The following is a 144179-nucleotide window of genomic DNA, read 5'->3' as shown; positions in this document are numbered from 1 at the left end:
GGACTTTAGTTTAAAATTGAAAAAACTCTATTTGAGATTGTTAGCCAAACTCATTTTTCTTCCCATTTTTCAAGTATTGTTCTTTGTAATGGCAAACAACAGCAAAACACTTTCACTGTTCTTTAATGGAATGATCTGTCTTGAGAATAAATTAGATCCTCAAGGGCCTATTCAAGCCTAAGACTCAATGGCTACTTTCAAGTTTATTAAATATAAGGAAAATTCTTAAATAGAAAACAAGTGTAGACCTTGAAACCACTTAAGGTCCCATCTAACTCTTAGGATTCCAAAAACAGTATTTTTTTTTTTAATATAGCAGGAACCTTGGAGGATGTCAGTGTACAAGATTCAGGTTATAAGCCAGAACCATGATAAGTATTTCACCAGCCATTTTCCTCCCCAATATTAGCCAGAGACCTGGTCTATACCATACCCATCAATCTCCTTTCTTGTCTAAATTTTTGTGATATTTCATTACTATAAGTTTAGGAGATTTTATTGTATAGTTTAAAAGATGTGTGTGTCCACGCTGAAAAGAAACACAAAAGTACCTAAGAAACTCTTCTTTAAAACATCCAGTCTTCCTACAGTGTGATTCCTTCCTTATCCCCTAAAGACAGATCTGATCCCATCACACCAGGCCGTCAGTAACTTCAAATTGCCATCAGCAAAAAGTGGCAATTGCTTAGTATGACACACAAAATCATCTCTAGCCTGATCCCATCTATATTTATGACCTCGTTTCAAGCTAGCCTTTCTCTTGACTTTTTTTTTCTGTTACAGGGCTTTCCTAAACAAAACTCCCCCCACCTCATTTTTATGCTTCTTTGCATGTCATTCCTTTTGACTAGAAGTTACTTTCTCCTTGTAATGACCATCAACAATTAACAAGTGACACCTTCCTTAACAAGCTCTTAGATGACTAGTCATGCTTTCTTCCCTATTGCCATGACATTTTACATGTCTCTGGCACAGTTCTTCTCTGAATGAAATGCAGTTATTTGTATGCAGACGTGCTCCTGCTGATAGGCAGTCTCTTTTTTGAGGGCAAGGACAGTGTTAACTCAGAAAAATGCTGTGACATTATGCATTCATTTATTAAGCTGAACTATATAAAACTGCTGATATTTAACCATTTTTGACCTACAAAAATGACAACACTTATATTATTTATAATCTACTTAATTCTAAAACTACTTCTCAAAACCTTGTCAAAAATACACTGAGACAGAGGCAGTCTGCTCACCAAGTGTTCTAATCGAACCATTACTTTTCTGGACCCCCCTGTCACTGGGTCGGGCCTTGCAGCCAAGTATGGTCAATAAAGCAACAAAAAGATGAACAGAAGTGAGTTCTGTGAAAATAGCACATGCATCTTTCCAGACTCTTCTCTAGCTACAACAACCAGAGACTGCATATTCCAGATGGCGCAGCTACACTTGGTAAAACTTCAGCATGGGCTGCTGAGTGACATATGGAGCAGACCCCTACACCAACCTATGATGTGCATAAACAAGAAATAAGCCACTGTTGTGGTAAGCCACTGGGGTTTCAGCTTTAAATGTGGCTAATCTTATGCATAACCAAGTTAAATAAAATAGGCAGGGAAATGAGGGAAAGGGACATAGAGAAATAAGGCAGGATAAGCCTAAACCCGAATACACGCCATTAATTATGTCTTCTATGTACTAAAGGTATGATACACATTTGATTTGAGCCTCCCTGTGATCAAGAAAATAGGAGAAAAACCATCTCTTACAAAGTTCAAAGTCTCTAAAAAATGAAAACTAACTTATAACAATGCTTTAAATTCTTTACATATTTTGAAGGACTAAACATATCATTTTTATGTGTATACTATATATCAGGAAAATAGAGATAGCAACATTAGCTCTAGAAAGATTAAAGATTCTTCCTGAGAGTAGGTCAGAGAAACCTCACAACTATGTGGAATCTAGTCTAACATTAGGTCAATTATCTTTATATCTCTAGAGGTATTAACCTCAAATTTCCAGTTAGCAAATGATTCTAAACAAAATAAGGCTGTTATGGAGGTAAACCACTCAATTTGTGCCTAAATGTTTAATAAGCTCTTTTTTAAAATATTATTTTAGGTAATGCTCAAATGCATATTAACAAATTCACAACAAAAGATTTTATGTTAATAAACTCTTAGCTCAGAGGTGAGAATAACACCTCCAATAATTTTGTGAAAATCATAGGGCATAGAGACTGATAATAAGATATCAATAACTTTATCCTCTAAACTTCTGGTGAAACTAAGACAGTAATTATTTGAGTTGTTTATCTCTTCTGTACGTATTTCCAAATTAAGATATAAAGATAAACTTTTCATGCATATACAGTATATACGTATATAGCCATTTAGATCAAAAGGCTTGTGAGATTATGGGTAATCTCTATTATCTTCTTAATCCTTTCTTTTTTTTCAAAATATTTAATAACAAATTGGATTATTTTTATAATCAGAGAAATGCATTTTTCAAAATATATGAATTCAAACACTTTGGTATTTTGATCCAGCTTTTTCTCAAGACTACCCACCCACCCACACTTCCTCATTCACATCCTTCAACTGAAGTTTCTTTAAAGATGGGGGTCATATCATACTTACCATTTATTACCCTGTTACTACCTCTATCATTGAAAGCTTCTTTGAGGACAGAAATTCTTATTATAAATAAGCCTGATAGGTAGGTGTATGAACTACAAAAGCCTCTGCATTCCCGCTGGCAAAATTCATAGAGAAGCCCACTCCTAGTTTACTTTAGATACCCCTGCTTCAGCTAATGTGCACCAGGGTCTCATCCTCAATAATGCAATGTTCTTGTTTATTTAATATGATCTTGGGTTGTTATGTTGTCTCTTTTCTCAAAGCCAAAATCATTCAAACACTTTCTTTTTATGCACTTTTTATCCATTATTGTAAGCACACTACTCATTTCCAGAAATGCACATCCAGTTTTTATTATTCTATCCAAAGCAGATGTCATCTCTGCACAGCAGTTCACTTCTCATACAAAGCTTTAATAAAGTGGAAAGAAGGAAAAATAGGAGTGGGTTTTTTTTTCACATTAATCTAAAATCTGGAACACCAATCTTTTCACTTGGTGTTCAATAAACAATTATAAAATCAGTCAATAAATTATACCATATTGCAATAATATCTTGCTTTATCTAAAATTTAGTAAAGGAAGGGGCGCCTGGGTGGCTCAGTCGGTTAAGCATCCGACTTTGGCTCAGGTCATGATCTCGCGTTTCATCGTCTAGCTGGCGGCTGATGGCTGGGAGCCTGGAGCCTGCTTCAGATTCCGTGTCGCCCTCTCTCTCTGCCCCATCCCTGCTTTTGCTCTGTCTCTCTCTTTCAAAAACGAATAAACATTAAAACAAAATTTTAATTTATGAAAAGAAACTTAGGAAAATGAAAGGAATACTTCTCTGTTCAAACCATTGAACCTCCATGTTTTCAGTACGCAGCATTTTGTGCACACACACACACACACACACACAAACACATACATGTTCACACACAACTCTCCAGGTAGGGCTGAGTGGCTCACCAAAGTCCTCATTTTGTTCTCCCAAATCTTTAGATTCAGGTCCTCCTTAAGTATAGTTCTCACAAATAATCCAAAATAATGTCATTATATTCCCCAAATTCAGGTGCTTTTGTTTCTATTACTCCTGGGACCAAGTTTATCTCCACCACAAAGGAGCTACCTGGTTTTTTCCTGAAGAAATGCAAAAAAAAAAAAAAAATACATCATTAATACTTTGACAGACAGAGCTGGTAGGAATATTTAGTTCACACAGTCTTTTGGAGGGCAGTCTTGCAATATATCCAAAATGTTAAATGTCTACCTAAACTGTGACCCCAAATTTTTACTTCTAATCATTTATCCGAAGGAAATAATAATGGATGTATGCAAAGTTTAAAAGAATATTTATCATAGGGCGCCTCAGGGACTCAGTTGTTAAGCATCTGACTTCGGCTCAGGTCATGATCTCACAGTTGGTGAGTTTGAGTCCCACATTGGTGAGCAGAGCCTCGCTTTGTGTAAAAACATGAGCCCTGGGTGAGCCCTGCTTCTCTCTCTGTCTCTCTCTCTCTCTCTCTCTCTCTCTCTCTCTTTCTCCCTCCCTCCCTCCACCCCTTGCTCACTTGCATCCTCTCTCTAAAAAAAACAAAAAACAAAAACACCTTATGTTGTTCCTGGAAAAAAGATCAACAGCTTTTATTTCAAGATATTGTGACTATGTCTTTTGTTTTCTTCCGGATGATTTTTTTATGTGTTTAAATTTTCCTGAAAAAAATTAATCAGACATAAGAATTCCAGTTCCTGATCTGAGGACAGGCCTTGCCTACAGGCAATCAGCAAACTGAGATGACTGACATGAGTAATTTCACCTTTCATGGAAGACTCCTTCCTCCAGAATCAGGAGGGCCTTGTCAAAGCCAACATTCAAGAGTGTTCATCTAAAGTAAAATGAGGGCCACTTACCCACTTGCCAAACAGGTTTTCAAATTCCCATTTGAACTATCTGAAGCAATTTCTGCTAAAGTCCTTTTTTAGCTACTCAGTTTAATAATCCATATTTGCTTTCTTATACAGGTATAAGTCATCAGCCCCCTGGTTTAGTTTGAATTATTGAAAATGCCTCAGTAGCAGTGCAAATATAGAAATATTGCTTCCATGTATTAATGTTCCAGGGAATAATCCTGGCCAAAGGCTGTAGCTGACACCCAATAGCTAGTTGATGCCAGACATTTGCTGACAAATGTCTGAAACACTTGCGTCAATTTATAAAAATCTCTGAATTGCTATTTCAACCTCAGAGTTCCCTATGAAACTGACTGGGGCAGCAGTATGCTGGAGCCAGGTCATAGCTACTCAAAAACCCAATTTTTAAATATTCAGGGAAAGCACCCTGGACTTGGTGACCAAAAAACATGGGGGCTGGAACCTGGCTGGGTCATTACCTTATCCTCTTGAGTAAAGTTATTTAACCTCTTAGAGCCTTAGTGTCATTATTCAAGAATTCAATAATTCCTGCCTCATAAGAATATAGCAAGGATTAAATATAAAAATGCCTGGATCATGGTAAATATTTGCTGAAATAAGAATATGCTAGCAAATTAAACCTGACCACAGGAAAATTCTCCAGCATGTCCAGTGAGATCCTGGCCATTTTCCTTTACAGTGTCCCCCACCCCTCTTTTTTTTTTTTAATTTTCTAATTTTTTTTTAATTTTCTCTTTTTAAAATTTCTTTTTTTTAATTTTTTTTTTAAATTTTCTCTTGACTGGAAGAAAAATGTTGCAGTAGAAATTAAAAAGACTTGTGTTTCAGTCCAAGCTCTGAACCTGTGGTATGGAGTAAAACTTTCTGGGTTACAATGACTATAACTAATATGAGGCAGGATGGTTATTTAAGGTACCTTCAAGTTACAAAATTGTATGTTCTCATTTTTTCAACTTTTCCATACAAACTTTCCTTGTGACTCGAGCTCAAACCCCTCTGGTTCTCCCATTTCTCATAAAACAGCATCCTTTTCCAAGTAGCTTTAAATATTGTAGTCCCAGCTCAGCTGTGATATAGGTTCAAAGAGAGACAAAGGGGAGCCTGGCTCTAGCTCAGTTGCTAGAGCATGTGACTCTTGATCTCAGGGTTGTGAGTTCAAGCCCCACATTGGGCATGGAGCTTCCTTAAAAAAAATTTTTTTTAATTAAAAAAAAAGATAAAGAGACCAAGAACATTGTGATGCAACTTAGCTTAACTTGCTTTCAAGGAAGTTGTTGCCAAATGGAACTTGCTCTTCTTAGTATTGCAGTTATGCATTGGGACTCACTGCATGTGATTACCACAGGTCTCCACTGACCTTCTAGCCCACTGGCTAAGCTCAGGTTTGCCTTGAAATTGGTAAACCTTGGGTTCCTCTTGTTTCCAGTCTAGACCTTGGGCATCACACGAACATCTATTCACTCACCTTGATTGCCTTAGTAACCTTTCCCTTTCACTCACTGGAGCCTCCGGGATGTTTTCTTTTTATCCTTTACAGTAAAATATCTTTCACAATTGAGATCTCATGAGTCTCAGATAAGAAACCAATTAAGGTATGTTGGGTCATTTTCTCTGCACCTTGAAAAGATATTATTGCCATAATATGTTGTTTGCTAGTTTTTCAACAGACTTTCCCTTCTGAGATCCCTGAGTGTCTCTTAGTGCCTCTAATTAATTACTCCTGACTTCGAATAGCAGCATTACAGATTTAATACAAAAGATAATACTGCCAAAAGTCCAAATTGCTTTAAAGACCATGTTTATAAATGTAACTGGCACCTAAAATGTATAAAATGTTATCTTTTAATTATGAGATCAATATTTTATTTTCAATATTTATTTCACAGCAGAATTTTTACAATTCACTTAAGAAGTAACTTGGTAAGGGGGAAATAACCTATTAGGCTTTTGAACTATAGTTTAGATCGGTTCCTATAGGTGCTAGAGAGTCTCCATAAGAGAACCCCCTATGTGAACCATGTAACAGCCCAAAACTTCTCATTTTGGGGGAAGCTTGCAGGGTATGTATTTGAAGAGAAAAATCCAAGACAACTGTAGAACTTCCACCTGAGGAACAGGCACCTGAATGTATCATAAGATATAGTTTCTGCTCCATAGTATAAGCGCTCTCCAGCTATTCTTTGGGGGCAAAGCTCTTGCTAGCCAAGGAAGATTGTTACGGATACCAGAGCACTCAGTAAGCCTGGTGGCTCCCTGGAAGCAGCTGAGATTGTAGCAGTGACTGGGACAACCTTGGTGTCCTGGGCTACAGCAACAGAGGTATTAAGTGCAGGCCTAAGTGGACTACATAACTATGTGGTTGGTGAGTGATGTCCAACAGACACTGAACAAAATTGAAGAGGATTGTAAAATCATGGAGATGGTCCTGACAACTATTGGTGTTTAGCTTGGAGCTCACCGGGTCCCTCACTCTGGGCCCTGCAATGCTTATCCAAAGGTTACACCTTTAGAAGACAATACAAAGTGTATGAGAGGATATTATGTTGTGTTGATGCAGCCCAAGGAAAAGCAAACTGAAAAAGAACAGTCACTGCTTCTTTTTTGGTCCTTGTTGGGTATAAGTGGGTTCCAATTCTAATGCCAACATTCACCAGCAATATGATTTGGGACAAGTTCCTTCAACTTTCTAAGCCTTGCTTTCCTCATCAATAAATTAGATAAAATAACATATGCTTTATAAGGTCATTGTAGGAATTAAACTTAATGGCATATGTAAAGTACTTGCTATATAATAAGTCCTTAATTATAGCAGCTGTCATTACTGCCATCCCGATGATGAGATGGTGATGGTGATACTGATTTTTCAACAAATACTTATCACAGAGTTTGGCATACAGTAAAAAATCAATTACATTTTCCTTCCTTCTCATTTTGAGATTTCTTTATGTCAGATATTTAGTGTAGTCTTCCTATAGCTTTTCTCCCTGGTGCCCTAAAGAAAAAAGGACTGCATCTTTCTCTCAAAAGTTATCACTAACCTCTCCATAAGATAGTCTATTGTGGTTGGTGCTAAGATGTGGGGACAATGGCCTTTGGAGGCAGAATACTTGAATTTCTCCTCTTTATTCTCCAATTATTAATGGACATTTGTGTTAGAGTCATTTTTCTCTTATTAATATAGAACACAATTAACTGGAAAAAGAGGCAAGATGGCGGCTTAGGAGGACGCTGGGCTCACCGCACGTCCTGCTGATCACTTAGATTCCATCTACACCTGCCTAAATAACCCAGAAAACCGCCAGAGGATTAGCAGAACGGAGTCGCCAGAGCCAAACGCAGACGAGAGGCCCACGGAAGAGGGTAGGAAGGGCGGCGAGGCGGTGCGCGCTCCACGGACTGGCGGGAGGGAGCCGGGGCAGAGGGGCGGCTCGCCGGCCAAGCAGAGCCCCTGAGTCTGGCTTGCAAAGCAAAGGGGCCTGACGGACTGTGTTCCCAAAACAAGCGCGACTTAGCGCCTGGGAGGTCGTAAGTTAACAGCTCTGCTCGGAAAGCGGGAAGGCTGGAGGACAAAGGGAGGGAGAGCTGCTGAGCCCCCTGACAACAGAGCTCAGTTTGGTGGGGAACAAAGGCGCTCACCAGCGCCATCTCCCCCGCCCATCCCCCAGCCAAAATCCCAAAGGGAACCCGTTCCTGCCAGGGAACTTGCTCGCTCCGCACAAACGCCCAACTCTGCGCTTCTGCGGAGCCAAACCTCCGGCAGCGGATCTGACTCCCTCCCGCTGCCACAGGGCCCCTCCTGAAGTGGATCACCTAAGGAGAAGCGATCTAAGCCTGCCCCTCCTGCCCCCGTGCACCTTGCCTACCCACCCCAGCTAATACGCCAGATCCCCAGCATCACAAGCCTGGCAGGGTGCAAGTAGCCCAGATGAGCCACACCACCCCACAGTGAATCCCGCCCCTAGGAGAGGGGAAGAGAAGGCACACACCAGTCTGACTGTGGCCCCAGCGGTGGGCTGGGGGCAGACATCAGGTCGGACTGCGGCCCCGCCCACCACCTCCAGTTATACACCACAGCACAGGGGAAGTGCCCTGCAGGTCCTCACCACGCCAGGGACTATCCAAAATGACCAAGCGGAAGAATTCCCCTCAGAAGAATCTCCAGGAAATAACAACAGCTAATGAGCTGATCAAAAAGGATTTAAATAATATAGAGAGTGAATTCAGAATAATAGTCATAAAATTAATCACTGGGCTTGAAAACAGTATAGAGGACAGCAGAGAATCTCTTGCTACAGAGATCAAGGGACTAAGGAACAGTCACGAGGAGCTGAAAAACGCTTTAAACGAAATGCATAACAAAATGGAAACCACCACAGCTCGGCTTGAAGAGGCAGAGGAGAGAATAGGTGAACTAGAAGATAAAGTTATGGAAAAAGAGGAAGCTGAGAAAAAGAGAGATAAAAAAATCCAGGAGTATGAGGGGAAAATTAGAGAACGAAGTGATACACTAAAAAGAAATAATATACACATAATTGGTATCCCAGAGGAGGAAGAGAGAGGGAAAGGTGCTGAAGGGGTACTTGAAGAAATCATAGCTGAGAACTTCCCTGAACTGGGGAAGGAAAAAGGCATTGAAATCCAAGAGGCACAGAGAACTCCCTTCAGACGTAACTTGAATCGATCTTCTGCACGACATATCATAGTGAAACTGGCAAAATACAAGGATAAAGAGAAAATTCTGAAAGCAGCAAGGGGTAAACGTGCCCTCACATATAAAGGGAGACCTATAAGACTCGTGACTGATCTCTCTTTTGAAACTTGGCAGGCCAGAAATAATTGGCACGAGATTTTCAGGGTGCTAGACAGAAAAAATATGCAGCCAAGAATCCTTTATCCAGCAAGTCTGTCATTTAGAATAGAAGGAGAGATAAAGGTCTTCCCAAACAAACAAAAACTGAAGGAATTTGTCACCACTAAACCAGCCCTACAAGAGGTCCTAAGGGGGACCCTGTGAGACAAAGTCCCAGACACGTCACTACAAGCATAAAACATACAGACATCACAATGACTCTAAACCCGTATCTTTCTATAATAACACTGAATGTAAATGGATTAAATGCGCCAACCAAAAGACATAGGGTATCAGAATGGATAAAAAAACAAGACCCATCTATTTTCTGTCTACAAGAGACTCATTTTAGACCTGAGGACACCTTTAGATTGAGAGTGAGGGGATGGAGAACTATTTATCATGCGACTGGAAGCCAAAAGAAAGCTGGAGTAGCCATACTTATATCAGACAAACTAGACTTTAAATTAAAGGCTGTAACAAGAGATGAAGAAGGGCATTATATAATAGTTACAGGGTCTATCCATCAGGAAGAGCTAACAATTATAAATGTCTATGCTCCGAATACCGGAGCCCCCAAATATATAAAACAATTACTCATAAACATAAGCAACCTTATTGATAAGAATGTGGTAATTGCAGGGGACTTTAATACACCACTTACAGAAATGGATAGATCATCTAGACACACGGTAAACAAAGAAACAAGGGCCCTGAATGAGACATTGGATCAGATGGACTTGACAGATATATTTAGAACTTTGCATCCCAAAGCAACAGAATATACTTTCTTCTCGAGTGCACATGGAACATTCTCCAAGATAGATCATATACTGGGTCACAAAACAGCCCTTCATAAGTTTACAAGAATTGAAATTATACCATGCTTACTTTCAGACCACAATGCTATGAAGCTTGAAATCAACCACAGGAAAAAGTCTGGAAAACCTCCAAAAGCATGGAGGTTAAAGAACACCCTACTAACGAATGAGTGGGTCAACCAGGCAATTAGAGAAGAAATTAAAAAATATATGGAAACAAACGAAAATGAAAATACAACAATCCAAACGCTTTGGGACGCAGCGAAGGCAGTCCTGAGAGGAAAATACATTGCAATCCAGGCCTATCTCAAGAAAGAAGAAAAATCCCAAATACAAAATCCAACAGCACACCTAAAGGAACTAGAAGCAGAACAGCAAAGGCAGCCTAAACCCAGCAGAAGAAGAGAAATATAAAGATCAGAGCAGAAATAAACAATATAGAAACTAAAAAAATGTAGAGCAGATCAACAAAACCAAGAGTTGGTTTTTTGAAAAAATAAACAAAATTGACAAACCTCTAGCCAGGCTTCTCAAAAAGAAAAGGGAGATGACCCAAATAGATAAAATCATGAATGAAAATGGAATTATTACAACCAATCCCTCAGAGATACAAACAATTATCAGGGAATACTATGAAAAATTATATGCCAACAAATTGGACAACCTGGAAGAAATGGACAAATTCCTGAACACCCACACGCTTCCAAAACTCAATCAGGAGGAAATAGAAAGCTTGAACAGACCCATAACCAGCGAAGAAATTGAATCGGTTATCAAAAATCTCCCAACAAATAAGAGTCCAGGACCAGATGGCTTCCCAGGGGAGTTCTACCAGACGTTTAAAGCAGAGATAATACCTATCCTTCTCAAGCTATTCCAAGAAATAGAAAGGGAAGGAAAACTTCCAGACTCATTCTATGAAGCCAGTATTACTTTGATTCCTAAACCAGACAGAGACCCCGTAAAAAAAGAGAACTACAGGCCAATATCCCTGATGAATATGGATGCAAAAATTCTCAATAAGATACTAGCAAATCGAATTCAACGGCATATAAAAAGAATTATTCACCATGATCAAGTGGGATTCATTCCTGGGATGCAGGGCTGGTTCAACACTCGCAAATCAATCAACGTGATACATCACATTAACAAAAAAAAAGAGAAGAACCATATGATCCTGTCAATCGATGCAGAAAAGGCCTTTGACAAAATCCAGCACCCTTTCTTAATAAAAACCCTTGAGAAAGTCGGGATAGAAGGAACATACTTAAACATCATAAAAGCCATTTATGAAAAGCCCACAGCTAACATCATCCTCAATGGAGAAAAACTGAGAGCTTTTTCCCTGAGATCAGGAACACGACAAGGATGCCCACTCTCACCGCTGCTGTTTAACATAGTGCTGGAAGTTCTAGCATCAGCAATCAGACAACAAAAGGAAATCAAAGGCATCAAAATTGGCAAAGATGAAATCAAGCTTTCGCTTTTTGCAGATGACATGATATTATACATGGAAAATCTGATAGACTCCACCAAAAGTCTGCTAGAACTGATACAGGAATTCAGCAAAGTTGCAGGATACAAAATCAATGTACAGAAATCAGTTGCATTCTTATATACTAACAATGAAGCAACAGAAAGACAAATAAAGAAACTGATCCCATTCACAATTGCACCAAGAAGCATAAAATACCTAGGAATAAATCTAACCAAAGATGTAAAGGATCTGTATGCTGAAAACTATAGAAAGCTTATGAAGGAAATTGAAGAAGATTTAAAGAAATGGAAAGACATTCCCTGCTCATGGATTGGAAAAATAAATATTGTCAAAATGTCAATACTACCCAAAGCTATCTACACATTCAATGCAATCCCAATCAAAATTGCACCAGCATTCTTCTGGAAGCTAGAACAAGCAATCCTAAAATTTGTATGGAACCAGAAATGACCCTGAATAGCCAAGGTAATTTTGAAGAAGAAGACCAAAGCAGGAGGCATCACAATCCCAGACTTTAGCCTCTACTACAAAGCTGTCATCATCAAGACAGCATGGTATTGGCACAAAAACAGACACATAGACCAATGGAATAGAATAGAAACCCCAGAACTAGACCCACAAACGTATGGCCAACTCATCTTTGACAAAACAGGAAAGAACATCCAATGGAAAAAAGACAGCCTCTTTAACAAATGGTGCTGGGAGAACTGGACAGCAACATGCAGAAGGTTGAAACTAGACCACTTTCTCACACCATTCACAAAAATAAACTCAAAATGGATAAAGGACCTGAATGTGAGACAGGAAACCATCAAAACCTTAGAGGAGAAAGCAGGAAAAGACCTCTCTGACCTCAGCCGTAGCAATCTCTTACTCGACACATCCCCAAAGGCAAGGGAATTAAAAGCAAAAGTGAATTACTGGGACCTTATGAAGAGAAAAAGCTTCTGCACAGCAAAGGAAACAACCAACAAAACTAAAAGGCAACCAACGGAATGGGAAAAGATATTCGCAAATGACATATCGGACAAAGGGCTAGTATCCAAAATCTGTAAAGAGCTCACCAAACTCCACACCCGAAAAACAAATAACCCAGTGAAGAAATGGGCAGAAAACATGAATAGACACTTCTCTAAAGAAGACATCCGGATGGCCAACAGGCACATGAAAAGATGTTCAGCGTCGCTCCTTATCAGGGAAATACAAATCAAAACCACACTCAGGTATCACCTCACGCCAGTCAGAGTGGCCAAAATGAACAAATCAGGAGACTATAGATGCTGGCGAGGATGTGGAGAAACAGGAACCCTCTTGCACTGTTGGTGGGAATGCAAAGTGGTGCAGCCGCTCTGGAAAGCAGTGTGGAGGTTCCTCAGAAAATTAAAAATAGACCTACCCTATGACCCAGCAATAGCACTGCTAGGAATTTATCCAAGGGATACAGGAGTACTGATGCATAGGGCCACTTTTACCCCAATGTTCATAGCAGCACTCTCAACAATAGCCAAATTATGGAAAGAGCCTAAATGTCCATCAACTGATGAATGGATAAAGAAATTGTGGTTTATATACACAATGGAATATTATGTGGCAATGAGAAAAAATGAAATATGGCCTTTTGTAGCAACGTGGATAGAACTGGAGAGTGTGATGCTAAGTGAAATAAGCCATACAGAGAAAGACAGATACCATATGGTTTCACTCTTATGTGGATCCTGAGAAACTGAACAGGAACCCATGGGGGAGGGGAAGGAAAAAAAAAAAAAAGAGGTTAGAATGGGAGAGAGCCAAAGCATAAGAGACTGTTAAAAACTGAGAACAAACTGAGGGTTGATGGGGGGTGGGAGGGAGGAGAGGGTGGGTGATGGGTATTGAGGAGGGCACCTTTTGGGATGAGCACTGGGTGTTGTATGGAAACCAATTTGTCAATAAATTTCATTAAAAAAAAATAAAAATAAAAATAAAAATAAATAAATTATTAAGAATTACCTGAAAAAAAAAAGAAAACAATTAAGTTAGATCATAGAAGGCATTAATTGCACCAAAGCTCCTGAATCTTACTACATCCAAAATATAATGACCATTTGAGAGCATCTACAGTGTATAGGTATACCACCTCATTTAATGCTTATAATTCTATTAAGTGATTATTACTGCCATTCTGAAGAGAAAAAATTGACAGATAAAGGTAAAATAAAACTGGATCAAGGTCACATAACTAATAGGCAGTGAGTTGGGATTTAAAACTTCTGTCTAACTCTAAATTCCATGCTTATATCCGCTATGCCATTTATCTCCTTGTCAAAGATGAAAACTCTTAGAAAGCTTATTCTCTTAGCGAACTATGAAATAATAAAAATCGAGTGAATAAAATGTCAACTTGTTCATTAAGATAGGAAGTACACACAATATAAAAATGATAAATCAGTTGACTTTTTTTTATAACCTCAGTGTTCCGTGAAAAAACTAAACTCATCAATCTTCCTCCCAACTAATCTTTTCAACATTAATAATTTCCTAAAGTAAATTAGGAACCGGGAATTAATTTAATGAGTTTTTCTTCCTAATGACATAAGCCTCATATCATTGTAGTTTCCAAAGCAAATCACCATTTAAGTTATCAAAAGCTGTGGATTGCAGCCCTCTACGGAACTCAGAGTTAAAAACAGAATATAATAATTAGAATTTCTCATTGAAGTGGACACTTTTCATTCTCAGAAAGAAATTATGTGTGTTAACTATGACAGCAGCCTGATTTCTGTAGCAACTTAAGGATGTTTGTTTCTTTCATGTGTTACTGCTCTGCAAAACACATGCTGCTGATATAAAATACGGCTTGTATACATTTTTAAATACACAATTATAATTTTCAATGCTCCACGTACAAGAGATATATTGGTTCATGTCACTTGCATAAAATGTCAGTCAAGTTGGCAGCTAGTTCATCCTTTCACTGTCCTTGAGGCAGAGCACAGAATGCTGAATCTCACACCGTCATTAGTGATGCCAATCGTAATAAGAATCAGTCACTCACTTTTAACTAAAAGAATGAAAAACTGAATTACCTCTGATTTGTCAAATCATTTCATGGAGTAACGATACTATTAATAAATCATATTAGTCCAACAAAAGGACCAGAATTCCCACCATAACATTCATGAGCCAATCATTATATTTGTGGATTAGGAGGATTAAATTGAAAGGTTTGGACATTACTTTAAGTATATTAGTACTTGAAAAGGATTAATTAACTTGAAGTATTTATCTGTCCAGTCAATCTACATTGTTTGTTTGAATGTCCACCCTGGACAAGATGCTTTTGATAAGGGGATGACAGAACAGTACAAAAAGTTGAGTTGGGTTTATACCAAAGAATGAGAAGTTTACAAAGTTTAGAGGAGAGGTGGATCTATGATGGTAAGGAGTCTTGAAACATATTAGGAGTGGTTGATGAAATTGGATTTATTTAACCTCAAGAAGATTCAGCAGAGGACATGCGAGGTGTTTTCATTTATTTGAAACTGTCCTATGGAAGTTGATTAATAAACAAAAACAAAGGCAAATTGGTAGACACAAGAAGGCAGATTTCTACTCATCATGGCAGGAGACTTTGTAAACATCAGAGCTGTGCATTACTGTGTAATCCAGATACCGTTGAAAATATTCAAACAGGTGGAGGTTGAGAACATTATGGGGCGGGGGGGATGTACACAAGAAAACTAATGTTTTCTTTCAGTAATGTTTCCTTCAAACCTAAACTTCTCTGGTCTGGAGAATAAGACACAGACAAGAAATTACCCAATAAATTTTTTAAAAAATGTTCCTTTATTTTGAGAGAGAAAGAGAGAAAATGTGAGTAGGGGAGGGGCTCAGAGAGAGGGAGAATCTTAGGCAGGCTCCAATCTCAGCTCAGAGCCCAGTGCAGGACTCAATCCCACAACCCTGGGATCATGACCTGAGCTGAAATCAGGAATCAGATGCTTAACTGACTAAGCCACCCAGGTGCCCCTACCCAGTAATAATTTTAAGAGAAAATGACAGAAATTAACAAATACAAAACAGAAAAATTCAAATTGAGTGTGAAGTATTGTTACAGTTTGGGTTCTTCCAGAAGTTGACCCTAAGACTGGGTTTAGTTTGCTGAATGTTTATTAAGGGACTCCCTTGGAGACAATCACTGTGAAAGGGAGGAGAAGGAAGTAGGACTGAGCAGAGAGAGAGAAGTCCAGCGATGAGGCAGCCAGGGCGAATGGCATCCTCAACCTATTCCCAGAGTTGCTCTGGAGCTAGAATATCCCTTAGCAGTTGTCCTGAGTTGGGCCAAGATGGCCAGGCTTTATAGACTTATAGCAATCGTTCATTAGACTTAGACTCCCACAGCAAGGGGTTCAACCTTGGGCAAGGTGACTCACTGCAGCTGAGGTAGACCCTGAGATAGCTGGCAGGTGAAGGCTGTCAATCTGTGTCACTCCCAACAATTGGGGCAATAAGTTCTTCACCGAAGGGAGATCTGGGTGATATATCATAGTGTCTACAAATCACCCCTTGTGCAAGTTGAATCTGCTTCATATACAATTTGGGAGCAACTTCTATAGGATTCTCGTAGACCTCTCTTTTTGAATGAACTTTGCAGGAGAGGAAAGTTGTTGGGACAACTGTAGCCACTTCAGCTGGTTTCAGAGCCACAACTGATACTCATTGTCTCCCTCCACCAATAGATCAGCACTCTCCATTCTAGATACCCCTCCCTAGCAATATTAGCTCAATCAGCAATGGTAACAGAAAATTTATACTACTGGGCATAAGCATGGAGCCCTCTGTACTATGTTCTATTGTGTCAAGTGGCAGGAACGAGACTTAAAGGAGGAGTCTGGGATGAGAGACATCTGGCATCTAGAGCAACCAAGTGTTTCTCATCCCAGAACTCCCTTGCCACACTCTCCCAATTCCCTTATATTTCCCGAGATTCCACAAGAGCAGGCTTTCTCTGTGAAGAGTGGTCATGGCACTGATTCCACCATTCTCTGAGCTGACGCTCAGCACATCCCAGACCATCCTCTCCCTCTGCCTCCACTGGACCCACGCTTACTCCCCCACACACCCAATGCCACATAGTCCACCTTTTGGGCTCCTGTTTGCCTTCCTGGGAAGCTTCACATTCCCCTCCTCTCCCTGGTTCTGGCTTTCCGGTGTCACTCTTGGTGTTCAAAGGAGAACCTTTCCTGATGGAAGCACTTGGGTGGAGGGGCCAGCTCCTCCATATCAGGCTGCTGGCAATTGGGCTGGGTAGAAAGAGGACTGTGCTGAGGCTGTTCTGGGGAAGGCCAGAGATAGCAGACAGCGACGATCTCCTGTGATGAATTCAAGACAACTTGCAGCTGTTGGGAGGAAAAACTGAAGCCAAGGATAGTATAACCGAGTGATCAGGTTGAAGCAGACTTTGACTTTGCCAGAGGTAAGTCTTTCATCCCTGGAGCATGTGCTGTATCCTCAGACCTGGGCATCCTGGAAGGTAATAGACTTTAGGTATTTGCATGTGTCTCTCACTCCTTGCCAGCCGCTGGGATGAGCCACCATCACAGTGTGACTCAGACCATTGGGCCGGGGTAGGTTTGGTGTAGGGAAATCGTTTTGACATGGTCTCCTGAGATTGAACAGGTATGGATAAGATTAACCAGATGTGTAGGAGGATGGCAGTATAACTGGTGAATTACATGGAGGTTGTGTGCTAGATGATAAGGGATTTGTGATTTTTTGATGTTGCAATTTTATCTTAAGATGGATTGTTGCTGGGCCCACCTGACTTAATGACTTGTTGAGTCTGGCAGAATCTAGCTAATGATGGGTGATTAGGGCCAAATGGTCACTTGGTAACCCATGGTTTGATACTCCATTCTCTGTAAGGGGTCAGTAGCACACCAGAAGTTGTTTTTCTACAGATATTGGGGTCTCTGCTGCAGGTGACTTGGCCCTGCCCCATGGGTCTGCATCATGAATATCTCACTGGGGCTTGTGGTGGGTTCCAACATGTCATTTTTCCCCCATAGCTGGTAATACCACATGTTCCAAATGGCAAAGCTGCTTCCACCATAGCCTGGGTTTGGTAAAGAGCTTTTACTGTTTTGGGGCCCACTCAGAGCTTCTATGTCATTTGGTATCTGGGTCAATACAGTATACCCAGTTGCTGAATACATTGCCTTTAGAATCTGAAGAGGCCTATTGGTCATCATTCTTCTTGCTCTGTATTGGAAGGTGAAGATGCTTTAATTTTTCTTTTACTTTGTACAGAATGTCCTGGAATACCTGTGATCACTAAATTACTAAAATTTTCCTAATGCAGCATACCAGAGTCATCATAGGGTTTATCTTCCATCCTCTGGAGCACATGTGTCTTAGCAAGGTCCCTAAGATAATAGCCCTTCTTGCTCCTCTAGCATAATTCACATGATGTCATTGATATAGTAGATCGATGTGGTATTTTGTGAGATGTTTAGTTTGTCCAGACCTCTTCGTAATATATTATGATAGCAGAAGGAAAACTTAACATAATCCTGAGCTAAATTGTAAATATATCCTGTTGCCTGTTATGTAAATTCAAACTATTTCTGATTCTCTAATTTGATAGTGATGGAAAAGAATACATTCGATAAATCAGTAGCTACATTTTCTGTACCGGGGGCTGTTTTAATCTTCTCAAGCAAAGATCTCCCACCTGGTGTGGTGGCTGTAATTAGGACTACTCTTTGGTTGAGATTGCCATAGTCTAATGGTAGTTTCTAGAATCTATCTGGTTTTTGGCAGGAACTAGTGAAGTAATACTAGTGAAGTAAGTGGAGAAATGGCTAGACCACCAACCCTACACTCTGTAGATTACGACTGGCACTAATATCTACCAATCCCATGAGATATGGGATTTTTTATTTGCTGTATGGGAAGGGAGTTTTGTAGTGTCAGAAGCTTCCACTTAGAATTTCACATTAGAATGGTTTTTAGATGGTATGCCATTATCAAGGATGTCTATTCTGAATACATTTGGAACCAGGAAAAGGACTGCTAGGTGGGTCCATGTACCCAGTGTCCCCCTGTGAGCCAGTTTTCATTTATTATCTAGCCTCCATATGTCTCCACTCTAACAGATCATGATGATACTTGAGGCCTCTAGGTATCACTTTAACTCAGATTATTTACTCATCGTTACACAAAATGTTTGGCTATTTACTTTTCCCAAGGACACACTTATCCTAGAATATAATTAGGTCATCTTTGTTTACTTAATCTGAAAATTATGTCCTTTAATTAGTGTGTTTGCATTATTTTCATTTAATGTTATTAGTAGACTTGGATTTTGGCTTACCACATTCTTACTAGTTTTCCCTTTGTCCTTCTGTTTTTCACTTTTCTGTTTCTTCTACCAAAAATTTGAGTATGTTTTAGTATTTCACTTTAATGTGGCTGTTTGGTTTTATGTCTTAGGTTTTGTTAGTGATTGCTGTAGGGATTACTATATATATGTATATAGTAGGATGAGAGAAAGGGGGGGGGTGGGGAAGAGGGAAGAGGACATGAACCAGAAAGTAATGAACTAAAGAAAAAAGACCCTGCAAAAAGGAGCAGTGAAAAAGTACCTAGCCTCTAAATATTTGTGTCCTATTAACAAAAAAGACACCTTCAACTATTAGGTTTTTTTTTAGTAATTGAAAAGAAATTTTTATCCCAAGAAGGCTCCACACTCAGCAAGTAGGACTAGATCCCATGACCTTGGAATCATGACCTGAGCTGAGATCAAGAGTCAGACACTCAACTGACTGAACCACCAGGCTCAGTTATTTTTTTTTTTAAACACCAAGATTTTAAGTGACATTTAAAATTCTTATTTTCATCCCTCCTATCAAATGTAACAATATCCCAACTATGCATGTTCCTTATTTCACTTATCTATATGCCTCTTTTATAATTTTGGCCATGGCTAAGAAAGGCTTAAAGGCTGACAAGGTGGGGTGCAGGGGTGATGCTTTGGAGAAAATCTGTATATTTAAGATCAAGAAGACCCAATGAAAACCCCTGAAAGGAATTTATAAGCTTTCATACATATTTTAGAGAATTAAAAAGTTTATCTATTTACTATTTCTCTGTTTCTTCATTCTTAAATTCCAAGTTTCTCTCTGGTGTCATTCTTCTGTCTACACAACTTTCTTCTTTTGGAAAAGATGAGCTAAAGACAAATTCTCTTCATTTTATTTCATCTTAGAATGTCCTTATTTTTTCCTCATTTCTGAAGGCTGTTTTCTCTGGATAGAAAGTTTTCTCTCTTAGCCCTTCAAAAATACTTTTCCACTGTTTTCTGTCCCTCATGGTTTTATGATAAAAAATAAATGAGGTGATTTAAATTGGCATTTGCCTGTATGTTGTGTGTTTTACTCCTTGGGTTGATTTTCAAGATTTTTCCCCCTTCATTTTCAGGTTTTAGTAGTTTGTTACATATTGTGATGTAGTTTGTTTTTGTTTGTTTGCTATTTGTTTTTGCATTTCTCCTGGTTGTATGTCACCAAATTTCTTCTATCTGCTCAATTAAGTCTTTCACCACTTTTAGCTCATTGTTTCTTTCTCTTTTTTTTTAAGTTTATTTATTTATTTGGAGAGAGACCAAGACCGTGAGAGCAGGGGAGGGCCAGAGAGAGAGGGAGATAGAGAATCCCAAACAGGCTCTGCACTGTCAGCACAGAGCCCTACATAGGGCTCTATCCCACAAACCATGAGATCATGACCTGAGCTGAAACCAAGAGTCAGATGTTTAACCAACTGAGCCACGTAGGTGCTCCTAAATCACTGTTTCTTAAAACAAATTTTCTGCTTTGATTTTCTGCTTCTCTCTTGCTGGGACTCCAGTGACATGAATACTTACTTTTTAAATATTGTTCCACAAGATCCTTGAGGTTTTGTCCATTTTTTCCAGACTTTTTCTTTTTTCAGACTGGAAAATTTCCATTGGTCTGTCTTCAAGTTAGTTGATTCTTTCCTCTGTCATATCCAGTTTGCAAGTGAGCTATTTAAGCAATATTTTTAAATTCCATTATTGTATTTTTTAATTCTAAAATGTCCATATTTTTTTCTATAAAGCTTCTACTTCCTTATTGAGAAATTTTATCTTCTATTCATTTTAATAATATTTGTCCTTACTTCATAAAACATGGTTATTTCTCTTCTAAATTGTTTCATAACCCCAGCATGTGGGTCATTTCAGGGTTAGCATCTGTGAGTTTTATTGAGATTTTACTGGTACTTCTCATCAAGTACTTTTCAAGTGTATCCAAAATATTTTAGATGTTATGTTGTGAGCTTGTTAAATTCTTCAGAGAATGTTGATATTTTATTTTAGTAGCAACCAACCCCATTAGGTTCAGATGCATATCTTAACCTGTCTTTTGTGGGCCTTGTTTAGATGTCAATTTAGTTTTCAAAGTTTACACAGTGCTGCTTGTGCCAGTCTGGGAACTGGTCAGTTCCTGAGGTGTGACAGCACACCTCAGGTCAGATTTTTGTTTGTGCAATTCAGAGGGTGAGTGGTGGACATGATATACAGACAAATATCTTACTATAAATTGCTCCTTTATGTGATCTCCACAGCACCCAACTCAATCTTCAGGAGATCCTTTTTGCTGATTCTCTGGCCATGAAGCTAAAATATTAGTGTCCTATGATATCATATACTTCCTAGGATTGTGTCTACCTCAGCAGCAAAGTTGTGGGAGAAAAAAAAAATAACCTGAATCCCACACTCTTTGGATAATAGAGACTTCTTTTCTGGGTTCTTCTGGTCAGAAAGAAAGATTTTATCTCACAGTTTTAGGTGCCTGAGTGGTCACCACTGCTATCCTTGCTAAGCAAGGGCAACTTCATGGCTGGGGCTTGCGTAAGGCTAGTCCGGGAGATTCTTTTGTTTTTGTTTATTTGTTTTTAACTGGAATTTCCTTTACAGCTATTGTATAGGGCTCCCTTTCCTCATCCTTTGGCCAGAAAAGGGGAGAGAGTTTCTTGGTGGCTTTTCTGTCTATACCCACATATTTGGGATGCCCTAAAACGTAAGGTAGGAGTCATGGGAGGAAAAAAAAACAACAACAGGATACTCAAGGCTGTATTGGTTATTCTTTAAGTTCGTAATTCTCTCTCAACTCTGCTTGCTATTATTTACTTTTCAGACTTCTCAGTGTCTTTATGTATTTGGTGGAGAGTTCTTAGTAAGTTTTAATAAGTGGGAGCAATAAGGTAGAGTGTGTTCACTCCATCCTAGTTGGAATTTGAACCCCCAAAACTGGTTTTAAAAACTAGGAAATAAATTGTTGTGAATCTCACAAAGATTGTTAAGCATTACTAAGTCATTACTATTTTGATTAAATTAGGGTCATGCCATTTAAGAAACCTAAAAAATATCAGGAACAGTCAGGTACTCTTTTCCTATTAGACCATTTTTACTTAGTTGGTTGGGTTTTGAATTATCTTATAGCTTCAGTTCTTCTCATGCATTAAATGATTTCACCACTCCTTGACATAATACTTTAAGTGTTTTGTTTGACAAATGGCTCATTTGACCTATTTATGAATAAATGCAGCTGTTTCACATTTCTACTACAAAGAGTAAAGATTTCTTAATTTTTCTTCCTAAGCGAAATGACTCCTTAAATGTTAAGGGTTATAGTCATTTTTGAGTATAAATTGCTTTGTAGCAAAAATGATTTTAACATCTGCATCACAATAAATTATATAATAGCATCTATATGCTCTGTGTGCAGCTAAATATTTTCTAAAGGTACCATCACAAGCAAGAACATTGACAGTAATACTATGCCTTGATGATGCACTAAATTAGTTTTCATAATAAAAAGGGACAACTTTGCTTCTAATAATTGTGATGCCTTCTATAAATTCCTACCTTTTCAAATTCCCATAAATATTTTAGTCTTGATCATGACATTTAAATTAAAAAATAAAAAAATTTCTCTATTCTGTCTCTTACTAACCATTTTGAGCAAGTTGCTTCATCTGTTTATGCTGTGGCTTCTCTAAATGGTGGTGTCAGTGCAATGTATTCTTTCTTCAGCGCCTCCCATTTTCTCTTCAGTAAAAAATCTTGCCAGAACAACACACTATCATTACACTGAGCAAAAATCACAAATCCTATTCTTTGTTACATTTTCATTAAAATAGTGAGAGTCAGAGGCCTGCCTTGTAACAAGAAAAGAATTAAGGATGCTATCTGCTCTGAAAGCAGATGAGGTCCTAGCAGCTCCTATGAAGTCTCATGGACCACGGGGAAGGATATACTTCCATGGCAGATTTGTTTAAGCCTCACTGCTTGCTTATGGTTTCTCTAAGTGTGTTTCAGTGAGATACTGTAAATCCCAGTCACATCTATTCTCTCTCCAATTATTCATTTTAATCCATATAGCTAAGAATTCTCCTCTCTAAGTGCTCAATGGGAACAAATACAAATATAGAGTGAGAGCAAGTTAAGCCTGTTTTCTAAGGGGATAGTGGGAAATAATTGAGTTTGAAATAATAAGAATGTTGATGGGAATATATTAAATGCTTAAGTGGGTTACAAACTGCTGAACATAGGCTCCAGCCCTAGATGACCAGACAGCCTGGTCAGACACTCCAGGCAAAATCCATCAGTCCTACAGCCCTGCCACTGCATGAACCAGGGCAGAAGTCCTGCCCAACTGGAGTATAGACTCGAGCTCCACCTGACCACGGAGCCTGAAAAAGGACTCCAGGCAGCCAAGGGGCCGGCCCAGACTGTGGTACCAGTTCAATGTGTACTTTTTTTTCCCCACACCACTAAGAAACTCAATTCTCTATGGACACTGACCCCATGTCCCCCAAATTTAACCCATTCTGACACTGTCTACCTGGGGGTGGTGTCTGATTCCACAGGTTAAGGACTCAGTTCCACAAGACTGCCCCCATTTTGGGTATCAATTTCAGGTCCAGACTGTTACCTAGGTTTTTGACCCTGGTTATAAAGGTCCCACAACCTTCTTCGGTTTCATTAATTTGCTCGAGCGGCTCACCAGTTTACTTACTTACCAGTTTCCTTACTTATGGGTTCATTACAGAGGATTTTAAAGGGTATGAATGAACAGCCATAGGGAGACATCATAGGACAAGGTGTGGGTAAGGGGCCTGGAGCTTCCATGCCCACCCCACTGCATCACTCATTCCCCCAGCACCTCCACAATTCCTCATGCTGGAAGCCTGCCCAAGCCTAGCCTTTGGGGTTTTTCTGGAGGCTTCATGATTAATTAAATCATTGGCCACTGGCAATTGAACTCACTCTCTAGCCCCTCTCCCTTCCTCTGAGGTTGGGGAAGGAGTGGGGTTTGCAGGCTGAAAGTTCCCACCCTTCCCTGGAATGGAACAGTTGGCTCCCCAGGCAACCAGCCCCAACCCCTTAGGTTGCCAGAGGCAGTTCAAAAGGCATGTCGTTAACATAACAAAAGACACCTTTATCATTCTCAACATTGAGCAAATTTTAGAGTTTTAGGAGCTCAGTGCCAGTAATGGGGACCTGGCCAAATACAGGTGTCCTATAATCACAACATGATAAAAACCCACTCTGTAGAGAGCCCAGCCTACAGCTCCCTCAGCAGCCAGTCCAGGATAAGCCTCTACCCAAATGCTAAGCCCAGCCACTGACCCCACCCAAGAATAGCCTCCAGCCGCACTAAACTGCAGGTTGTAGCTAGAGGCCCCATCTGAATAGAGAGCCCAGGCAGAAACCTTCTCTAAATGCAGAGCATAGATAGCCAGCTGCCTGCCCCTTCAGTAAACCCAGCCTGTGGCTCTGCCCAAGTGCTACAGGCTTCCTGTGGCCCTGTCTGATCTCAGAGCACAGCATGTGTCCCTGTCCAATTGGGAAGCCCTGCTTCCTCAGTGATTGAGGAGTGCAGCGAGGGTCCCGGCTGCCTCCCCACCTCAGAGCGTGGGCAGCAGCCTCACCTGACTAGAGACCCCAACAGCAAGCCCTGCCTGTTTGTGGATGCCCCCCAGGTGACCCAGCACCCCAAGCTGAGCTGACTGGAGGTCTTTCCCTAACAAAGCAAACCTGTGAAAACTGGTAGAGCAGATCCAGTGCAACAAGATGTTGTTCAAAGGGTACAAACTTCCAGCTACAAGAGGAGTAAGTTCTGGGGATCTAATATATAGCACGGTGTACTTGATAGCTGCTAACAGAGTAGATCTTAAATGTTCTCACTACACCCACACAAAGGGTAATCACGTGGGATGATGGATGTGTTAACTAACCTTATCACGATTAATGATTTTGCAATATATATCAAATCATCACGTTGTATACTTTAAACTTCTACAATGTTGTATGCCAATTATATCTCAATAAGCCTGAAAAAATAAAGTGTTGTAATTTTTTTATTCTCTCCATACAAGATTGGCAATAAGACCGGTATAGAAATAGAGAAAACTTAGTATTTGCCTTTTGTAACTCATTTTAGCGTTTCCTTTTCTCTTTGCTCCTGTGTCTATTCAATCCCCACTTCCCAGAACTTCCTTCTCCACTATTGTTTGCCCTCTACCCCCATCCCACCTCCCAACAACTCCTAACATTAGTCTCTTAGGCTTCATTGGTAGCCAGAATACCTTAGCACATCAGTGATAAGCCCTGGGTCCCTCAGACTGAATCATAACGCTCTTTATTCACTCCCTCCTTGGCCCAGTTCTTAGGACTGAGTTTCTTTCTTATTTACTATTCATGTTCTACTTTCCTTCAAGTCATGGCCCCAGGACTACCTCCCTCTCCGATAATATTTTCAGTCCCAACTGCCCTTGTACAGGTATTCTGGAGTCAACATGTCCCCAACCACTTGGGTAAATGCATTCATTCCAATTCATCAAGCTATACCCTTATGACTTGTGTACTTTTCTTTAGCATGTTACATTTAACAAGATGTTTATTAGAGTAAAAAATAGGAGCAAATAACAAGAGGGCTGAGTACAAAACACCAAGGTTGTGGAAAAGGTGATTTTATATCTTAAAGGAAATAAGACTTGGGAAGACAAAGTCTAGATGGTTGAGGGGACTAATAAAAGCGGCTCAGAGGGGTTGGATACACTGATCTCTGTTTGGTGTAGAGAGGGGTGTGTGTGTGTGTGTGTATGTGTGTGTGTGTACAAAGGCAAACGGATAGAAAAGCCCCCAGAGATGATGAATCTTGCCTTTAGTTAACCCAGCAATGGTTTTTACAAAATGGCTACCTGATACTTTTCTAATGAGATGCTTCCATAGCCTTTTTGTGACCCCAGGTATTCCATCATGCCTAGATTTTCTTTACTATGTCCATAACTGCCTAATTGGCATCTCCAGGTGACAGAATAAGGACTCTTCAACCCTGGTGCCTTCTTAAGAATCAGCTTGCATCAGGGTCAGTTTTTGTAGGCCCTGCCCCACTTCCTGTGCCCTCTTGAACACCCAATCTTGTATTGACCCCAATATGACTAAATCAGCAGCCTTTTATAGCCATGTCAAACGTTTTCTCTCGTAATATAAATGTTTCCGTTCTCTACTGTTGAGGCAGGTCATAAAACATATTCACTACTGTTATTTAAAGTTCATCTTGACCTGACTCCCTTGTTGGCTGGGGTGAGCAAATGCTGAGTGTGAAAAGGTTACTAGTTCCCATGAATCAGGAAAGCTCATTTAAGGGATAAATCTGGAGGACAAGAGTAAAAATTGTCTATAGATAAGTTATATCATAAGAAAACTGAATAACCCTAATCTACATAAACCATGCTATCCTAGATAAAACTTTAATTCTCTTTCCTTTAGGATGCTCTGAGGTTACTATGAACCATACTTTCTAAATATTGTAGACATGTTGGTTTTTGGTTTTGGTGTGTGTGTGTGTGTGTGTGTGTGTGTGTGTGTGTGTGTGTGTATTTATCTCCTATTCACACAAAGGAATACAGAGCTCTATCAAAGAAAAAAAAAATGAAACCATATTACAGAGGCTACATTTTAAATTCATTTTGTTTGAAACTGGAGATAGGTGAACTATGGAAGTCAGTTGTAGTGTCCTATCTCTTTGCCCCAAAAATGGACTTTGTAAATCCCAAGTTCCTGAGACTACCAGTTCTGCTCTGTAAAATGTAATGGGTTTGGTCACTTCGATTACTGAAAACGGGGTACTAAAAATCATCAGAAGTGTGTGAAACATTGTAGTTACTGTTTATTCTGAATACACAGTGAAGAAAATGATTATTCACTAACTGTCATGAAGGTGCTAGGGAAGCATAGGTGAATAGACTGTTCTTGAACTCAAGCAGTTGATAGTCTAGGATATAGAAATATAAACAAATAGATACTGTTTAGAGTCATAAGGGCTATAATAGAAGAACTAGCTTCTTGGAAGCCTAGCTGTATGGAGAAATGCATGATGCAAAGAAAGGCATGCTTACATTAGGCTTTCAAGAATAAGTGATCGGCAGGAAGAAATGCTGCCTGGCGTGTGGGGCAAGAATGAGTGTGTGCATGACACTGAACCTGGAGCAAGGTTTGCAGGAGCACAGGAGCCTGTGATGGAGGCTGGCCTGGCCGTGCAGACCACAGCTTAAATATGATTGTCCTTGTATACTCAGTTTGTGGATAATAGGGAATGAATAGAGAGTTTTAAGGGAATAAGATAATCAGTTCTGCATTTTAGAAGGATACTGGAAGTAGAGTGAGCAATGGACTCACGAAGAAATCAAAGATGAGACTGTTACAAGGCCGTAGCAAAAATCTCAGAAATAGAATTACTATCATATTTAACATATTTTCAGTGTTGGAAAGATCTTATCAAAGGCTGATGTTTGAAATTACATCTATAAAGGCTTTGAAAAATAATTCATTTAATAAACACTTGTTACATATGTATCATCTACCAAGCAGTGAAAAAAAACAGATATATAGGATGTGTGAAAAGATTTAATTATAGCACTGTCATTGCAAAGTTACTTATAACTAAAAAATCTGCAAGTAATCAAAGGACCCACAATTATTAGATTGCCTAAAAGGATCTATTTTTCTATTTTATACATACACACTATACATATAGTATGTACACATAGAATTTCTTTTTTAAAAGGCATAGGACTTTTATACATTCTTTTCTTTTTTCTTTTCTTCTTTTTATTTTTTTACAAAATATGAACAATTTCTATAATGATTTGTCATTTAAATGCAAATGCATTCCATCATGTTACCAGATAGAGAACTATCTGGTTCCAAACTCAGGTTCAGCTGCTCACTGCTTAAAAGTCGATACTCAAGAGACAAGTGATAGTGGGAAAGAAAAGTTTGTTTTATTCAGGAAGTTAGCAATCTGGGAAGATGGTGGACTAATGTCTCAAAGTCCATCTTTTCCGTCCAGGCAAAGCCAGAGGGTTTTAAAGGGGAAGGCATGAGAAAAATGGAGGGGGCTGGTGCAGAAAAAGCAGGTGCACAGGTAGTGACTCATATGTGGGCATGACCCTGAACAGACTTGCTGGCATCTTCGGCAGCTGTTTGAGAATGTAGTCAGACTTTATCTCCTGGGGAAGTCTGGTCCTTCACTCTTCAGAGGCCATTTGTCTGCAGATCTCAAAGTTCTGCTACAAACCAAGAGACTTAAGTCAACAAGCAAGGAGTGCATAAACTTGAAGCAAGTTAACCCTTAAGACCAGTTGGAGTGCTGTTATAATAGTTACAGCATGTATGTATACTGAAACATATATGTGTATATTAAAATGTTGCATATAAAAATAAAGGCTATAACTGATGTATATGTATACTTATACATATAATTCTAAATTGTATAGTAAAAGAACATTGAAAGATATCAAGTTTTTATTTACGTGTTGTTAAAGGAAAAATAATGTAAAAATATGCACTAAAAAAAAGGATGTATATACCACACATAAAAGAGAAGTACGAAAACATGACCATATGGAGTGGTTATAACTGGGTAATGATATTGCAAGTGATTTTTATTGTCTTTAATATGTTTTCTATAGTGAACCACATATTTTTGTACAGAGAAAAATATTGTTGAAAAATATATAGTCAAAAGTTTTCCCTCTTTTTATGAAGTTGCAAAGGCCAATAAAAATTTGTATCATCTATTTTATGACCTATGTATGGAAGATGAAGTGTGAATGTTTGCCTGTGTTTGAATTGGTGACTATTTGTGATGGTTACTTATAAATCTTTTCAACTTTATAGTAGCAATATCTGAATCTTGGTTCCATCCATGCTTTTCCTGAATTTCTGAATGTTACTTTAGCTTTAGACCAGAGTGATTTATGCCAGACAATGACTGTCTCCAAGTTCATACCATTGAAGTATTCATTCTAAATCCAGATCCACAGGCACCAGTCTAAACCACATGCACTTAATTAATACTTAAATGCACACATGGAGTTAATTTGGCCTGCGAAGTCCACTTTTTCTTTGAACAGTATGTCAGTATATTGGGAGCTAAATTGTTTCTAATTTCCCTTTAATGCTTCTAATAAAATTTAAAGCCCCAATATATTTAAGGTAGCATAATTATGATTACGATATTAACAAATTTTTATTTTGCATGAAACAGAGATTTGTGACCACTTAATAATTAGAATGTAGACTTCTTTTTTTTTTTAATTTTTTTTTTTTCAACGTTTATTTATTTTTGGGACAGAGAGAGACAGAGCATGAACGGGGGAGGGGCAGAGAGAGAGGGAGACACAGAATTGGAAACAGGCTCCAGGCTCTGAGCCATCAGCCCAGAGCCTGACGCGGGGCTCGAACTCCCGGACTGCGAGATCGTGACCTGGCTGAAGTCGGACGCTTAACCGACTGCGCCACCCAGGCGCCCCTAGAATGTAGACTTCTAATGGAAATGTAGTAAACATTACTATGCTATATAGGTTCTCTGTTTTATGAAACTCAGTTGCGCATTGTAAATCTAGCCTGTTTGAATTCTTTTCAGGTAGTATGTCAAATTTAAAAATCAGAAGGAAAAGCATTTAAATTGGGCACCACTTGCATATAATAAGGACTATATACAATTAAAATTTTTTTTTAATTCCAATATAGTTGACATACTGTGCTATATTGGTTTCAGGTGTACAATACAGTGATTCAACAACTCTATACATTACTCCATACTCATCATGTTAAGTGTACTCTTAATCCCTTTTACCTATTTCACCCATCCCCCCACCTACCTCCCCTCTGGTAACCATCACTTTGTTTCCTAAAGTTGAAAATCTGTTTTTTAGTTTGTCCTTTTTCCTTTCTTCATCTGTTTCTAAAATTCCATATATGAGTGAAACCATGTGTTACTTGTCTTTCTCTAATTTCACTTAGCATTATACTCTCTAGATCCATCCATGTTGTTGCAAATAGCAAGATCTCATTTTTTTTTTATGGCTGAGTAATATTCTGTTGTGTATCTATACAACATCTTTATCCATTCATCTATTGATGGACACTTGGGTTGCTTCCATAATTTGATTACTGTAAATAATGCTGCAATAAAGACAAGAGTGCATGTCTTTCCAAATTAGTGCTTTCATATTCTTTGGGTAAATACCCAGTAATGGAATTACTGGATCATGTGATAGTTGTATTTTTAGATTTTTTGAGGAATCTCCATACTGTTTTTCCATAGTGGCTACACCAGCTTGCATTCCTACCAACAGTGTACAAAGTTCATTTTCCACCCTCGCCAATACTTGTTGTCTCTTGTGTTTTGATTTTAGCTATTCTGACTGCTGTGAGGTGACCTCTCATTGTGGCTTTGATTTGCATTTCAAATGCAATGATGAGTGATGTTGAGCATCTCTTCATGTGTCTGTTGGCCATCTGGATGTCTTCTTTGGAGAAATGTCTGTTCATTTCTTCCCATTTTTTTCAAGTTTATTTTGGAGAGAGAGCACATACAAGTGGGTGAGGGGCAGGGGGGTGGAGAGAATCCCAAGCAGGCTCTGTACTCACAGTGCAGAGCCCAGTGTGGGGCTCGAACTCATGAACCATGAGATAATGACCTGAGCTGAAGTTGGACGTTTAACCAACTGAGCCCCATTTTTAATTGGATTATTTGTGGGGTTTTTTTTTCTTGGTGTTGACTTGTATAAATTCTTTATATTTTGGACACTTTATCAAATATGGTGTTTGCAAATATCTTCTCTCATTCCATAGGTTAGCTTTTAGTTTTGTTGATTGTTTCCTTCACTCTGCACAAGCTTTTTATTTTGATGTAGTCCCAGTAGTTTATTTTTGCTTTTGTTTAATTTGCCTTGGGAGACATGTCTAGAAAATGTTGCTACGACCAATGTCAGAGAAATTACTGCCTGTGCTCTTTTTTTTAATTTTTAATTTTAATTTTTATTATTATTTTTGTGTGTGTCAGATCTCACATCTAGGTCCTTAATCTCTTTTGAATTTATTTTTGTGTATGATGTAAGAAAGTGTGCCAGTTTCATTCTTTTGCATGTAACTAGCTGTCCAGTCTTCCCAACAGTGTTGAACAGACTATCTTTTTCCCATTGTATGTTCTTACCTCCTTAACTGAAGATGAATTTGCGACATAATCTATCTCTTGGCTCTCCATTTTGTTCTATTGATCTATTTTTGTGCCAGTACCATACTGTTTTGATTACTACAGCTTTATAGTATATGTTGAATCTGGCATTGTGATGCTTTCAGTTTTGTTCTTCTTTTTCAAGTTTGCTTTATTTGGGATCTTTTGTGGTTCCCTACAAATTTTAGGATTCTTTGTTCTAGTTCTGTGAAAAATGCAATTTTGATAGGGATTGCATTAAGTCCATAGATTGCAGACTATATGCAATTTTAAATGGCAACTTTGCTTTGGAATTATTTTGCCGTGTGAAATCACAAATAGGACTGTCTGTTTTATTTTTATTTTTATTTTTTTTTTCAACATTTATTTATTTTTGGGACAGAGAGAGACAGAGCATGAATGGGGGAGGGGCAGAGAGAGAGGGAGACACAGAATCGGAAACAGGCTCCAGGCTCTGAGCCATCAGCCCAGAGCCTGACGCGGGGCTCGAACTCACGGGCTGCGAGATCGTGACCTGGCTGAAGTCGGACGCTTAACCGACTGCACCACCCAGGTGCCCCATGGACTGTCTGTTTTAAAGGTGATATATATAGTGTATGGATCTCTGTGATGATTTTTGGTAACAATCATGGATTTTAAAACTGGTCAAACAGGTATAACCTTGCAATGACTTATAAATTACACACTGTATATGGGGAAAAACTGAGTCCTCTCAATGTTAAACTGCTAAGATTAGCCTAGGATGAGCTGAAGATAAAAAGTTTCCATCTTGAGTGATGGGTGAAATTATTTACTTGGACTTTGATGGGAATGGTATAATGTGGACAGGGAGTACCCAGGTTTTGGAATGACATGAACTGTATTCAAATCTCAGTTCTATCATTTATTATCCATACAACCTTGGGTACATTATTTAACCAACCTGATTCTTTAAAAAAAAAAAAAAAAAAAGGTTTTTTTTAATGTTTATTTATTTTTCAGAGAGAGACAGAGTGTGAGTGGGGGGTGGGGGCATAGAGAGAAACAGAGACACAGAATCCAAAGTAGGCTCCAGACTCTGAGCTGGTGTCTACTTCTGTATAACAGACCTGATGATGCTAACTTTCAAGGATGTTGTCAGACTTAAGCACGCAAAAATAGCACCCAGTAGAGAGTAAAGTGCCTAGTAGAGATATTACACAAATATGAACTAAAAATTTTTTCTATCCACTTTATCCCATTTCCTGTGGACAAATAGGACATCAGTACTTGTTAGCATACATATATGGAAGCAGAATTAAAGCCCTTCCCTGCAACATCCAATTAACATTCCTGATAAATAATTCTTTAATAAAATTATGTGATATTTTGGCACACATCAAAGATTGATTCTGCCTACAGTGCTCCCTTTGTTGGCCAGGTACATCTCATGGTCAATTGATTGCCTTCTTTCAGTAATTATTTTTACATTTGTATTGTAATTTTATTTTAGAATAATTTCAATGATGATTTCAGTGGTCACCATTAAAATCTTAAACTGCATCATTCCTATTTGATACTGTATTTTGGCTTCTGTTTTTAATTTTTTTAATGTTTATTTACTTTGGAGAAAGACAGAGAGAGACAGAGTGTGAGTGGGAGAGGGGCAGAGGGGGACACAGAATCCAAAGCAGGCTCCAGCTTCTGACAGTATAGAGCCGATATAGGGCTCAAACTCAGGAACCGTGAGATCATGACCTGAGATGAAGTCTGACACTTAACCTACTGAGCCACTCAGGTACCCCTGATTCTGTATTGTAGCTAGACTATTTATTGGAGGCGTTTCATTGTTGGTTTGTTTTACTTTCCCAGGAAGACTAAGTAGGTGCTGTGTGTGTGTGTGTGTATACACACATGTATGTATGTATGCATGTATATATATATACATAAATATATAATTTTATAGGTGCCATATAATAATTTGTGCCATATGTGTGTATATATGTATATATATACATATATGTACATGTGTGTATATATGTGTGTGTGTATATATATATATATATATATATATATATATAAAATTTTTAACTTTGCACACCTCAGGTACTATTCTATTGCTTTCTCAACTGATTAACAAATTGGCTGAATATACAATTCATCTGTTACAACTTTGTCCCATGTAGATTCTAAATATCTTCTGATATATACTATTGTGAAGGGGATATCAAGGCCAGTCAAGAGTTTTCCCCTTTGTACAACATCTCTGCCAAAATGCATATAAATTATTTATATTTTATTTATATTTTAAATATATTTAAATATTTAATTTAATATAGAAATATTTAAATATTTCTATATTATCTATTTACATTTAAATTTTACATATTATTTATATATTTAAAGGATTTATCCATGTGTTTTTATTAAGCATTAAACATTCAGTTAGACCTTTTCAGCTCAAATCTTTCTTCACCTCAGGAAAATATTCTTTTATATCTTTATTCTTTTGGTCCATGTGTTCTGGACTCTTCTTCAGGAACTAATTATTTTGTACTAAGTCTCTTTTGGCTAAACTCTACGTTATTATTTTAATTTTCTTTTTCTCTGTTCTTTTTCTGTGAGTAAAAGAGTACCTTACATTTTCTTTTTGTCATATTGATTTGATTTTTCAGACTGACCTTAACTGCTTGTAATGGAAATTTTAATTCTATTTGCTTTTTAGTGTCACTATAACTTTTCTCATCTTATGCAGTTTCTTTTAATTTGTCTGCCTCTCAGCACTATTTTATTTCAGTTTCTTGTTTCATTTAATCAAATTTTGTTTTATAATTTTTTTTTCTTGTTTCATATATATTGGGAAAAGGAATTACCTAATTCCTCAATTTAGTACTGTTTTAAAATTTTTGAAGCATTTTTCTCTGTATTATAATACTTTACTATTTTTATATTACATATTATGTTTATATTGTATATCATGTCATATACAATATTCTAAGTGATTTTTTGTTAATTTTTTTACTAGAAGCTTCTGACAGCCTAGTGCTACTCGTATGTAGGTGATTATTTCTTAGACATTCTATCCACTTTCATTGCTGTTAGAATCTTCCTTCAGATGATTGCTAATAAATTGCTAAAACTATGTATGATCAGCTCAGACTAGGCTGATTTGGAAAAAGAGTTAAGGATAGTTCAAGCAGAGAAATTTCATATTAGTCACTAGGCAGCTTCTATATTTAAATCAGTTTTCTTTAACTTGTTTTGTGTCCCAGCATCCAATTCAGATATAAACTATCATTGTTCCTAGACTTCTTAACAATGTTATCCTCAGTACCATAATTTTTGGGGCATCTGGGTGGCTCAGTTGGTTAAGTGTATGACTTTGGCTCAGGTCATGATCTCCCCGTTTGTGATTTTGAGCCCTGTGTCAGGCTCTGTGGTGAGAGCCTGCTTCAGATTCTGTGTCTCCCTCTCTCTCAAAAATAAACAAACATTAAAAAAACATTATTTTGGGGGGTTCCTGGGTGGTTAGGTTAGTTAAGTGTCCAACTTCAGCTCAGGTCATGATCTCACAGTTCGTGAGTTGGAGCCCCGTCTGTGCTGATAGCTCAGAGCCTGGAGCCTGCTTTGGATTCTGTCTTCCTCTCTCTCTAACCCTCCCCTGCTCACACTCTGTCTCTCTCAAAAATAAATACACATTAAAAAAATGGTTTTAAACCAAAAAAATTAATAAAAAAGAGAAACTTACTCAAATAAAACCTTGGAACGTTGTGATACTGACACATAATACTAACACAGTAAGGGAATATTAATTAGGAAAGAAAGACTAAAACAGAAATGATCTCAAGTGGTTAGTATGGAAATAGGAATGTGGGTGGAGAGGGGGAGAAAGAATTTTCTTTTCAATTTATAGATATAAATTTTACATTTCTTTTGCTATGCACATACATTTTTCTTATAACTTAGAATAAATTTTTAAAATTGTAATGATTTTAATGATGCAATTTAAAATTAAAAAAAAAAAAGGAATACTCCAGAATAATTCTAAAATCCTAGCACTACTATTAGTACTTTTTTCATTTCATATATAAATGGAATGGAAAAACTATGTTTGGGGCTATTTTGCCTTTTTATGACATGGCAGATAGCATAAGTATTCAGCATATAGCTTGCCTCCATATTTCTAACAGAATCGATCCACAAAGTGATGCCACTCCCTCTCAAAATAATTGCTGCCTACTTATTTTGTATCTTTTATCATGACGATCAAAATGAAGGTGTAGGTTTTAATAAAAATTCATTTTGAAACCTTTTAACATTGAGTAATATATACATGCTATGAGAAAATACAAATTGAAATGGGGTGTTTTCTGCAAATAGGAATTTGGATTAAGAATGGTAATTTGGGGGGACCTGGGTGGCTCAGCCCGTTGAGCAAGTGACTCTTGATTTTGGCTCTGGTCATGATCATGGGGTTCATGAGACTGAGCCCTGCATTGGGTTCCATGTTGTCAGTGCTTGGGATTCTCTCCTTCTCTCTCTTTATCTCTCACCCCTCTCACACCCCCTCCCACACCTCCTCCCTGCCCTCTCCATGCACACACACATGTGGTCTCTCTCTCAAAATAAACATAAAAAAAGAGAAAGAAATGGCAATTTGGGTGAGAAGTCAAAAATTAGGACTGCAAAGCTATGATGAGCATGTGTTCTCAGGAAAGATGTACATGAAGACTGCTAATTGCGTTTCAGTGGAATATGTAAAAACTGCACATGAATAAACAGGCTTTTGTACCAACACATTAATCTGATATTTTTCACCCTGAATGATTCTGTGCTAAGAAATTGCTCCATTTGTGGCAGTTACTAAAGAATATAAACGTAATGTGCAACAAGCCTTTATATCTGGATTATTTGCTAATGTTCCCAGTGATAGTTAGAGGGCATGATTTATTTAAGGGACTCTGTAATAACTATGTTTGCTTAGATTAGTTGGCACTACTCTTTCAAACTTTGGATGTTCTTTCAGAGAAAGAAAAAACTTTATGACTCAAATTGCTCTTTAGATAACTGTTGCTAAAAATATTTACAAGGGTCCAAATTTCTTTCCCAGACAAGCAGGGGATCCAAGGCTTAGCCTAGCCGGTATTTTTGTTCTAGAGGCTAAGGTTGGACCTGGGAGTCGGGTAGCAGAGCTTTGGGGAAAAAACTCGTTGTGGAAAAAAAAAAATAACCTGCAGAAATAGTGGCATGGGACCTACAAGAGCTTGGCAGTGTTGAAAGACCAAAAGGAGGCCCGGTGAAAATGTGAGATCAGGTTTGTCAGCAAGACTTGCCTGGACAGGCTCAGGAGGAAGGAAAAGAGGAGGGTACCTGAACCGGATGAAACAGAGAGGCAACTTAAAGCCACTTGTTGACTCTGATAGTGTGTCACCGTCTCCAGGGGTTAAGCACCTAATTTCGGCCAAACTTTATTCCCATCGTGGGTAACTGAGATGGTCTGTTGTCATGTCTGTAGTTTAGACAAAGCAGGAGGCATCCAAAAAAGTGTAGTAGATTTTCAGTGTGTTTGGAGTTGAAGAGTTAGTGAGTTGACAGTTGACATACATGAATTCGAGTTTGAATATATCAAACTTCAATTTAGTTGTGGATGATGCCTTTATGACAAAAAGAAAATTGGAAGTAGAAAAAGTGTTTTCTTTTCCACCAATTTTGCCCAAAATCCATGAATTATCTTTTACCTGCCTTTGCAGTATTTTTCTCCCCACTCAGGAAGATTTTAACAATGTCCCTAGTTACTATTTTTGTTAGAATTGTGTAAATTTTCAAGGTTGGATCTTGGGTCCATATCCACATATTGATGATTTTTTTTCACATTGTTTTTCTCCTGTTTGACTATTTTCCTTTTATATTTTAGGAGGGCGTTTCAATTTTATTTTCCTGATTTCTGATGAGGTTTTCTAGCATCAATTTTCCATTCAAACCAGAATTTGGTTAAGAGGACAGTTTAAAGTCAGATAGACTTCTGAGTCCAGTCCTTGACTGCTCTTCCAGCTTCATTTTCTCTTACTGACATTTAACATTGCATTAGCTTCTGGTATACAACATAATGGTTCAATATTTGTATATATTGCACAGTGATCACCACAATAAGCCTAGTTAGTGATTCAATATTTTTATATAATGCAAAATGATCACCACAATAAGTCTTGTTAACATTGTCACTATACGTAATTACAAATTGTGATGGGAACTTTTAAGATACCTCATAAGAACTTTCAAATATAGAATACAGTATTATTAACTATAGTCACCATGCTATACAACCCCATGACTAGATGTTTGTACCTTTTGACTCATTTCACATGCACACGCACACCCTGACAACCACCAATCTCACCCCCCGCCCCCCCCCCCCCCCCGCCGCGCCGCCAACCACCAATCTGCTCTATCTATGAGCTCGGGATTTTGTGTTGGTTTATTTTACATTCTACATATGAGATCAAACAGTATTTCTCTTTCCCTGACTTATTTCTCTTTGCAAAATGCAAAGTCTATCCATATTGTCATAAATAGCAAGATTTCCTTTTTTATTGGCTGGGTAATACTCCACTGTATATACGCACACCACATTTTCTCTATCCATTCATCCATCGATGGACACATAGGTTGTTTTATTTTGGATATTGTAAATAACGCTGCAATGAACATGGGGATGCATGTATCTTTTTAAGTTGGTGTTTTTGTTTTCTTGGGCTAAAAACCCAGAAGTAGAATTGCTGGGTCATATGGCAGTTTTAATTTTTTAGAGACCTCCAAACTATGTTTTCCTTAGTTCCTGCACCAATTTATATTTCCACTAACAGAGCCCAAGGTTCATTTTTCCTCCTTACTCTTCAGCTTCATTTCTTGATTCTATTTATACAATCTAAATATAACCCAGGCATATAGAAACATTTTCATTTCTCCAACATTCAGTGTCCTGTTTTCATGCCTTATGCATGCTCTTCCCTTTTGCCTGGAATGGCATTGCCTTGTGATTGCAGTCTGGTTTTGCTCATGCTCTTCTCAATGTGAAGAAATCACCCTGGGTATGCTGTTGGAAAGAATGGTATATTCAAGGTTCTATTCAACAGACACCTCTGATTCCTCTCTATTCCCATCCCCCCCCCTTTTTTTTAAAAAATTTTTAAATGTTTATTTCTGAGACAGAAACAGAGCATGAGTGGGGGAGGGGCAGAGAGAGAGGGGGACACAGAATCCGAAGCAGGCTCCAGGCTCTGAGCTGTCAGCACAGAGCCCGATGCGGGGCTCGAACTCACAGACTGCGAGATCATGACCTGAGCCGAAGCCGGACGCTCAACTGACTGAGCCACCCAGGCGCCCCTCTCATCCCCCTTTTGTAAGGCATCAAAAAAATTCCATAATAGTAACTGAATACATCTATCTTCTTGCATTAGTGGTTTTGTTTTCTTTGGGTAAATACCTAGCAGTGGGATGTTGGATCATATAGTTCTATTTTTAATTCTGTGAGGAACCTCTGTGATATTTTCCACAGTGGCTGCACCAATCTACATTCCCACCAGAGTGCATGAGGGTTCCCTTTTCTCCACATCCTCACCAACACTGTCTTTTTGACTTTAGCCATTCTGACAGGAGTAAGGTGAACTCATTGTTTTGATTTGCATTTCCTTGATGATTAGTGATGTTGAACATCTTTTCATTGTCTGTTTGCCATCTATATTGCCTTCTTGGAAAAAAATATTCAGGTCTTCTGCCCATTTTTAATAGGATTATTTGTTATTTTTTGTTTTTGGTGTTGAGTCGCCTAGGTTCTTTACATATTTTGGATATTAACCCCTTACTGAATATGTCATTTGCAAACATCTCTTCCCATTCAGGAGGTTGCCTTTTTGTTTCACTGATGGTTTCATTCACTGTGCCAAAGCTTATTTTGGTGTTGTCTCAATAGTTTATTTTTGCTTTTGTTTCCCTTGCTCAAGAGAACAGAGTTGTTAATATATACGTGAGTAGGTGATGACTAAATGCCTTTATGATAGACTATACAAGGTTCTATTGTGGTGCATAGTGAGGGAAGTGTTGGGGAAAATTAGTTGTGGTTCACATTAATGTGCTAAAATTAAAAGAATTTGCTCTTTAGAAGGTAGCATCACAGTCTCATGCAAAGCAACACCTTTATTTCACCCTTCATCTGCATAAGTAGATAAATGTTGAGCTAAATTTTGGTTTTGTGGTTTCTTATATTTTGTATTTTCCATTTATTTTGGTTTTATAAGAATACAAGCGAAAGGAATTCATTGTAAAGTTTATGCTCACACATGTCTAAATCTTGTATAAAAAGTTTCTCCCTTTAAATGGTTTTTACATTATTGAATAATGTATTGGAAACAACTGTGTAGTTGAAAGACCAGGATGCTTGGAATTAGATACATAATCAAATTATGACCAGCTGCACCTTAACTGAGCAAGTAACTTCTCTGAGCCAGTGTTTTCTCATTCTGTGAAAATAACAGCAACTTCGTTGAGCTGTTAAAATCAGGTCATAGATGAAACTAGGTGCAGTAACTGTAGGCTTGTTTTCTTTTCTCCTTATCCTGAATCTAAAATTTTCAGCAGCAACCAGGGAATAACACAGGCTATGGATTAGCATCACAGTGCATTTTTGGTTCATTTAGCCCTGATAAAAATGATGGGAGAGGGAGTGGAAAGTAAAGCTTAAAGTATTGGAATTAATAAATTACTCATGTTTTTCCTGGTCCCCAAAAGCCGTGGTACTCAGGATGTTTAATACCTGCTTCCTTTACCCCCGAAACCAAGAACACCCTGTATACACTGTATGTTAGCTAACTGGAAAATAAATTATATTAAAAAAATAATACCTTATTCCTTTTACTGAGCTGGAAGCAATCTCAGGTAATAATTTTCAGATTTTTTTTCTCTCTTCTTCAAACATGCCTTGAAATTGTGATCCCAAGTAATTAGCACAAAAGCAAACTTCTATACCTAAATTACAAAGGGATTTAAAGTTCTGTATATTCGTGCCTCCCTTGTGTCAGATGAATTAACCAGATAAGTATGAGTTTTATTTCTAGGCGCTCTTTATCGTTGCATTGATCTATGGGTCTACTTTTGTGCCAATAACACACTGTTTTGATTACTACAGCTTTGTAATGTATCTTGACGCTGGGGATTGTGATACTCCCAGCTTTGTAAAGATTGCTCTGGCTATTTTGTAGTGTCATACAAGTTTCAGTATCATTTGTTCTAGTTCTGTGAAAAATGCTGTATTGGTAATTTGATAGAAATTGCATTCAATCTGTAGATTGTTTTGTGTAGTATGGACATTTTAACAACATGCATTCTTCTGATCCAGGGGCATGAAACATATTTCTATTTGTGTCATACTCAATTTTTATTAAAGTTGACAAATGTGAAATAAAAACCTTTCAACTTTAGGACACAATAGTTTAGACTTTCCACACCTACAAAAATAGAGTAGGACACAACATATAAAAGGGCTGTTATAGATTCTAATAATTCTTTGGAGGAAAAGTCTCTGTTGCTTATAAAATTTTACTGGGAGACTTCCTTACAAGTATGATAGTATGACAAAACCCTAATAGGAACTTCTCAGAGTGAATATGGGTCTGATGATCTCATTCTAGTTAGTTTGCTAATCCATAGTGTGGTACATGAGCTAAATACCATGGTCTATTTCATCTTGAACTTTTATCAGTTCTTACACTCTCATTAAGAAAATCATCTTTGGGGCACCTGGGTGGCTCAGTCGGTTAAGTGTCCGACTTCAGCTCAGGTCATGATCTCACGATTTGTGAGTTTGAGCCCCGTGTGGGGTTCTGTGCTGACAGCTCAGAGCCTGGAGCCTGCTTCAGATTCTGTCTCTCTCTCTCTGACCCTCCCCCATTCATACTCTGTCTCTGTCTCAAAAATAAATAAACGTTAAAAAAAAATTAAAATCATCTTTGAGCTCAAGCCATTAATAGGTTACGGGCTCTAAAGAGTTGCACTCAGGTGTTCACAATCTATTAGAACTAAGATGTGTTCATTTACTACTATTATCCAATACTCTTCGATGCCTTATGAAAGGGGGATGGGAATAGAGAATGATCTGTAGAGACGGTGGTTTCTTTTTTTTTTTTTTTTTTTTTTAAATTTTTTTTCAACGTTTATTTATTTTTGGGACAGAGAGAGACAGAGCATGAACGGGGGAGGGGCAGAGAGAGAGGGAGACACAGAATCAGAAACAGGCTCCAGGCTCTGAGCCGTCAGCCCAGAGCCCGACGCGGGGCTCGAACTCACGGACCGCGAGATCGTGACCTGGCTGAAGTCGGACGCTTAACCGACTGCGCCACCCAGGCGCCCCAGAGACGGTGGTTTCTAAGTACAACTTGGGAGGATGGGTATGCTGTTGACACAGCATTAAGAACATGAGCAAACACAAGAAGAAAGCTGTATTCAGGAGTGGCAACTGTTGCAGATTGGGTGGCATGTAGGGTTCATAGAGGCAGTTAGTTTAGGATAAGCTGAAACTCCATAAAGTGGGCTGTTAGAGGCTTAGAATGCCAAACTGTTAAATGTGTAGTAATGTACGTGAGAAGCAAGATGCAGAAAGGAGTAACGAGCCTGACCCTAAACTCGAGAAGATGCTTATGACCATCAATAAGAGCCCATCCTACAAACTACATCAGAAAAGTTGTGTAAAGGATAATATGTAAAGCTTCAACCTATCAAAGAAAACTCTGGCCCTTAACTGATGGCAAGAAAAGGGGCAGCTTATGCCTACTGTTCTGTCATACAATTAAGGGATTATTAGCCACATTTCACTAGATTGGTATAAAATGACCAGCGGCATGAGCTTTAGGATTAAATCACAATCTTTGTTCTCTATGATGGATGTGAGTGTATCTCTCCTTGCTCCCACCCATGCATGACAAGTATCTTGTCTACTAAAGGCAGAATGTGTGTATACCTAACACAGTTTGTTATAAGGACTGAGTATGGGATTTTTATCTGGACAGTCTTGAGCTTAAATCCTGGCTCCCCTCTCCCACCCCTTATTTTCTAGCTGTGGAAGTTTAGACAAGTTATTCAAGTTTCATACCTAGAGTTATATATACTAGGAAACCCCCCAAAATTTTTTTTGCTTTGTTTTACTTGCTTTATTGTGGTAGTATCAGACTGAACCCAAAATGTCCCCAGGGTATGCCTGGTTTATAGGATTCTGTTTGCTACAGTTGAGAATAAATATGTAGTTGGAGTATTACATAATGTAGATAATCCTTTCTTGATACAAATAACACAATGCAACAAGGGATCGCTTCTTAGTTGCCATGTGGAATCTGAAACTCAATTAATAAAAATATTGCCCCTTATAACATTAAAATTAACTGGTGATTCCTGTACTTAGAAAGGCTATTTTACTTACCCATGGAGGATTTTGTAGCATCACACATTAGTCAAGGGAAACCACCATTGATTGCGTTATGCAGATCTTCAAAATGTTAACACATTCCACAATATAAAAAAAAATCCTGTTAATATGACCACCAGTATTATCAGAACAGTCTTTATTGAGATGTCCAGCTCACAATGACAAATACAAGTTTGCCAGAATTCTAATTTTCATTTGAAAGCTACAATTTTAGTATTTGCAACAAATGTCAGGTTAATATGACAGGTTCATACTGTTCATTTTTAAGAAATGTCTAACCAAATGCCATAGACTTAATAACCATAGTTTGTCTTAGTCACCTGCCCAAGTAAAAATGCTTTTCCATGAAAAGTTATTTCAGACTACAACAGAAATAAGAGCATTTCTGCAAAAGAACCATGTTTTGGTATGCAGAAATGCTTTATAATATAACTCCCATTTTATCAGATTATTAAAGACGTACTCAGGAGGGGGGGATAAAAAAATTTTTATAGCTTCATTAAAGATACTTTTAAGTGAGACCACCATTAAAAAACAAAACAAAACAAAAACATTCAAATGCATGGAGGTGAAAATGCTATCAGTATTGCTAGCACAGAGTGCTGCCCCACCCTGGTTTATGCCTAGGTGACAGTTCTGCCCACCATTCATGCCAATGTCAACATGTGAGTTGACACATTCTGCACCCAACTCAGTCAGCTCCGAACATTCCAAATTTCTCCTATTCTGTGCTTTGACTTTTCATGTTCTTAAGACTGTCTTTTGAAAATATTCTTAAAATTTTAATGTTCCTTGATACTTTTTTTCTTCTTCTTTTGAGGTTTGTGTTTTTTTGGTGTGTCCTAGGAAATCTTTGCCTAATCTAAGGTCACAAAAATTGTTTTCTTCTAGAAGTGTTATAACTACTACTTTTAGGCCTATGTCTCATCTTTAGTTATTTTTTTGTCTATGTTGTGAAGGGCAATGTTTTTTGTTTTTGTTTTTTTGTGTAAATACCTAGCTGTTGGTACCATTTATTGAAAAAAACTGAAAATGGCTTATTATCGCCTGTAAATGTTATCAGATTCAGTTTGCTAATATTTTCAGGGTTTTTGCTCTTCAGACCATGAGGGCTACCAGGCTGTAATTTTCTTGTTTTATAATGTCTTTGTCAAGTTTTAGTATTAGAACCCTGGACTTATAACAGGTTGGAAGTGTTCCCCTGCCCCCTCCCCACCCCCCACTTGTCTTTGAATAGTAATATTTACAAATAAAACCACATGGAACTAAAGTTTTCCTTGTGAGAGGATATTTAATCATTTCAATTGCATGAACAGATGTGAAGCTATTCAAGTTCTGTCTACTCTTGTCAATTTTAGTGAGTTTTATTTTTCCAATTTTCCATTTTGTCTAAGTTATTGAATTTACTGGCATGAAAAGCATCATAATTTTGCATCCTTTTAATTTAGGTAAAAGCCACAGTGGCAACTCTTCTTTCATTCCTGATATTAGTGACTTGTAATTTCTCTGGTTTGCCTGAATGGTCTAATTACAGATACCTGGTTCTCAAAACAAAATCAATATGTCAGCTTAATTTTCTCCCAACTATCTGGAAACTTAAGAAATAGATTCCAAAAGAATTCAATAGTCAGAAGAAATGTCAAAGCAAATTAGAATATATTTTGAAGTTAAAGTTGAAAATGCAGCATATCAAAATCTGTGAGGTGAAGCTAAAAGATTACTACCTAAGAGGGCCAATGACAGCATTAATTGCTTGCTACAAAAAGAGATCTCAAATCAACAATCTAAACCTCTACCATAAAACTAGAAAAGAGCAAAATAAGCCCAAAGCAGAAAAAAGGAAATGAGACAAAATCAGTAAATGAAAACAGAAAGACAATAAAGTAAATGAAATAAAAAACTGGTTCTTCGAAAGACAATAAAATTGACAAACTTCCATCATGACTGACAGAGGAAAAAACAAAAATTACCAATATCTGGAATGAAACAAGTGATAACTTCAGAGCTTGAAGACATCAAAAGGATAATGAGGAAATACCATGACTGCTGCACACAAATTTGACAGTTTAGATGAAATGGAACAATTCAGCAAAAAACACAAACTATCACAAATCACTTGTTGTAAAACAGATAATTTAAACATCCCCATAACTATTAAAGAAATTGTATTTCTATTCCCCCCATCCTGCCCCCTAATCTCCAGGCCTAGAGAGTTTCATAGGAGGATTCTAATATTTGAAGAATTATTAACACAAATTGTATATAATTATACAGAAAATAGAAGAGGGAACATTTCCCAATTAATTTTGTGAAGTTAGTATTACCCTAAAACCAAACAAAGCCAGAAAAACAAAACAAAACAAAACAACCTATACAGACCAAAGCCCTTAATGAACACACAAAAAAATCACAACCAAGCTATTAGCAAACAGAATCCTATAAAACAGGCATAACCTGGAAACATTTTGGGTTCAGTTTGATACTACAATACAGCAAGCAAAACAAGGCAAAAAAAATTTTTTGGCTTTCCCAGTGCATATAAAATTTCTATTTATACCCCCCTTTACCATATATTCATCTGTTTTGATTTCTTAAAATCAGATGGTATTTGTCTTTCTCTGATGGACTTATTTCACTTAGCATAATACATTCTAGCTCCATCCACATTGTTGCAAGTGGCAACATTTAATTTTTGATGGCTGAGTAATATTCAAAAAGAGATCAAACCACAAGAGACTTACCGATAGAGAACAAACTGAGGGTTGATGGAGGGCCATGGGTTGGGGGATGGGTTATGGGTACTAAGGCAGACACCTGTGATGAGAACTGGATGTTGTATGTAAATGATGAATCACTGAGTTCTACTCCTGAAACCAATATTTAAATTTAAAAGTTACATTTACACTGTAATCCATTAAGTGGGCAACAGCATTAGGTCTAAAAAAAGTATGTATCTTAAAAATAGCTTATTGCTAAAAAATGCTAACCATCATCAGACTTCAGTGAGTCATAATCACTGATCACCATAACAAATATAACAAGGAGAAAGTGTGAAAGTATGTGAGAATTATCAAACTGTGACAGACTCAAAGTGAACCAATGCTGTGGGGAAAAAGGGTGCTGGCAGACTTGCTGGGTGCAGGGTGGCCCCAAACCTTCAATCTGTAAAAAAAAAAACGCAGTTACCCGTGAAGCATAATAAAACAAGGTATGCCTCTACATAAAGAGAATTATAGACCATGACCAAGCAGGGTTTAATTCAGGAATACCAGGCTGGTTTAATATTCACAAATTAAGCAATGTAATTCATTCTTAACAGGCTAAAGCACTTACATGATCATATCAATCAATGCAGAAAAAGCAATGAACAGAATTCAATAACCCATCCATGATAAAAGTGACCAAACTAGGAACAGAAGGAAACTTCTTTAACTTGATAAAGAATATAAACCAAAAAAGCCTATGGCTAACATTATACTTAGGTGGTGAGAGACTGAATGCTTTCCTCAGAATTTTGGGGAAAAGGAAGATATGCCAACTCTCATTATTTATACCACACAGTGCTGGAACTTCAAGCCAGTACAGCAAGAAAGGGGAATAAAGGCCCACAGATCAAAAAGGAAGAAAACCTGTCCTGGTGCAGACAACATGATGGCGGGAGTGGCTGGCCTATTTGATTACCTCACTGTATCAGAAGAGAATGGATTCTCAAGTTTTTGCTTTTGCATTTGTTAGGGTACATGAAATGCCCCCCCCCCCCCAAAAACCCAGAAGGAATCCTTTTCAAATGTTTCACATTCTTCCTAGAAATAATTTTCTCATGTTGTGCATACTGCTCACCCAGGTGTGTCTTAAATTTATTATGTACAATGAACACAAATGTTCAAACTGTCAGAAAGGTAATACTCTGGAGCCCAACTGCCAAGACTGGTATCTTGGCTCTGCCCCTAACTACTATCACCAAAGACAAGTCTGGTAACTTTTGTGCTCAATTCAATTTCCTCAATTATGTAATGCTGATCAACAGTACTTACTCAAACGTGAAAACAGATGCAAATACGAATAGCCTCTGATGTCTAGAAAGAGCTCAGTAAAGGTTACTTATGTTATTGCAGAACTTTAAAGGTCCCTGACTCTCCCCTTCATGTCGTCTTCTAATCACAATATACTGACATTACTCATAAAAATTTAATATGTTTGAGGATTATCATCAAAAAGCATGATATATATGAGACAAAAATTAAGGAAGCAAATAGAAAATCTGAGGTAAAGAAAATTAGTTCAGATGTCAAAATATAACCTCACAAGTTATTTATCAAATGTTAGTTAAAACAGCAATGAACTACCATTTTATAACTAGTAAATCAGAAATAATAAAACTAACAGCCAGTGCTGACTGGGTTGTGGTCAACAGATATGCGATCTTACTGCAAGTGTGAACCGACAGAACTGTTTTGGCAAATAATCTTCAATACATTTGAAAGGAAATAAAAAACTCCTGTCTGTTACAGGTGAAATTAGACTTCCTGTAACTCGGCATTTATAACTTTGTCTCCCTCTCCTCCCATAGTGGACAGAATGAATTCCAGATTCAGTCCTTTCCAGTGTGTCCCATTGTATCAGTTACCTGGATGTTATCTGACATCCTCAGTTGTGTATGAGAAGGATGAGGAATGTTAAAGCCAAAGCCAAGAACCATAAGCATATATTAGGGAAAGGGTCACATAAAGGAACTGAGTATCAAGAAGGGATACAGGGCCAAAATAATATACTCAAGATCAGATTAGATCATGTGAGCGCTTTCAAAATTCAGAGTTTGGAGACACTCTGGTGATGCAGAACTACACATAGTAACCAAATGGGTGTTTGTTAGCGCTTCTTTTGAGTTCTTAAAGGAAATTCAACCTTTTGACCTGGAAAGCAGAAGACACTAAGATATATAATAATCATCAAATTTTGAGTTCTTTCGGTAGAATGGATGGATCTATTTATATATTCATCAGACTCAAGGAAAAAGATAAATTTGGTTTAGTCTGCTGGCTCCTACATTCTCATTCACCAACAGACTGTTATTAATTGGATTATGAAAAGGCTAATAACAAAAATCTTTGAAAACATGAGGAGACTTAATGCAACATACTTTCTCCCAGGCTTCTATTAAAATACTAGTGAAGATTTTTTAAAAACTTAAGATTGCACAGACCAATTACTAAGCATATAGAAACATGATCTCCAAACATCATTAAAGTGAGAGAATCTTTCCAAAGGTTTCCCATCTGGGTCTCAATCAGGGCTCTGCCATTGTATCTTCACAGAACTAACAACAAATAGCTTGGTGCATGCCTAACAGCTTCCTGTGTGTTCCCTTTGTTGGTCCAGACACTTGCTTTATAATTCTTACCTAAATGACTTTCTTAACAACAGAAAACACATTAATATTACCTTAGGAATTAAACTAATTAAAAGCTGACTATCAGCTATATTTATCTTATAACTTAATTCCATCTGTTTCTTTTTATTTTTACCTTTTACAAACAATGCACCACCAACCAGGTATCTCAGGCTCCCTAGTATAAAGAATTGTGTAAGAAAAAACATTTGAGGACATGCATAAAATCACAATCACAGTAATTGGACCATAGTTACACTGATTAAGAAAAGAGGCATCTATGTTCATTTATAAGTGATTACATAAAGGAAGAGAAAATACAGGTTAAGTAACAAAACAACATTGCATTTTACATAAATAAGTAAATCCCAAGGTCTTTATGTTTAAAAAACAGGTCAAGGTAAAGGAGTAAATCTGTACTTTTAGCTTCAAAGGTGGTCATTTGGGTCCTTTTGCCTTGGATGTAGTTTCCTTAGGAATCTTTCCATTTTGACACTGAGTAAATCTGGCTACTGTAGACACACCATCCACAAACTTGGTTTTGAATAGGACATTTGCATTGTTGAACATACCCTCCTTTAGGGACACCACAATGAACTTGAGGGAAAAAGAAAAAAAGCATAAAAGGTATTTTGTAATTTGAAGAAAAGCACTCCTGTTTTTATTCTGGGACTAAGAATTGTCTAGAGATATTTTGATTTTATTTCTTTCAATGCGTGGCTCAAAGCAAATGCAAGTAACAAATAGTTATAATATTAGGCACCTAAATGAATTCTAGCTTTCTATATTTGGGTTTTAGGAGTCTTAATTTTACCTCGAGTGCTTCATTACCCAAGTTTACTATTTCCTGCTGGTTGACTGCTTGTTGCTATCCTCTGCAGCTGGCATCACTGTTTTGTTGCTAGCTCTAAATGCTCTGGTGAAATATTTTTCTTTGTGATATTGCAAAAATATCAAAGGCTACAAGTTCCCACAGCACTACCACTAGTCAAATGGAACACTTACAGAATTCAAAATAGGCACCACTTCACTGTTAACCTGGTAAAAATGGACCATAATAAATAAGTCTACGCTAACTACGATTAAGTGAAACCCCCGAGTTGTACACTGCATTATCTATATAACCATACTTGGCAGCCCCAGCTCCTGCAGCAACAGTTCAATAAAAACTAACTGTTCTTAAAGGGGCTTTTCTCTACTTCCCACCCAGGAAAAATGACGAGTACCCCATCAAGTACCACATGATTTTCTGATGCCTAGGTATGTTCCTAAGCCAGTCTTCCTTTGACTGTGTATCCTTTGGCAGCAAGCTAGAGAAAATAATGACGTTAACCATATTTAATTTCTAATTATGAAAAACTTAGACTCTCCCTCATGATACAACCAACAATTGTCATGCCTGGCTCTTTCTGTAACAGTAAACCAAAACTTCTTTCCTTATTCGAATGTGCATATATGTAAATAATCACTGTATATTTAAAGAGATACAATGCTTTCATGTTCTTCAATCCTAAATATCTTCGTATTGGCCATTACTAAAGAATAGTTTTTGCATAAACACATACTATACGAAAACTATCACGGAGACATTGTCTTCCTGGTTCTCACCTGAGAATGCGTGAAATGAGTCCGCAGCATTTGTCCGATGTTTTGGGTGTGAGAAAGGTCCAAGGCTGCATCTACCTCATCCAGGATATAGATTGGAGCAGGTTTGAAGAGAAGCATGGACAATATTAATGACAAAGCCACTAAAGACCTAAGAAAAGACCAGAAGAAAAGTTATCAAAATTTGATTTTATCATTTTTTACCAAAATACTGAAGCAAATCTGCTGTCCTTTTATGGATAGTGCAGATTTAGCTGAAAGACTGCCATGGAAATAATTTAAAGTTTCAAAGTTCAACACTTCTGTTGGTATTAAAATGTTTATTTCAGCTTTTCAGTTTTTCTCTTCAAGTTTTATTTTGAAACTTATTTATCTTGAAACAGGTTTACATTCTTTCCCGTCAAATAATCAGGATTTTATAATTGGCACTTATCCTTAAGGAAAGAGCATGTTAATTTTTTTCTTTCCTTCCCCAGTTGCTATTAGATGCCTTGGTAGCAGGTGAGTGAAGTCTTAACAAGTAAGTATATAGTCAACAGCTACTATCTTTGTAATACTAGAACTGGTTTAGGTACCCTCTTTCAAACTTTTACTATGTCTGCATATGTGTGCACGTGTGTGTGTGCGCGCACACACACACTCTTTATTGGCACCATTTAAGAGTAAATTGTATAGATTATGACCCAGTAATCCCATAATACTGGGATTACTGGGAAGTAATTCCCAGTGTCAGAAATTCAAACAAACAATTGTATGATGGTTAATCTTGTGTGTCAACTTAACTGGATCACAGAGCACTCAGATATTAGGCTAAACTTTATTTCTGGGTCTGAGAATGTTTCTGGGTGAAATTAGCATTTGAATTGGAAGACTCTGTATAGCAGTTTGCGCTCTCCAATGTGATTGGACATCACATAATCTGCTGAAGTCCTGAATCATAAGAAAGGTAGAGAAAGAATTTGTTCTTTCCTGCCTCATTTACTCGAGTTGGGACATGGATATTCAGACTCAGTGTTCCTGGTTCTTAGGACTTCAGACTCAGACTGAATTATACCACGGGCCTGCCTAGGTTTCCAGCTTGCAGACAACAAACTGTGGGCCTTCTCAGACTCCACGTTAAGATGAAAATTCCTTTTATACACACAAACATACCCTACTAGTTCTGTTTCTCTGGAGAATCCCAATATACCTTATTTAAAATTTGCAGTTACACATCTGAGTTTCTATAGCTCTTTTTCAGTTCTCTTCTAGCTAGTCATCCCCATTACTGTAGCTGTTTTTTTTCTAATCAGGTATCATGATAATTCTTAGATTTTTTTTCTTTACCATAAAAAACAACAGTGAGATTGACATCTATCTCTATAAAGGGCAGCTGACGTCTCTCAAGCAACCTAAAGTTATTTTTTATTGGCTTTCTCTGTACCAAATGTTTAAGGCATTGAGCTTTCTTTCAACTTAATTTTGCAGGGGGGAAAAAAACCTCACCAAGAAAAAAAAAAATTCTCATCAAGAGTTAAACTAGTATGCTGGGTATGTATCTAAAATAATGGTATTTATGTGAAAATTGTATCATCTTAATTATAGAAATAATTTTCAGGTCTCAAAAAGAAAGTAAGCGTATATTTTCTGTTCTCCTCAAAACATTATCTAGGACTTTGGCAAAAAAGTCAGATGTTGGGATTTGAACTGTAGAATTCAACTTTGGTTAACAGGCACCAGAAGGTGTCTTAGACTGTTAAAATATTTAGGAATTTTATCATAATGAAATATAATCAGGGGAGTACTATTCTCATAAAAATGGCAAAGGCCTTCATTAGGGAAATTAGCAGGTCTTAGTATTTTCTACATACATAAAAGTTACATGATGGCATCATAGGGCACATGAGAACAATTTAAGAACTACAGATTGCACATCCTACAGGGGACAAAATATAAAATTAACAACTGTCTTTAATTATGTGAATATTCACAATTTTCTCTCAGTAGGCTTTAATTATTTGGTTCTCTGCAGGTAAGGAGTTAGTCCACATGACCTCTTAAGTTTTTCCTTAGTATGCCGATTGTCTGAATCACCATGTAAGGCTGGGGAAAAACTTCCCTGAAGTCTACAGCATGCTATTTCCAACATTATTCATTCCTTTATGCAGATCTGAGTTTTTTCATCTGGTATCATTTGCCCTTTATCCAAAAACTTCCTTTAACTTGTACGGTTCTGCTAAGAGCAAATTCCTCCAGCTGTTGTTTTTCTGAAAAAATATTTACGTTGACTTCCATTTGAAGAATATTTTGATTAGACATAGAATTCTAGGTTGCCATGTTTTTCTTTTAGCACTTTCTAGATGTTGTTCCAGATACCTGGCTTGCATAGTTTTTGACAATAATCCTAAAGTCATTTTTATATTTGTTCCTTGGTATGTAATACTATGCCTCTGGCTGCCTGAAGACAAATCACAATTTCATATAACATGGCTTGCTGTGTTACTGTATGTATGTCACGGGAGAGGTTGTGTGGTGTTTATCCTACCTACTAAGTCTGTGGGTTTATAGAACTCATCAAAATGGGAAAATTTGGGGACATTATTTCAAATATTTTTCTTTACCTCTTCCTCTCTTTTTGGAACTCCAATCACATATATGTTAGATGGCTTAATATTGCCCCACAGGTCACTGTTTACAGTTCTGTACTTCTCACTTTAGCTTTAACTTTCTATTGCTGTGTCTTCAAATTCACTCATGTTTCTACACTGTTTAATCTGCTAATGTCATGTGAGCTTTTCCTTTTGGGCATATTTTTTATCTCTAGCAATTCTACTAGATTCTTTAAAAAATTTTTTTTTAAATATTTATTTTGGGAGAGAGAGTACATGTGAGCAGGGGCGCAGGGGAGGCAGAGAGGATAGAGAATTCCAAGCAGGCTCTGTGCTGTCAGTGCAGAATCCAACACTGGGCTCAAACCTGCAACCCATGAGATCATGACCTAAGACGAAATCAAGAGTTGGACACTTAACTGACCAAGCCACCCAGGTGCCCCCTAAATTCTTTTTTTTTTTTTTTTTTATAGCTTACATTTCTCATCACATTCTTTTCTCCTTGTAATTCTTAGAACTAATTAATGTAATACTATAACTTCCTTGTCTGCTATTTTCATCACCTGTCATTTCTGGGTCTGTTTCCATTGAATAATTTTTCTCTAAGTTACACGTCATTTTCTTGATTTCTGTCCAGTACTTTTTATCAGATACCAGACACTGTGTTCCATTACAGTCTCAAATTTTGTTGTCTTTCTTTAAAAGCATTAGGCTTTGTTCTGAGAAACACTTTAGCTACATGAGGATCAGCTTGATTTCTTCAAGGCTTACAATGAACTTTGCTGTGTGTAAAGACTAGCCTTCACTTCAGGGACATTACAGACTGAATGCTAGGGTGCAGCTTACTGGGGCCTCCCAAAATTCTGTTTCTTTAATTCAGTGAAACTACTATGATTTGTGTTGATTTCCCCCTCCCTGCATCTGCAATCCAGAAATTCTATGGAGAAAGCAGACATGAACCCTGAGCTTAGCACTTTTGTTTTATTGCTCACAGGATTCAGACTCTTGGGCTACTAATTTCCCAATGTCTGAAATCAATTGTTTTTCATAATTTCATCTCATTTTCCAGCTGCTTACCCTTATTTCCTTTGTTGCCTACTATTTTTTTTTTTTTTAATTTTTTTTCCCAACGTTTATTTATTTTTGGGACAGAGAGAGACAAAGCATGAATGGGGGAGGGGCAGAGAGAGAGGGAGACACAGAATCGGAAGCAGGCTCCAGGCTCTGAGCCGTCAGCCCAGAGCCCGACGCGGGGCTCGAACTTACGGACCGCGAGATGGTGACCTGGCTGAAGTCGGACGCTTAACCAACTGCGCCACCCAGGCGCCCCTGTTGCCTACTATTTTAATCACAAGTTCTAACCACAATCTGCAGTCTTACATATTAACTTCCTTAAATTGTACATTTAAGATAGCTAAGCAAAACAAAACAGCAAATAGGTCGGCAATGAGATGATGGATTGTAATAAGAGGATTGAGGAATTCTAAATCTGTAAAGGGATTACTCACCTCTGACCACCACTAAGTTCAGTTAGGTTTTCTTTCCAAGTATTTCCTAAAGCAACCTTGAACTCCAGACCATCCAATACAGTTTGCCCCTCTGGTGGTGCAAGCATAGCATTAGCACCAGGCAAAAGAGTAGAAAAAATAGACCCAAAGTCCTTGTTAACCTGGATTAAATAAATAAATAAAATATTATAGAAGGCTTTCAAAGAATCAAATTTTGATATGTGTATATTCAATCCAGCAGATACATTTTGTTGTCTGTTACTAACTCAGGTGTTGGCAAATTATCGCCTATGTGACAAATCTGGCCATGCCCATTCTTTTATGTTTTGTCTATGGCTGCTAGCACTAAAACAACAATCTAGTAATTGCAGCAGAGACTATATGGCTCACAAAGCCAGAAATGTTTATTACCTGTTCCTTTGCGGAAATAATTTACTGAGCTCTGCTCTAACTTTTGATACCTTTGTAAGCCATACTGTAGGAATCTTGAGAGACCTACAACTGTATAAGACACTGAGCTTGGAGTTGGAGAAGCAGAAACAAACTTTTTGGCATAACATATTCTCTTCTAAATCTTGTTCTCGTTTGACTGCTTTGATAGGCCAGTGGTTATCAGCTAACCTTAAAAAGCCTAAGATGAGGGTAAAGTCTAGGAAAAAAAGAGTCATGAAATCAAACAACCAGATCTGTTCAAGGTGTTGACTGGTACTTTTCTATAGGCTTTGTCTCAGCCAAAGAAGTTGTCAAAATACAGGAAAAGGATTGGACCCCAACAGAAAAAGACTAAAGAAGCTGTTTGGCTTATCCCATCAAGCCCCAGTAGATTACTGAGAGACTTAGGGTCAATATTTTAGTTTGAAACTGGGTAATTTTTGTGCATACACACTTGATTTGAGAATTTGGCCACCTGTCTTCAAATACGTGACTAATAACCTTAGTTCAGGAAATCTGAGAGTGTATACATACACATGCACAACCATGAGGATCTGACAGTCATGTTCTCTAGAGAAATCTCTAAATTCAGCTGCAAATAAACAGTTCATGAATATTTGTAGTAATAAGGATCTCTACATACCAAAAATCAGTGCTACTGAATACAGATTTATCAAGGAATACAGTTTTAAGAGCAACTGAATACATGCTGGACAGTACCCTACACAGAGGAAACAGGTTTTAGTTTTATCTGGGATACATTTCTACAGCTAAGTGAGGTTCACCACAATGGGAGAGGACCGCTATCTTTTTTTGAGAATGATGAAGATAGCAGAGTATTCATAAACAGTTTTGGTTCTTTTGCTTTTAATTTTTTGGGCAGGCAGGAGAAAGACACTAAAGAGAGGATTAAAATAATGGAATGCTACTGAACCCTGAACCCAAGTGAAAACTCCTCCAAAGAAGAAAAGAGAAACTTATTTATAGGCAAAATATAGCCCTATTCAAGATAGAAAATGCATTATATTCACGGATAGATAAAAGATGAAATGCAATCAAATTCTGGAAATCTAATATGGTTAAGAAGGAAATAGAAAAATAAGACACAGCCAGTGCTGAAAATACTCTGGCTTTGTGAATTGAGTATGCTAGAAGCCAGAAGGAAGTATATAATACTGATAACACTATTACCTCAATAGGTTATTATGAGGATTAAGTGAGAAAATTACTATGAGAATAGTCCCTGACATATAATAAGTACTCAATAAATTTACCTGCTTTGAGACAACTCTGGAAATTGGGGGAACATCAATTTAAAGGATAAATTTGTACTTGCATTAATCCAGTAATCACGTGGAAAACAAGAGACAAAACCTCTCAGACCTAGTGTTATATCCACACTTATACAAGAGTAATGGGGCCAACTTTATGCATCCATTTAAAAAGACACAAACACCACAGGGAGATGGAACACTGAAAATAAGTCCTAGGGTACTAAAAACCAGGTGACTGAAAGGGATAATTGTACTACCATTACTAAAAATGAAGTTTTCAGAATTCAGAAATAATTACAGAATTAAAAAGCAAAAAAGAGGCAAGGTGCCCAATTAAATCCCAGAGGCATGGGACTGTTAAAGTACCAAACAGCATAGTAACTATGTTTGGAATCTTCTGAATGAGAGTCTTTTGCTAGGATGGATACAGGAAAACTTCCACATAAGTGGATAGGGAATTATCCTAAAGGAGACAAACATATGCAACTAGGGAAGCAGAAATAAAAGTAAAGAACTGTGAAATCTGCCAAAGTTGTCCTAAAACAAAACAAACGTACTTGGGATTTTGTTGAATGAGAATCCAGTGAAAAACAATTCTAAACCTCTTTGCTTACTGCCCCAAATTTAGAGCAACAAGGGTGACAGGAGTTAGCAACTAAAGGCATTTTTAACTGGTCTTAATTTAGGAAAAGAGAATCCCAGTTTTTCCACCTCTGGCTATCTGATCTTAGGCTAGATCATCTATGTATGTATGCATTTATCCATTCATCCATCTGCCTTCCTACCTACCTACCTATTCATTTTTAAATTTACATCCAAATTAGCATATAGTACAATGATATCAGGAGTAGATTCCAGTGATTCACCCCCTATGTATAACACCCAGTGCTCATCCCAACAAGTGTCTTCCTTAATGCCCCTTACCCATTTAGCCCATTCCCCCACCCCCAACTCCTCCAGCAACCCTGTTTGTTCTCTATATTTCAGAGTTTCTTATGGCTTGTCTCCCTCTCTGTTTTTATATCATTTTTGCTTCCCTTATGTTAATCTGTTTTGTATCTTAAATTCCTCACAAGTCATATATTTGTCTTTCTCTAATTTCACTTAGCATAATACCCTCCAGTTCTATCCATGTAGTCGCAAATGGCAAGACTTCATTCTCTTTGATTGTCAAGTAATACTCCAGTGTGTGTGTGTGTGTGTGTATACCAAATCTTCTTTATCCATTCATAGACACTGGGACTCTTTCCATACTTGGGCTATTGTTGATAGTGCTGCTATAAACATGGGGTGCAGGTGTCCCTTTGAAACAGCACACCTGTATCCCCTGGATAAATGCCTAGTAGTGCAATTGCTGGGTTGTAGGGTAGTTCTATTTTTAATTTTCTGAGGAAACTCCATACTGTTTTCCGGAGTGGCTGTACCAGTTTGCATTCCCACCAGCAGTGCAAGAGATCCTCTTTCTCTGCATCTTCTCCAACATCTGTTGTTGTGTGAGTTGCTAATTTTAGCCATTCTGACAGGTGTGAGGTGGTATCTCATTGTGGTTTTAATTTGTATTTCCCTGATGATGAGTGATATTAAGCATTTTTTCATGTGTCAGTTGGCCATCTGGATGTCTTGTGTGGAGAAGTGTCTATTCATGCGTTTTGCCCATTTCTTCACTGGATTATTTTTCAGGTGTGGAGTTTGATAAATTCCTTGTAGATTTTGGATACTAACCCTTTATCTGATATGTCATTTGCAAGTATCTTCTCCCATTCTGCTGGTGCTTTTGGAAAAAAAAATTTTTTTTTTTTACATTTATTTATTTTTGAGAGACAGAGCACAAGTGGGGGAGAGGCAGAGAAAGAAGGAGACACAGAATCCGAAGCAGCCTCCAGGCTCTGAGCGGTCAGCACAGAGCCCAATGCGGGGCTCGAACTCACAAACTGTGAAATCATGACCTGAGCTGAAGTTGGACGCTTGACCGACTGAGCCCCCCAGGCACCCCAGTGTTGGTTGTCTTTTATCTTATTTTTTACTGTTTACTCACCTTACAGAAAGAGAGAGAGAGAGAGAGAGAGAGGGCAAGCTGGGGAGGGGCAGAGAGAGAGAGAGAGGGAGACACAGAATCCAAAGCAGGCTCCAGGCTCTGAGCTGTTAGCACAGAGCCCGACACAGAGTTGGAACTCACAAACTGTGAGATCATGACTTGAGTCAAAGTCTGAAGCTTAACTGACTGAGCTGCCCAGGAGCACCCCCACTGTTGGCTGCCCTTTAGTTTTACTGACTGTTTCCTTTGCTGTGCAGAAGCTTTTAATTTTGATGAGGTCTCAGTTTTCTTTTTGTTTTCCTTATCTCCGGAGATGTGTTGACTAAGCAGTTGCTGCGGCTGAGGTCAAATAGGTTTTTGCCTGCTTTCTCCCCTAGGGCTTTGATGGTTTACTGTTTTACATTTAGGTCTTTCATCCATTTTGAGTTTAGTTGTGTGTATGCTGTAATAAAGTGGTCCAGGTTCATTCTTCTGCATGTCGCTGTCCAATTTTCCCACCACCACTTGCTGAAGAGACTGTCTTTATTCCATTGGACATTCTCTCCTGCTTTGTCAAAGATTAGTTGGCCATACATTTGAGGGTCCATTTCTGGATTGTCTATTATGTTCTATTAATCTGAGTGTCTGTTTTTGTGCCAGCACTATACCATCTTGATGATTACAGCTTTGTAATACAGCTTGAAGTCCGGGATTGTGATGCCTCCTGCTTTGGTTTTCTTTTTCAAGATTGCTTTGGCTATTCAGGCTCTTTTCTGGTTCCATACAAATTTAGGATTGTTTGTTCTAGCTCTGTGAAGAATGTTGGTGCTGTTTTGATAGGGATTGTATTGAATATGTACTGATTTGGGTAATACCAACATTTTAACAGTATTTGTTCTTCCAATCCATGGGCATGGAATCATTTTCCATTTTTTTGTATCTTCTTCAATTTCTTTCATAGGCTTTCTATAGTTTCCAGTGCACAGATTTTTCACCTCTTTGGTTCCGTTTTTTTCCTCAGTAGTTTATGGTTTTTTGTGCAACTGTAAATGAGATCGATTCCTTGACTTCTCTTTCTGTTGCTTCATTACTGGTGTACAGGAATGCAACCTATACTGATTTCTTTGCACTGACTTTATATCGTGTGACTTTGCTGAACTCATGGATAAGTTATAGCAGTTTTTTGTGGGATCTTTTGGGTTTTCCATATAGAGTATCAAAGAGTGAAAGCTAGACTTCCTCCTTACCGATATGGATGCCTTTTATTTGTTATCTGATTGTTGAGTCAAGGACTTCCAATACTAGGTTGGATAACAGTGGCGAGAGTGGACAGTCCTGTCATGTGCCTGACCTTAGGGGTAAAGCTCTCAGTTTTTCCCCATTGAGGATGGGGTGGGGTGGGTCTTTCATATATGACTTTCATGATCTTGAGATATGATCCTTCTATCCCTACTTTCTTGAGGGTTTTTATCAAGAAAGGATGCTGTGTTTTGACAAATGTTTTTTCTGCATCTATTGAGAGGATCATGTGGTTCTTGTCCTTTCTTTAATTGATGTGATGTATCATTCTGATTGTTTTGTGGATATTGAACCAGTCCTGTATCCCAGGTATAAATCCCACTTGGTCGTGGTGGATAATTCTTTTAATGTATTGTTGTATCTGGTTGGCTAGTATCTTGTTAAGGATCGATTTAACCTTTCTAAGCTTTGATTTCTTCATCTATAAAATATGGATGGTTAACTATCAGTTATGGAATTGTTTTAAGAGAAAACAGAGTATCTGCTTCATATGTGTTAACTAATAACATGTACAAAATGGTCTGCCAGAAATCTACACAATTCTTAATGATGAATTCTGAAATACCATGAATAACTTGTAAGTGGTAAGGAATATGCCAATCTTGTTAGAAAAATATCCTGATAACAAATATTTGAACTCTGTTGAGTCTGGGTAAGAAAAATCAAGGAAGTTAGAACAAAACGGATCATTGGGAAGTTTCCAACAATCAGAGCTTTCCCAGTGCAAAACCGAGCTTGCTTCCAGCTTCAAGCAGAGGGAGTGGGGTATGGCACATATTGGACAGACTCCAAGGTTTCAGACAAATAGCATCTCCCTTAAAGGTAACACAGACCTGGAAACAAGGTAAGAATGAAAAATAAAGAAATCTAGAAAGTCAGAAATTTAATATAACTTAAGGACCAGAGAGGTAGACTGTGAGACTATGATGTAGGGACACAAACTTAGCTTTGCATTATCAGTAGTACTCAAGTCCAAAAGTACAAAATGCATTTAAAAGTCAGGAGGTTTTAATTAAGGCGTGTGCCTCATTCAAACACAAATCAGCCATTTCAAATTCATCTTAGAGTATAAATCTATTGACAGTATTCTTCATCTTTGCCTCACAAAGAATAATATTTTGGGTTCAAATACCTTTTGCCACGCAATATTTAGGGCTTGGTTTTTCTTCTGGTCAAGGTCTTCTATAGTTGCAAGGATTTTTGATTTATCATTTTCTACAATTCTCTTCTTCTTCATCAAGTCATTATACTGGTAAGATAAAAAGCATGCTTAATTGAAAAAATGTAAAATTTTCTATTCTAGAATTCAGTCAGGAATAGAGGTTTAGTTTGTATGTAGAATATATACACTTCTGTTTACCAGAAAGATACACTGCATTAAGAGTCATAACGTGAACCAAATTATGAGAAAGGTAAATATATCGCCTATATGTAAAATTTAGCTGCCATAATTAAGAATTTATAGGACAAGCTCCTGGGGTACTTTGATACTGATATTCTCATATCCTTCCAGTAGTCAAGGCAAAAAGGAAAATGTATGTAAACTCAAAAGTAGCCCTGCATGCTTTCTTCTTGAGGTCAGTCTTAGTAGTAACACAAAGTTTCAGTTCTTCACCATGATGTCCAAGTCCTACATAATTGGGCCCTTATTTATCTCTGACTTTTTGACATCCCAATCCTCCCCAGGGGCCAGCCATGTGGTCTTTTTTCAGTTCCTTGAACATAAGAAGCTTATTATATAGCCTTATAGCCCTTGCATTGTTCTCTCTTCCCTGAATGCTCTTTTTCTGTATACGACATAATCAGTGCTTCAAGTTTCAGCTCAAACATCACATCTTCAGAATGGGCTTTTCCTGGTTAATGTAGAAACTCACTGAAAAAAATTTAAAGGAGGCTGCAAAGGGAGAATTACACCATAAGTAGCAACAGAACTTTATGAAAATCTTAACTCATTTCTCCTCAAAGCCTCACACTTCAAGGAGTCTTCAAATTCTCCCTTAAATTGTAACCAGTCCTGTTAGCTTTCTTGCTGTCTCTCTCCTTTATAGCAAAGCTCCTAAAACCTCCTCTAAATTTTTCTCTTATTCCTTTCATAATTCAATTTCTTATGTATACAGACACAAAATACAACAAAATAAAACAAGGGTCACCTGGGTGGCTCAGACGATTAAGCGTCGAACTCTTGATTTCAGCTCAGGTCATGATCTCACAGTTTTTGAGTTCGAGCCCCGTATCAGGCTCTGCGCTGACAGTGAGGAGCCTGCTTACAATTCTGTCTCCTGCACTCTGCCCCTTCCCCATGCTCTCTCACTCTCTCAAATAAATAAACATTAAAAAAAAAAAAAAAGGCCATCTTGCTTATCAACAATAGACCCTTCCCTTTGGGTAAGAAAGCGAGTTGGTGATTTTTTTAAAAAAAAAGACCCAATTATTATTATCTAATAAAAGCAAACAAGTGAACAAGTTTCACGATACACAGTTCAAATTCAGACCAAAGATTTTCTTCCACAAAACATATATTGCAAAGCTTTAATGGAGAAATAAAAACCAGCGGGAACATTTATAGAGAGATCACAACACGGGCATTATTAGCCTGTTTGGTATCTAACATAATACAGGTTCTTTGTAGATAGTAATGTCAATAACAATTTAAAAAAACCCAGTACAGCAAAACTTTTTAGAAGTAATGGAGCTCATAAGTATTGCCACTTTTAGAGAGTTCTCATAACTCTGATACAAATTCAAACAGAATCTTAGAAAAAATAAAGTATAGGGCATTATATAAAATTAGACTGCTATCTCCTACGGAGCTGTTGAGAATATGAATTGCTTTTCCCTGTGGATTTTTCTAGTGACACAGCGGATTCAAAGTTCTGTCAGGGTTGGGGAGATAACATTATTGGGTAAGTGAACATTAAAACAGAAGATGATGCTGGATTTACAGATTAGGAAAGGAGTAGTTATGCATATAACAATTTTAGTCATTACTTATGTAATGGTTCTAGTATACCCTAGAGTCAAAAGGAACACCGTATTTATGGAATGACTGGTAAGGAGGCAGACAGCAGAGTAGCCTTATTTTTCAAGGCCTTTTCAAGGCAACTGAAAGAAATTATAGAAATGGGAGGAGTAATCATGAAAAAATGTTCTTATTTATACCAAGAATAAGAAAAGGATAGATGGTATTCTGGGCAAAGCCAGTAAAAAGCTTTTCAAGGGACAATAGACTATATAAATAATTGATGCAAAAACAAGTAAGAGAGAACTGAAAAGGGAGAACAAGAAAACAAATCCGGTATCAAGAGTATCAAGCCAAAGATTGACTCTAGTAATTGCCACAGGGGTCACAGAGAGCTATTAGTGCTACTCATTCCCTAAGGAGGCCAGAGAGTCCAAGGAAAAGGACTTACCCGCTCTTCAGCTTCTGTCAGTACATTCATAGCTCTCATGTTGACATTTCTTCCTAGTTTCTCCTTCATTTCTTGCAACTTCTGAAGTCTCTGACCAGCTTCTTTTGGGTTGTTGGTTTTGAAATCATAGGCACTGTTAGGTTGCCCAAAGAGGTGTTTCTCTGCATTAATCCAGTCATAGTCCTTCAACATTTTGGAGACCTAGCCACGGAGGATAATGGAGGAATCTATCATTGTTTACAAACCGACATTTAAAAACTAGTTTCTGGGGCACCTGGGTGGCTCGGTCAGTTAAGCGTCCGACTTCGGCTCAGGTCATGATCTCACGGTCCGTGAGTTCGAGCCCCACGTCGGGCTCTGTGCTGACCGCTCGGAGCCTGGAGCCTGTTTCAGATTCTGTGTCTCCCTCTCTCTCTGCCCCTCCCCTGTTCATGCTCTGTCTCAAAAATAAATAAACATTAAAAAAAAAATTAAAAAACAAAAACTAGTTTCTTAAATGTTTACTAATTTTAAGTATTTAGGAGAAAACCCCACAATGACTCATCTGCAAAAATGAGGTTCACTGTTAGTATAGGTTTACTATTAAGTATGAATATTTTTACCTAGAGAATAGGTTAAAAAAAAATTGTATAGGAAAAAGATTACTTAAGCATTACAAGAAAAGCTAGCTCAGAGAAATTTATACATGTAAATCATTTCCATTAGAATGAATATAAGATAAGCCTCCTTCAGATTTTACCAAACTCAATCTATTGCTTCAAAAATAATTTGTGAAAATTAAAATTCTCATAAGAATACTTAAGTCATAGATTTGGTAAATTTGTGGAAGCCTAATTCCGACTGATTATAATTCTCTCTTTTTTTAAATTTTTAATGTTTTATTTTATTTTTGAGACAGAGACAGAGCATGAACAGGGGAGGGTCAGAGAGAGAGGGAGACACAGAATCTGAAGCAGGCTCCAGGCTCTGAGCTGTCAGCACAGAGCCTGACGCGGGGCTCGAACTCACAGACTGTGAGATCGTGACCTGAGCCGAAGTCGGAAGCTCAACCGACTGAGCCACCCAGGCGCCCCGGACTGATTATAATTCTAAAATATACTAGGTAAATAAAAAGCCGCTCTAAACTTTGACTCCATTGCCTAGTCACCCTCTTTTGACAAGGCACAGTAATGTATTTCTTTATATGGTAAAAAGAGTTAAAAATTTTAGATTATAGTGCTTAAAGAAGACTTTCTTCTACTAAAATTGTTCAAGGTTGGTTCTGACTGATAGAGTCTAATCCTTGTCAGTCTGTTTATCCTCATTAATTCCAGGGGAACGGTCTCACCTCCAGGCTCCAAAGATGATCATTTCCAATCTACCTTCCCTGCTGATACATAGGGTCAATGAAAGCATTCTGGGTACATGTTGCTAAACCTTATCATTAGTGCCTGGCCTACTACTATCTGATACTAGTTGGTATGTAATTAATATTTGACAAACTATAGACTTCAAAGAATCCTGGACTTTTTAGCAGTTCCACTTTTAACTCTCCTTTTCACCTTAACCATAAATAAAATCCCCTAGCAATCACCACTACTAGCACTTTCAATTACCAAAAACCTATTAACAGTAATATTAACATTGGTAACATTTCAGTGAATCCACTAATACTAGGCTACCAGGCTAATGGAAAATCAATACAAAAAAATATTAGGAAATTAGTGATGTGGCTATGAAAAAATATTTTCTTTAAGTGTGAGCCTGAACAGTCACACAGGGTTCTTTCAGAGGGTGGGGTGACTATTTTGTATGTTCTGACTTTTTTGAAGTTAAATCTCTTATACTTTTAAGATGCTAAACAAGATTTAAAAGGCATCAAACGGTTACACACTCGTAAGAAAACATGATGGGCAAATTACTAAGATTTCATGAGTGCAGCCTCTTAACCAAGCAGCGAATTTCTGCAAAAGCATGTATTCTCTTTAATGTTTACTTATTTTTGAGGGGGATGGGAGGGATAGAGAGAGGTGGTGAAAGAGAATCCTAAGCAGACTCCCCATTGTCAGCAGAGAGCCCGATGTGGGGCTCGAACTCATGAACTGTGAGATCCTGACCTGAGAGGAAACCAAGAGTCAGACGCTTAACCGACTGAGTCACCCAGGTGCCCCAGAAAGAAACTTTCAGGAGTGAAAAACTGAGATAACTTCAAAAAAAGACAGCTGCTAGCAAAACATCAGATTTCAGATGAGGCTGCAAAATTGACTATACTGATCCTCTTAAGGACATCTGGAAGCCAATTAAGTCCTGGTTTTGGAAGTTGCCTGTAAATATATATCGTTTACCTTATTTCAAAATAAATTGAAAACTCACAGGCAACAAAATATATAATCACAACTAATATATTAATCTGAATATCTGGGGATTAAAAAATGGTTAGTTCTATGGGAGACCACTGAAACATCTTATACATAGGAATAAATACCTGAAATTTAGAAAGATTTATGCCAGGTGGTAAAAATAAGCATTGCTGAGAAGCCATTAAAATAGCAGTAAGCCTCAAAATTCTGTTATACCGCATTTCTGCCATTTATACTGAATTCTCCATTGAGCAGTTTACCAGAATATCTCAACAACTCAGAAGCAAAAATCTGATTACGGGTAGAAATAAACAACACAAACGTGCCTTTGCAGCAGCATCTTCAGCTTCCCGTTTATGTTTGCTGATGTTGTGGTCCAGTTCCTTAATTTTAAGCTGAGAATCATTGTTTTGTTCCTTGTGTGTTGCAACTTCAGCATATTTAGCTTTAATTACATTGTCTTGGGCTGTTATCACTTCTTTTTGCTTGGTCACCTCTTCTTGAGCTTTATTTACGGACTCCTGGAACAAATAGAAGATGATATATAGCAAAGTAATGTAGGCATATTTTTAGTTTATTAAAAGATCATCTAAAAAGCGTCTGGGCAAGATGGCAATGTGATTACAGGCAGATGGTCACCTAACCCTCTACATTGTATATCCCCATTAAAATGACTAATTAATTTGCATACAGGAGAAAACTTGTTCTATCACTAGAAAAAAGATGGGATACTTTTCTAGTGTACTACTACTAGTACACTAGTAGTAGTTGGTGCTGGAAGCAACAAAGTTTCTGGGGATACAGTGAACTACAGGAAACTGACTTGTGAGGTCTCAGTAAAGTGGCATTTCTGGGTAGTTAACAAGAAGATACTATGCCAGATCCCCACATGTCATTTATCAGGAAGGGAAGGATGTAGGCCGGGTTTTCTGCTCTTCCCTTTGTAGATATAAGCCATATTTATCGGTGCAACAGAAAAGGTCATAATGTTTGGTTCTAGCACAAGGGTCAAAACAGAAAAATACAAGAAACTTTTTTCAATAAATAGATTTGTGGCACAAAGAAAAACTTTCTTGCTTTGACTTTGAATATCCCCCTACCTCCCAAGGTTGGAGCTACTCAATGTCAGAAGTGGTCATTGTAACTGCAATTCAGTCTATCACCAACCTGCCCTGCAAATCCTACTGCTTCACCCAAATCTTGAAAGAACTCACACAAATATCTAAACCAAAAAAACCTAGTTCAACCCATATTTAGGTAGGGGGAAAACCAAAGTAGGACAACCTGCTTTAAGTTTCTGAGGAAGAATGGATCTTCATGATGCAAACCACAAGGAAAAATTTAGGAATGTTTTTAGCATGCTCATTAGGAAACAAGATGAGCAACAAAGAATACCTGATGTTATGGTTACGGTACTCAAAGTGCCTTAATTTCCCTATAATGTTTAATCTGTGTCATCAGAGGTCTTTTGAGGAAAGAAAATAAAACATGACATTCATATAAAAACCTGAAGATATTTTAGCTTTTTGAAACCTGTGAAGAGAAACTGAAAAATACTCTGCTTAAGATATTAACCAAAGGGAAATATAAGTTTATTAACTAACACTGTATCTTTAAAAAAAAAAAAAGTGTTTATGAAGAAGACTGTCTCATGCCTATAGGTTAAAAACTGCAATGCAATTTTCACTGTTTTAACCTTTTTTTACAATGATAGGAAATCTGTTACCTAAGATTGAACAGAAATGAAATTTTAGTTTTGTTTGTCTAATTAGTAGGTAGTTTCTTTTCTTAGTTCCCTGGGAGTTTCCTTTGATATTCTTATCTGCAAAGGAAACAATTTAGAATGCAGAGCCCAAAAAAACAACCTTTAACAACCAAGTGATCTATTTTATACTTCTCCATAAAGAGAAATGGAAGTATGTACATGTTTGGACTTTATTTAGATCAGGAAAGGAGTAGCTTATTTATTTTCACAATTATCTTTAAAAACATATCTAACTTTTAAAATTCTACAACATGATGTCCATGAAAGACAGCAAAAATATGCACGGGAAAAATGAGATTAAGACAACAAATTAGAAGGGAACTAAAAATATTTTTAAAAACTAAAATTTACTTTGGAGGCAAAATAAAAACTGAACAGAAACTAAAAAATTTAATCAGTAACACAGAACACAAAGCTGAAAAGCATTTTGATCTTAACTTCAAAAAAAGTAGTTAAAAACTGTTCTATTGATTTGATAAATAATGGGTTAAAAACAAAAAACTTTAATTTATCCATGAAGAGAATCAAGAGGAAAGACCTACTTTCCAAAAACACCATAGGCTACAACAATTACAACAATCATATTAAAGGAAAACATAAAAGCATGTAGAGGACACAAAGAAGACAAAAATACCACACTGAAAACTGAATGGAACTACCCTGTTGAAAGCTATTACATTCAGTTAACATAAAAATCAATGTTAGTTACAAACGGTATCAATTAGCAACATGAAACAAAACTTAAAAAACATGATGAGTATAGTCAGTGGTACTGTATATTTAAAAGTTGCTGAGACAGTAGATCTTAAAAGTTCACATCACAAAAAATATTTGTAAATGTGTGGTGAGGGATTAACTAGATTTATGGGTTGGTCTTTTTGCAACATATACAAATAACAAATCATTATGTTGTATACTTGAAATTAATATAGATCAAGTATACCTCAATATGAAACAAAGCAATTCAAAGACAAAATCAAAGAAAGGGGCAAGAGAATTTCCAATATTCATTAGGGACAATCTCTAAGAAAGATATACCACAGTATGAATTTGCAGGTGACAGAATGTCTTCATAACATTTGAAATACCCTCAGTCCTAAATCCATCCTTCACTTCCCTGCTTCTGATAGAACATTTCTCCCCAACCAGCTGCAACTATAGTCAGCCTCAACAGTAAAGGATGCTGTAAGGAAACTGTAGAAAGAAGAGGCTTTACTTCCCAGTTCTGGTGTGCTTTTCTCAAAGGCAAGTTTGTCATGTGCAAGGGCCAGCAACCTACATGGCTTCCCTGGCATCCAACAGATGGGGAGAAGGGAACAGGGCTTTGCAACATGTTCACATGGGCTAATTTCCCCTACATCCCACGTGGCACTTCCCTATGGATGACTACCCATGGCACTCCAGCAAACTTCACAACCAGGGGGCCACAGTTACATCTTCAACTAGATCTGGTTTTCAGCCTATAGTTGCTATGGCTCTTTTCCAATTTGTTCCTTCCATGGGTGCACTCCCTCAGCCCTAAGGGTGGTAGTGGCTATTCCCTGTAAGGGCTGTTCCTATATAATTTAGAATTCTCTTTATTCTTTAGTGATCATCCCTTATCATTCCAAACTCCTACTGTAGTTAAATTTTTTATTTAAACTCTGCCTGTTCAAATTACTGTGTAGTTTTCGTCTTCTGAGTAGACCCAGATTAAAACAATTAGTAATATTATTTCAGGACTCTTTCTGGATCAGGAATCATCTTTGCCTCTCATCAAGACAAGAATGAAGAGGGGCACCTGGGTGGTTCAGTCGGTTAAGCGTCCGACTCTTCATTTCGGCTCAGGTCATGATCTCAGGGTTTGTGAATTTGAGCCCCACATCGGACTCTGCTTGAGATTCTCACTCTCTGCCCCTCCCCCACTCATGCTCCTTCTCTCTCTCAATAAGTAAAGAATGAAGAGATCAAGACTTCTAAAGTCAAACATCTTCAAGGCAACATTTCATAAGTGGATTAACATTTGTAATTTCTCCAGCACGGTAAGTACCTTATTTTTAGCCACCTCAGCTGCCATTACTTCAATCTGACCTTCATAGGATTTGATAGCTTCATTTACAGCTTCAAGCTGTTGTTTATAGGATGCATGCTCTCTCTTGAGCTCTTCCAGCTCCAGAGTGATAGCTTCAACTTCCTAAAAGAATGTTATTCAGACATTCAACAGACTATTAACTACTGAAAAATAGATACATGTCAACAAAATTATTAAGATTCCCATGCAAGTAACACCCACAGCTTATTCAACTACCAAAACACATGTAAGCTGCTTCTCCAGAAGAAGGGAGGAGAAAGGAAATTTATTTTCCTTTAGTTAAACATTACAAAATGTATGTACAGTTTTTACAGGTTCAAAGAACTGGGCATAAACTGTTTATTTTGTTATTCCTACAGGGAAAAACAATCTAGAATTCTACGTAACAGATAAATTAGCAAAGGAAAAGCCTTTTTTAAATGTCAAAAAAACCCAGCTGCTCAATTTTCTTCTTTCCCTCTATAGCCTTTAGTTTGTTAGAAAATACTTTGTGCAGCTATTTAGTGACAGAATATGAAGAAAAGCAGATTTAAATAGAATCATATAGAAAAGTGATGTAGAACAAAGCCTTTGGAGGCAGAAAAGGCTAGGTTCAAATTCCATCTGTGGCACTATCAAAAGATAAAATCAGGTATCACCAGTCTACAACTGAATGGTACTTTGTAACTATAACATGCTTTGTCATATATCAATCTTTCACAGGATCCATTCATAGATGATCACCAAATGGAAATGTCAACACTTGGAGCTGATAGGACATACCTCCACCGCATGACATAAGCTTTGGTCTACTCTTAAGTGCAGCATTTACCAAAAGGCAATTTTGCTCTTTCTCTAAAATTAGAAAGACAATGCAACCTATCCTTACCATTATGACACTCCATTACAGGGTTTTCAGGGAGGAATGTTTTAATTTGACTCATACGACGCATAATTATTTCCTAAAGAAGCATACTGTGCTTTTAGATTTTGTGATGAACACTGATGAGTGAGGCTAACCCAAGATGCTCTACCACCTTCAGCTCTATACTGATGTTAAAGATTGGTTCCATTTCAAGAAAGGTATTACCTGTTGTTTTTCTTTCATTTTCTTGCTAGAAGCATCTGCTTTTGTTTTGGCAAAATCCAGTTTTTTCTGAGCATCCTTCAGTTCTCTCTCTCTTTCAGCTTCTGCATTTTTCATTTTATTCTCCAATACTTCATATTTTTCTTCTGCTTTTTTCTGAATTTCTTTGGTGTTTTTTAAAGTCTCCTCACTTTCCTCTGCATCATAAAGCAGGCAAATGTAGCTAAATGAGGTCCTTGAACTATTAGCAGTTATAGGCAATGGTTTATGAGTGCCTTATGAATTCACCTTTTAATAGAAGACATGATCTAAAGAATTTAGGCTAAAATTTAAAAAAACTGTTCCAACCTTATTCCAGAAATGCTACGTTGAAACATAAACCCTGCCTAAGAACCACACTTGAATTATCTAAAGACTATGAGGAAATTATTTCCCAGCCTATGAAACTGAGTAACAAATTTTGTCTTTAACTTACTAAAAAGATCACAGACCACCTTTTAATATACTTGTAATATGCTTCCTAAGCCAGAACAAGAGTATAACTATGGTATTTCTCCTTTACTTTAGTGCACAAAAAGCTTAATTTCATAAACAAACTTGCATTGTATTCTTTGCCTATTTAGCTCTAATTTGTACAGGAAAAAAAAAGCAAGATAAAATGAGTAGATTAGTGTCACAATTGCCATACACTGTGTTAGAATGCAGATACAAATACAACCCTGGAGACCATTAACTACATAATATCCTATGCTACTTCTCAGTGCACAATATCACTGCAAATAAAAATCAAAGAAAAAATTTAAAAAGTACCTTAAAACAAATTAACATGGAAATACACCATACCAAAACTTAATGGGATGCAGCAAATGCAGTTCTAAGAGTGAAGTTTATAGTGCTGCCTCCATCAAGGAAGGAGAAAAATCTCAAAAAACCTGACACATAAAGGAACTAAAAAGCAAAAAACAAAGCTCAAGGTTAGTAGAAGGAAGGAAATAAAGATCAGAGCAAAAGTAAAATGAAAGAGACTAAAAGATAATAGAAAAGATTAATGAAAGTGAAAGCTACCTCTCAGAAAGAATTGATACACCTCATGCCAGCCTAAGAACAAGAGAGGAATCAAGTAAAATCAGAAAAATGAGGGAGACACGACAACTGCTACCACAGAAACAGAGGATCCCAAGAGAGTATTATAAACAATTATATGCCAACAAATTGGACAACCTAGAAGAAACAATAATTCCCAGAAATATACAACCTACGAAGACAATCATGAGAAACAGAAAATCTGAACAGACCAATTATTAACAAGGAGATGGAATCAGTAATCAAAAATCTCTGTTTAACAAACAAAAGTCCAGGACCAGATGGCTTCACTGGTGAATTCACAGTCTCTCAAAGCACAGAAGAGGGCACACTTCTAAACTCATTCTATTAAGGCCAGCATTACCCTGATACCAAAACCAGAGGACACCAGAGGAAATAAGTTACTGCCTAATATCCCTGATGAACACAAACACAAAAATCTTCAACAGATATCAGCAAGCTGAATTAAAGAATACATTAAAAGGATGACACACCATGATCAAATGGGATTTATTTCAAAGATGCAAGGCTGGTTTAACATCTGCAACCAATGGGCTACACCACATTAACCAAATGAAGGATAAAAAGCATGTTCTCAATAGGTGCAGAAAAAGCTTAGACCAATTTCAACATCCATTTATGATAAAACTGAAGCCCACAGCTAACATCATACCCTATCTACAGTGAGAAGCTGAAAATTTTTCCTCTAAGATCAGAAACAAGTCAAGACTGACTCCATTTTTATTCAACATAGTCCTTAAGTCCTACTTAGAGCAATGTGGCAAAAAGAGAAAAAAAAAAAAAAAAGAGAGAAAGGCAGCCAAGTTTGAAAGGAGTAAAACTTTCTCTAGATGATCTATTATATATAGAAAACCCTAAAGATTCCACTAAAAAACTGTTAGAATAGACAAATTCTGTAAATTCATATCAAATTGCAGGATATGAAATCAATGTAAAAAAATCTGTTGCATTTCTATACAATAATAACTATCAGAGAAAGTAAGAAAATAATCCTACTTATAATTACATCAAAAAGAATAAAATACCTAGGAATAAATTTAACCAAGAAGGTAGAAAGAACTGTACACATAAAGCTATAATGCACTTATTGATAAAACAAACTGAAAAAGACACAAATAAATGGAAAGATATTCAGTGCTCATGGACTGGAAGAATACTGTTAACATGTCCATACTATCCAAAGCAATCTACAGATCTGTTAAAAATCCGTATCAAAATTCTAATGGCATTTTTTCAGAAACAAACGAATCCTAAAATCTGTATGGAATAGCCAAAGCCATCTTAAGAATAACAAAGGCAGAGGCATCATACTCCTTATTTTAAATTATATTACAAAGCTATAGTAATCAAAACAGTATGGAATTGGCATTAAAAATAGACACACCAGGAGGGGTTGTGGGAGGGGGGATGGGCTAGATGGGTAGGGGCATTAAGGAATCTACTCCTGAAATCATTGTTGCACTATATGCTAACTAATTTGGATGTAAATTAAAAAAAAATAAAATTATAAAAAAAAAAGACACACCAATCAATGGAACAAAACAGAGCCCAGAAATAAATTGTCATAAACCCATGCATGAATGGTCAAAGGAGCCAAGAACATACAATGAAGAAGGAACAGTTTCTTCAATTAATGGTGCTTAGAAAACTGGACAGCCACATGCCAAAGAATGCAACTGCACCATTATCTTATACTACATATCAAAATTAACTCAATAGGTTAAAGACCTGAATGTAAGTCCTGAAACCATAAAACTCCTAGAAGAAAACATAAGTGATAAACTCCTTGACACTGGTCTTAACAGTGATTTTTTTTGGACTTCACACCAAAAGCAAACACAACAAAAGCAAAAATAACTGGGACAATTATCAAACTAAAAAGTTTCTGTAGAGCAACAAATTGAAAAGACAACATAATTAATGGGAGAAAATATTTGCAAATCATATCGATGAGAGGTTAACACCCAAAATATGTAAGAAACTCCTACAACTCAAAAGAAAAAGCCAAACAGTCTGATTAAAAAACGGGTAGAGTATCTGAATAGACCCTTTTCTACAGCAGATACATAGTCACCTGGTACATGGAAAGATGCTCAACATCACTAAGCATCAGGGAAATGCAAATCAAAATTACAATAAGATAGATACACGTTAGAAGGGCTATTATCAAAAAAAACAAGAAATAACAAGTGTCAGAGATGATGTGGAGAAAAGGGAATCCCTCATGCACTGTTGGGAGGAATGCAAATTACTGCAGCAACTATGTTAAACAGTATGGAGGTTCCACAAAAAAATAAAAATAGATATGATGTAAAAGTTCTACTCCTGGGTATTTGAAGAAAACAAAAACAGTAACTCAAAAATATATACACACCACAATGTTCACTGCAGCATTATTTACAATAGCCAAGATATGGAAACAACTTAGGTAAGCATCTACTCATGGATAATGGGTAAAGAAAATGTGTGTGTATATATAATGGAATATTACTCAGCTATAAAAAAAGAATGAGATCTTGCCATTTGCAAAAACATGGATGGAACTCAAAGCCATTATACTAAATGAAAAAAAGAGAAAGATAAATACCATATAATATCACTTACATGTGGAATCTTAACCAATTAAAAAAATCTTAGTACAGAGAACAGATTGGTGGTTGCCAGAGATAGGGGGTAAACAAAATGGGTAAATTTTTTAAATTTTATAAAAAGGAAAGAAAATATTAGTGGGTAATAGGTAGGTGGATATTGTCCTATGGAATGAGAAAAACTAAAACTACCATATACAATTAAATTCTAATTAAAAGTGTAAGACAAGTTCTTAAAATGAAGGTTCTGTAGAAGCAGCTATAAATTGAATTAAACATTAAAAGTTTCTGTTTAACAAAAATACTATGAACAAAATTAAAAGACAAGCACATAAACCCAAAGATATTCATAATGCAGATAATCTATAAGAAATCGTAACTCTTAAGTATGAGAACAATAGAAACAAACCATAAGCAAGTCAATAGGAAAAATGGTTGAAAGAAGTAGAATATTCACAGAAGTAGAAATCAAAAGGTCTGAGGAACAGATCAAATAGATTCTAGGCTTCCCCTGCAATATCTGCAGGTGAAAACAGTAATGTGCTACCTCTTTCTAACAATCACATTGGAGATATTTTAAAGACTTTCTAGAAAAGAAAGGATTTAGAGAACTGACAACTTTCATATGCCACTGGTGGAAATGTATACTGCTCCAAATGGGCAGAACTTGGCAATATAATAATAGTATCTAATAATTAAAATATTTAAGGTAACTAATTCAAATAAATATATAATAAAGATGAGATCTAAATATCTAAAGTAAGGTTATCAGTATAAACAGAGGAAGCACAGAATGTTTTTATCTTACCAATGGTTTTTTTAAGGGCATCTAATTCTTCTTGTTGCTTGTGATAGGAGCTTTGCTGGAGCTTGGTTTGTAATAAATCTGCCTCCTCAGTTTTCATCTCCCACTGCTGTTTTAGTTGGCGATACCTTAGAAAAAGAGAAGTTTACAATAAATGACCACAACTTTTCTGATATTTGAGACATGCATTTAAACAATAGGCTCTTACCTAAAATAAACTCACATACAATATAAACAATTTTTTTTATGTGTATTTATTTCTGAGACAGAGAAAGACAGAGCATGAGTGGGGAGGGGCAGAGAGAGAGGGAGACACTGAATCCGAAGCAGGCTCCAGACTCTGAGCTGTCAGCAGAGCCTGACGTGGGGCTCGAACTCACAAACCATGCGATCATGACCTGAGCTGAAGTCGGTTGCTCAACCTACTGAGCCACCCAGGTGCCCCTCAATATAAACAATGTTAAGATGCCACTGATTACAAGAATAGTTTTGAAGACTCAGTTTTTGAGGAATCAAATTCAAGTCTGATTTGATCACCGAAGGTAAACGACTCTAAACGGCCAAGGCTGACAACTATTTACAGAAATATGAATTTTAGAAAGCACTAAATATAACCTTTAAATAAATAGGTTTCCTTAAAAATGGTCTCTTCTACTGAGCCTTACCAAGAAGAAAAACTCCAAACTCCACAACAGCTTCCCACAAGAATACATTAATATGCAACAATCACACAAAATTTCAAAAATCTGGTTATCAATTCCCATTTTCAAATACTAATAAAAAGTTCCCCCCAACATTCTGTAATGAGACTGATAGTTTAAAAAGACCTAGTACTGAACTAAACATTACATTGTGCTCTTCTTGCAAACCCTGTAATCTAGCCCTTTTCTAGCTGCTTAATATTTTCTTTGGAAGGTATTTAGCTAATTCAGCCGCAGTGAAATATCAAGTTGTAATAAATTCACAAGGCAGCTTGACACTAGAAATTCATGAGGTCTGAGGAAAAAGGAAGCAACTTATAAAACATAAATACTCCCTTGAGTATTCTTGGCTGAGAATGCTTGACAGCAATTAAAACTGTAATTTTAAAGCCATTTTTCAATTCATTTAAAAATGGGGAGTATAGAAACTTGAAAAAAAAAAAAGATAAAAGCTATTTTCCTGATATGGTCTGTGAAAGAATGGCTTTAGTTGATACTTCCACTCTCATAGTTTTAAAAATCTATTTCCTTTCCTTGACCTCAATGCCACTATCAGTCCACAAGACAACTCTGCAAAATAAATGATCCAATACTACTGAATAAAGGTAACAGCACCAAGCCAAATGCCAGCTGCAAACTCACTGCCTTGCCAAAGTTTCCACAGATATTCACTTTTTGGTAATTTATGTTAAAGAAGGTAAAAGCAGGCTTTGTATGTATATGTTTGAGAGTGGACATTTTGATATAATATCTATGTTGGAATGACCACTTTGACTAATTATGAGCATCTCTTCTATACATATAATATTCCAAAAAAGTCTTGGCAACATTCTAAGTTTTGATAATTTCAGAAGATGAATGTTTAAAATTTACAAAACCATATATATTTTGAAGTTTATTTATATATGATTTTTAACCTTTGTTCAGTATTGTGAATTCTGAATAAAATGTCTGATTTTAATTTTAACTCAGTTCCCATTTGTCATCTTTGGAGACTGTAGGTTTGTGGCATTTTTCCTCTTAGAACTCAGTGTTACCTAACATGCTTTACCAATTTAACTTTGAAAGCAAGAAGAAGGAAGAGATTTATGTTTGGTTTGCTGCTGTATTCCCAGCTCCTACAAGAGTACTTGGCACTAACGTTAAGTGATGAAAAGATACATGAGGTAGCATGACGCCAATTAAAAAAAAAAAAATGTACCTGTATCATACACAAACAGAAGTAATATTGAAAAGTACACATACATATGCATACCCATACCCCTACAAAAGAAACACAGCAAGGAAACACTTTAACAGTGACTTTCTTACATGCCTCAGTAGGCAGCTCGGTGATCTTTAATAATCTATAGGATAGCCACGATGCTACTAAACTTACTGTTGGTATCTGATCAATGCTACATTGTGTATCATTTCAAATCAAAGACTCCAGTACCCTCTGGTATCAACATCCAGAGTATGGATTTCCCCACCAATCCCAGTAGAATGTTAACAGTGTATCTCAACAGGGAAAGAAAAATATTTGGCTGATGTTTTTTCTTCCTTTTAATTAGCTTTCCCTAATTTCTTATAACAATGACATTCTTATCAGAAAAAGCTAACTGATAAAAGTCAGAAGTTGTATTTCTTTAGCTAAAATTCTTTCATCTTCTACCATGCAAATCTTTGACCAAAAAGAAACTTAAAAATACAACTTAATTCAACAAAGTCTTACTTTTCAGCTGTGTTTTTAAGACCTGCTAATTCCTCATCTAGAGCCTGTAGCTCATTCTCCTTAATTCTCAGCTCATCTTGAACACCTTTGAGTTCTTGAAACTTGGTTAAAATAGAAGCTGCCTGGGATCGAGCACCTGATTGAAGCAAATTGAAACAGACCTTAGTCATTAAGTTACCACATATTTAGTAAACAATAAAAAAATTTCTGAGAATTATACTTGAAAAGATTCAACAGCAAATCTTTTATAGTGAGCTTATGAAGATACCGATTTCAATGCATCATTGGAATCTCAGGACATACATACTTGATAAGAAATACTTCTAAGAAGATGTGATGGATTATTCATTCAAATAATCACTGCCCCTGCCTTCTAGGCCCACCCCTCCCAGGGCCACTAATCTCTCCAATAGTATCAGCTTAGCCACGTGATTGGCTCTGGCCAATGAAATGAAAAATGTGCCTTTTTTGAAAGTAAGCTTAAAAGGCAGCACCTAATTCATCATTTGTGTCCTCTCTCCCATGAGAAAAGCATGTTCACAGTAAGGGCTATTTTTCCTTCAGTCTGGGTCCCACAATAAGAATAACACTGAACAGAAATAACTGATCTACAGGTAAAGAAGCATAATTATTGAATGAACTTGTAAACCATTGGGATTTGGGGGCTATTTACCACCACATCATAACCTGGCCTGAACTTTGATATAGCAGAGGAAGCAGCTAAATTGGTTTCACTTTACAAACAACTGTGAATGTCTGACAATACTAGGTTACATTGGCAAGAATACTCTAGGTTTGATGGGAGAATACAAAAGTCAATTAGCAATGCTATTATGAGCACTTTGTTATTTGTTAATATGATAAAGAGTTGCATATTTGCCATTCCTAAGTAGGAACTTCAAGAACATCCAAATCAATGAAATCTAAAGTTTCTCCTATTTTAGATACTTAATATTTGATCTCTCTTTATCCTCCAATTGCAGATACTAATCCTCTTATTGTATTCTTTGTTGGCTATTGTTTTCTTGGCCTAGAAAGAAATTATGTCACTTAGTATCTTAACAGGCATTATTCAGTCTCTTGGTTTGGTTAAAGGCACAAACTGTAAAAACAGACTACTTGAATTCAAATCCTGGGCTTTGCCACTTACCAGCAAGTTATTTCACTGCATACTGGAGATGACAGTAATATACTCCCCATATAGTTGCTATAAGGATGAAAAAGCACTGAGAATAGATCTTCATTAAAGGATAAAAATGTCCTCTATCTGCACTGCCCAGTTACCCATTAACTATTAATGGTCACTGAGTCCTTGAAATGTGACTAGTACAATCGAGGTTATTATTTTTATTTATCTTATTTAAATGTAAACAGCCATGTATGGCTACTGTACTGGACAGCACAGTCTTACAGTGTTGCTTGGTACTAAGTACTATTCAGTCTGTTATTACTCGACCACTCAACATAGATCTGCAAATTCCATGTGACAAACATAAGAAGAATATGATCATTATCTTATTCTCAAGGGTAGATTTAGTTTTTTCTTTTACTTTTGAAAGGAGAAGTGACATACAAAAATTAGAAGTTAGTGTTTCCTGATGAAGTGGGCAAAGTAAAAATGTACTGAATAAAAAAATTTCCCAGTGGCTAGAATATCCTAATAGGGCAAAATGCAAGAAAAACAAAATAAAAACAAAACAGGAACAGACTACATGAGAAGAACAGAAGAAAGCAATACTATTGATTACTAAGCTGTGAGCTCCTTGAGGGCTATGACACTTTATAATTTCTCAGTATTATTAAGTAGCTGTGACACAGTAGGTATTCAAAAGAAAACCCAATCCTTAAATTAGGAATAGAACTCTGGATTAAGTCATCCCAAACCCACACTTTCCTATTTTAAAAACAAAACAACAAAAACCCCCATCCTATTTACCACACAGAATTTTGAGGACAAAATGATATAAAACCTACCTTTAAGATTTGTAGGGAAGATGGAAGCAGAGTAGGAAGACCCTAGGCTCACCTCGGCCCCTGAATCAAATCAAATCACCTGAAATACCCCAGAAATTGACCTGAACTGCAGAAGAAACTCCACAAGGAAAGGCAGAGAAGAGACCACATCAAAGAAGGCAGGAAGTGTAGAGACACAGTTTGGGAGAGAAACAGATTGTGGCCACTGTGGTGGGGTGGGAGCTGCAGTCAGAGACGCACGAGCACATAGGGGAGGCCATGCAGAGAATACAAATCCCTGTAGCAATTGGCTTCAAAAGAAAGAGGGCAACCAGTGGGGATTAAAACCTGGAGTTCTAAAGGTCAGCATGCTTGGCTATGGGAAAGCCCCAAGGGTACTGGAGCCCCTCTTTGGAGACACAGTGGGGCAAACAGCCTGCTACAAACAGTATGGTAACTGCTTTCTGAAGAGCATCTGGGGCACATGGTGGGGAAGCTGTGAGCTCATCTGGAAGCTTGTCCCAGAGAGGCAGCATTCACAGAGATCCCTTTAGGACAAAGAACTAGCAGGCGCCATTTCCCTCCCTGCTCCTCAGCATAAACACAGGGCCATCTGTGGAAACCAATACAGCACAGACACTTGCTACCTAACATGCTTATACCAAGTTCCATCTCCCATGCTCAGGTAGATGCACGCTTCCCAGTCATGCTTGCCTCAAGTCCCATCACTGTAGGCTCCTACCCCCAAAAGACCAGTCCAACCCTTGCCAACACATATCTCCAGACATAGGAGTTTAAAATTTTTTTTTAATGTTTATTTATTATTGAGAGACAGACACAGAGCTTCAGCAGGGGAGGGGTAGAGAGAGGGAAGACACAATCTGAAGTAGGCTCCAAGTTCTGAGCTGTCAGCACAGAGCCCGACACGGGGCTCGAACTCAAGAACTGAGATCATGACCTGAGCCAAAGTCGGTCGCCCAACCAACTGAGCCACCCAGGTGCCCCTCCAAACCTATGATTTTATGCAGCGTCGACTCCACTGGCAATAGGTCTCATTTCACAAGGAGACTAGAGCATACCTAGTTAATAAAATGCTTCACATTCAGGCCAGAGACCAAACACTGCCCATGACAGGCAAAAAGAGCTGCTGTAGACCACTGGCCTGAAGGATAAAGAGGCCAGTACACAACAGCAGAACGTACACAGGACACACTGTAGATACTCCCAGAAACTCCAAACCTGGAGAACAGGGGATGCTATACTCCAGGGAACTCTTCTCCATCAGGCCATTACCATTAAGAACAGAAGATGTAACTGACTTTCCTAACACATGGAAACAGATAGAGACTTAGACAAAATGAGAAGACATAGGAATTTATCCTAAATGAAAGAACATGACAATGCCACAGCCAGAGATCCAAACAAAACACATACAAGTAACATGACTGATAGAAAACTTAAAGTAATAATCATAAAGATATTGCACTTGAGAAAAAAGTGGAAGACATCAGTGAGACCCTTAATACAGAGATAAAAAAGAACCAATCAGTGATGAAGAGTGCAATAGATGAGATTACAAACACCCATGATGCAATGGAAGAGAAACTAATTAATTACCTAGAAGACAGAGGGGTGGAAAATAATCAAACTGAACAGAAGTGAGATAAAAGAATTATTCAAAAAGTGAGTATACTAAGGGAACTCAGTGACCCCATCAAATGTAATATTATTTGAATGGTAGGGATCCCAAAAGAATAAGACAGAGAAAAGGGGGCAGAAGACTTCACTAATCTGGGGAAGGAAACATGTCTACTTCCAAGAGACACAGAGAACCCCCAACAGAATCCACAAAAGCAGATTCACACAAAGATATATTGTAATTAAAATGTCAACATGTAGTGATAAACAATTTTAAAAAGGAGCAAGACAAAAAATGACAGTAACATACAAGGGAAACCCCATAAGGCTATCAGCAGCTTTCTTAGCAGAAACTTTGCAGGCCAGAAGGGAGTGGCCTAACACACTAAAAGTGCTGAATGGGAAAAATAGGCAGCCAAGATTACTTTATGAAGCAAGGCTATCATTCAGAATAGAAGGAAAAATAGTTTCCCAGAGAAACAAAAATGAAAGGAGTTCATGACCACTAAACCAGACCTGCAGGAAACTGACTGGAAAGGAAAGACCAAAAGTGACCATATGTAAGCGGGAGACACAGAAGTTACAAAAATAAGTATTTCTGTAGAAAATCAGTCAAAGAATTCACAAAATACAAAGATGTAAAATGTGACACTAAATACCTAAAAGGTGGGGAGGAGAGCAGTAAAGAATGGGTTCAAACTTAAGCAAATCACATAACATAGACTGCTATATGCAAAAGACATTATATACAAATCTAATGGTATCCAAATAGAAAAGTAGAAATACACATGCAAAGGATAAAGAACAAGGAATGCAAATATAGCACTAAAGAAAACCAGCACACCATGAAAGAGGAGAAAGCATGAGGGAAAAACTTCAGAAACAAAACGACAATAAGTACCTACGTGTCAATATTTACTTTGAATGTAAATGGACTAAACGCTCCAATCAAAAGACATAGGGGGACAGAATGCAAAAAAGACCCAACTATATGCTGCCTACAAGAGACACATTTCAGGGGCACCTGGGTGGCTCAGTCAGTTAAGCATCTGACTTGGGCTCAGGTCATGATCTCACGGTTCTTGAGTTCAAGACCCATGTTGGACTCTGTGCTGACAGCATGGGGCCTGGAGCCTGCTTCAGATTCTTGTCTCCCTCTCTCTCTCTCTCTCTGCCCCTCCCCCACTCAGCCTCTGTCTCTCTCTCTCTCTCAAAAATAAACATTAAAAAAAAAAAAAAAGAGAGACCCATTTCAGACCTAAAGACACCTGAAGGTTGAAAATGAGAGAACGGAGAGACATTTATCATGTAAATGGAGGTCAAAAGAAAGCCTAAGTAGACATATTTATATCAGACAAAATAGATTTTAAAACAAAGACTGTAACGAGAGACAAAGAGGGACACTATATAATAAGAAAAGCAACTATCCAACAAGGAGACATAACAATTTTAAATATTTATGCACCCAACATGAGAATACACAAATATAAAAAATAGTTAATAACAACATAAAGGAATTAATCAATAGTCATACGATAATAGTAGGGGATTTTAACACCCCACTAATGTCAATGTAAAGATAAAAAAATCCACAAGGAAACAGTGGCTTTGAATGACACACTGGATCAGATGGATTTAACAAATATATTTAGAACATTCCATCCTAAATAGCAGAATACACATTCATTTCAGGTACAAATGGAAAATTCTCCAGAACAGATCACATATTAGGCCACAAAAGAAGTCTCAACAAATTCAAAAAGACTTAAGTCATATCATGCATCTTTTCTGACCACAATGCTATGAAACTAGAAATCAACCACAAGAAAAAGTCTAGAAAGAACAATAAATACATGGAAGATTAAAACATGCTACTAAATTATGAATGGGTCAGCCGAGAAATCAAGGAAGAAATCCTAAAATACATGGAAACAAATGAAAATGAAAACAGTCCAAAACCTTTGGGATGCAGCAAAAGCAGCTCTAAGAGGAAGTTTAGGGCAATACAGGCCAACTTCAAGAAGCAAAAAAAAAAAAAAAAAAAAAAAAAAAAAAAAAAAAAAAATCTCAAACAACTATATCCAAAGGAGCTAAAGAAAGAAAAAACAAAACCCCAAAACAGCAGAAGGGAGAAAATAAATATTAGAGCAAAAATAAATGATATAGAAATTAAAAGAACAAAACAGATAAATGGTTCCTTAAAAAGATGAACAAAATTGATAAATCTTCAGTCAGAACCATGAAATAACAGAGAAAAAGGACTCAAATAAAACTACAAATGAAAGATGAGAAATAATAACCAACCTCACAGCAACACAAACAACTGTAAGAGAATATTATGACTATATGCCAACAAATTGGACAATGCAGAAGAAACAGATAAATTCCTAGGAACATATAACTTATCAAAACTGAAACTGGAAGAAATAAAAAATTTGAACAGACTGATTACAAGCAAGAAGACTGAATCAGTAATATAAAAATTCCCAAAGAGCAAAGGTCTAGGACAAAGTGGCTTATTCTACCAAACATTTAAAGACGAGTTAATACCTACATTTCTCAAGCTATTCTGAAAGTAGAAAAGGAAGGAAAACTTCCAAATTCATTTTACAAGGCCAGCATTAACCTGATACAAAAACCAGATAAAGGTACTAGAAAAAAGAAAAAAAAAGACATCTACAGGCCACCATCTCTGATGAACATATATATAAAAATCCCCAACAAAATACTAGCAAATCGAATCCAACAATACATGAAAAAAGTCATTGACCATAATCAAATTAATCAATGTGATCCATCAAGAGAAAGGATAAAAATCATATGATCACTTCAACAGATGCAGAAAAAGCATTTGACAAAGTACAACATCCATTCATGATAAAGCCCTCAACAAAGTAGGTTTAGAGGGAACATACTTCAACATAATAAAGGCCGTATATGAAATACCCACAGCTGATAAAATCTCCAATGGGAAAACAGATTTTACTCTAAGATCTAGAACAAGATAAGAATGCCTACTCTCACTACTTTATTCAACATAGCACTGGCAGTCCTAGCTCAGGCAATTAGGCAACAAAAAGAAATAAAAGGTATCCAAATTGGTAAGGAGGTGGTAAAACATTCACTATTTACAGATAACATGATACTATATATAGAAAACCCTAAAACTCCACCAAAAAACTATTAGAACCGATCAGGGAATTGAGTAAAGACGCAGGATACAAAATCAATGTGCAGAAATATGCTGCACTTTCTATATACAAATAATGAAGCAGCAGAAAGAGAAATGAACAATCCTACCAAAAACAGAAAATACCTAGAAATAAACTTAGTCAAGGGGGTGAAACATCTGTACTCTGAACACTATAACACTGATGAAAGAAACTGAAGATGATACAAACGAAGATATTCCATGCTCATGGACTGGAAAAAATATTATTAAAATGTCTATACTACCCAAAGTAATCTACACTTTTAATGCAATCCATTTTCCACAGTACTAAAACAAACAATCCTAAAATTTATATGGAACCACAAAAGACCCCAAATAACCAAAGCAATCTTGAAAAAGAAAAGCAAAGCTGGAGGTATCAGCTTCAAGTTAGATTACAAAGCTGTAGGAATGGAAATAGTATGGTACCAGCACAAAAACAGATACCTAGATCAATGGAAAAGAACAGAAAGCCCAGAAATAAACCCACAACTATATGGTCAATTAATCTTTGACAAAGAAGGTAAGAATATCTAATGGGAAAAAGACAGTCTCTTCAGCAAATGGCACTGGGCAAACTGGTCAGCTACATGCAAAAAACAACAACAACAAAAACAACAAAAAAAACTAGACCACTTTCTTATATCATGCACAAAAATAAACTCAAAATGAACTAAAGACAGAGCTGAGACCTGAAACCATAAAAACCCAGGAAGAGAGGCCAGGCAGTGATGTCAATGACATAGGTCATAGCAACATTTTTCTACATACGTCTCCTGAGGCAAAGGAAAGGACTACATGAAAATAAAAAGCTTCTGCACAGTGAACAAAACAATCAGCAAAACTGAAAGAGAATCTACAGAATAGAAGATATTTGTACCTGACATACCTGATGAAGGACTAGTATCCAAAATATAAAGAACCGACAAAACTTGACTCAAAAAACAAAAAAAATCCAACTAAAAAGTGGGCAGAAGACATGAAGAGACATTTCTCCAAAGAAATACAAATGGCCAAAAGACACATGAAAAGAGGCTCATCAAAATCACTCATCATCAGGGAAATGCAAATCAAAACTACAATGAGGTATCACCTCACATCTGTCAAAATGGCTAAAATGAAAACACAGGAGACAAGTGTGGTAGAGGATGTGGAGAAATAGGAACTCTCTTGCACTGTTGGTGGGAATGTACACTGGTGCAGTCACTGTGGAAAACAGTACAGAGGTTCCTCAGAAGGTTAAAAATGGAACCACCCTATCATCCATCCATTGCACTACTGGTGCGATTTTGGTGTTTACCAAAAATACACAAAAACACTAACACAAAGGGATACATGCACCCATACGTTTATTGCAGCTTTATTTACAATATCCAAATTATGTAACCAGCCCTACGTGTCTGTCAAGTGATGAATGGATAAAGAAGAGGTGGTGTGTGTGTACATGTACATATGTATATATATACATATATATATAGACATAATATTCAATCATAAAATAGGAAATCTTGCCATTTTCAAGGACATGGATGGACTGAGAAAGTATAATGCTAAGTGAAATAAGTCAGTCAGAGAAAGAAATATACCATACAATTTCACTCATATATGCAATTTAAGGAACAAAGGAAAAAAGAGAGAGAAGCCAAGAAACAGACTTGTAACTATAGAGAACTGATGGCTACCAGATGGAAGGTTGGTAGGGTGATAGGTGAAATAGGTGACAGGGATTATTAAGGAGTGTACTTGTTGGGATGAGCACTGGGTGATGTATGAAATTGTTGGATCACTAAATTGTACACCTGAAATTAATATAACACACTATGTTAACTATGCTAAAATTAAATTTAATTAAAAAAACTTATGTAATCAATAGAGCATGATCATTTTTCTTTTAATACATTTAGTACTGAGTATTTTTTTGGTATTACTCTTGTCTTCTAGGCTTTCTTTTTGTTGCTGTTTATCTCATACCTTGTGTATCTTGTTAATATTTTACTTTTACCTTTTTGTTCATCATTTAGTTTTAAGCCCAAAAGTAAATAAAGCCAAAAAAACCACAATCAACCTTAAAAGTAAATAAACAGAAAGTCAAATCCATAGATCTTTGCACTTCAATAAAAGATTTTCAAGTCACTAGAAAACGAGTATGCTTAATAACTGTTTTCTACTTCTACTTTTTATAATCATACCTATCTCATAGATAAGCTATTGAAACATTAAATAAATTAATGGCATGGTTCCTGGAGTATCATAAGTTATCAATAAACATACAGAGGAAACCATAGTAGTGGTTCAACATTAGCTCTGTAATCCAACTGAGTTAAAATACTAGCTCTAACACTATTTGCCACTGAGTGAATCACTAAACTTTTCTCATTTAATTCCCTAAAAAAAATGGGGAAAAAAACTACTTTATAAAATAGTTGTAAGGAATGAGAAAAAAGAGCAAATATGTATATCAGGGTGCCTGGGTGGCTCAGTCAGTTGAGTGTCTGACTTTGGCTCAAGTCATCATACTGTGGTTTGTGAGTTCGAACCCCACATTGGGCTCTGTGTAGACAGCTCAGAGCCTGGAGCCTGCTTTAGATTCTGTGTCTCCCTCTCTGTTGCTCACCAACTCATGCCCTGTCTCAATCTCTCTTTCTCTCTCTCAAAAATGAATAAACGTTAAAAAAAATTTTTTTAGAAAAAAAAAGCAAATTGTAAAGCACCTGGCATAATATGAATTAAATAAATGTTAACTATTTTTATTTTTTGCAAAAAAACAAACACATAACGTACCTCCACTCAATGTTCCATGAGGATCAAATACATCACCTCCTAGAGTAACAGTTCTGGTCATTATCCTTTTATCAAAGGCCACTTTTTTTGCATTATCCATATTATTACAAACAAATGTTGTTCCAAAGACAAATTCCATTGCTTTCTGAAGTTCTGGTTTGTATTCAACAAGGGAAAGAGCTACATGAACATTGTTAGGGCCAACCTATGGAAAAACAACAGATCTATCACAGTAAATACTACTCCTTTCTTTTCAAATATTATTTTATAAAACAGAAGTGCTATACTAGAAATTTAAGTAATACTTAACTGAACACTATAATTCCTTTTGAACTTTCTAAAATGCTATGGAAAACTCAAGAGTTTTAGAACAAATTTCAAGTTTAAACACTAAAAGTTCTACAGCTACATAAAATATTTAGCTAAGGCACCAGGCATTATGAGAGTGTCTATTAAGCAAGAGCCAGTACCAAGTTTCTAAATTCAAAATGGACTATGGACACATTCTCTTAATTAAAATACAACAGTTGCTTGGGGCGTCTTGGGTGGCTCAGTCAGTTAAGCGTCCGATTTTGGCTCAGGTCATGATCTCGTGGCTTGTGAGCTTGAGCCCTGCATCAGGCTCTGTGCTGACAGCTCAGAGCCTGAAGCCTGCTTCCGATTCTGTCTCCCTCTCTCTGCTCCTCCCCTGTTCATGCTGTCTCTCTCTCTCTCAATAAATAAATACATAAATAAATAAATATTAAAAAAAATTTAAATACAGCTGTTGCTTGATCAACCCAATTTTATAAAATGTTTTATTTCAACTATTAGTAATTTGGTTGTTCCACAGTGAATACTTTTTCATTCAAATTAAACATGCTAGGGCAAACAAACAGACCAACAAAAATACATGCTAGGGCAGCCACCTACCAACTACCAAAGTAAAAACACAACTAACAGTTGCAAGAGTCAAAAAAAATTTTTTTTAATTCTTCTTTTTTTTTTTAATCCAACTGCCTCTTCTCAACCTTTGTTTATAATATTTTCTTCTGCTCATCTTTTTAAAATAACTAAGCATTCTTTAAGGAGTTTAGTAGTAGCAAGAGAAATCAAAATGAAGGCAGCTGTTTAACAAATGTTCAGCATTGTTCTCTGACACAGCAGCTACGGTTAAAAAGGTCTAAGAGATCTGAATATAAGTATTTTTGCCGTTACCTGAGATCCCAATTTACTACTTACACTCGGACTTGTCCGAAAGCTGAAATAACTTCCAAAACCTTCCAGACCCATTGGTAATTTTTTAAAGTAAATGAAGTACTAACTGGAACACCACCTTTTAATTAGTCTGCACTCATTTTCCTTCTCCTAATAGTATACGTATCAATACAACTGTATTTTGAAATAATTTTCATTGAAGGCTTCTCAACATCAGCAAGAACACTGAGTATACATTTAGTATCTTAAATACAAATGCATTTCTAGGTTTCCTAACTGCCATTTCAACTGATGCTCAATAAAAAAATGGTATCACTGCTGAACATTAGGATTTGCTTCATGTTATTACCTACAGTCACACAACCATAACCAGATGTATGGTCTTGTACTCCTTTGGGGGGAGGGGGGGGTTGTGTGTGTTTTTGTTTTTGTTTTTTAACTAATAGCAATACCACTTTAGGTCCACCTTAGCACCTGACTGGGTATCCCAGTTCCTGCCTTTGTATGCCCAGAGGTTGGAAGGCAATGTAGAGATACTTTAATAGAGAAGTATCTCTGCAAGACTGATGGACACCTTCCAAAACCATTGTCACTGTGGGCACTTTGTGCCTGACAGGAAAAAAAAAAAAAAAATTGAAGAATTCTGGTATTTGTAAGCTTTGTATATCTAACAACTCAGAGATCAGAAATTTAATGTTATCATGTGATAGTCATGTGACCTCACTTAAGGTTTAAAGACATTTTAACATTACAACTCTGAAATATCAAAGGGAGTTTGTCTTCCCCCATTTCTATTCTCTATCTAATTTCACATAAGCCAACTCTTACTTTTTTTTGTAGCTTAACTATTTGAAGTATGGTAACAATACAACTTTATGGTTCCATATATGATTATGTCCCCCAAATTAATGTCCCCTAACTAAATAAACCAAGTAAGATGTACATAAAACATATAAATAAGACTTACAAGATTCTGTGCGACCCTCAGAGTTTCTGGAGCAATACATCTGGCTGAAATCTTATTCAGTGGAATTATAGTGTATCGACGCTTCAATTCCCCCTTTTCTAGTAGCTTTTTTCCAGTCACCTAAAACATTGTGCATTTGAAATAAAGAAAATATTAATGACAGAAAATATTCAGATGGAAAGAGTACAGGTTTAGGAATCCACAATTAAATATTTAGTGCCTACCATCCTAAACAATCAAAAGTCTAAGACTGATAATAAGCATTCTGGGCTCCTGAATAAGCATGTGACTTCTTTGGGAATACAGTTAATCAAATACGATATAATCAGTAATAAAATAAAAGTCATTAACTGAATTACTGTACTTATAAACCTTAGGAACAGCTTAAAACATAAAGAAAGTACTCCATTGTAGAAACTCATGATTTTTCCAGCTAAAGAGCAATTGTAAATTTTCTTTCATTATAATTAATTTACCTCTGTGTCTACTACAACATTGTAGAGCCTTTCCCCAGCCACCAATTCTAAAGCTGTCGTTGCAGAAGTATCTTTCACACTAATCAGAGAAGCTACAAGTCCTTTCACACAATTTCTATTCCAGTTCTTCTCTGGATCCCTAAAATACAACAGATGACAAAAAATTAATGTGAAACAATAAAACAGATTAAGTTATATTTTACTAGTCAAGAGCTCTTTCTGACAACACATTCAATCGAAAGAGAAGCATATACAGTTTTAAGAAAAACAAAAATTTTTAAATGTTCCGGATGACTAGTCAGCTATTGCTTTAAGTCAATCAAAAACTCTTTCAGTATATATTGTTTTCAACGTAGCAAAAATAATGTTGATGTTCTTTTTAACACATTACTTTGAGTATTCCATAAAAAAAAAAACCCATGTAGCAAAACAAATTGTAAAATACTAATGTTGATATTTACAGAAACCGTGGACTAAATTTCCCTCATTTTGATCTTAAGAATTCCCCTGCCAACATCTGAAACGTTTCAATAAACATCTAAGAAAAAAATACCAATTAAGGAAAAGCAACTTATAATATTTTTCATACAAAAATCGTAATGTTAACAAAATTTTCGGACTGCCTTCCAGCTTAAATGAAAATATATCTTGGTTAACATTTCAATAAATGTTTAGGGAAAAAAATCCCAATTAAGGAAAAGCAGCTTACAATACTTTCATACAAAAAACTTGATGTAAATGAAATTTTCACTGTCTTCCAAGCTTAAATAAAAATATATCTTGGCTATTGCTACATTAAAATTTTAGGTTTAAATCTCTTACCTGTAGGCAAATTGAATATTGGGAAATCTGGCTAAAAGAGCTTCATATGTTTCTTTCAATCTACTGATATCACGAGATAACTGCCTGCGCTTTTCCAGAAGTCCTTCCTCTTTGTTTTCTGAATAGTAAATTACAAGTAAATTGAAACAAAATTTTAAAAATACAAATATTGTTTTAAAGAAACTATCAGTTTTGGAAACCTCTGTTTCCAAAGCATTCCTAGAAGCAAAATACAAATTTCTGGCATCAAATAAAAAGCATGCTTAACATGAAGAGTCAAGTAGACAATACTACCAACAAATAACAGTAATTTTCACTCTAAGAAACAATATATGAATTGAATAACCACTAATGTGGAAATAAATAACATTTTGGGAATTCTCTAGTGGCACTTCAGTAACTGAAGCAGGAAACTGTCAGTAGTAAGTTTTCACAACTTCAAAGAGCTAGAAAGATGATGGAATAGGAGAATCTCAACTTCACCAAGTCCCACAGATGCTACCAGATAACACCTACATAAGTGTAAACAACCCAAAATGGCCAAAACACTGGCAGAACAGACTCTCCACAGCTAAATGTAGAGAAGAGGCCACAAGGAAGAGGGTAGGAAGGACAGAGATAGAGTCAGGAGACAAACAGAACTGCAGAAATGCCAATGGGAGGAAAGGACACCAAGGGCACAAACAGAAGAAATGGACCTTCAGTCACACCAGGCACCCCAAGCACAAGGAACCCATAAGGGGAAGACAAATCCCCATAACATTTGCCTCTGAAAACCAGAGGGGCATAACTTCACAAGTTCTTATTAGCAGGGCTTAACTCCTGGCACTTTAAAAATCAGTAGGGTCAGCTCTAAGAGAGCCAAGAAATTGAGAGGAAACTAACTCCTCACCCTTTAAAAGACAGCACAACAAACAGCCCCGCAGATGTATAGCATTTAATAGTAGCAGTTCGAAAAAACGCCTGGAATATACTGGTGGGAGATTTGTTTATTAATCTCAAAGAATGTGCTGGAGGGGCAGGAATCCTTGAGAGACTTCTCCAGGAACAAAAGAACTGGCAGGCACCATTTCCTTCTTTAGTCCCTCGGCCTAGACACACAGACACTTGCAGGAAACAGCACAGCTCTCTATCTAGCTTTGCTAACAGTGTGCCTCAACCCCATGTTATAAAACTGTCCCCTCTAGTCAGACCTCTGTTCCAGGTCCCCTCCCACAACAGACCTGTGCAAACCTTGATAATTCTGCTGCCCCACCACACTTTCGGCTGTGGACCTACCGCTTCCAATATGCCCTGGGTTGGAATTTATCCAAACCAGTGCTATAAGCCAGGCAGGGTACAAGTAGCCCTGACAGGGGACCTGTACCACTCCAAAATAACAGCTACACTGTGGAGAAGAGAGGATAATTACACATATCAGTCCTACTGCAGCCCTAGCAGTGGGCTACAATCAGATATCTAGTTTGACTGTAGGCCTCACCCACCAAAGAAAGTTTCTCAGGGTACAACATAGGGAAAGCAAGAAACACTTCCGTGCTACCGCATCTCTGGCAAACACTTGATCTGACTCAACTCAAGCCCACAATGGCTCCAGACTGGCCCTCTTAACAACACAGGGACCAAATCCTGTCCAAGACAGGCAAACAGAAACATTCCAGATGACTGGACTGAAAGCAAAAACAGCTTAGTCACAATACTAAGGTACATGCATTACACATAGGAGATACAGCTAAAGCATCAGGTTCTAGTGCACAACAGACATTGCACTGCAGGGCACTACAGGAACTCTTCTTCATAAGGTCATTACTTTCAAGAGCAGGAGACATAACTAGTATTCCTAACATGTAGAAATAGACACACAGAGTTAGACAAAATGGACAAGAGAATATATCCCAAAGGAAAGAGAAGGTAAAACCACAGCAAAAGAGCTGAATGAAATGGAGATGAGTAATATGTCTGATAGAGAATTTAAAGAAATGGTCATAAAGATACTCACTGGACTTAAGAGTGAACAAAGAGAGAAAACATAGAAAAGAACCAATCAGAGATGAAGACCTCAATAAGTGAAATTAAAAATACACTAGATAGCACAAATAGCACACAAGAGGAATCTGACAAATAAATGAATCAGCAACCTAGAGGACAGGGTAACAGAAAACAATCAGGCTGAACAGGTGGTAGAAAAACATAATAAAAAATGAAAACAGATTTGGGGAGCTCTGCAATACCAACAAGTGTAATAACTTTCCCTTTATAAAGATCCTGGAAGAAAAAGAGGGGCTGAAAATTTGCAGAAATAATAGCTGAAAACTTCCCAAATCTAGGTAAGAAGAAAGAAATCCAGATCCAACAGGCACAGAGACCCTCAAACAAAATCAACCCAAGGAAGCCCATAGTGAGACACATGGTAATTAAAATGGCAAAAACAGTGATATATGGAACATTTTAAAAGAAATTAAGAGAAGATAGTTACAAACAAAGAAAACCTCATAAGGCTATCAGCTGATTTTTCAGTGGAAACTTTGCAAGCCAGAAGGGAGTAGCAGGATACATTCAAATGCTGAAAGAAAAAAAAAACCTGTAGCCAAGATTACTCTAGGCTATCATTCAGAAGAAAGAGACAAAGAGTTTTCTAGATGAACAACAGTTTAAAGAATTCATGACCACTAAACCAGTCCTACGAGAAATGTTAAAGGAGACTCTGAGTGGAAAAGACCATAAGAAGAAATAAGAAAAATAAGAAGTACAGAAGCAGTAAAATGAAGTATACCTATAATGTGGGGGTTGGGGTAAGAGGAGTAAACAACAGGTTCAAACTAAGCGACTATCAACTTAACATAGACTGCTATGTGACTAAGATGTTATATACAAACCCAATGGTAACCACGAATCAAAAGCCAGTAATAGATATGCAAAGAATAAAGACATGGAATCCAAGTATATTCCAAAAAAAAAAAAAAAAAGCCAGCAAGCCATGAGAGAAGAGCAAGAGAAGAAAGGAACAGAGAACTATAAAAACAAGTAACAAATTGGCAATAAGTATAGACCTATCAATAATTACTTTGAAAGTAAATGGACTGAATTCTCTAGTCAAAATATACAGGGTAATAAAATGGATAAAAAAACAAGAGTGCTGCCTACAGAGACTAATTTCAGACCTAAAGACACATGCAGATTGAGAGTGAAGGGATAGAAAAGCATTTATCATCCAAAAAGTGAACAGAAACAAAGAAGGGTGCTATATAAGCGATCAAACAAGAAGATATATCAGTTATAAATATTTACGCATCCAACATGGAAGCATCCAAATACATAAAGCAGCTAATAGCAAACATAAAGGAAACTAACTGATTGTAATACAGTAATGGTAGGGGATGTCAACACCCCACTTACATCAATGGATAGATAATCCAAACAAAAAGTCAACAAGGAAACAGTGGCTCTGAATGACACACTGGAGTAGATAGATCCAATAGATATTATTCAGAACATTCTATCCTAAAATAGCAGTTTATACATTCTTTTCAAATGAGTGCACATGGAATATATTCAGAAGAGATCACAAATTAGGCCACAAAAGAAGTCTCAATTCAAACAGATGAAAGTCCTACCATGCAACTTTTCCAACCACAGCACTTAAGAAACTAGAAATCAACCACAAGAATAAGTCTGAAAAAAAAAAAAAAAAGAATAAGTCTGGACAAATATATGAAGGATAAAAACATGCCACTAAATAATGAATGGGTCAACCAAGAAAATGCATAAATGGAAACATAATGGTCCAAAATCTTTGGAATGCAGCAAAAGCATTTCTAAGAGGGAAGTTTACAGCAATACAGGCCTACCTCAAGAAGCAAAAAACATTTCAAAGGATCTAACCTTATACCTAAAGGAGCTTTGAACAACAAAACCCAATACCAGCAGAAGAAAGGAAATAATAAAGATTACAGCAGAAACAAATGAAATAGAAACTAAAAGAACAGTAGAACAGACAAAAGGAACCAGGAATTAGTTTTCTGAAAAGATCAACAAAATTGACAAACCTTTAGAAAGATTCAGCAAGAAAAACGATTCATGAGTTTGAGCCTGTATCGGGCTCTGTGCTGATAGCTCAGTGCCTGGAGCCTGCTTTGGATTCTGTGTCTGCCTCTCTCTGCCCCTCCCCCACTCATGCTCGCTCGCTCTCTCTCTCTCTCTCTCTCTCAAAAATTTTAAAAAATTAAAAAAAAAAAAAGATGGGGCACCTGGGTGGCTCAGTCAGTTAAGCGTCCGACTTCAGCTCAGGTCATGATCTCACAGCCTGTGAGCCCCACGTCAGGGTCTATGCTGACAGCTCAGAGCCTGGAGCCTGCTTCAGATTCTGTGTCTCTCTCTCTCTCTCTGCCCCTCCCCTGCTCATGCTCTGTCTCTGCCTCAAAAATAAATAAAAACATTAAAAAAAAATTTTTTTTTTTTTAAAGAAAATTTGAACAGGCTGACTACCATCAATGAAATTGAATCAGTAATCAAAAAAACTCCCAACAAACAAAAGTCCAGGACCAGATGGCTTCACAGGCAAATTCTACCTTCTCTTAAAGAAAAGTTAATACCTATTCTTCTCAAACTATTCCAAAAATAGAAAAGAAAAACTTGCAAATCTCCTCCTAAGAGGCTGGCATTGCTTTGTTACAAAACGAGATAAAGACACTAATAAAAAACAAAACCAAAACAAAAACACTACAGGCCAGTATCTCTAATGAATACAGATGCAAATATTCTCAACAAAATTTTAGCAAACTGAACCCAACAGTATGTTAAAAAAAATCACTCACATCAAGTGGGATTTATTCCTGAGTTGCAAAGAACATTAAATATTCACAAATCAGTGAACTTAGCACATTACATCAACACGATAAAGGATAAAAACCATATAATCATTTCAGTAGATGCAGAAAAAGCATTTCACAAAGTACAACATCCATTCATGATAAAAGCCGTCATCAAAGTAGGTTTATAGGGTATATACCTCAACATAAAAAGACCTTATATGAACAACCCATAGCTATCATATTAAATGGGGAAAAACAGCTTCTCCTCTAAGATCAGGAACTAGACAAGGATGCCCACTCTCATCACTTTTATGCAACATAGTACTGGAAGTCCTAGTCACAGCAATCAGGCAACAAAAGAAACAAAGGCATCCAAATTGGTAAGAAAGAAGTAAAAGTTTCACTATTTGCAGATGACATGATACCATATATAGAAAACATTAAACACTCCCTCAAAAATCTTCTAGAACTGATCAAAGAATTCACTAAGGTTGCAGAATACAAAAATCAATACGCAGAAATCCGTTGCATTTCCATATACTAGTAACAAAGTAACAGAGAAATTAAGAAAACAATCCCATTTACAGGTGCACCGAAAGTAATAAAATACCTAGGCATAAATTTAACCAAGGTGGTGAAACACGTGTACTCTTAAAACTATAAAACACTGATTAAAGAAAACTGAAGATGAATGGAAAGATATTCCATGCTCATAGACAAGAATAAAAATAACATTAAAATCTCCATACTACCCAAAACCAATCTACAGTTTTAATGCAATATCTATTAGAATACCAACAGAACTACAACAAACAATCCTAAAATTTGCATGGAACCACAAAAGACCCTGAATAGTGAAAGCAATCTTGAAAAAGAACAAAACAGGGCATATCATAATCCCAAATTTCAAGACACACTTCAAAGGCACAGTAATCCAAACAGTATGTACAGGCACAAAAATAGACACACAGACAGAAGACAGAGCCCAGAGACCCATGGTTATATGGTCAACTAATCTTCAACAAAGGAGGAAAGCATATGCAATATAAAAGACAGTCTCTTCAAAAAATGGTGTAGGGAAAACCGGACAGCTATATGAAAAGAACGAAACTGGACACTTTCTTAGACCCTATACAAAAATAAACTCAAAATAGATTAAGGACCTAAATGTGAGACCTGAAACCATAGAAGTTCTGGAAGAGAGCACAGGCAGTAATTTCTCCAACACAGGCAATGGCAACATTTTTCTAGTCTCCCGAGGCATGGGAAACAAGTAAAAATAAACTTGGGAGTACATCAAAATAAAAAGCTTCTGCACAGCACAGGAAACAAATAAAACTGAAAGACAACCTATGGAATGGGAGAAGATATCTGCAAATGACATATCCAGTACAGGGTTAGTATCCAAAATATACAAAGAACTTATACAACTCAACACCAAAAAAACAAATAATCCAATTAAAAATGGGCAGAAGACATGAAAAGAGATATCTCTAATGAGGACATACAGATGTTCAATAAACACATGAAAAGATGCTCAACATCACTAATCACCAGGGAAATGCAAATCAAAACCACAATGAGTTATCACCTCATACCTGTGAAAATAGCTAAAATCAAAACCAGAAGAAACAAGTGCTGACAAGGATATGTAGAAAGAGGAACCTTCATGCACTGTTTATGGGCATACAGAGTGGTGCTGTCACTGTGGAAAGGAGTATGGAGGTTCCTCAAAAAATTACAAATAGAATTACCATATAATCCAGTAATTCCACTACTGGGTTTTTACCCAAAGAAAACTAAAACATCAATTTGAAAAAATATAAACATCCTGTGTTTATTGCAGCATTATTTGCAATAGCCAAATTATGGAAGCAGCCCACATGTCTATCAATAGATGAATGGATAAAGATGTGCTATACATATACAATGGAATATTACTCAGCCACAAAGAATGAAATCGTATCGTTTGCAATGTGGATGGATCTAGAGACTACAATCCTAAGTTAAATAAATCAGTCAGAAAAAGACAATTACGATATGATTTTACTCACATGTAGAATTCAAGAAACAATAAAAAAAGAGACAAACCAAAAAACAGACTCTTAACTATAGTTAACAAACTGATGAGGAGGTGGGTGGGAGGATGGGTGAAATGAAATAAGTGATAGGGATTAAGAGTACACTTATGATGAGCACTGAGTAATGAACAGAACTGTTGAATCACTAGGTTTTATACCTGACATTAATATAGCACTGCAAAAAAAAAAAAAAAAAAAAAAAATCAAAGACCTGTTTTATACTTAGTTGACCCTTGAACAACCGGGTTATTCTGCAGGAGATCAGGGGCACTGACAGACACCTCCTCCCTACACAGTTCCAAATTCATGTTTCACTTTTTTTTTTAAGTAGGCTCTACACTCACTGTGGAGCTTGTACTCACAACTCTGAAACCAAGAGTTGCATGCTCTACCAGTTGAGTCAACCAGATGCCCCTAAATCTGTGTTTAACTTCTGATCCCCCAACTTAACTACTAATAGCCAAATGCTGACAAGAAGCCTTACTGGTAGCATAAACATTACACACACATCGTATATGTATTGTATATTGTATTCTTACAATTAAGTAAGCTAGAGAAAGAAAAGGTTAAGAAAATCATAAGGAAAATACACTTACAGTACTCAACTGTATTTATCAAAAAAAAAAAAAAGCCTCAAGTAAGTGGGCTCATGCAAGTTCAAACGTGTTGTTCAGGGATCAGTTGTATTTACGAGTATGTCTTATACTAACACCCATTAATACCGTAAAAAAAACAAACTCCTACTTGCTATTTCCTTTATTTAGTTTTTATCAACAATCACTACCTCCTAATGATTTAGTATCATGTGTTTCAATGCAAACCTTCATAATTTAGCTTTTTCATTTCAGCTTCAAGTTTTTCTTTAAGTTTCTTCACAGCTTCTAAAGCTTCTTGATCCTTCCTATAGCCACTATCCATCTTCTTAACTTCAGCTTGTTTAGTCTTTAATTCTTGTTGGGCATGTTTCAACTTCATCTGAGCCTGTTATTGAAAATTTAATAGACTATGTGAGGCAGATAGTGCTAGTGATTAAATGGTCACAGAGGCAGATTAGTTTAAGAAACGTCAGCTTGGAAAATGTAACTGTTTGGCCACTTGCATTAATATCTTAAAGAAATCAATCATTTCCCAATACTTTCTGCTCATAAAACTACTCAGAGTATAAAACATATGCTTAACATAAATCATTAAGTTATTTACTCCATATTTTTAACACTTACAAAGGATGACATTAATGAGTCCAAAAATTATATGAAAGAGTAATTGTCATTAGCTGATTAAATTAAAAACACATCAGAAAGCTACTGATCAGAACACTAACTAGTTCCCTTCCTTTCCACTTAGATATGCATATTTGTACTTGTATACTATTTGTGAGTGTTGTTCAATTAACAGTGGAGAGACTGTATTGAGCAGTAAGAAAATTATACAGGAAAGTGAACTTAAGCTGACAAGAGAAATTTCAATGCTTGGAGTCTGATATGCGAATGCTAGTTTATATAAATGAGTACCGTTCCTTAAAAGCATGAACTAGTACTTTGAGATCTGGCTGGTTATCTCCTCCTCCTAAAACTGAGTAATGGTGGCTTTTTCCCAACATATAATAAGTTAACAGAAAAACTGAGAGGATTTAAAAGTTTTTCTGTTATTGATTTCTTACAATTTTTTGTGACCTTCAGCGTTGAGTGGAAAAGTTGCAAACATTTAACAGAAAATGCTGAATATGATTAATACAAACACACACAGGAACATGTATATTTGTAAAGATGAGCCCTCTGTTAAAAAAATAAAGACTGTGTATATATATATTTTTCTGCAATCAAAACTGTTGCATTCATAGGACTTTAAAAGATGCACAACTATCTAAACAAATTTGAAAGTCTTTACTGACAAGCTTCAAAGGTTATGAAATCCGTATAGGGAAACCAAAGACGAGAAGGGGGTAAGTGGGAGGGAGAGATAGTTCCAAGGATGAAAGGTAAGAACTAAGTGTGGTGACCACAGAAATGGAAAGGATGTTTGTTTTCCTGTTAAAGCTTAAGACTTTGACTTTATGTTGTCAATAAAAAAGTAAAAAGAGCACACAAAAAAAAAATTAACCTCAAATATTCCATACAATACTACAGAATAGAATAAAGCATTTATTGCATTTATAATTTCAACTAACCTATAAGGGTATTTAATATTTTATAGCATCTTAAACTATCATCAATATTTAGCAGTTAGCATATTTGAATTTCACTGTATTGAGCGCTGAGTAGCAGAGTAACAAATTCCTTGACATTGGCAGCGGTTATAAAACGTTGAAAATAATCAGATCACCATAATGTGGAGCTTCTAAAAAAATGCAATCACACAGCGCTGAATGTCTGTATTTACCTGTTTGGCTTCTGTCTGAGCTTTACTTATGTCGTTTTTACAGGCCATCATTTGACCAGCAAGAGTTGCTTCTGCTCCATCTTCATTACTAGACAGTCCAGCGGAAACAGCGTTGAAGTGCTGCTGTGCCACAGCCAAAGCTTCAGCATCTTTATTACTTGCTTCCTGAAGGGCATTCAGCCCATCTGTTATCTTCTTAACCTCTTTTTCCTTTGCTGCTAAAGTTTTAGAATCCTTCAGGAAGATTTTAATATTGAAGAGTATTATATTTTAGGAAATACATCCATTTTTTCTTATCTACCCATACCCTTATGCCATCAAATTTCATAGCAATTTGAAGTGGGCATGGTTAAAAGGAAAATAATTTAACCATCCCAACATTAAATACTTAATCCTCATTTTAAAATTCACCCTGTTTTTAGGATAAATGTGTCCTTAGTATTCCAAATACTACTGGAAATACTTTCATTCTGTGTGTTACGGTCTAATCTAGAAATTAGCTAAAACAGCATAAACAAACGATTTGAAGCAACTAAAAATCACTTTCTAAAGCTCTAAAATTGAACTAATAACTATCCTACTCCAAGCTTCAAAACAGAGATTGTAGGATGAAGAGCATGTACATGAAAACATATTTATAAACTATTAAAGACCATAAAATTTAAATATTAAATACTAGTGGAAACAGCATTATTAATAATTAGCCCCTCTTAAGTTATATACACGAACACCATGAACACTAAGATAACAACACTGGAAAAAAAAATCCAGCTATATTATTTACATGAGAGTGACCAGAAATTTTGGCTCACAAGTTTTAATTCATGATTCATTAAATATTTATTAGAGGTTTACCATGTATCAGTCATTGTTCTAGACATTAAAGACACAGATTCCTCAGGGACCCTATATTCTAGAGTAGCATAGTAAAAAAATAAAGCAATGTAAAGGGATAGAAACTGATGAGAACTATTTTAAGAACAATGAAGGAAGGCCTTTTTGTGATGACATTTTGAGCAGAAACCTAAATGAAATAAAAGGAGTGATCGATCACGCTAATACTACGGGGACCCACACTAGGCAAGCTCTGCGAAATATGCTTGGGTGTTTGAGGAACTATTTGGTGTTGGACCACCGTGAGCAAGTGGAAAGGAGCTAGGGTCTCATAGGCCATGGTGAAGACTAAATTTAATTATACATGTGACTTTGAAACCATTAGTGAATTTTAAGAACAAGAGTGATGTGATCCAGTTTATATTTTAGCTTTTGTAAAGAACAGATTGTAGAATGGCAAGAGTAAAAAGCAAGGCAACTAACAGGGACATCATTACAGCATCCCTCCTAAGACATGATGGCCTGCAGTAAAGCAGCAATAGACATGAAAAGTGGCTATATTCAGGAAGTACTTTTAAAGTCAAGAGAATTTGCTGATGGATTAGATACAGAGTTTGAGAAAAAGGGGGGAATGCAAGAAGACTCTATGATTTCTGGACTGAACAATTAAGTTAATAGTGGCGCCATTTTCTGACATAGGGAAAAATTCAATAACTCAAGGAGGTTTGGGTAGGTAGAGTTTTATTTTGGATATGTAAAGTTTTAGACTTTTTGTTAGTCATCTGTGTAAAAATATCAATTAAATAACTGGACAAATAAGTTTTAGACATTTTGTTAGTCATCTATGTAACAATGTCAATTAAATAGCTGGACAAAAAAATCTAGAATTCAGGGAAGGAGTCAAGGCTAATTATAGATCTGAAAGTATCAACATATAAATATTATAGGGCTACAGGCCTGGATGGGATTAGCTAAGAAAGGAGTGTATATAAAAGAAGTCTGCACTAGCCCAGGGGCATGCCAACATCTGTTATTCTGATTTCTATTTCTAGACTGGCTTCAATATTCCTATATTCAACTACCTAATCAACAGATCTACTTAGACGTCTAACAGGCACCTCAAGCCTATTATGTTCACACTGTACTTCCTCCTATTCTCTACTAAGCTAACGATATTTCCAATTGTCAAGGACAGAAATCTGTAGTATCCTTCAGTCCTTTTAACAACCAACTCAACAACCAATCTGCCAGGTCTAACTCGTTGGACCTACCTTTACAATACTCATAAAATCCCAAAACTTCTCTCAATACACCCACTTATACTGCATTTATCCAAGGACTATCCTCTAGACTGGTACCTACTACCTGGATTTCCTCCCTGCTTCTTCCCTTTAGGTTATTCTCTAAACATCAAGAAAAGTACTATTAAAATATAAAAAATGTTGTTCCTCTGCTCAGCCAACTCCAGTGGCTTCCCATGTCACTCAGAATAAAGGTCAAAGTCCTTCACGTGTCTTATAAAATCACATGTGATCCTACACCTTTTACCTTTCTGCATTCCTACTACTTAGTGCTGAAGAGCCACACTGATCAATCTCCTTATATTTCCAATATCTTTGGCACCTGGGGCAATTGCTCTTCTGCCTCGTACATCTTCTCCCACAACCAATTTATGTACATGGTTCTCTGACTTCCTTCAGGTCTTATTAATGAAATAGCACCTTCTCAATGAGACCGTCAGTGGTTACCCAATTAAAAAACCCACACCTTACCCACCTCCCTTATATTCCTAAAACTCTACCCTGCTTTTTCTCCAAATCTGTTATCACTATATAACACACTGTAGATTTCATTTATTTTATCATCATTCTCCTCATTGGAATGAATACCCAAAAGGCATTTTGTCCATATTTGTCATTTTGTCCACTGCTATATCCTCAGCCCAAACAACTATACTGTCCGTAGCATACACTCAATAAATATTAATAAAATGGATAAGTGTAACCGAGAGAAATTAAATCAAGCTTATTTACTTACCTCAACCATATTTTTTTCCAGCTCTTTGCGTTTGTTCTCTTCACTTGCCAGATTTTTCTTCTTGAGATCAAAGGCACTTTGAGATTTAGTATTAACTCGCTGAGCTTCTGCAAGAGCATCTTCTAAAGATCGGAGTATACCTCCAATTTCCTATAATCAAATGCAGCCAATCCAATCAGCATACTTGTAATTTGTTCATGTCATCATGTTCTTGTATAACTTCTGTAAGATTTACTTTTTATAAGCTATGTTATTATCACATGTTAAGATGATCAATACAGAAGACAATGCCAGTGGACCTCACTTATTACAATTTTTTTTTCCACAGTATATTATCTGTTCTTACATATTATGTCTGACCTTATCTTTTCTTCTTTCCAACTCTTCTATTTCATGGCTAAGTGCTTTTATTTTTTTATCATTCTCAGACAATTTTTCTTGAAGCTTTACAACTTTATCTTGCATTTCTTTTAACTCCTCAGCTGAGCGTTCTTTTGTATCTTCAGCCAGCAAAAACTGATAAGCAATATATAAACGACTCAAATGTTCTATTTCCCTCATTACTTTTTGGTACTCCAAGTAGGAAGATCTTTCCTGGAAGAGAAATCACCAATAAAGTATAACTCAAACTTCAAAATTTTCAACAAACTTAGAAAGACTCAAACTACAGCAACATGTATAAAATTTCCCATCACATAATAGACTTTGTCTTAGATTAGTGATCACGGATTATAGAAATTTTAACATTAGATCTCTAGCTTTTCAGATACCATTATACCATCTCCAGTGAATCCTGTGTGGTTGTTTCTTTTAATATATAATCAGGCAGTTGGGATTAACAAAGAAATGTGGACACAAGGTTCACAGACCGGGGCGGGGGGGGGGGGGGGGGGGGGGGGGGGGGGGGGGGGGGGGTAGTAAGTAGTCTACAAACTGCACAACCACCAATGATACATTATTACATGTATTTTGAAATAGTATTTACCAAGATGCCTACCCAACATTCAATCATGTAACTATTTACAAACATTTGCTCACACATTATTAAACTTGTTTCTGATAAGGACCCCCTAGGGTGGACAGAGTAATTAAAATCCCTAACCACACCTGTTCAGATTTGCCAATAACATCCACATTACTTTATGGATTCAGAATACAACTCTGAGAAGTATCAAATTTTAATGAGCATTTAATGAAATCCTAAATGTGAAAGTTTAAAACCAATGTGCTATAAATGCATTTTTTCACTGAAATATTATGTCACAAGCTACAAAGATGATAGAAAAGACCTGGACATTTGTTTTAGTACCTTTCACTTATCAATGGTCTTGACAGCAATAATTGCAGTGGTAGCCCCTATTATCCTAGAAATTATTCACTCTACCAACAGGATTACTAGGAGTGTAATGTCCTCAAGAAATGTTGTTCTGCTCAATTCTACCTCTCCATCTGGGAGATCATTTTCTGAGATTATGAAGAGCAATCTCCAAAATCACTATGATTAATAAGTATGAATGAAGTACATGTCCTCTATAAGCAGAAGTCTGATTAACAAGTACCAACTCTAACTCCTTATCTTATCCCATAGAAAAATTCCTGAGAAGTGGTGTACATTTCATCTCTATGTGTATGATCCCGAATACAATGAAAAATTGTCACCAATTTTGAGAGACATTCTAGATGGCTGTCCTCACATACACAGTGTATACCTCTTTTAATTTTTGAATGGTTGGAGTAATCTCTTCTTCAAGTATCTGGAAAATAAAGGAAAATCAAAATTTTCAGTATGTAAAGTACCATTAAAAAATCTGAAAGGAAAAGTAGCATGGAAGTTTAAGGAAAACTGGGGGAGGGGAAATTTCCTCTTTATAGCAGGGAAACTCTAAATGCAAAATTACTCTCTTTACAAACATTTTATATAAATTTAATTACCGTCTTAATTTCTTTCAGCTTAGCCTCTTTTTTTTCTATAGTTTTCTGGGCAGCTATTTTTTTGTATTCATACATCCTGGTTCCAGCTGCTTCTTCTATCATGGATAAAATCTGGAAAGACAATTATATTAATGTTTCAAGAATACAAGATAAATCTCATTGGAGTTTACATTAAGTATATCATTTAAGGTCTTAACCTCACTAAGCATGCCTACCAAAATAAAGGCCCAAATGGACCAGAGACATTAAGTACATAAAAATGCACGTATTGCCCACAGCCCTAACATTCAAGAAACATTTCTGGCCTTTACTCCAATTCTAAAATTGAACTTCATGCAACACTGAGGAAGAGTAAATCTCTTTTAAAATTGAAGCCAGGGGCATCCGGCTGGTTCAGCAAGTAGAGCGTGCAACTCTTGATTTTGGGGTTGTTGAGTTTGAGCTCCATGTTGGGTATTTAGATTACTTAAAAATAAAAATTTTTAAATAAAAAAATAAAATTGAAGCCAATAATTCCTCCTCTTTTCCTTCAAACATAAGTTTAAAAAAAATAAAGGCTACCAACATTGAGTTTTCATTTTAGAAGCTTCTACTTAAAATTGTTCCAAGAGACTTCAGCCATTTTGTGCCAACAGGATGAAGCATGACATAACATGTGCATCCCAACTGTGGCATGTGCTTTAAGAACTTGGGCAAATAACTTAATCTTCTCTGTGCTGTGGTTTCTTCATCCATAGCGTATGGATAATATCTCACAACACTGTTGAGAATTACACAAAATAATTCATGTAAAAAGCACTCTAAAAAAGGCAAGTACTTATCAATTATAATTTCCTAAGTAAAACAATTTTACCAGCACTCCTTTTTCAGAAGCTTCTACACACCATCAATCCTTATCTCAAAAGGATTTCTCTCAAAACTATTCTCATTTCTATGTATTTGGCAGGTTTCAAATTAGAAGTTTCCCTTAAGACGTTATCTAAAGAAAATATGCATGACCTACGTTCAAATCAGACTGCTATTACCAATTATCAGTTTTCCCCTTAGTTCTCAATAAAAAATAGTAACTAAAGAGCCTTTGTTCTTGTTGAAAACATTCATTCCTTTACACCAACTCTTTTCAAGGGGGCTCCAAGAAAAAAAACTTTAAGTCTTAATACCCTAAGCAATCCACTGAATGCAATGAATTAATTTCACTCAAATCTTTTTCTGTAGGGTTTAAGTCTGATATGGAACACTGGTTGAGAAAGGCTGCTTGATACAGTCAAAATTTCTTTTAATACTGGGCAATACAACTCTTAGAAGAAAACACAGAAGTTAAGCTCCTTGACACTGGTCATAGTGAAAAATTTTTTGGATTTGACACCAAAAGCAAAGGCAATGAAAGCAAAAATTAACAAGTGGGACTCTATCTGACTGAACTACCTTCTGACTGAAAACCTGCATAGCAAAGGAAACCATAAACAAATGAAAAGGCAACCTAGGGAAGAGGAAAAAGTAGTTGTAAATCATGAATCTGCTAAGGGGTTAATATCAAAATACATAAAGAACTTGCATATACAACACAATAGGAAAAAAACAATCTAATTAAAACCTGGGCAGAGGATGTGAACATTTTTTTCACAAAAGATAGAGAGATGAAAGGTATATGAAAGGTATTCAACATCATTACATCAGGGAAATGCAAATTAAAACCATGAGATAACTACCTCTGTTAGAATAGCTATTATCACAAAGACAAGAAATAACAAGTGCAGGTGATAATGTGGAGAAAAGGGAAACCTTTTCTATACTGTTGGTAAGAATGTAAATTGGTGCAGCCATTATGGAAAACTATGAAGATTCCTTAAAAGATTAAAAATAGAACTACCATATGATATAGCAATTATATTTCTGGGTATTTAGCCAAAGAAAACAAAGACACTAACTTGAAAAGATACCTGCATCCCCATGTTCACTGCAGCATTATAATACCAAGACACGGAAACAACCTAAGTGTTGGTGATGAACAGATAAAGAAAATGTGGTATATATACACAATGGACTATTATTCAGCTATTTAAAACAAATGCAATCTTAAATTTTTTAATGTTTATTTATTTTTGAGACAGAGAGAGACAGAGCGCAAGTGGGGGAGGGGCAGAGAGAGAGGGAGACACAGAATCCGAAGCAGGCTCCAGGCTCTAAGCTGTCAGCACAGAGCCCGACGTGGGGCTCGAACTCACAGACCGTGAGATCATGACCTGAGCCGAAGTCGGACGCTTAACCAACTGAGCCACCCAGGCGCCCCTAAAACAAATGCAATCTTGCCATTTGTGACAACGTGGATGGAACTGGAGGGTTTTATGCTAAGTGAAATAAGTCAGGCAGAGATAGAGAAATACTGTATAATCTTATTTGTATGTAGAATCTAAAAAGAAAAAAAATGAGATCCTGGAGAACATATTAGGGGTTGCCAGAAATAAGGGTTAAAGGGTGGACAAAATGGGTACAGGTGATCAAAGGTACAACCTTCCAGTTACAAACATTCTGGGGATATAATGTATAGGATGGTGACTACAGTTAATAAAACTGTAAAAATACAGTTAATAATACTATATTTGAAAGTTGCTAAGAGCTAAGAAGGTAAACCTTAAAAGTTATAAGAAAAAGAAAATTGAAACTATGTGGTAATGGATGTTAACTAGACTTATAAGGATCATTTTGCAATGTCTACATATATTAATCACTATATTGCACACCTGAAACTAATAGGTCACTTAAACCTTCATTAAAAAAAAAAATGTTAAAAAAAATCTGCTCGACAATGTTCTGCCCATGCCTTTTCTTATACATTCTCATTTAATCCTCAGAAAATACCTGAGGTAAGGACTCTTGACTCTAATTTACGGATGAGGAAACTAAAGCTCAGAAAGGTAATGTCATACAGCTTTAAAAAGGTAGGGGGCCAGAGTGCCAAATAATAAAAAAAAAACAAAAAACTTTCTTTACTAATTATTCTTAATAATGTTCCTAAGAATTTTAAGAATGGAAGAAATTATGTTTAAAAATTGACTTAGAAGATTAAAACAGTATCTACAATTATTACTTTTATTGTCTACAAATAATATCTTTACCTCTGGAGGTTTCATGTTCAATACTTTTGTAATTCGGCCCTGAAAAATAAAATGGCAGTTACTGTAATGATAACAAATTAGAGTCAACTAAAGGCATACACATTTACCTGCACTGAAGTTGTTATATCCTAATATACCAACCTTTTGGGAATTCTTTCTCTTACCTACATGAAAAGATGTTTCTTCTAGAATTCTGCTATTCACACTTTCACTTACCAGTAATACAGTTTTTAAATAACACAAAGTCAACTCAGATCATATTTCTGAAACAATATTAATGATACAGAAGTCTCCAATAAGTATATAAATACATAAGTATATACAATTTAGCATAATTGTTGGACATCTTTTGATTTTTTTCTTTACTTGCTGCACTCCAAGATAATTTCAGAAACAGAAATTCTGGGCCTCAAATAGAATAGTTACATGTTTTATTTCAATGCCAGATTATCAGTACCAAAAAAAACCAAAACAAAATTCCACTACCCAATTCTCAGACCATCATATTACTTATGATTTCGATTCATTTAAAGTAAATTTTCAGACTTGAGGCTGTGATATACTGAAAATAACGTTATTTTGGTCCCATCAGGATCCTGCCATTGACCTTGCTATAACTTTCTAAGAAGACAGCTGGATGAGGCAAGTAAGGACAAGATAATATTAGCACTTAATTTTCACTTGAATAAGTCTCCATGTAAGAAAATTTTTTTTTAATTTTTTTTTTTTTTTCAGTGTTTAATTTTGAGACAGAGACAGAGACAGAGCACGAGCAGGGGAGGGGCAAAAAGAGAAGGAGACACAGAATCTGAAGCAGGCTCCAGGCTCTAGCTGTCAGCACAGAGCCCGATGTGGGGCATGAACTCATGAACCCGTGAGATCAGGACTTGAGCGAAGTCCAACACTTAACCGACTGAGCCACCCAGGTGCCCCTAAGTAAAAACATTTCTTAAAATTTAATATATATTTGAAATAACAAAATGCTTGAGTCCAACACTCAAAGGAATTCCTTTAAAAGGAATATATTATGACAATATCTTTTTAAAAAATTTTATAGTGTATTCTTGTAAGTCAAGGAAAATTATTTCTAGACATTCTTCAAACTTCAAATGTGTATGTTAGAACACATCCGTACATATTAACTAAATCAACCTCTTAACAGGTGCCCAAACACCAGTGTAATGGTATATAAAAAACGAAAAACCCAAAAAGAATCAATTCCCGTATTATAGTATCATAAAAAATAAACAATGTCAAAGCATATATAAAGGCCACAAACAAAATACCTGCATGATGAGAAAGTGAGGGTTGTTAACATTAAGGCCAACAGAACAGAAGAGATCTTGTACTCTGGTATTGTTTGCATTTACTCCATTGATTAAATATTTATTTCTACCACCAATAACCACCTAAAAGGGAAATATTTTAAAAGATATATATAAATATATAAAACTTGAAGATGATACATTTCCAAATATATTTCACTTGTTTGTTCTGTCCTACTAATGATAAATAAAACCAATCCTGAATAAATAATGGAGGAAGTGTGACATGGTCAAAAAGAATACAGAGTCAGGTCAATTGGTTTCTAATCCAAGGACATTCCACACACAAGCCTCCTAATCTCTCATGCGTTGGACTAAATCTCTAAGGTCACTTTTGACTTTATGTTTCCTAGTATGTATAAAACATATTCTATACCTAATCATTCTTTAGAATTTTCCCACCCTCAGAGGTTAACCCCTCCTTCCTCCACTTTTTAATTTCCAAAAAACAGAAGTCAGATACTAAAAACTAAAGACAAGGAGTTTGATAGCAGTGTGATAGTTTGATCCTTGACAAGATTCTAAAATGGGTCAATAAAGACATGACTTGTGAATACTTGAAAGAAAAAGAGTAATTATGGAGCTTCAAAGAACAACTTATACCAGACATCAGCGTGTTCACACTCTGCTATAGCACTTACATTGTCACTTATTGGGTATAATCATCTCACCCATCCTATTTTGAGGTCCTTCTTCTATCTGTATTTCCCAGGGCCTTCAAGATTGCCCAGCACATGCCTAACACTTAATAAAATACTGAATGAGTGTTAATTCAGTTCTTTTCTTGACAGAAGCATTAAGCTGATAGATCACATACTACTATATTTGGAACAATAAACCTAGTATACACATAAGTATTTTAACAAAGTCTTTCTAACAAAAATTTGGTGAAAATATAGGCATATGGATTATATGAGGACAGGAATTTTAGGTAGATTAGTAGGAGACTTACTAAAAATTCCTAAAAGGTGAGTATTTGATGGATGCTTAATGACAAAGAACAGGATTTTGTCTCAAACTAGTCAATGTCTTACTTTTTTTTTAACTAGAGGTTTTTATTAAAATAGAAAAGGGAATCGATAAATTACATAATGCTAAGATACAGAGTCAAAAGGACTTAACAGAATTTTTAAACATAAAACTGAAAAAGTAAAAACACTGTAGGACTATAGTAAGAAAAAAGGACAATGTATGGTCCCTGCTTTGGTTTCAAAAACCTGCTTACATACAGAAATGGCAGTAACACAGCTAATAACACACATTTAAAAAATCCAGAGTTTAAGTGAAGTGGATATGAACTCATATTATGAACTCTCCAAAGACATACTGGGGAAAATAGAAGAGTATGTAAAATGAAAGAAGTGACAATTCTGCTTAATCCTGTCCTAAGGAGACCAATTCTGGGACATGCAATTTGATGGACCATGCATTAAAAATAATTTAAAAAAGGCATAAAGAACCTAGAGCAAATTTGTATTCAGTGTGATCAGACAAGTTAAGGAAATAGAAACAATTATCAATTGAAATACCTAGAGAGATTTAGCTTAAATATTAAATATTTAGACACCTAAATATTAAAACATGGAATACATTAGATTTGCTTTTTGATGCTCTCAAAGAATCGGATTTAATGTGTAAAATTTGATGACAGTACTTCAGCTCATTTTATAGGAATAACTTTCTAATTAGACTCATCCAGTAACAATAGGTTACCTCAGAAGATGGCAAGATCCCAACTATTAGAGGTACTCCAGTACAGAGAAAATTCAAGTATAGTTCAAGATTTAAAGCATAGTTATTAGTGCTTATCCTGATTGATGGCTTTTTAGATCCCTTTCAATCCTCCTGGTAAATGGTGTAATTTGCACGATCAAATTTTTAACATAAGGAAGATATTCTTAAGAAACCTAGTCAGTTTTTGATCAATTTTGCTCATAAACTTTCTCTCTCCAGCAGTCTCATTGCCAAAAAACGTGTCAGACAAAAGTTCTTAGATATCCAAATATTTAGTAGTCACTCACCTGCCTCGTTACTGTAATTTCATCATGAACCTCAAATCCTAAAGGACTTTGCTTTTTGTCAGAATTATCAAATGTGATTGACACGGAGGCTTTGGTAATACCAGCCTGCCCATTTTTGTAAACTAAATCTTGTAAATTAGAAGCCCGAACCTAAAACAAAAGAAAAGTTTGTCAATTACAAAACCCCCATATTGCATAAAATGGCACTAAAAATGGGTTTCTTACTGTTGGAAAACCACCCATGCAGTATCCACTAAGTAGCCAGCCAGGCAAGGAAAGCAAGGAAAATGGGAAACCACATAAAATGAGTGCCTTTCCCCACAAAACTGTTCCAACCCTGCACTGGATTGTTTTCTATTCGTTTCGTAGCTGAAGTTCATTTGAAAGATTTAGGAAGACAGCATCTAAGAATTTCACTATTCATCCAATCCCATTAGATCCTGAAAAGGCATTAGAACGCAGAGTGAGCGGGTAGGAATACGGCTTCTGGAATAAGACTCCCAAATGCCTGAGTTTGAGGGCTGCTCCAAACATCTTAAGGGGATGAACCTTAGGCAACACTAAATTTCTATTTTCTCATCTATAAATAGAGTAGAAAAAAAAGTAGAGTAATAACATCTACCTCTAAAGGACTGCAGTGAAGTATATGCACTGTATTTAAACTCCATATAAAAACATATTGAATAATTCTGTATGGTTATTTCAGAATTTGGTAAAGTACTAAAGTACTCGTAAGTTGTTTGACATTATAAGACAAGTTATTTGATTCTTACAAAAAACTTTACTGACCCCCCTCCTATAGTGAATGCAGTCAAGGCTTTTAAAAGTGCCCTAGATTATGACAACTATACTTCATTCAAAAAACAAACAAACAAAAAGTGTCCTGGATTATAGAAAACTCAAGCTTTATTCTAATTTTAAACAAAGAATGGTCGGTTAAGTTCAGTAAAAACACAATAGAAATGAAAAAAAAAAAGATAATTCACATAAACTTAAAAATGCAAATGAAGAGAAAACTGGCAATAGTGTCCAAGTTCAATGAGGATTCTCTTGAGGTTCCCCAAACTTATAATTCACATATATCATAAAGTTTACCTGAGACAGGTTGGAGATGCCCAGCAAAAAGCAGATGGAGTCCAATATGTTGGATTTCCCACTACCATTTAAACCGGTGATAGCATTGAAGAGGGGGTCAAAACCATTGACTTCAGTCCTCTGAGCATAGGACTTAAATCCCTCAAGAATGATGGACTTAACATGCATCTTCACTACTGACTTGGACAGGTAAACTGCTAGGAATCAAACAGGCCACAAAGCAGTTCTGTACAAAACAGAAATACAATAAGTGGAACAGAAATCTGGAATCATGACGTATGTAGAAAGAATAAAACATAATAACGACTTAATGGCTTAATAGAAATAAAAGAGCCACTTGCTAAGCTACTTCCTCTGAAGTAAGGACACTCTTTCCAACTTAGTTAGAAGTTAATTAAACCATTAATTCAACCTGGAAGTCAACGACTTAATTTTCCAGCCTTCCCTTCCATCTTTATCATACTCTTAACAGAAACTACCGATTATTTCATATCCCACTCCCTCTGCCCCCAATGTCCTTCTCCCTGATACAGACATGACTCACTCTCCTCTACTACACTCACGACTTTGCTTAAATGTCACCATACTGAGGTCCTGACTTCTCTATATAAAAACGCACCTGTCCCCATCCCCTCTTTTTTTTCCTTCACTGTACTTAAAGATGACGCTAAACTGGGGTGCCTGGGTAGCTCAGTCGGTGAAGCCTCTTGATCTCAGGTTCGTGGGCTCCAGCCCCCCATGGGGCTCTGTGCTGACAGCTCAGAGCCTGGAGCCTGCTTGGATTCTGTCTCCCTCTCGCTCTGCCCCTCCCCAACTCGCACTCTGTTTCTCTCAAAAATAAACATTTAAGAAATTAAAAAGATGACGCTAAACAGTATTTTTGTATTTGTCTACCCAAACTCTCATAATGAAAGTTTCTGTAAAATCTTCGCCTGTTCCACCGCTGTATGCCCTAATAGTGCCTGACTCGAGGGCGCGGGGAGTCCGTCAACATTTACTTAAATAGATGAATCCCATATATTCTCAAGATTCTGTTTTCACTCAGCCTGTTCCCTCGCCCCACCAGGCCTTTCTATCAACAATTGTTTGCACCACTCCAAGGCTGGAGAGAAAGTAGACATTCTTCCAGGAACCCTTTAGGACTAATTTTAGTTTAAGGTCCAGTCTTGCTAATCCCTCCTTCCACGCACACACACACAAAAAACCCTATCTTCCTCTCCAGCCAGGAATGCCTGACTAGGCCCAACCGGCCCCGCTCACCCACCTGCCTCACCACTGCGCCAGGCCCTCCGGGCTTGAGGCTCCTCAGAAGCTACTCCTGGTCACAAGAACAGAGACTGGGTTCACCCTTGCCTGGCCTTGGGCGCTACTAAGCGAATTGCAACATAGTGGCTAAGACACTCGCTCCTCGATCTACACCCAGGCCGGAAATATTTATGCCTTTGAATTTCGGCGCGAGCAAAGGACCCCACCTCCACTGCCGATTTCATTGCCAGGTGCCTACGAGATGCCTAACTTAGAGGTTCTAATTTTCCCTCCCATCGAACAATCAAAGTGACAGAGGGCTAGGAAAGAGCGTCACGACAATGGTAACTCCAGGGATGCAAGAGCTGGGACCTGAAGACTAAAGGAGAAAGCGGCATTTGCTGAGTTCGGCGTCCGGCACCCCACGGGCAGCCCCATACTGCAGCCAAGGGCCTCGCGTTTCGCCAACCCCACCCCACTTCAGGTCCCATCTGGCCTCGGGCTGTCCCGGTAGCCCCGCCCCGTCCAGAGTCTCGCGGGTATTGCGGGGGGCGGAGGGGGGGAGAAACTAGCTGGTGCGGACGGCAGCTTTCTCAGAGTCCTGAAGGCAGGGAGGCGGGAAGGCTTCTAAGTAGTGTTACCAGTGTATTTCAGAAGACTCAGAATTTATCCGATTTGGCTCAGATTTGTCAAAAATAGAAGCTGTGCTTTGTCGGTGCTGGAAGGCGCGGAACTTCGGGGCACTGTTGGCGGGGGGGGGGGGGGTGACGTTCTGGCTCCGCCCCTCGCGGCTCCAGTCTCTGGCGGGCTTTTTCATCTCAAATTTCGCGTTGGGGCGGGACGTTAGTACTCGCTGTCGAGAGCTGTGCTGATCCCAAAGGAAATTGTGTGGGGCTGGCAGGTGGTGGGCAAATAGGTGTTTCCTTCCCTGCGCTTCCGTTAAAGCAGTGGCAGAACTAACATTTCACAGAATTTCTTTGGAAACCGGATTGTTAATATTTATGCCAGGCTGGGTTCCAAGGGCTTTCAAATCCTGTCGCAACTCTGTGAAACCCGTGACACTGTTTTCATTTCACAGGTGAGCGAACACAGGTCAAGCAACTTACTCCAAGTAATAAGTGGAGAACCTGGGATTTGCTCCCAAGCAGTGTAGCTTCATATCGCGTATTGTTAAATGGTTATATACTATTCCTCTTCGTGTTCAGAATCCAGTACCATTAATAGGATTCTGTATTTATCAGTGTGTGCTGTTATCAACAAACAAAACTGACCAGTTTACTCACAGTTGAGCATTCTGATACTACTAAGGAGGGACAGCGGCAGATTGCACTGTCGTGCTGTCCCTATGTGAGGTATAAAAAGATGGTGTAGCTGGTATGCTATTTTAAGCCATATGTTTAAAATTTCTTCACGCAGGAATGGCTTTGCAGCATTGGACACCAGTAGAACTATCAAGAACCGCCAATAATGGGCCTATGTTTTGAAATTCATTCTCTTCCTAAGAGGATAAAATAAGTGGTTTTTTTTGGGGGGGGGGGTTAGTTTTGTTTACTTAAGAACTATGTATTGTCATATCCCACCCCCTTCTGTAATGTCAGTGGTTACTGGCCTAACATCTTTTTAGTTAAGCATTTATCTCTCTGCCTTGGTTTCTGCATTCCCTACATTCTACAGCTCACATATGTTGGTTCTATTCAATTTTTTTTAAGTTTTTAATTCCAGTATAGTTAACATATAGAGTGTTATATTAGTTTCAGGTATTCAATATAGTGATTCACCACATCTATACATCATTCGGTGCTCATTAGAAGTGCAATCCTTAATCCTGATCACCTATCTCACCCATTCCCCCCACCCACTTCCCTTCTGGTAACCATCAGTTTGTTCTCTAGTTGAGAGTCTGTTTCTTGGTTTGTCTCTTTCTCTCTCTTTGCTCGTTTGTTTCTTAAATTCCACGTGAGTGTAATCATATGGTATGTCTCTCTCTGACTTACTTCGCTTAGCATTCTACTGTCTGGCTCCATCCTGGTTACAAATGGTGTATTCAATTTTCATATACATTTATTTTCAACTATGTCTCCATCACTTTGTGAGTAAAGAATTTTAATTTGCCAACAAACCCTAAAATGGGTTTTACCAAGTTGTGAAATAAACATTTCTTTGGGGTGAAAATGGACACAATTAGCCTTTGCACTTATTTAATAGATTAATAATTCACATATATTTAAGTCAAATGGATGAAAACATATGCAAATGCACTTCTGGATGAGCACTTATGAGTACTTATAAGACTATACATACCTACTCCCACTGAAAGTATTTACTTAAATGAAAATTGCTTATAAAAGGAGAGATATGTATCTGTTTTAGTTTTCCAGCAGGCCAGGAACAGTAAGGAATTTCTGTTCGTATGGAATGATGACGAAATAACTAATGGCTTACTTACAACTGCCTCCTAAGATCACAGGGAAGTGAAAAAGACCAAGGCACAAAGCCACTAACACTCCCCTAATTTGGAAAGGGAAAGTCTGGAAGTAAAGATAGGCTGTAGAGTAAATGTAGTAAAAATAGAGCACTGTTGTTGTTTCATTATCGTGGATCAAAATCTTTTGAAAGCTTCAAGATGGGCAGGCTGGTAGAGTTTTAGTCCTTATGTACAAGGCAGCAGTACCAACAGGGGCACTGATCAAGCCATAAGAGGGATCTAGGAAAAAGATTTGGTCTTTTCTTCCAGAGCACTGGGAAGGACCCTCTTTCCCTGGATGCACATTTCTAATTTTAGAGTCCTAAAGTAGCTCTTCTTGGGACGTTGATGAATCCTCTCTCCCTGCAATTTAGGACAGAAGAAAAAAATAAAAGGACTTTACCTTGACTGCAGATGTAAGGAAAGGTTGATTCATTTTGTTGAGAGATAAACTGGGGTTCAAGGGCATGAACTGATAACGATGGGAAGTTCATATTGTAAAATTGTACTGCATAGCAGCACATTTTGAATACACCACATATAGCCTATATGACAAGAAATATAGCTGAGCATAATTTAAAATAAGGAACAGAAAAAGAGGTGACCATATTGATTCATCTATGGGATCTGGTTAGACCCATTCATTTTCATTTCAGTGACAATATTGTTTTTAGTACTACATGTTCTGTTTGGTTCTTTGTGAAATCTGCCTATATTCTTTCATCATGATTTCCATTAGTTGGCCTCTTTAATCAAGTGTCTTTATCTTCTCTTTCAGGTACTTCTATTATTTCCAGCTTTTGAGTTCCTAACTCTACTGTTTACAACATTTGCTGAGTTTTACTCATAGTGATTTATATCCTCCCGTGGTGCTGTTCTGGGATGGGGTTGTTTTGTTTTATGGAAGTCTCTTATGCCCTGAGTTGTGAAAGAGTCCCTTCAGAACAGTTATGTATTTGTTTCTGCCAGGGTTCTTTGGCTCTTAAATATCCTGGGGCATTTGTAAATGATTATTTCTCAGTTTGTAGTTCCTGAATTATGCAGATACTGTAAATTTATATCTTGCAGGCCGAGGTGTTTTATTTCTCACAGGTACCTTTTGTTTTTAGCCCCTAATCAAAGCCCCAAGCAAAGAACAAACTTCTTGGCTTCTTCCAGACTAGGAGGTGGAATTTTTCCAGTCCCAGTGACTGGCAGTTGTTTAAGCCTCCAGGATTTTCCTGCTTCTCTGCCTCACTGAGGCTCAAGGCCTTGTGCTTGTGCACTGGAACCCGGAAGCTGGCTCCTGGGCCATATAACTAAGGATAAAATGTTGGGAGGGCTGCCATGGCATCAGTTTCTGCTCTTCTGTTTTTCAGTTTATTTCTGGCACTGTGAGTTTCCTATATTTTTTTGTTTTTTTGCTATTGAGTTTGGCATATGGCTTATATAACAATAATTACATTTTATCCAGTATTAGTTTATAAAGGGAAGTTCAACCATATTAGAGGAGGTCTCATTTTTGAAAACGTAAGTCAGATCTTTGTTTTCTCCTTCAAGCCTTGCTTTCACATTCTTACATTCCATATAGAAAGTAGCTTTTCCTAAGAAAACAGAGAAGTCTCGTGCCAACCAGCTCTTTAAGAAAATATTTTCACACAATATTCATAAAATGCAATATCTTCTTATTTCATATATGTATATTTTTAAGTTTGTTTATTTTAAGACAGAGAGAGAGAGGAGAGAGAGAGAATCCCAAGCAGGCTCCTTACTGACAGCACGGGGCTCAATCTCACAAATCTTGAGATCATGACCTGAGCTGAAATCAAGAGTTGGATATGATACTGGAGCCTGGATGGCTCAGTTGGTTAAGCACCTGACTTCAGCTCAGGTCATGATGAGTCTCGCATCAGGTGAGCTCACCCACTTCGGGTGACCCCTGCTTCTCTCTCTCAGCCTCTCCCTCTCTCTGTCCCTGGCTCACTTGCGCCCTCTCTCTCTCAAAAAATAAAAATAAAAAAAAAAAAGAGAGAGAGAGAGAAAGAGATGGATGCTTAACTGACTGAGTCACCTTGGCACCCCTTCTTATTTCATATTTGTAATTTTAGTTTTTCAGCTCTCCAGGCTTTTATCACTTCCATGGTTTATGGCCAAAGCTACTCAGCTTACCTCTTCTGTTCTGCCACACCCCTTCCTTTATAGAGATAATTACTGGCTCCTTTGTCTCAAATACAATTCTCATTTTATTCATTGTTCTCTATGTCATGATGGTATCTTACTTTTTATTTCAAATCCATACACATCTGCTTTATCTTCTTCCAATTGGTTCCCTTTTATTACTGTTATTTCTTATGAGATCCAAACACATCTTCACCCTTAGATTTTTATTTCACAAATTCTGCCTCTTCTGTAATTAACATTTTCTCTGTAGTCATCTACATCGTTTTTCAATTCTCTAGAGTCACAAGTATTTCTTATTCTTTGAATTCTGACTTAAATTCCTACTTCGGTAGTACTTATTAGTGCCAGTCTCTGCCCTCTCTAAAGTTCTACAAAATACTTATGTTGCTCTATCAGAAATATGATATCTCTTCATTCTGTGTAAACCCTTGGTGAAAATTGCCTACAGAATTAATTCTAATCTCTTTAAGGTGGCATGCCAGGCTTTCCATAATTTATTCTCAACCTACTTTCCCAGTCTCCTGTTTCTTCCTTAGACCACCTTCTCTTTTTTTGTGTATTCCTTACTGTAAACCAAGCACCAACCAATGACAAAAGATAATGTGATAACTTTGTTAATGGATGGATGAATGAATGAATTCAAAAGGCATTTATAGAATGCCTACCTTATGCCAAGAAGTATGTTAAGTGTTGGGATACAAAGATGAATAAGATGTGAGTCTGTCCCTAGGGAGTCCATAGTTGAGTAGAGATGACCTGTATAAAGACATAACCAGAGAAAAAGAGTAGAATGCATTATAAATAAAGTAGACTGCACAGTCAAGGGCATAGAAGAGACATAATGTTTGATGCAAGAAGTATCAAGATTTAGTGTAGGAGATCACAGAAGCCTCAGATAATGGAGCATTGTATGTGCCATTTTATTTTTTAAGTTTCTTTACTTCTTTTGAGAGACAGCACGAATGGGAGAGGGACAGAGAGACAGGAAGAGAGACTCCCAAACAGGCTCTTCGCTGTCAGCGCAGAGCCCACTGTGAGGCTTGATTTCACCAACCAGGAGACACCTCACCTGAGTCAACATCAAGAGTCAGAAGCTTAACCGACTGAGCTACCCAGGTGTCCCTGTACATGCCATTTTAAAAAACTTTGTGTCATTTCTGAAATGTTGATGTTCTCCATCTTTGTGTCTTTGCACATGCTGAACTTGAAATACCCATCCTCTCTACATCTCACCCCATGTGCATTTCTATTTCTATTTCAGTCCCCAGATCTGATCCATTTCTGGAGGAATTACTTGCACCCTATTTAATCTCTTAATCCTTCATTCAGATTTTTCTTCTGACCTTTATTCCTATTGTGACATATCTTTGTGACATACCTCAATGCTTAGCACATGGTAGACAATAAATATTGGTTGTATATGAATAAGTTTAGAGGGTTCATTTGCCGCTTTCTGATTAAGGTAAAGGGAAAGAACAGTTTTCAAAAAAGACTTGAAAATGCAGAATATTGCAATATTTAATATATTCCACAAATTATTCAATATTTTAAAGTTAAGCAAATTAATGGTAGTGATTATTTCTCACTGATGTAACACTGAAGCAATTTTTTTTATGCCAGCTAGCAGTGTTCTATTTGTGTAATACCATCAGTGACCACTGTGATAATCACAAAACTGAGTAATCTGCCATGGAATACACATTCCAGTGTTTCGCCTCAGAGGGCTGTCAGTACCATATAGTTTCCCCATCCTACTTTTTTGACCTGTAAAGTAAAAACAGGCATCTATTATGCAGAGGAACAGCTGCAGTTTCAGACTGAAAGAATATGATTCAAATATCACCACCTCCTGGTTGTTGCCCAGTATAATTACTCCTCCTCCTTTGTGCTCCTTTATTACACACACAGACTCCTGTTAACATGTTATTGTATTTAATCATTTATATGCTGTTTCTCCCCACTGTGAGCACCTTGATATCAGTGGTCTTGCCTTATTAGTCTGTAAACTTAGCATCCAGCCCAGTTGTTGACACAGTTGTGCTCCATAAATATTTACTGAACTGTTGAACAGCTACAAGGACATATAAAGATTATAAAGGTGGTCATTGTTTCTAAACCAGAGAATACTCATTCTGTTTTCTAGATTTTTCAAATGAACATTGGTTGTTGTTTTGTTGTACTTTTGCCCTTTTAAAAATTCCTAGAGTTACCTGTATATTCCATCAAACATTAACATGCACAGAACCTCAGGAATTACCTTGATCGCTCTCCTCCCTTTCCCATTCTGACCCTATCTCTAAACATTGACTTCCATTCTACCTCCTCCCCACTCTGGGTGGGTGGCAGATAGAGAATCCACAGCCCTCTGGCTTTTCCCTTTCAGTCTCCATTCTCTGAATTGAATACTCCATTCTCCCCAAATCCCACTCCCATCCCTAAGGGTAGGGTCTTGCCCTTTGCTTCCCAAGGGACTTCAGGCCAGGATAATGTAACATTAATACATTTCTAAGAGTTTGAGGTTGTTGTTGTTGTTTTACTTCAAAATACAGCATTTGTGGGATATTCATGTGGGGCTTCAGCAATCCAAATTCTTTTTATGTCCTTTGTGACAATGTGTTCCTATGGCAATGAAAATCATGTCTTCCACTCTTTTCTGCCATTTCTAGGTCTCCTCTCCCAATCTCTATGGGTCACTGCTTGGAAAAACAAAATGCTTATCGACTTCTATAAGGACAAGCAATAATGTACAGACATAGAATAATTGAGATCGATACATAGTAGGGAAACATGTTTTTAAGACAGATTCTGCCTAAATTAATAAAAATGTTACAATATTAAGCATGCTGTTTATTTTCTTTATGCTGTGTATCTAAAATCTTTCTATTTCAGCAGAGAGTCATTGTTCTACATTTGTATAAACTTGAATATCCATTCAGAGGATTCTCCAAAAACAGAGGCTTTTCAGGCCTAAAAGTTTAACTAATCCTTCACATTTTAGGGGAAAAAACAGTGCTTGCAAGTTTCAAACAACAGTTTTGCCCATCATTGTCCTTCAAGGGATTTAAAATAATCTTATTTCAGACTTAGCTTGAGTCATCTTATTAAGTTATTAAAAAAAATTTTATTGTTTAAAATATTGATGTATTTATACTTGTGCTGCACAAGTTTCCAACACTTCTCCAAAGTTACTTTATGTAACTCAACAATTCTTTTATTTTTATCTCCATTTTATAGATGAAGAAGCAGGATCACAGAACTAGACTTTGATCATAGAAAAAAGCCAGGACTAAAGTCCATCCATTTATTCAACAAATGCTTGAGTGCTTACAATGTCAGTGAACAGTACAACAAAAAATTTCTGCCTTATGGAGCTTATACTGTAGTGGCTATCAGTTGTTATTTTATTGATTACAAAGCATGGCTTTTTGCAATAATCTTATACTGCCCTAGAAGTAGCTAGCAGTCTTAATGCCTCCGGTCATTTTCCTTTCTCTGTGATTACTGAAGCCCTCAAGTCATTGAAACCTCAGCTGACCTATTTTACCAGATGCTGGACATTCTCAAGTCAAGTCTGGATTTATAGTGGGTACCCAGGTTTAGGTCAAAACATAAAATCTGAACAACTTTAACCACTGTTCACAGGGAGTAGATTCTCAGTAAAGGAGCAATATCCCACCAAGAATAAATGACAGGCTAAAAGGCAGATTTGTAAATGTATATAAAAAGTAGGTTGTATTTAACATAGGTCAAAGTGCTGAGCAGGGGCAACAGGAGGAAATATTCTTCACAGTGATGGTCAGTGGCATCTTCTTTTTATATAAAGAAATGTTGCCAGCAATCTTGCTTGAGCTAATTTGAAGTCATTTTTATTTTGCATAGTTTTTATTAGTTAATGGGATCTAGGAGTGTAATAACCTGGTGAGAATTTCTCTACAAATGGCAATCAAATTAGTCTTATTCATGAAACTCATAAATAAGCTATAATTCAACTTTTTATGTCTAGGGAAAATAAACCTGGGGTCATGCTGTTTAAGGGTAAGGGAATTTAAGGGAACACTGGGGGATTTATAGCAGATTTATGATGATACATTCTAACTGGAAGCTTAATTGTGATTTAAATTATAGGACAATCTGTGCAATGTGTTTTCTTTTTAGGGGGAAATCTTTGGGGAGATAGACTGTGCTTATTTAAAGAAGAAACAGGAAGCAAAAGAGAAAACAGATTGCATTTTCTGTTTTTCCTTTAAAATTTCAAGCTGCTTTAAGTCAAATTGCCCCTGAGTTCCTGATGATGGCTGTTGTGCAATTTCTTTGTTTTACTTTCTTTGTGTTATTCTCGCCCTCTGTTCCAGAGCAGTTATTTCGCTTGACAGTAACAAAAAAATGTAGGCAGCATATCTGCCAGCAAACTAATATGGAAACCAGAGATAAGGTATTCTCAACCTTTCTAGAATTGTGACATCCTATCATTTTAGGCTGACTCACATAAAATTAGTAACTTCTGCAGATAGAAGAGCCCTTGAAGAATTATAGCCACTCATATTGCCAATGGGAAAATTCAGTCTTCTAGTGATTTCCCCAAATTTACTGTTTATCTCAAGTAAATTAGGTCTAATGAAGAAATAAAACATGCATATGAATAATGTTAATTTAAAGTATAAAGAAATCACTTCCCTGCAAAATAAAAATTAAAACAGATAAGCAGAGGTTGACTCTCTAGGGAGGAGTTCTACTTAGAAAAGAACAGTTAGACCTGACAGCTCAGATTCTTATTCTCTGACATTTCCCTCACCCTAAGCAAAATTTTCAATATTTAACACCACAACCATCATGGGATGGAGTCAGGGGTGGGAATGGGGGCAGAAGGCCTGGAAACTACGTGTTCTCCCTCTAAGTCTCTGAAACAAGGCCAAGCTCTCCCTCTAAGTCTCTGAAACAAGGACAAGTCAAGAATGGGACATGTAAACAATCTTCTACTGAAGCTTTAGGATAATAATAAGGAAAGTCCACAGAATATGGAGAAAGAGAGAAGAACCTAGCTTACAGGACATAACATGGAACAGCAGATACTCTGGGTCTCCCAGGCTGAGTGTCATCTGTGTGGGACCCCAGAGAAACAAATGGCACTAGAATGTCCTATCTGAATTTCTCATGTTATCCCCCCCAACCCTACCATCTTCCATCTTCAATTCTCTACGCCTCAGATTTGATGAGCAGCTTCATAGTCATTCACTTAGAGGACCTTTTCCCCATTCAAAGCAAACTGATAACACAGGACTGGCGTAGAGTGTCAAGAGAGTCCAAAAGAGGACAATCATAGCTGAAAACAACATCAAGAGGTATTTCCTGGTAGGGTTTTCCTAGATGGTGTCTGAGCTGAATCCTTAAGGGTAAATATGCTTCTGACAGTTGGAGTTGGGAAACAACAGTTTAAGTGCACAGATCATTGTGGACAATAACTAAGAGGTAGCAGTTTCCATAGGAGATAACCTAGTACAGGCTCCAGTGATCTTATTAGGAATTTCTATTACTCTTGTACTAGATGCTGGGTCGCACCACAGACTCCCCTTCAGGACAGAGGCAGAAGTTCTTTCGGCTGCCAGGAGTGGTGGCCGCTGATAGCTCACAACTGAGCCCCTTCCCAGTTTGCTCTCCTCTGAAGCCAGCTGCCCAGCTGAAATGACACCTCTCTGTGATCAGTTACCGCCAGTGAATGGTTGGTGCATGGACACAAAAGCTTCTTTGCTTCAACTAGGGCAAATAGAAAGGGCCATCTAAATAGCTGTCCATACAGTCAGCTGAGGCCTCGTGATTGCATCGTAGTTCGGCATCTCCCTGGGGCCACTTCTGTTTTCTGCACTTGGTCACAGGTGTTGTTCTGGACAGCACTCTCGCATTAACTTTCTGCATACCAATCTCTAGTCTCACTGTATTCTCTGTGGAACCCACCTCAGGAAACTCCAGATATAATTTGAGACACTATAGCTAGCCTATTTTAGCAACATTTAACATAGAATTTGGAAAGCCTAAAGAGTACATATGATTAGAAGTGCTGGCTTGTGCTCGCTGTGGTAACAAGTTGGCATCTCAAATTAAGTGCTGAATTACTAAACCGATTTATATTCCACTGACAAAGAACTGGAAAGGAGAGAAATTGTACTTGAGCTGTGATTCAGCTGTCCTCAAGCTTTGCCAAGCCCATCAATCAGTTCTGGTCACTAAGTATTAGGGGCTCTATCAGTAAGATTGTATCTTATGTTATGGGAAAAGAAAACAGAACAAAAACAAAAAAAAATCAAAGGTTTAAAAAGCAATGACTGTTTATTTCTTGCTCATGTTATAGATCCACTGTAGGTCAGCAGGGGGAAGAGGGATCTCTTCCAGAGGGAACATGAGCTCTGGGATGGTCTAGAACCAGAATTAAATTGCCCCACCCAACTTGGGCACCTGGGTGGCTCAGTCAGTTGGGTGTCTGACTCTTGATTCTGGCTCAGGTCATGGTCTCATGGTTTGTGGGATTGAGCCCCGCATCGGACTCTGAGCTGACAGCACGAATCCTGCTTGGGATTGGGGTTCTCTCTCTCTCTCTGCCCCTCCCCAACTCGTGTGTGTGTGTGTGTGTGTGTGTGTGTCTCAAAATAAACAAAATTTAAAAATAAAAAATAAAATGTTCCACCCAAAGTAAAATAATTTACACTCACAATTTAACACAACTGTTACCATAAGGGGCTCAGGAAGTGCAATCCCAGAGGCGCCCAGAAAGCCAAGGAAGGAGCAGGAACTGGAATAATTGGCAGGCTGCATTAATGAAGATTTGGGGAAAATCTTGGAATCTAGAAAATCAATAAAATTTTTAAAAAATCTGGTCACATTGGTAGTTGAATTCCCAATTTTCAACGAAATTTTTAAAAAGCTTGGTAGTAAGTAATCATCGATCCTTTATTATCTTTCAAATCACATTTGCACTGTTTAGATTTTATATTTATTTTATAAGCATGTGTTATGTAACTCCTATGATTGTTACTCTATGAAAAATCTCTGGAATGTTTCTTTACATACATTTATATCAAGTTGGAGATATAGGCATTTGAAGTATATAGGGGAAGAGAACAAAGACAGGATAGGGGCAATGTTAAGTGAGTGCAAAAGAGCAAATTGTTAAGTGCCAAGTTTCTATGTTTGAAGCTGGACAGGACAAAATTGTACCCTCTATAAGTATACTTGAAAATACTGTTCTGATCTGAGATATATGGAAGAGCTAGATAAAGAAAAGTGAATGTTACATTACTGTTTTTAAACCTACTTCTTGACTTCCATTCGCCTTCCCATTTAAGACCCTTCTATTTACATTTAATTTTTCCCAATATGTAGACCACGAATCTTTATGTGCTTAGGATAAATTATAATTAACTGAAAGCTGATATCATTGCCCCTTGAAATCAGAAGCCATGCTCTTCTGGTATTCTGTACACTCTCTTCCCAGTTAATGATGATTTATGGTGATAATTATAATAAATTGTACCTCTAATGCATCTTACAGCTTATAAAGCAAGTTTACATACACTATTAAGGTTATTTCCACAACATTCTCATGAGATAGGTGCAGAAGTTTTAATAAAAAGATTCCCATATCATAGATAGAGAGATTGAGGCAGAAAGAAGTAAAATAATTCAATTATACTTGCAGTTATTCATAGCTGTGAACAAACCACCTTGAAATGGTGGCTTAAAATAATGACACTCATTTAGTTTGCTCATCTGAGGGTTGACTAGGCTTAGCTAGTCAATCCTCACTTGGGGTCATGCAGTGGTAGTTAGGTGATCACTGGGGCTGAGGTCACCTTAAAACTTTTACTCACATATTTGATGCCTGGGCTGGGAAGACTCAAACATCCAGCATGAGAAGTGTTGGGGCTGCTGAGGCCTAGCTCTCTCTGTGGTCTGTAAACAGTCTCTCCACTTTGGATGTGGGCCACCCCAGGAACGGTTGTGAGCTTAGCAAACATGCTTGTCTGCAGTGGTGGAAGCAATCCCTGAAGGTGGTGACAGCTGAAGACTGTCTGCCAATAGGACATCCAGCAGCTGGGGCAACATGTTCTTTATTCAAGGAGAATTACCTCACTTTGGCTCCAAATCCAGTACTCTCCTATTATACCACACTGTCTCCACTAATATAACATCACTAACCTGGAGACAGTAATAAATGTTGTGAATTACTCATACAGTGAAAACACACAATCGCACTGGGACACTTCGTTACATAATTACACGCAACACTTTGCATGTGCATCTATTACCAGAACACACCATACCTTACTAATTTGTAGGTATCAATGAGATCACATGAGAGTTAGCACTCAAATCTTGCTCCCTTCGAGTTCCCACGTGCTCCTGAAACAATTCCAGCTCCTTTCCTTTCAGAGCAAACATCCTTGAACGTATGTGGGAATACCCCTAGACGGGCTATAAGGACTACAAGTCAGTCCAGGGAGCCGCTGGCTGTCAGCCTTTACTTACTGCTCCAGGCTGCACTACCAATGTTCTTAGCCCTAATTTCAGGCTTTCTGCAGTGGAGATTCATTGCTGTGATCCAACTGGTTAATCCTTTATCCAACTGGTTAATCAATGTTTCCATGCAAGTCAACGTCTCAAAATTTACTTACCCAAAATCAAACATTGATTTTGCCCACTGAAACCCCAGCACTCTGTGTTTCAGTAAACAGCATAATCGTTCTCCAAAACCTAGAAGTCATCCTGGATTCCGTTCTTTTGCATCCTGGGTGTAAACACCTGAAATTACATTATTTATTTACTCATCTATTTATTTTCTGTTTCTTCCTCCTAAAATTATAGCTCCATAAGAAAAGAAAATTCATTTCATTCCTATGTGTCCAGCACCTGCAAAAACTTAGGACTATGATAAATAAATTGGTAAAGAAGTTAACTTCTAATTAAATTCTTTTAACTAATTCAGGATTCCACAGCCACCACCAGCCTTAACAATTCTATGGAGATGCTGCCCCAAGAAGATAGATCTGCCCTAAGAAGAGATAGCTCTTGGTGGCCTTAGAATCAGGTCATCTCTATCACCACTATTTATTGAATAACAGCTACTCTTAAGATTTGCTGATGTCACAGCCAGGATCACCAACATGATGGAGATTTCCCAGCTTCTGGCCTCCAAAACTGTTTTGTCTTTATTTTAATGGCACCATGCCCAGTGGCCTATGGTGGCAAAAGCCAGCATTACTACCGCCACTACGCTAATGCCTCTGCACTGGTGAAGTATGTTATGTTCAGTTGTAAAATGAAGCATTCCACAGCAGAGATGTTGGAGTCCCAAATCATTACTGAGTCTAGTGAAACAGACCTTTCAACTGACACACAGCCCCTTTTATTCTCCCTGGACCTATACACAATCATAGCTGGGTTAGGATGGATACAGATAAAAACTTAACACTGAAAGCAGCCAGATTCCTTTCAGACCAATTCCTGCCATTCTTAAAAAGAATTCTCTTGACTGAAGCCCTATTGTCCATTACAATAGCCTATTTCCAATTTAACACAATCCATCCTTCATTCCCTCTCCCTCTTTCTCCTTTCTACTTTAACAAATATTCACAGAGCACCTATTCTGTTAAATACTGGGGAAACAAAGATGAATTACAGTCTGTAATCCCAAGGTACAGGTATCTCCTTGGAAAAGTGCAAAAAGAATGGTTTCAGCTTCATGATAAATATATTTATGTTCAAGCCACAGTGGGTCACAAAGATAGGAGAGGTCAATTCTTGGTAATTAATAAGATCTCAAATCAGGAGGAGAAACAAGTTGTACCTGGAGATACGGTTAAATTTTCTTCTTTAAGGTGATACTGGAATGTTGGAGGCAAAAGGAGAAAAGGGGATACAGGCAGTTGCAGCAGCACAGTCAAAGCCATGGAGAGGCAGCCTAACTCATGACATAAAGTATTCCGTCAGTCATGTATTGAAGTATTATATCAATTTGGACACCTGCAGACTTGTCTTTATCTTCCATTAAAAAATGTATTGGGGTGCCTGGGTTGACGCAGTTAAGTGTCCGACTCTTGATTTCAGCGCAGGTCATGATCTCAAGGTTCGTGGGATTGAGCCCCACATGGGGATCTGTGCTGACAGCACTGAGCCTGCTTGGGATTCTCTTTCTCCCTCTCTTTTTCCCCCTCCCCCACTTGCACTTGTGCTCTCTTGCTCAAAATAAATAAACTTTAAGAAAATAAAGGGAGAAACACACAGCACATTGAAAAATATAGAGTACTCTATGTAAAACTATGTGTATACAGTCAAATAAAATACACATGAAATATAAAAATATCTTTCCTATTGTAATGAAGCACAATCTACGTTTTCACTTAGAATAAGAGTTAGGCTTTATCTAGCACTGATAATTGGCAGATACTGTTCTCAGTTTCTAATGTATTACATCTAATCCTCAAAACTATTTCCCTGTATTTACATATGGGGAAACTGAGGCTCAGGGAGATTAAATAATTTGCTCAAGACATTTTAATAAATGCCTAGACTGAAATCAAACCCAAGAGGATTATGATAATTATTATGGTGTTAAGTAAATACCCAATTTAGTTATCTATTCTCCTGTTAATGCTTCCTTCAGTTGGAGAGACAGACAATGATATTTTAATAGTTATCTCTGTTTGGTAGGATTTTGTGGTTTAGTTTTATTCTTTCTTTACTGTTACAATAAGGAAAAAATTAATATGACTATGGCTCTGCATGTTTCTAGCAGACACCCTCTTCCCATATTTAATTTTACCAGATGTCTGGGTGGCTCAGTCAGTTAAGAATCTGACTCTTGGTCTCAGCTCAAGTCTTGATCTCAGGCCTGTGAGCTCAAGCCCTGTGTTGGGCTCTGTGCTCAGTGTGAAGCCTACTAAAAAAAAAAAAAAATATATATATATATATATATATATATATATATATATATATGTATATATATACGTGTGTGTGTGCGTGCACGTGTGTATACATATATATGCATATATATATATATAGGGTTTTTTGAGGATCTTTTTGAGGATCCCTTCTTGCTCTGAAATTCTGTGTCTTGTATGACTTGACAGGATACAGAATACTGTATGCAGAGGGTCTATATAATATTGAGTCTAAAGTTCATGCTTATATATCATTTCTAGAAATATATCATAAAACCCAATTTTCTCTAGAAAATACAAAAAAAAAAGACACAAAAAACACCCACCTCAGAGGACAAACTAGAGAAACTGAAGGGAATCATTTTGGAAAAATGGTATAGTAGAAAAAACATTTCTTCTAAGAAGCAGGACTGAGTTACATTTCAGGATTTGCTACATTCCGGCTGTGTTGAGAAAATGCTTTCCCTCTGATCACCCAACTCTCCCTCTGATTCTCCTATCATCAATGAGGCAGTTAGGAAGTGAAGAGGTTAATGTCTTGCTGTAATATCAGGCAAACTCGATGCTACCTGGAACATCAGAATGAGAGCACTAGGCAAAAGAGGTTTATCACTTTCTGGGGGATGGAGGGAGGATGGGGAAATTTGCTGACTCCTGGATGGTCACACAACGCATACCAAAGGTGCCTCATTCCAAAGACAAAATGAGCCTTTTAATATAAATCTTTCTAGGAGAATCTGGGGGTGAAGGAGTAAGGATGTTTAGTGATTCCCAGGCTACAAAATTCCATGAGTTTTGTCCATGTTTATTTGCAGAGGACTCACTTGGAGATAGTCAATCTTTAATCACACATTCCCTCCATATGGAAGCAGGGAGAGGTGCCCCTTTTCAATATTCCTGATATCTTCCTCCCACAGAATGAAACAAACCTCTCTTGCTGCAAACCATGGTGGAGGAACTGATATAGTTCTTCCCTACTGTGTAATGATGATCCATGATCTTGATGAAGAAAGTGTCTGGCAGCTACGTAGCCGAGTATACCCTGAGGTCAAAGAGGAGAAAGGGATCACAGTATGTTACTTTATAACAAGAAAGCATGTAACTTAAAGGAAAAAAATGTGGATAAAGGGAACTCTCATATGCAGTGAATGAGCTGTAAATTGGTAATGTCTAGTGAAGTTGAAGGTGTATATTCCCTACAACTCAGCATCTTCTTTTCTAGCAGAGAATTTCTTCCATGTGTATACAAAGAGAAATGTTCAAGATTTCACAGCAGCACAGCACTGGTTGAAAATGTAAAGAATTAGAAATAATTGAAATGTCCATCAATAAGAGAAACAATACATTGTGGGATACAGTCACAAAATAGAATGCTATAAATATATAACAGTCAAAATAAACAAACCAGAGCAACACATACGTTAATACAGGTGATGCTCACAAACATAATGTTAAGCAAAACAAAGCAATTTGCAAAATAATACCTGTAATAGGATATCATTTATATCAAGCTTAAAATTCTGCAAAATTAAATTATATGTTATTAGAGATAAATGCAAGTATGGAAATATTAGAAAACCTAACTATAAATGATAAACATTGAATTAATGAGACCAGATTACCTCTGAGAAGGAGCAAAGGTAATAGAAATACCAAGGATTTTAAAGAGAACCCCAACTACAACAAAAGCAAATATGGAATAATGTGAAAGTATGAAAAAACCAGGTCCTGAGCATATGATTTTTATGTTATTCAGTATTGTTGTCTGAGTTTTTGAACTACTTAATCTTGAAACATTAACTTAAAAATCTTAAACATTATATGTAGCACATTCAAGCTTGTGTATTTTTTAATGGGTATAAAAACTTGCCTTTGACATGTATAAAAGATGAGATGCCAATCAAATGTTAGAAACAATGAATTACCACCTCAGGATTCTGTAGAAACATATGAACCTATAAAAGGAGATAAATTAGGGAAATTATGGGTTTCATTATGATAGAAGATTTTATTCTCTTATTGAATGAGAGAAATTTTATCCATTTGTAGGACTCATATTCCAGCTCTGAGTTTTACTACATATATAAACACAGGTATTTCAATTTTCTCTAATTTACCCATTTCTAAAATTGACATATTGGTTTGGTTTTTTTTTTCAGATTATTGTTGCAAAGCTCTTTGACAAGAAAAGATAGCTTCTAAAATTGTAAGTAAAGTCAGCATATTTGTTTGGCTACTAAACTCTATGTGTGCTTTATTTCAGCAAGTAAAACTCACAGGAATGCATTCTCACCATGTCTGTCTAAGACACATTGAGGCAGTGAAGTTCGAAGGTGTTATGTTCCTGTAGATTTCTATTATAGTAAAAATCCTTGAAGCATGAGAAGTGTGTAGCCATACTGATTTTCTCCCAGCGTGCGATGCAGAATTTATATACTCTATTTCACTCCCATAAAAGAAAATCTATTGCCAAAAATAATGGTCCTGCACAAATTATATATTGAAAATGATCAAATACCTCCTTTTAAAATTCCCACTTTTTATATGACATAAAAATATGAATTAGGAAACAAGAGTTTAAAGAAAAATGGTTAAAATTGTCATGCTTTTAGGATCAGTTTTTATTTTGCTAGGTATTTTACATAACTTGAATTAAATATAATTTTGAGACAATAATGTGTCTATTTAATTGTGTATTTTTATTAAAATATTTTTTTAACTTTTGAACTTTTATTAAAATTTTTTTCAAGTCTTCTAAATTATAGATTTCTATAATCCATTCATTTGGTACTTCTTGTAGACTTACCATGTGCAGGATGTGGAGACCAAGATGTATAAGGAACACATAATTTAGCATGTGTTGAATTTATATATTCAAAGGATTTGCCAAGTACTTTTTACTCATATACCTTATTTTATAGTAGCTCTGAAATGTAGATATTCCCATTACACTGATTTTGGCAGCTCCTCCCATCAAGTAGAGTTTATTTCCCATGACTTGAATGTGAACTTTCCTTTGGATTAGTTTTGGTCAACAGAATGCAGTACAATCGACTGTCATTTCTGAGCTCTGGTTCTAAGAAATCTTCCACTTACTTTCTCTTGGCATTCTCACCTCCATGTGGGAAAAGCTGAAGCTAGCTTACTGGAGGATGAGAAATTGTGTGGAAAGAGCCAGTTGTCCTGAGAGGTTATCCTAGATCATCTTATTGCCAGCCAACCACCAAACATGGAAAGGAACCCAGCCAAGATCAGTAAAGTTGCACCCTTGATATAAGTCTCATTGCAGATGTAGAAATAAGCCCAGCTAGCCCATAAGCCACCTAGCTTACTCATAGATTTAAGAGAACTAGGACTATCAGTTAATTATAAGACTATAATTAATAATACTGGGGGTAGCTGGGTGGCTCAGTGGGTTAAGCGTCTGACTTCGGCTCAGGTCACGACCTCAAGGTTCATGATTTCAAGCGGGATCACTGCTGTCAGTGCAGATCTGCTTTGGATCTTCTGCCCCCGCCCCCTCTGCCCCTCTCCCACTTGCACTCTCTCAAAAATAAACAAACATTTAAAAACTGCAATTAAAAATAAAAATACTGACTATATATTTGACAGTTGCTAAGAGTAAATCTTAAAAGTTCTCATTTTCTAAAAAAAAAAAAGCATTCAGAAATGCTTATTGTCTTAAGCCACTGGATTTTGGAGTGATTTGTTACACAGCAATAGTTAATTGACACACTGATCTTTAAAAAGTGATATAATTTAGATTAGAGGTGAATATTTAATCACACCTGTAAAAGTTCAAAGCTCACGTTCTTTCCATACACTGCATGGGATATAAATAATGGAGAAGTGTTATCGGCTAAAGTAGCATGGCTATTCCAAAGAGGGAAGACTAACTTTGATTGACATGATTTAAAAACCTATTACAAGGAAGATATTCTTTGGATTGTGCCCTTAATAGTGGGAGAAGGAGGCTTGCAGTTGAAAATGAACTAAGATACAAAAGCAGGAAGGTGAAAATCATGTTCAAAGACTAGCCAATGAGGCTGTTACCCACAAAGCACAGTTGTCAGAAAAGAGCACTGGGAGATAAGGCTCCCAAAGTGGTTTTTATTCATACTAGTTCTTTTTTTCATTCATATGGAAAGAAATTTTTATTAGTTTATAAGCAGAAATAATAACTGGTTGAGTGTTTTGATTACTTTGGTTATAATTTCCTCATGTTTTGAATTAAAATATACAAATGTCAAAGTGTTATTTATAATAAAAAATAGGTGTTTAGAGAAGAAAATATACTTATACTTTTAAATGACTTCAATATAAATGAAAGGTTATAGATGTTAGAGAGACAACATTGGATGTGAAATTCAGCTTAGCCATTTCCTGCTTGCACTTGGACAACACCCTTAACATCCCTGAGTCCTTTTTTCCTACCCTGCACAGTGGGGACATGAATGTGTATTTCATAGGATTGTTGGGAAAATTAGATATAAGGTATATAGAAATATCTAGCATGTAGTCAGCACGTGGTACATAGCAGTTATTTTGACAAAATTTCATAATTTAAAAACATTTCAACATTTCATGTGTTAAAAAAAAATCCCTGGGGTGCCTGGGTGGCTCAGTGGGTTAAGCATCCCACTCTTGATTTCAGCTCAGGTCGAGGTCTCATAGTCCGTGAGTTCAAGTCCCACATGGAGCTCTGTGCTGCCAGTGCAGAGTCTGCTTGGGATTCTCTCTCTCTGCCTCTCTCTCGGCTCCTCCCCACCCCCACCCCCCCGCTTGTGCATACATGTGCATGCTCTCTTTCTCTGCCAAAAATAAATAAAACTAAAAAAATTAAATCTTAAAAAAAATAAATCCCCTTAGAATCAAAGTGTCAATAGTGATCATGAATAATTTCGGTGGCGCTCATAAGTGCAGGGATTCTTCTATTTTACTTCTGTAATTTTAGATTATATGTCAAACAGAAATACGTACACTATTATGCAATTATGGAGCCTGCAGAAACTCATCTTAATCCCTACTTCCTCTACAAGATCAAGTGCAAAATGATATATATCATGTTCCAACATCAGAAAATATTGAATTGGTGATTTTGTGGTAAGAATAAAGTGTAATATGAGTCCCTATCACACACACTTAAAGAATGAACCAGCAAATTGGAAAGGGGTAAATTAGGGGTGGGATCGCTTTCCCTTCAGAGAATTATCAGCTGCCCTTGTAAACTTGTCATTGTCTTAAGAGTTCTTATATCAGGGGGTTACAATCTACAAAGGGATAATGAGTCCACACACCAACAATCGCATACAGAACAAAACTAATGTGACTATTTATTAAAGGAGTAAAATCCAGTGCTGTATCTTTTCACAACTATTAGCAAATATATGCGAGTTAATGTTGAAACCAGTGCGCTAATGCACACCACTGAGAGTATAAATTGTAGTCATTTTTTGAACACGAAGTAGCAAAAACCTTGAAAATTTTCATGTTTTTTGACCTGCTGTTGCTATTGTTGACACTCGGTTTATTTTAAGGAAAAAGTAAAAATCACATGCAAAAGTACTCATTGCTAACTTATTTATAACAGTGACAATCTGAAAGCAGTTTAATGTCTGAAAACTAAGAACTGGTTCAGTAAATACTAGGGTATCAATTTGTAGACTAGAAACCATGCAGTAAAAAGTATTATTGTGGGGGTGCCTGGGTGGCTCAGTAGGTTAGGCATCCGACTTCTGCTCAGGTCATGATCTCATGGCTTGTGAGTTCGAGCCCTGCGTTGGGCTCTGTGTTGACAACTCAGAGCCGGGAGCCTGCTTTGGATTCTGTGTCTCCCTTTCTCTCTGCCCCTCCTCTGCTTGTGCTCTCTCTCTCTCTTTCTCTCTCTCTCTCTCTCAAAAATAAATAAACATTTAAAAAAGTGTTATTGTGAAGAAGAGCAACGTATAAAAATGTTTATAACATAATGTCAAGTGAAAAAAAATTAAAAAAAATTAAAATGTACACTATCCTTCCAAACACACAAAATTGTTTTCCTTTGATCAAGAGAACACAAAATGTGAAAACACAGGATTTGTTAGTGAGGTGGGATTGTAAGAGATTTTCCTTTTTATTTATTTCTTCCATTATTAGTATAATGCCTTTAGTGCTACAAATAGAAGACAGAATTAGAAATTAATAAAATGGAATTAATTACTCCTATGTCAGATCTTAGAGGCACCTGTAAGTTGATTCTTTACAGTTTACCAATATCAGTGTAATTTCCTATTTCCAGAAATGCTTCATCTCCTTTCTTCAACAGTTCAATTAAATGTTCTTGTAGCTGTAAATTGACATCAACCTGAAATAAATACCATAGGAATAATAGGCTTGAATTTATGTAGTCTGCACTGTGTAGAGTTTAGAATGAATGATGAAACAATTACTCACCTCAACACTTCACTACATCTTGGATTGGGAAAAAGGAAAAAAAAAAGAATTCTTAAAAATGGTATTTTCAATATCTTCTGGGCCATGTTTTGAAAAAATGAGAACACCCTTTTTTAGCTGTGTGAATTTTAGCTGATTACATCATTCACATTCCACATTAAGATATATAATTCTTTTCTTCTAAGCTTTTTAAAAGATTTATTTATTTTGAGAAAGAGAGAGAGCAGGGGAGGGGCAGAAAGAAAGGGACAGAGAGAATCCCAAGCAGGCTTCATGCTCTGCGCTGAGCCTCACAAATGTGAGATCATGACCCGAACCAAAATCGAGAGTCAGATGCTTAACTGACTGAGCCACAGAGGCACCCTATAATTCTTTATATGAAATACAGAGCTCTTTCTTTTTCTATTCACATCACAGAAGGAACCATCAAAATATTGAACATTTGAAAGAATCATTTTTGTGTGTTGAATGCTGACTTTTAGGAGATTTCTATCCGAAAGCTAGCACTAACTTCTAAAAGAGATATTACTTGCTTTGAGCTTCAATGATCTTATTTGTAAGCTGAGAGCAATTTCTCTTTTTCTTCTGCTTCTCAGGAAAAGTTATAACAAACGAAAAATTAATGAAAAGAAGTGTAAATTCACTGGAAAACATAAAATAAAATTGTATTTGCTACCCCTTAGAGAGGTATTAATAAATATTGAAAACATTCTATTATAAAAAGAAAAAAAATTATATTACTCTATTCTACATATCAATTCCTTGGTCATGCAATAAATATTAATTTGGGGCCTACAGTCCCTGTGCTAGATACATGCAATACAACCATAAAAATGGCAAAGATCTTGTTCTGCAGTCCATCAGGAAGGTAGAAAAGTGAATAGGTAGTAACAGTAGAATTTGACAAACTTTATGGTAGGGTAGTATGGTAGTGCTATGGATTGAATGTTTCTATGCTCTCAAAATTCCTATGTTGACTTCCTAATCACCAATGTGATGGTATTGACAGGTAGGTCCTTTAGGAAGTAATTAGGTTTACATGAGGTCATAGGAGCGGAAACCCCACGATGGGAGATAGAACTAAGATGGAAATAGGTACCAAGAACTGGGGATCCACTGGAATGAATACCTAGAAATGTAGATAGAAGTGTCTTTGGAAGTAGATAGTGGGCAGAGGCTAGCAGAGTTTTGAGGTAAATGCTAGCAAAATCCAATATTGCTGTAAAAGGATTTTTAAAGGCAATTAAAATTGCCCTGGTGAGTGCTCACAATGGAAAGAGGAAAGCTATAGAGGAAGCTTCTATCTTCTTAAAAATACATTAATAATCATGTACAGAATATTGGTACAAATACAGATGGTAAAGGCCATTCTGATGAGGTCCCAGATGGAGATGAGGAACATGTTACTGGACAATAGAGAAAAGGTAATCCCTGTTATAAAGTAGCAAAGAACTCCACCGAATTATGTTTGTGTCCTAGTGTTTTCTGGAAGATAGAGCTTACAAACAATAAGATTGTATTTTTAGCTGAGATTTCTAAGCAAAGTATTGAAGGAGTGTCTTGGGTCCTCCTGACTACTTATATTAAAATATTACAGGCGAGAGATAAATTGAAGATGGAACTGGTTAGCAAAAAGAAATCAGAACATGGAGCTTTGTAAAATTCTCAGCCTGTTAATATTACAAAAAAAAAAAAAAAAGAGAGAGAAAACCAAGGGTTTGTCATTTTTTTTAAGGAGATTAAATATGGGCATGAGCCACAGATATTATTAGTCATCTTAAGAAAAGAGTAGAAATAGAACAGGGATGACATGGGGCGCCTGGGTGACTCAGTCGGTTAAGCGTCCAACTTCAGCTCAAGTCATGATCTCGCGGTTTGATTTCGAGCCCCACGTCAGGTTCTGTGCTGACAGCTCAGAGCCCAGAGCCTGCTTTGGATTCCGTGTCTCCCTCTTTCTCTCTGCCCCTCCTGCACTCATGCTCTGTCTTTCCCTCTCTCTCAAAGATAAATAAACATTAAAAAAAAATTTTTTTAAAAAGAACAGGGATGACATTATACCAGAGAAGACCCTGCCAGTTTGAACTTAAGAGGACAGAGAAAGTGGGATGAAATGAAGGAAAGTTGCTGGACTTTTTAATCCCACAGAACTGGACCATAGAGCTATTTAGCTGTGAACTTGTGCTGTCCTTCAAAACAAACAAACAAACAAACAGAGAGAGAGAGAGAAAGAGAGAGAGAGAGAGGACTCCAAGAGTGATCCAGAGATCATTAGGATGACCACCTCAACAGGCCAGATGGCCTCCAACCAAATTCTTGTTGCCATCCCAGTGGGTCTGGAGGTAAGAGCTTCAAACCAAAGAGGATTATTTTTGAGCCTTAAGGTTTAATGGAGTTTGCCTTACTGGGTTTTGGACTTAACTTGAAATCTGTCACTCCTTTATTCTTTCCCCTTTCTCCCTTTTGGAATGGGAACGTCTGGCCTATGTGTGTCCCATCATTGCTGGCATTTTGAAATGATTGCTTTCTATATATAGACCTTGTATCCTATGACCTTGTTAAACTCACTCAATTATTTGAGCTACTTTTGTGGATTCTTTGGAATTTTCTAAATAAACCAACATGTCTTCTGTGCATACATTTTTTCTATCCAGGCTACCAGTCTTTTCTATTTCTTGCTTTATTGCACTAGTCAGAACTTATAGTTTTGTGTTGATTAGGGGTAGTAAGAGTACATCCTTGTCTTCTCAATCTTAGAGGAAAAGCACTCAGTCTCTCACCATTAAGTATAATAGTAACTACAGGTTTAGATTTCGATGTTGTTTATCCTGTTAAGGAAATTCTTCTCTTTTTTAAGGTTATTTATTCATTTTGAGAGAAAAAGACAGAGAACAAGTGGGAGAGGGGCAGAGAGAGGGAGAGAGAGAATCCCAGGCAGGCTCTGCACTGTCAGCACAGAGCCCAATAGAGGGCTCAAACTCACAAACCATGAGATCATGACCTGAGCCAAAGTCGGATGCTTAACCAACTGAGCCACCCAGGAAATTCCTTTCTATTCCAGTTTTTTTTTTAAGATTTTATTTTTAAACAATCTCTTTACCCAACATGGGGCTTGAACTCACAATCCCAGGATGTTCCAGAAAATTCCTTTCTATTCCAGTTTTATTTTTTTAAAGATTTTATTTTTAAATAATCTCTATACCCAACATGGGGCTTGAACTCACAATCCCAAGATTAAGTCTCTACTGACTAAACCAGCCAGGCGCCCCTATTCCTAGATTCTTATTGAATGTTAAAGTTTGGCAAATGCTTTTTCTACTGAGATAATCATGTAGGTTTTCTCAGTCTATTTATATGGCCACTTAATTGCACGTGATGTCTTATCCTTTTTATATGTTTATGGGTATTTTATATATTGTTAGATTTGCTAATGTTTTGTAGTCTTCTGATAGCAGGTCTGATACTAGAATTTGTGCTGGGGCACAAATTTTTTTTTAATTTCTTGAGAGTCCAGTAATATTTTAAAGAGCATATATACATACAATATCTATCTTGTTTAGTATTTAGAAGTCCCTTCAGAATGAAGTCTCCTGATCAGTTGAGTCAGAAGTACACACCCTGCCACGTTTTGATAAGAAAACTGAGAATAAAGATGATATATAATCTGCTCACAATCCTCTAACTAGGAAGTATTATACATAGGATAATATTTTTGTATCTGCACCAAAGTCCACATTGTCTTCATAAAACCATCTTCCCATCTTCTGTTGGGTACATATAATGGGAAATATGAAGCCTTATGACATTCTTCATTCTTGCATGTGTTTTCACATTATCTTATTTGCAGGAAACCACTTGTTGATTTTATTAGGAAATCAGAATATTTTGTCTGAGCACTCAACCACAGCTTTTACTATTACCTCTGCTTACTCTTTCTTTTATACTAACCAAATTTAGATTTGCAACAGCAAGAGTTTCTACTTCTCTGTCAGGATTCCATGGCTGCTGTATTCTGGTTGTAGTCATTTTTGTAGTCATTCATGTGCTCAGCAACTAGAGAATCTAGTTTTGGTTTCCTCAAACCTATCCTGAAACCACTAGTACTTTCCTGTAATTGGTGTACATTAACATTAAAGACATAATTTGAAGGCTAGGATGAAAGATTTTTAGCCAGAGATTTTTTTCTCCTCATACCCATTTTGTCATTCAAACATCTGAGCATGTTGCATTATTGTGTGCTATTTTTTTTAAGTAATAAAAATCCACACCTAATTTGACATGATTTCTTTGGCAGTTAATAAGAACACATTATACAGTTTAATGAATCTGCAAACTAAATAATGGTTGTAGTGGGTGTGAAAATAGGGATATTTAAATGCATAAGGAAATTTAGCACACATCCCAGTGGCCATGTAAATAGACTTCTGATTCTTTTATAAATTGCGAATACTTTCTTGTGCAGAAACACACTGAAAAATATAGTCCTGCATCCATACATAGAGCTCATTATCATACCTCAGAATGCTTACTGCATGTCTATTATCCACTTCAAAGCCCCATTAAAACAGCCACTCTGTTTCAGCAGCAGCTAAACAAGTCAAAAACTAAGCCTCATTTGTCACTATTTATCCCCAGAGATTAAAGACAGCTGTATTGATGAGGTGTATTTAAGATTACATCTTCAGTTATTTTGATAAAAAGCTTTCAAATATGACCTTGTGTCATAAAAAATCAGTATTCAAAAGCTCATTATCAGCATAAATTCTAGAATAGACAGAGCCAAGAGGAATGTACATGAAAAAAATGATTGTGGGTAATGGACATTTGGTAGATTATACTGTTAACTTGCTATAAGAAACATAAGCCTTTTGGTGTAATAGTTATTTATTGTTATTTACAATGTACGTGTGCACGGATATCTAACATGTTCAATGCTTTACATGAAAGTAAAATAATTAACAAGATAATACATTGCTGAGAAATAGAAATTGGGCTCCAGTTTAAGACCAAGTAAAGAAAACATAACACAGAGGCTACTGACATTCAGAATGTGTCATACAACGCATTTTGAAACCTGTGGTTTTAAAGGACTGTGATAGTCTCTTCTCTTCATTTGGCTCCATCTACCCTTTATTTGGAAACCATGGACCATTGCTGTGAGGCCTATAAATGGGCAGATGGGAGCAATAGAGAAGCAAATCAGAATGTGTTAGATTAAGCTTCTAGAATGAATATGAAAAGAGTGACAGTCATATGGAGATCAAATAATTTTTTGAATGCACTATGCCTGACCTTTGGATGAATGACTTGAGGTGAACTGTATGATGTCTATTTAGATGAGCATAGATCTAACCCCGTGTGTGCACATGTGCTTTCCCATGTTTAAATATAAAAATGTATCACTATCTTGATCCATTCCTCTGTATCTTTATGCAAATATAATTATTGGGAATTCAATGCACATATTTTCCAGCAATATAAAAAACTTTATAAGAATGAGTGTTGAAAGAACCTTCCTAAAAATAAAGATGCATGTCACTGTTTAACCAGTGTATTTAAGCATTTCTTTCTCTTTATTTATTTTTTAAATTTGGAAGAAAGTTACCATCTTGCTTTTTCTTTTTATTTATTTATTTATTTATTTATTTATTTATTTATTATTTATTTATTTATTTCAATATATGAAGTTTATTGTCAAATTGGTTTCCATACAACACCCAGTGCTCATCCCAAAAGGTGCCATCCTCAATACCCATTACCCACCCTCCCCTCCCTCCCACCCCCCATCAACCCTCAGTTTGTTCTCAGTTTTTAAGAGTCTCTTATGCTTTGGCTCTCTTCCACTCTAAACTCTTTTTTATTTCCTTCCCCTCCCCCATGGGTTTCTGTTAAGTTTCTCAGGATCCACATAAGAGTGAAACCATATGGTATCTGTCTTTCTCTGTATGGCTTATTTCACTTAGCATCACACTCTCCAGTTCCATCCACGTTGCTACAAAGGGCCATATTTCATTCTTTCTCATTGTCACGTAGTACTCCATTGTGTATATAAACCACCATTTCTTTATCCATTCATCAGTTGATGGACATGTAGGCTCTTTCCATAATTTGGCTATTGTTGAGAGTGCTGCTATAAACACTGGGGTACAAGTGCCCCTATACATCAGTACTCCTGTATCCCTTGAGTAAATTCCTAGCAGTGCTATTGCTGGGTCATAGGGTAGGTCTATTTTTAATTTTTTGAGGAACCTCCACACTGGTTTCCACAGTGGCTGAACCAACAGTGCAGAGGGTTCCTGTTTCTCCACATCCTCTCCAGCATCTATAGTCTCCTGATTTGTTCATTGTGGCCACTCTGACTGGCGTGAGGTGATATCTGAGTGTGGTTTTGATTTGTATTTCCCTGATGAGTAGTGACGTTGAGCATCTTTTCACGTGCCTATTGGCCATCCGGATGTCTTCTTTAAAGAAGTGTCTATTCATGTTTTCTGCCCATTTCTCCACTGGGTTATTTGTTTTGCGGGTGTGGAGTTTGGTGAGCTCTTTATAGATTTTAGATACTAGCCCTTTGTCCGATATTTCATTTGCAAATATCTTTTCCAATTCTGTAGGTTTCCTTTTAGTTTTGCTGGTTGTTTCCTTTGCTGTGCAAAAGCTTTTTCTCTTCATAAGGTCCCAGTAGTTCATTTTTGCTTTTAATTCCCTTGCCTTTGGGGATGTGTCGAGTAAGAAATTGCTACAACTGAGGTCAGAGAGGTCTTTTCGTGTTTTCTCCTCTAGGGTTTTTAATGGTTTCCTGTCTCACATTCAGGTCCTTTATCCATTTTGAGTTTATTTTTGTGAATGATGTGAGAAAGTGGTCTAGTTTCAATCTTCTGCATGTTGCTGTCCAGTTCTCCCAGCACCATTTGTTAAAGAGACTGTCTTTTTTCCATTGGATGTTCTTTCCTGCTTTGTCAAAGATGAGTTGGCCATACGTTTGTGGGTCTAGTTCTGGGGTTTCTATTCTATTCCATTGGTCTATGTGTCTATTTTTGTGCCAATACCATGCTGTCTTGATGATGACAGCTTTGTAGTAGAGGCTAAAGTCTGGGATTGTGATGCCTCCTGCTTTGGTCTTCTTCTTCAAAATTCCTTTGGCTATTCGGGGCCTTTTGTGGTTCCATATGAATTTTAGGATGGCTTGTTCTAGTTTCGAGAAGAATGCTGGTGCAATTTTGATTGGGATTGCATTGAATGGGTAGATAGCTTTGGGTAGTATTGACATTTTGACAATATTTATTCTTCCAATCCATGAGCACGGAGTGTTTTTCCATTTCTTTATATCTTCTTCAGTTTCCTTCATAAGCTTTCTATAGTTTTCAGCATACAGATCTTGTACATATTTCGTTAGATTTATTCCTAGGTATTTTATGCTTCTTGGTGCAATTGTGAATGGGATCAGTTTCTTTATTTGTCTTCCTGTTGCTTCATTATTAGTGTATAAGAATGCAACTGATTTCTGTACATTGATTTTGTATCCTGAAACTTTGCTAAATTCCTGTATCAGTTCTAGTAGACTTCTGGTGGAGTCTATCGGATTTTCCATGTATGATATCATGTCATCTGCAAAAAGTGAAAGCTTAACTTCATCTTTGCCAATTTTGATGCCTTTGATTTCCTTTTGTTGTCTGATTACTGATGCTAGAACTTCCAACACTATGTTAAACAACAGCGGTGAGAGTGGACATCCCTGTTGTGTTCCTGATCTCAGGGAAAAAGCTCTCAGTTTTTCCCCATTGAGGATGATGTTAGCTGTGGACTTTTCATAAATGGCTTTTATGATCTTTAAGTATGTTCCTTCTATCCCGACTTTCTCGAGGGTTTTTATTAAGAAAGGTTGCTGGATTTTGTCAAAGGCCTTTTCTGCATCGATTGACAGGATCATATGGTTCTTCTCTTTTTTTTGTTAATGTGATGTATCACGTTGATTGATTTGCAATGTTGAACCAGCCCTGCATCCCAGGAATGAATCCCACTTGATCATGGTGAATAATTCTTTTTATATGCTGTTGAATAAGATTTGCTAGTATCTTACTGAGAATTTTTGCATCCATATTCATCAGGGATATTGGCCTGTAGTTCTCTTTTTTTACTGGGTCTCTGGTTTAGGAATCAAAGTAATACTGGCTTCATAGAATGAGTCTGGAATTTTTCCTTCCTTTTTGTATTTCTTGGAATAGCTTGAGAAGGATAGGTATTATCTCTGCTTTAAACGTCTGGTAGAACTCCCCTGGGAAGCCATCTGGTCCTGGTCTCTTATTTGTTGGGAGATTTTTGATGAGTGATTCAATTTCTTCGCTAGGTATGGGTCTGTTCAAGCTTTCTATTTCCTCCTGATTGATTTTTGGAAGCGTGTGGGTGTTTAGGAATTTGTCCATTTCTTCCAGGTTGTCCAGTTTGTTGGCATACAATTTTTCATAGTATTCCCTCATAATTGCTTGTATCTCTGAGGGATTGGTTGTAATAATTCCATTTTCATTCATGATTTTATCTCTTTGGGTCATCTCCCTTTTCTTTTTGACAAGCCTGGCTAGAGGTTTATCAATTTTGTTTATTTTTTCAAAAAACCAACTCTTGGTTTCGTTGATCTGCTCTACAGTTTTTTTAGAATCGATATTGTTTATTTCTGCTCTGATCTTTATTATTTCTCTTCTTCTGCTGGGTTTAGGCTGTCTTTGCTGTTCTGCTTCTATTTCCTTTAGGTGTGATATTACATTTTCTATTTGGCATTTTTCTTGTTTCTTGAGATAGGCCTGGATTGCAATGTATTTTCCTCTCAGGACTGCCTTTGCTGCGTCCCAAAGCGTTTGGATTGTTGTATTTTCATTTTCATTTGTTTCCATATATTTTTTAATTTCTTCTCTAATTGCCTGGTTGACCCATTCATTCTTTAGTAGGATGTTCTTTAACCTTCATGCTTTTGGAGGTTTTCCAGACTTTTTCCTGTGGTTGATTTCAAGCTTCATAGCATTGTGGTATGAAAGTATCATTGTGGTATGCATGGTATGATTTCAATTCTTGTATACTTATGAAGGGCTTTTTTGTGACTCAGTATGTGATCTATCTTGGAGAATGTTCCATGTGCACTCGAGAAGAAAGTATATTCTGTTGCTTTGGGATGCAGAGTTCTAAATATATCTGTCAAGTCCATCTGATCCAATGTATCATTCAGGGCCCTTGTTTCTTTATTGACCATGTGTCTAGATGATCTATCCATTTCTGTAAGTAGAATGTTAAAGTCCCCTACAATTACCACATTCTTATCAATAAGGTTGCTTATGTTTATGAGTAATTGTTTTATATATTTGGGGGCTCTGGTATTCGGCGCATAGACATTTATAATTGTTAGCTCTTCCTGATGGATAGACCCTGTGATTATTATATAATGAATGCCCTTCTTCATCTCTTGTTACAGCCTTTAATTTAAAGTCTAGTTTGTCTGATATAAGTATGGCTACTCCAGCTTTCTTTTGACTTCCAGTGGCATGATAAATAGTTCTCCATCCCCTCACTCTCAATCTGAAGGTGTCCTCAGGTCTAAAATGAGTCTCTTGTAGACAGCAAACAGATGGGTCTTGTTTCCTTATGCATTCTGATACCCTATGTCTTTTGGTTGGTGCATTTAGTCCATTTACATTCAGTGTTATTATAGAAAGATATGGGTTTAGAGTCATTGTGATGTCCGTAGGTTTCATGCTTGTAGCGATGTCTCTGGTACTTTGTCTCACAGGATCCCCCTTGGATCTCTTGTAGGGCTGGTTTAGTGGTGATGAATTCCTTCAGTTTTTGTTTGTTTGGGAAGACCTTTATCTCTCCTTCTAAATGACAGACTTG

General features: G+C 37.0%; 1 protein-coding gene across 2 annotated transcripts; it reads right to left on the bottom strand.

Annotated features, from left to right (window-relative positions):
• Positions 1-42854: 42854 nt before the first annotated feature.
• Positions 42855-112757, bottom strand: SMC2 (structural maintenance of chromosomes 2). Of its 2 annotated transcripts, XM_043567020.1 has the most exons (26): positions 112345-112757; positions 111081-111306; positions 109986-110135; positions 107926-108048; positions 106640-106678; positions 103524-103634; positions 103301-103345; positions 101952-102185; positions 101592-101741; positions 98721-98954; positions 97163-97322; positions 89453-89570; positions 88631-88769; positions 88155-88274; positions 85991-86195; positions 76408-76543; positions 73996-74120; positions 69499-69692; positions 68388-68531; positions 64920-65114; positions 62255-62455; positions 59977-60093; positions 53826-53986; positions 49733-49880; positions 48545-48721; positions 45433-45897 (listed from the first exon to the last, which is right to left on the bottom strand). In XM_043567020.1, exons 2-25 carry the CDS (start codon positions 111246-111248, stop codon positions 48563-48565), a joined length of 3576 nt encoding a protein of 1191 aa, XP_043422955.1. In that variant the 5' UTR covers positions 111249-111306; positions 112345-112757; the 3' UTR covers positions 45433-45897; positions 48545-48562. The 2 variants fall into 2 exon arrangements, with proteins under 2 accessions (XP_043422954.1, XP_043422955.1); XM_043567019.1 differs by having other exon boundaries at positions 42855-48721.
• Between the last annotated feature and the right edge of the window lie 31422 nt (positions 112758-144179).

The sequence above is a fragment of the Prionailurus bengalensis genome, chromosome D4 (genome assembly GCF_016509475.1).
Source record: "Prionailurus bengalensis isolate Pbe53 chromosome D4, Fcat_Pben_1.1_paternal_pri, whole genome shotgun sequence".
NCBI lineage: Eukaryota > Metazoa > Chordata > Mammalia > Carnivora > Felidae > Prionailurus > Prionailurus bengalensis.
Note: the sequence above shows the minus strand (reverse complement) of the source record. Positions and strands in the feature narration are given on the sequence as shown.

Coding starts and splice junctions, on each gene's coding strand:
- SMC2 (XM_043567019.1), bottom strand. CDS start 111,248: ATGCATGTTAAGTCCATCATTCTTGAGGGATTTAAGTCCTATGCTCAG. Junction 108,049..109,985: donor AAATTACAGTAACGAGGCAG/GTGAGTGACTAC, acceptor TTTCCCTTTTAG/GTGGTTATTGGTGGTAGAAA. Junction 101,742..101,951: donor TGGAAAGAAGAAAAGATAAG/GTCAGACATAAT, acceptor ATTTGATTATAG/GAAATTGGAGGTATACTCCG.